Source organism: Onychostoma macrolepis, chromosome 08 (assembly GCF_012432095.1).
Source record: "Onychostoma macrolepis isolate SWU-2019 chromosome 08, ASM1243209v1, whole genome shotgun sequence".
Lineage (NCBI taxonomy): Eukaryota > Metazoa > Chordata > Actinopteri > Cypriniformes > Cyprinidae > Onychostoma > Onychostoma macrolepis.
Window position 1 is genome coordinate 5,938,839 of NC_081162.1, and position 109,956 is coordinate 6,048,794.

The following is a 109,956-nucleotide window of genomic DNA, read 5'->3' on the forward strand; positions in this document are numbered from 1 at the left end:
CTCTGAGGCATAATTTTTGGAAGATGTATTAAGGCTTTTTCATAATCTTCTTTGCGCTTCAGTTTCCTTGAAGAACATGCATTCTTCTGGAGCCCCCCTGCACAAGACGGACTCCTCTGAAGATCCTCTACAGAAAAAACGTACTCAGATGCACTCATTTGAAGATCCTCTACATTATACTTATTTGTCTGGAGCATGTTTTCAAAAGAAATATCCTTCCAAAGGAGCGTCTCTGTATGCTGGGGTAAGTATTGGTTCCTGGGTGCACCTCCTAGAAGCGTCAAGCTGGCTCTTACATTAGTTTGCTTTTTGGTAAGCTCATACTTCTTGACGAACAGACGCTGACAGTCTGGCAAACTGAGATTTTTGTCTTCCTTAACTTGGGCCCTGATGTTGATATTGGACCAAATATACGATAAACCTTTGATTTCGCAAGGACCGTAAGAAGCAGCGGGACAGAAGAGTTTGTCTGGACAGGTCCACTGCTTTCTACAACCGAGTCTCGTTTTGTTTATGTCGGGCGATTTGATTGGTGGACGAGGAGCGTGTATTCCTCGCATCTTCTAAAGGTAGCGTGAGCCAATAATAGCGACAGTGCTTTTGTGATATCGCTTTGAACTGTAGACCAATCAACTGTGACTTTAAAAGTAAACAAGACGATAGTTCCGCTCCTTGATTCTGATTGGATGAGCCGTTGTAAATGACTCTAGAAACATACACCTGTGAGTGACCTTGTGAAGTTAAGCCCAATTTATACTTCTGCCATAGCCTCTACGCCGTAAACTGTGCGTCGGTTTTAATTTACACTTCTGCGTCGTCGTCCTTCCGCGTCGACGTGCAGTACACATGCGGACCGCTAGTCTGATGTAACCCGCAGTATCATGGACAAAGCCGAAGAAGAAGCGGCTCGTCGGAGACACTTGTTCTTTGCTTTGTTTTTTTTTTTAAATAAGAAGGTGTAACATTAAACTATATTACAGTGCTCATAAACGCACACAAAACTCAAGTGCACACGGAGGGAGGGGTTCTAGCAGACCAATCACAGCGCTTGCGGTCTGCGTAGAATTGACGCGCTGTAGATTTTTGGAGAGGTGCACGTCAGGTACGGCGTAGGTTACGGCGCAGGCCTGTGCGTCTCTGCGTAGGCTACGGCGTAGGTCTGACGCAGAAGTATAAATTGGGCTTTACTGTGCCACTGCGGTTCCATGTCATTTAGCAAAATTATTTATTTAGGCTAATGAAGTATGAGTGACCCCTGCTGGCGTTATGCCTGCTTTATTAAGCTTTAGACCACGCCAGGTTAGTGTGCACGCACTTATGTGGAAATCTAGTTTAGGAAGCGCAGAGGGAATATTATTTCAAGGTTTTCTTTAGGTAGGGCTAAGATATCTATAACAGCTGAGTGCCTATTATTATTAGCTTGGGGCTTATTTTGTTTAAACGCACGTTATTAGTTTTGCGATATAACATTAAATGCATTATTGTGTCATAAGAAAAACTGATGCATAGTGTTAAATTGGTATTTACAAAGGTAAATTGCAACAAATAAAGTCACGTTTTTGAAAGAGCATTCTGGGGTCAATAAAGGATATATTTTCTTAAATTGGACCATATGACAGAATAGTATACAGCCAGGCTAAGTGAAACTCAGAACTGTCAAATGTGGGAAAAGGTTGAAATATATAGAATATTCCAATTTTTAAAATTAATTTGAAATGTAATACATTGTTTATAATAAAATAGTAGTAGTAGTAGTAGTAGTAATGTATTATTATATAATAATGCATAATAATAATTTAATTAGAATGTTAATATGTTATAATATTAATAAAACACTTAATTTTAATAATAATAATAATAATAATAGAGTATTAATAATAGATTTGATTTGCCTGCACTGTGGAATTGAATACTGAGGCTATTTTAAATACGTAACACTCAGCCTACACTGTAAAAAGTGATCCACTATATTTACTCAATAAAATTGTCAACAGATTACAAGCAATATTATTAAATAAATTAAACACATAAAAAATTAATTAGAATTAATCAAATGAGATGATTACAAATTAACCATTCAAAATGAGTAAAATAGCACAAAAATATTGGTTTCATTGGACAAAAAAACACTATGCTAATGATACTATGTTATGCATGTCAGGCCAGTAGTTTATGATCAAGAAAAACTTTGCAAATGTAATATGCATGCACATGATGTCACCTTTTTCACAAATTCATGTTTTTGTTGTTTACATGGAGATGATACAGGCATCTTGTTCAAAAGCTTGTGTTTCCAGGCCCCAAAAACAGTTATTGAAGACACCTGATGTTAACACAGAATCACTGAAAGAGAAAATCATGTTTTACCATTGGGTCACCATCACGGTGGTCAGTGTTTGCTTTAGTTGGGCTCTTGACCTTTGACTCTTTAACATTAAATATTGTTTGGCTGCTGTAACTGAGTTAGACAACAGTTAAGACAAGCCCAGAGAAAAGGTGATCGGGTGGTGTTGGTTATGTTTTGACATCATCATCTGACCTGAATCTCTGAGTTGGATTTGCAGTATTGATTTCTGCCATCTTGTGATTGTACAGTGTAATATCTGGAATTTTTAGCATAAACATTTTTAAAAGCTCTCCTGATCAAATAATAAAAAAAGCTTTCATTTAGGCACACAGACATCAAGTATCAGCGTGAGAACCTCAACAATGGTGACCATCAAATGTTGCAGTGTATTCTGGGTGCCACCAATCAAAACTCATCAATAGCTCCCATCATGCATTGCATATTTTTAGTAGTTTGTTTTGTGACATTCAGAGTTGATCTGTTTATCTGAATATGCTGTTTATCACCGTTGTTGAGATTCATACTCTGATTCTTGATGTCAGAGTGTGCCTAAAAGAAAAAGTTTTATTTTTTTTGTATCAGAACCATTTTTAAGAAACTCTTTGGATTAAACTGGAAATTTCAGATGTTATACTGTAGGATTACAGGACTGCTGTAATCGAAGTAAATCTAATTTAGAGATTAAGCTCTAAAAGAGTTCAGAGATTCAGGTCAAATGATGATGACAATACATAATCAACACCGCCAGACCACCTTTTCATTTGGCTTGTCTAACTTTTGTTTAATTCTGTAACAGCAGCCAAACAAAATCTAATGTTAAAGAATCAAGGGTCAAGAGCCCAACTAAAGCAATCATTGACCACCGTAATGGTAACCTAAAAATTCAGATTTTCTCCTTCAGTGATTCTGTTTGTTAACATCAGGTGTCTTCAATAACTGTTTTTGGGGCCTGGAAACACAAGCTTTTGAACAAGATGCCTGTATCATCTCCATGTGAACAACAAAAACATGAATTTGTGAAAAAGGTGACATCATGTGCATGCGTATTACATTCTTGCGCAGTGTTTCTTGATCGCCAACTACTGGCCTGACATGCATAACATAGTATCATTAGCATAGTGTTTTTTGTCCAATGAAACCAATATTTTTGTTTAAATTGTACTTAATTTTTTTGTGCTATTTTACTCATTTTGAATGGTTAATTTGTAATCATCTCATATGATTAATTCTAATTCATTTTTATGTGTTGAATTTAATTAATAATATTGCTTGTAATCTGTTGACACAATTTTATTGAGTAAATATAGTGTATCACTCAATTTTATTGAGTAAATATAGTGGATCACTTTTTACAGTGATACACATCAAGAGCTGCAGTGGAGCGACTGAGGAAACAGGAGAAAGAGTTGGCCGTCTGTGTTTGGGACCATTTTGCTGCATCCGACAATGACATAAGCTTTTACTTAAAAGTTACTGTATTATACATTATACAGTAGCCTACTTGTTTTTATGTTTGTGCAATGAGTTTGAGATATCTATATTAACATTTGAGCCTGCAGTAAACTCTCAAGTGTCAGCTTTAAAAAGAAGAACCCTTGTGGTTTGTTTGATTATTGTCAGAGAGTCACAATCACCGCCCACGGCAATCACCAGATCACAGTCACCTGACTTCTAATCACCCGCACCTGTCAACCCTCATCAGCACTTCCATAAATACCCACTCTCGCTGACTTTCACTGTCTGGTCTATGGTTCACATTACCTGTTGAGTTGCTTAGTTTCTCCCTAGTGCCATTGACTTATCTCCAAGACGAACTTCTAAGTATCCTGGTTCCAGAGCTCCGACGATCCTGTACACAGAGAATGCTATTATCTCCCCGTCAAGGCCTTTGGACATTATCTCATATTCAGATACTCACCCACGTCATTCTCTGCACATTCCAGTCATCAGAACTTTCAATAAACTTCACTGTCATTCACTCACCTGTGATCTCCGTCTTTGTTTGTGACAATTATGATCTAATTTATCATGTACAACCATTTATTGACCTTCTGGAAACTCATTGAATCTTCAAGCTCGTTGCAGACTGATGGATGTTGAATAGGTCAGATACCTGTGAAGTAGCTGAGTAACATTTATGTATCTTATATGTACTAAGCTACTGAGCTATGCTTTGACTCTACCTCCCAACTTTTCTTTTTTTTTTTTGATCAAAATGTGCTTTTTACCTTGGACTGTGTAATATAATTTCAACTTGATCTTTATCAGCAATCAAGATGTTTTTAACATTTCAAAACACGTTCTCATGTTAGCAGACAGATTACACTTTCACATGTGACCAACAATTCCTCAACAAATATAAATATCAGAATGAAATATTATCAAAATATTCATCTGACAGAGTTGACAGATCTAACAGTGGTGACAAAACCCTGAATTTGTACTAATTTTCTAATATACTGAATCAATCAGTTACTGTATTAAAACAAAAACAACAAACAGTGAGAATGTAATTGTCTAGAAAAGATTCACAATTAAGTAGTTTGATGTATCTTTGGAACACAAATGATCTATTTTCTCTCATCTCAGAACAGTATGTCTGCTGTGCATCTGCTATGGTAACACTTACACAGTAACTTTTAAAAACAGTAATATGAACAAATAAAAAAAAATTAGCTGTTACCTCTATCCATTTACTTTTGCCCATTACTTTCTGTCCATTTTATTTTGTCCATTGCCTTTTTAATTAAATGAAAAAGACAATATATTTCTAAGTGACTAATTTATTTAGACACCAAAGTACTTCAGCTCTTTCAATTCTGATCTTAGTCTCTATGTCTCTAATATGCATGCAATTTTGTTTGACCTGATGATTTAGCTTTAGGGCCTTTTCATGCACACGTTATTCTTTGAAAATGTTGAATTGTTGTTTTTAGACAACAATACATTGAATTTTGAGGTCATTACAAACCATGCTCTCAAATGAGATGACAATTAAATGACAAAAAGTCAGATTAAAAAGTTTTTATTTTGCACAAAAATGTGTGGTCTAAGCCACTTTTGGAGCATGCTTCACCCCTTCATGAGCTGATTCTTCTTTTGATCTCTTGTAAAGGTAAATGAGGACAGAATTAGGCCTTCTGTCACCCAGAGGAAGAGGTGGAACAAAGCACTTCAGTTTCTTTAAGGGGGAATGCCGTATGGTCCGCTTCGGAGCCCCAATCTCTGGCACATGTGCATTTTTGTTTGTAGTATCACTTTTCTTTTGCTCCTCCTTAACCTTCTGGTGCAACTCATCTTGCTCCTTCTGCAAACTTGTGCTCACATCTTCTGGGAGTTTAAAAGCAGTGTTTTGACCTCTCTTCACTTTCTTTGACTGCTCTGAGGGAAAAGCATTGCTATTTTCACAGAGGCTCTGATCTTTTTCACCATCTTCCTTGCTCTTTAGCTCCTGTACAGAAGCAGCATTCGTCTGGAGATCATCTACAGAAGAATCTTTCATCTGAAGATCATCTGCAGAAGAACTGTTCGTCTGGAGTTTCACTACAGAAGAAGCATTTTGCTGTAGGAACTTTTGTCTGTTCTGGAGCAGGTATTGGCTCCGGGGCACAGCTCTTCGAGTCAAGCTGGCCCTTGTCTTTGTCTCCTCAGACTTATTTTGAAGTGATGTCAAGCTTGCTCTTATGTTTGTTTCCTCAGGTACACTTTCTATAACATTTTCCAAACTGATTTCGTCTTCTTCCTTGTTCTCTTGCTCTTCTTTAAGAGGGCAATACTTTTCGAGAAAATACTTTAACAGTCGCCTTTGCTTTGCCGAACGGACCTTTGCGTCTTCTATTTGTGCCATTATTTGGAGCCCCCTGTTGGCGCAAGGAGTACTGAACTTTGGATACGGAGCCAAGCTCCTGACGACAGAGTTGGGGATATAGCCATCAGGAGCAACGGGCCAGATTAGTTTCTCCAGACGGGTCCACTGCTTTCTAACGTCGGACCTCTTACATTTACATTTACATTTAGTCATTTAGCAGACGCTTTTATCCAAAGCGACTTACAATTGGGGAATACATCGAGCGATTAATCTTGAAGAGGCAATCAGACATACGAAGTGCTTGCAACACCAAGTCTCAGACATTGTTCAAATAAATACAAACTACCAAAGGAAGGAATAAGTAAAGATAATTTTTTTTTTTTTTTTTTTTAAGTTTAGGATGAAGTCAAGTGCTGTCGAAAGAGATGAGTTTTCAGTTGTTGCTTGAAGATTGACAGGGATCCAGCATTCCGGATAGAGGTGGGAAGATCGTTCCACCAGCCAGGAATGGTGAATGAGAATGATCTAGAGAGTGATTTTGCGCCTCTCTGTGATGGTATCACGAGGCGTCGCTCACTAGCAGATCTCAGATTTCTGGAGGGGATGTAGTTTGTTAATAGAGAGTGCAAGTAAACGGGTGCTGAGCCAGTGGTTGTTCTATATGCAAGCATCAGTGTCTTGAACTTGATGCGAGCCGTGATTGGTAGCCAGTGCAGGGAGATAAAGAGAGGTGTAACATGGGCTCTTTTGGGCTCGTTGAAGACCAGTCGTGCCGCTGCATTCTGAATCATTTGTAGAGGTTTGACTGTATTAGACGGAAGTCCAGCCAGAAGAGCATTGCAATAGTCCAGCCTAGAAATGACAAGGGCCTGGACAAGAAGTTGTGCAGCATGCTCTGTCAGAAAGGGCCTGATCTTTCTGATGTTATATAGTGCAAACCTGCAAGATCGAGCAGTTTTTGTAATGTGGTCTTTGAAGGTCAGCTGATCATCAAAGATTACACCAAGATTTCTGACCGAAGTTGATGGGGTTATTGTTGATGAACCTAACTGGATCGTGAAGTCATGCTGTAGAGTCGGAGTGGCAGGGAGGACAAGAAGCTCAGTCTTTGCCAGGTTGAGCTGCAGGTGATGTTCTTTCATCCATGCCGAGATGTCCGCCAGGCAACCTGAGATCCTTGCAGTTACCGTTGGATCATCTGGTTGAAAAGAGAGGTAGAGCTGTGTGTCATCAGCGTAGCAATGGTATGAGAATCCATGTGCCTGTATGATGGGACCCAGTGATGTAGTGTATGTGGAGAAGAGGAGGGTCCAAGAACTGATCCCTGAGGAACCCCAGTGACCAGTGTATGTGCTTTGGATACCTCACCTCCCAGGCCACCCTGAAAGACCTACCAGTGAGATAGGATTCAAACCAGCGAAGTGGAATGCCAGAGATGCCCAGTGATGAGAGGGTGGACAGGAGTATCTGATGATTGACAGTGTCAAAAGCGGCAGATAGGTCCAGCAGAATGAGGACTGATGATTTGGAATGGGCTTTTGCAATTCGCAGGGCTTCAGTGACCGAGAGAAGCGCAGTCTCAGTTGAATGGCCCTCCTGAAACCTGACTGTTTAGCATCCAGTTTGTCGTTCTGTGAAAGAAACAGTGAGACTTGGTTGAAGACAACTCGTTCAAGTGTTTTCGCTATGAACGGAAGGAGAGAGACAGGTCTGTAGTTTTCTATAAGAGAAGTGTTTAATGTAGGTTTTTTGAGCAGTGGGGTTACCCGAGCCTGCTTGAACGCAATGGGAAGTTACCTGTGAGTAGGGATGTGTTGATGATGTGTGTGAGTGCAGGTAAGAGTGTGGGTGAGATTGCTTGGAGAAGGTGTGAGGGGATTGGGTCAAGAGGACATGTTGTAGGATGGTTGGAGAGGAGAAGCTTGGATACTTCAGCTTCAGTGAGTGGACAGAAAGAAAAGATGGGAGTTTTAGCAGTGGATGTGGTAGGGTGAGGGTCCTGTGTGCGTGGAGGTGAAAACTGACCACTGATTGATCTAGTTTTGTCTGTAAAGAAAGTGGCAAAGTCATCAGCTGTAATAGAGGTGGAGGGAGGAGGTGGAGGGGACAGAGGAGGAATTAAATGTTCTGAAGAGATTACGCATGTCTGGAGCGCTGTCGATCTTGTTGCGGAAATGTGAGGATTTGGCAGTGTGGACTTTAGCAGAGAAGGATGTGAGCATAGACTGGTACCTACTGAGGTCCGACAGATCGTTTGATTTGCGCCATTTTCTCTCTGCCGCTCTGAGTGTAGTCCGATGTTCACGAAGAACCTCGGATAACCAGGGGTTGGAAGGAGCAGCCCGTGCGGGCCTAGAGGAGAGAGGACAAATGTCGTCTAGACAAGAGGTTAAGGTAGAGCATAAAGTCTCAGTAGCTGCGTTTACATCCAGAGATGAGAAATGGGTGGGTGAAGGAAGAGAGGAGGATACCACAGAGGAAAGATGGGAAGGAGAAAGGGAGCGCAGGTTTCGTCTAAAAGTAACTGGTAGGGGTTGGTGGCACAGGAGAAGCAAAGTGTAATGTAAATGTAATGAAGAAATGGTCCAAGTATGTAGCGGTTGTACCAGAATGTTATCTGCAGTACAATTGCGTGTGTAAATTAAGTCAAGTTGGTTGCCTGATTTGTGCGTGCTAGTAGTGGTAAGGCGTTTGAGATCAAACGAAGCTAGGAGTGCATGGAAGTCTGTAGCATAAGGCTTGTCTAGGTGAATGTTGAAATCACCAAAGACTAGGAGTGGAGTGCCATCCTCCACGAAGAGGACAGCAGCCCGTCCAGCTCCTCTAGGAAGGTGGCTAGAATTTGGCTAGGGGACGGTAAATGACCACGATCTGGAGTTTTATCGGAGCTGATACAGTAATGGCATGAGATTCAAATGAGTTGTAATTGCATAGGGAAGAGCGGGTTGAGTATTTCCAATTGTTAGAAATGAGCAGACCAGTGCCTCCACCCCGGCCAACTTGCCGGGGTGTGAGAGAAAGAGAGATTAGTAGAGAGCAGCTGGGGTTGCTGAGTCTTCTGGACGAATCCAGGTCTCAGTCAAGCCCAAGATGCTGAGCGTGGATTTTAAAGAAAAGCAGAAATGAAGTCAGCTTTGTTGACAGCTGACTGACAATTCCAGAGACCCACAGAGAAGGAAAGAGGTGTAGTGAAGGAGGTAGAGATAAGGCGCAGGTTAGCAGGATTACGTTGCCGTCTGCGTGGGACGTTAGAGCGTGGTTGAGAGAGAACCGGAATAGTTTGGAAACACATGATAGAGGTGGCAGGAAAGAGGATGGAAACGGAGAGTGTGTAAGGGAAGGGGGAAAAAAGAAAAGATACTTAAGTGTGTCGCTCGGTGTCGTTGCTCGGTTAAATTCGCGCAGGAAAAGTCGATGGTCTTTACCCTCGTCTGTCTTCACACGAGGAGGCTGAACGCTTCCGCTGATGCTTCCGCGTCAGCGCTCGGACCTCTGATAAATACAGCCTTAACACACTACCGTGAAAACAGCTGTGGCCGGCTTCTGATTGGCCCAGCCAATAGCCTTGTGCAAATAACTCAAGACGAAACTAACACTTCGCTTGCAAGGAGCACTGAAAATGATCCAGGTTCCTTCTTAGCCGAGGTGCAAATTATTATAATTAACAGAAAGTGCAATCAAACAACGAAACCTCAACGAAAATGCAGAATAGAAATAGAAGGGAAACGAAAGTATTCCTTCCCAACAGCAGGTAAATAATTTAAACAACAGATCTATGACTAAGTATCGCAACACTTACGAGCTGCCGTCCGTCTCTTCTGGTGAATATTCGGCTTCTACCTCTTGTTTGTGTCCGGCAGTTTGGTAGATGTATGAGGAGCGTGTTTTCCAGTCTCCGATGTCATCTTGAAATGCGAGTTAAATCCGTCTGCAAGGAATGGCTAGCAAATAATCTCCAGCCACAGTACATCCTTGTAAATGCGCGAGCGAATAATAGCGCGGTAAACCAGTGAAGAATCCACAACAGTCTCATATTTACGCTGTTATGACGCCATCGCACTGAGAAGTCAAACATTCCAAGCATTTCGATCTTTAAAAGTAAACAACACGGCAGGACATTATTGAGCACACATTAGTAGGCTATTAAAATGTTTTAATACAGAATTTGTGCCTGAATATGTTTTAAAATGTAACACAATCGTCAGATGCAAATAAAACCATCACCAATAGGCCTGTTTGTATATTATAGTTCCAACTTCACAAAGAGACAAAAACATCATCCACACACCATAAAAGTTATACTATTTCACGCAGCTTTAGAGCTCACTGACACAATTCAATCAACTATTTATATTTGGGCTATATATATATATTAACCAAGAAAGACTTTTGAATAAATAAAGATAAATAAAAATAAAATAAATAAAAAAGAGCTGATAAAAAATGTAAAAACTGTAACTTGAATGCAATGTAAGTCGCTTTGGATAAAAGCGTCTGCTAAATGCATAAATGTAAATGTAAATGTAAATGTAAATATTTGTATGTGATAAGTGACTGTCATAATTACAATTTTTTTTTTTTGGCCAGAATTGGTCGACTTTTACAGTTATATATTTATATCCTACACTGCCCCCTGCAGTTGAATATATAATAGGGTAGAGTGGGGTAAAACGCTTCCCTACTATTTTCCCCAAAATAACCACAAGATAAAATCAAGATACATTTTTATTGTAACTATGGACTACGTTGGCAAGAGTGATGTAGAAGTTTTCACCATGAAGCTTACACTAGTGATGTACGGTGAGAAAACGGATTTCACAGTGAATTATCTAATTTTCAACAGTAATATATATATATATATATATACAGTGAGGAAAATAAGTATTTGAACACCCTGCTATTTTGCAAGTTCTCCCACTTAGAAATCATGGAGGGGTCTGAAATTGTCATCGAGGTGCATGTCCACTGTGAGAGACATAATCTAAAAATAAAATCCAGAAATCACAATGTATGATTTTTTAACTATTTATTTGTATGATACAGCTGCAAATAAGTATTTGAACACCTGAGAAAATCAATGTTAATATTTGGTACAGTAGCCTTTGTTTGCAATTACAGAGGTCAAACGCTTCCTGTAGTTTTTCACCAGGTTTGCACACACTGCAGGAGGGATTTTGGCCTCCTCCACACAGATCTTCTCTAGATCAGTCAGGTTTCTGGCCTATCGCTGAGAAACACGGAGTTTGAGCTCCTCCAAAGATTCTCTATTGGGTTTAGGTCTGGAGACTGGCTAGGCCACGCCAGAACCTTGATATGCTTCTTACAGAGCCACTCCTTGGTTATCCTGGCTGTGTGCTTCGGTCATTGTCATGTTGGAAGACCCAGCCTCGACCCATCTTCAATGCTCTAACTGAGGGAAGGAGGTTGTTCCCAAAATCTCGCAATACATGGCCCCGGTCATCCTCTCCTTGATACAGTGCAGTCGCCTGTCCCATGTGCAGAAAAACACCCCAAAGCATGACGCTACCACCCCATGCTTCACAGTAGGGATGGTGTTCTTGGGATGGTACTCATCATTCTTCCTCCAAACACGTTTAGTGGAATTATGACCAAAAGTTCTATTTTGGTCTCATCTGACCACATGACTTTCTCCCATGACTCCTCTGGATCATCCAAATGGTCATTGGCAAACTTAAGTCGGGCCTGGACATGTGCTGGTTTAAGCAGGGGAACCTTCCGTGCCATGCATGATTTCAAACCATGACGCCTTAGTGTATTACCAACAGTAACCTTGGAAACGGTGGTCCCAGCTCTTTTCAGGTCATTGACCAGCTCCTCCCGTGTCGTTCTGGGCTGATTTCTCATCTTTCTTAGGATCATTGAGACCCCACGAGGTGAGATCTTGCATGGAGCCCCAGTCCGAGGGAGATTGACAGTCATGTTTAGCTTCTTCCATTTTCTAATGATTGCTCCAACAGTGGACCTTTTTCACCAAGCTGCTTGGCAATTTCCCGTGGCCCTTTCCAGCCTTGTGGAGATGTACAATTTTGTCTCTAGTGTCTTTGGACAGCTCTTTGGTCTTGGCCATGTTAGTAGTTGGATTCTTACTGATTGTATGGGGTGGACAGGTGTCTTTATGCAGCCAACGACCTCAAACAGGTGCATCTAATTTAGGATAATAAATGGAGTGGAGGTGGACATTTTAAAGGCAGACTAACAGGTCTTTGAGGGTCAGAATTCTAGCTGATAGACAGGTGTTCAAATACTTATTTGCAGCTGTATCATACAAATAAATAGTTAAAAAATCATACATTGTGATTTCTGCATTTTTTTTTTTAGATTATGTCTCTCACAGTGGACATGCACCTACGATGACAATTTCAGACCCCTCCATGATTTCTAAGTGGGAGAACTTGCAAAATAGCAGGGTGTTCAAATACTTATTTTCCTCACTGTATATATATATGGCAGCGGCTATTTGCACTAAGTGTAAATAGCTATAGATTCTATTTACACTATGTTAAAATAGCAAGATTTTCTGCTATTTATACTACTTATTGCAAATAGTGGCAATTATCTGCACCTCAGTATTGTAGTAGGCTACATTATAAAACAGTACGCAATAATAACGTATTGAGTCTAAATTATAGTTTTAATTCAAATTAGGCTATTAAATGGATGGCACCTTATTTGGACAATAAAGCCCTCCCTACACCTAGCCTAACCCTACCCGATACTTTATTTTTAACTTTTTCATTATTTCCTTCATTTTTATTGAAAACAAATGCCTTTCCGATGCGATGAGATTTGAAAAGAGAGAAAAAAAGTTCGGCAAAAGGCGGATTCGAACTCGGGTCGATCGTGTCAAAAAGCACACACCTTATCGTCTACGTACGGCACTGAAACTGATGATCAATAAGTGTCTTTTTGCAGTGTTGACTACCTCAATCACACGTTGGTGGGCCGTGGGTGGAGTTACTGTAAATAGCCTTTGCCAACAAGTCGGGCTATTTGCACTTAGTGTAAATACACTCCGAAAAAGACAAAGCGTTTTAAAGCTTGTTGTTCTGTAAAACATCACAGTTATAAATTATATGAGAACAGTAGGGCCTATAGATAGGGAGTAAGTGTTATTTAAGAAAAATATAATTATATTTTCAGAATGACAATTTTTTCTCTCAAACATAGTCAGTGGGGTAAAACGCCCCCTGGGGGTAATGGGATATTACTGTAGTTATTCTGTTCTGAACATCAAATCCTTTGCTTTTCCATCAAATGTTGGTTGAATAAAAATATTTGGATTTTATATTTAAAAATTACCTCAAGTTATCATCAGGTAGTTTAGCTAGCCAGTTAGCATCAGCTAACAAAATGTTTCAAATAGGCTATCATAATTTTGTAACTCACAATTATTGATTATATTCTTTAAAATTTTAAGCTAAAACTGCCTGTACTCTGATTTTGCTGTAAATGTTTAAAGAAAATTTCTTTGTCAGACTGGGGGGCATTTTGGTACAAATTAAATTTTTGTTAAAAATCTAATAACATTTTTCATACTTTGTCACTAAAACTATGATAACTTTTTCGGACATATTTAACTTTTGTTTCACCGAAAGAAAATTACATAATCCTTAAGGGGGTCGTTTCCCCCACTCTACCTTACTCGATGAAGATGAATGATCACACGGTCTCTGACTAATTTGGCACCATAAATTGCGCTAAAATGAAGACAGCAGAAAAAGCAGGAAAGGAAAAGCTCGTCATCTTTGGCATGAAGGACGTGGAGGCTGTTCACAAAAAGGAATGAGAACAGAGTAGAAGAATATACACAAGGTTAGAAAAAGAAAGAAAGAAAAGAAATTCCTGTACAAGATAAACAGATATTTTTCAGCTTTATTTTGTGACACATCATAAATGACATTTCCACCACTGTCATTTACTGCAATGCATGCTGATGACAGCAGATGGTTTAAAATGTTAATCGTAATTGTTGTCCATTTTCAGAGAATATTCTGCATAGAAAATCCTTAAAGCAAAGCCTTAACAGTCAAGCTCAACTGAGTAACGAACATGAAACTTGCTATTTTTCTTAGGAACACAATATTCTTAAAGTATTTTCAGACATGTTCAAGTTATGATGATATACGCGAATCAGGGAGTAACATCTGTCTAAAAATATCATTCACCTTTTTGATATGAAACTGCTGAACAATGTACATCCTATCAAAGAAACAATGTACATCCTATATAATCATTGCAATGCATATGGTAAATATTTAGGCTAGTGCTGTCAAACGATTAATCGCGATTAATCGCATCCAAATTAAAAGCTTTTCTTTACATAGCCTATGTGTGTGTGTACTGTGTATATGTATTATGTATACATAAATACACACATACAGTATATATTTAGAAAATATTTACATGTATATATTTATATTCACATAATTTAATTTATATATAAATATATTTAATATATAAACATTACATATTTTTTCTTAAATATATACATGCATGTGTCTATTTATATTTACGTAATAAATATACACAGTACACACACATACATTATGGAGAAAAAAAAAAAAAACACTTTTATTTTGGATGCAATTAATCGCGATTAATCATTTGACAGCGCTAGTTTAGGCTATTTAAAGACCCAAAAATGGGTAATCAGTTTAAAGTTTTAACATGTTTATTGAGTTGATGATGGCTTACACAGTAACTGATGTATGAGTATTTAGCTATGATAGAACCAATTCATGTGTGAATGCAGATGTAGAAAAGTGTGGAAGTTTTGCACTTCTTGGCATTTACGCACCTATACAAAACCTCTCCAGCTGCCTATTTGGCACTGAGATCCACCACTAGATGCTGGTAGGCCATGGTCTTTCCTTTAAAACTGGCCGCTAACAGAATATCCTTATTGTCAATAGAGACCAGGCTGAAGCCTCGAGGCGCGAGCATGTTGAGTTCCTGGAAGGGCTGGAATCTTTGGGTGAGCTCGTCCCACAGGTAGATCCGAGAGAAGGAGTAATCGCTGCCCAGCAGAAGGTACTGCCTCACTCCGACGCTGAACGGATACACGGCCATTGAGCCCCGTGACGGCAGGGTTTGAATCTCTACGAAGCGCTGGTTGTCCCAGCGCAGGATCTTCGAGTCTCCTATGAAGCGCGTGAGGCAGAGATACAGCACTTTTCGAATCCAGAAGTGCTTCACCATCTGCACGTCGCCTGAATCAGTGATCTGAGAGTGGTAGGCAAATTGGCGTTGGCTGCGGTTCCACAGATACACCACAGGGGGCTGCGAGGCGCTCGAGAGTATGAGGCGAGGTTTGCCGTCCACCTCTAGGAAGTCGATGTGAGTGTCTCTGTGCCAGGGATGGAGGGACTGGTGTGAGTAAAAGCCGTTACTGTTCCAGCGGTACAGACTGGTGGATCCGGCTTTAGAGCTGTCAACTACTGCAAAATACCAGTCTCCTTCAATCTGGAAAGTCTCGATGAAGTTGGGTTTACGGACACGGGTGGTGTCGATGTCCTGGATTTTGACGAAACGCAATGGACCTTCCTCCCATCTGACAACAACAACAACAACAACAGGATGTCATGATGTCCTGATGATGATGATAATAAGCACATGCAAACAGATACTATATGAAATTTTGGTAATTGAAGTATTTTACCAAATAAAAGGTGCATTCAGTAGTTTGGAGCTAATTTAAAATGTTTTACTGAGTCAACTGAATGAGATGGAGACTGTAGGCCTACTTATTATAGTTTTTTATAAAAAGTGTTTTAATTGGGCTATGTGGTGCGGGTCACGCTCCATAAAAGTCTATTTCCACAATGGAATAAACATTTTAAAAAGGTAATTTCAACTGTTTTTCTTTACATTTCCAATTTATATATCTCATAATTCTTACTTTTTTCCTCACAACTGCAAGTTTACGCCATAAAAAGGTACTGTAAATGGGACACAATTTTTCTTTAATCACACAATCAGAACTGTAAAATGTAAACTCTTTACTGCATGAAAAAAATCTGAATTTTGAGTTTATATCTTGCCATTCTGATTTTCTTCTCATAAGTGCAAGAAAAAAGCCAGAATTGTGAGACAAAAAGTTGATTTTGTTTGGTATAAACTCAGAATTGACAGATATAAACAGTTCAAACTGTTGTAAACTTTTCTTATCAGAATTGTGAATTTATATCTTGTAAATCTACATTGTTTTTATCGTGCAATTCTGAGAAAAAAGTTTTGAGAAAATTTGCGAGAAGGTCAGGATAGCTAGAAAAAGAATTTTTTGTGAAATATTAACTCAGAATTGTAAAACATGAACTGATTTTTTTTTTCTTAGAACGGCAAGTTTATATCTCACAACTCTGACTGGGTGGATAGATTTGATGACAGAGGAAAGTAGTGATGCACAAGTTGCTTGTTTTTTTGTTTGGACAGGTAAAGGAATTCATTACTGTGTATATCACTCTCTAAAACTCACTCAGTGTAATTTACATAAAACTCACTCTTGTGGTATCACTACTTAAAGTATGTAAAGAACGGCTATGTTAACACTAAAAAACTACTTACTGCACCTTTAGTAAAAGTAAATAAAAATTGATTTAGGGTTAATTCTGATAATACACAAAGTATATCCGCAAAATTCCTGAGCCTCCACAACAGAGTCTTAAAAAGTAGTGCACATAGACTTACTTGTAGATGTGGGATCCTCCAAAGAGCTGAGCCACAACCATGTAGAGAGTGTTGTTGATAACCACGGGTTTACAATACACAGCAGAACGAGCTGGAATACACATACATTAGTATTTGTAACTGAATGGAACTACATTTTAAACATGTAACACAAATGAATCTTGATGCATTTTGAGTAATGATTTAATACTCCGGTTTCAGAGCCATCCCTTGTGAAATTAAGTGACTGAAAAAATTACATTCAGTTGTCACTGTTGCAAAACACAGGATTCATGAAAAAGGTTAGAAAACCACTGCTTCAGAGAACACCTCCATAGTTGATTTTCTATGGAAATTTCTATTTTTATTAGTGCTGGGCAACGATTAATCACGATTAATCGCATCCAAAATAAAAGTTTTTGTTTATATAATATATCTGTGTGTACTGTGTATATTTATTATGTGTATATAAAGACACACACATACAGTATATATTTTGAAAAGATTTACATGTATTTACATGTATATATTTATTAATATAATTTATATGATATATAAATATATTTAATATATAATCATAACACATTTTTCTTAAATATATACATACATGGGTGTGTATTCATATATACATAATAAATACACACAATACACACACATATATTATGTACACAAAAACTTTTATTTTGGATGCGATTAATCGCGATTAATCGTTGCCCAGCACTAATTTTTATTGGTTCTATTAAATCAAGTAGCTACTAAAAAACCTCCACTTACAGCTTTGTAGTTTTTGACTTACATGTGATGTTGTAATGTGTCTTGAAAAGCATGTTCACGTGATCCCAAATGAACACGGTGCAGATTCCAGTGTTGGGCTGAGCGAAAACTACATACTGGTCGTCGTTAAACTCATATGACTCCACAGACAGCGACTGGAATGAGTATGTCTCATATACCGCAAAATCTGGATTAGAAGAACATTTCATATCAGAGCCAGTGTATAATGTGAATATTTTAAAGGGGTCATGAATTGGAGAATCAAAAGGTTCTTGATATTTACAAAAACAAACATGCAAGTTTCAGAACTCAAAACTAACTCTCCAGTTTAAATGATAAATTATGCATTTCTACCCTTCTAAAACACCAGATCGTGGCATCACGATTTTCCTTGAAGTGTCATTAACATGCGTCATCGCCGTATGTAATCAAGGAGGCATGTTCTGAACAACTCATCTCTATCCATCAATCACATGCCGAGTAAAACCGTCAAACTCAGAGGTTGTTCTGTCAGTGGATGTAAAGAAACTGCACATCCAAACACTTTGCATAGCCTTCCTAAAGATCCAAGCATTAGAAATGTATTTTTAATCTTGCAGTGTGTTTGTAATAAACACCAAACCAGCGTGTGACACTATAATACTCCAGCATATTGTTGTTTGAGTGTTACTAATAAAATGATTGAATAGCCAGAAATGATTGAATATTTTTTATTATAGTTTATGTTGCTGTTGTGTTGTTTCCATTTAATCTCAGTGGTTGCCATCTCTAATATTAAAAACACAACATGCTGTAAAGGAAGGTTGGATACGGTGAAATGAAGTTAGCCAATCACAGCAGTGGCCGCTTACTTCTGTTTTTGCTAGAGGTAACACCACTTCAAATCAAGTGTTGTTTGCAGAAAGTTAGGATATTTTTTTTTTTTTTTACAAGTATTAGACCTTTTTAGTGCCATTAAAAAACATTGTGAACTTTATAAATTAATTTTGAGAAACATAATATAAAACTCTGAAACTGCCTTTCATGACACCTTTATAGGATCATGTGGTGTAACAAATAGATATTCCATGTAGACTTTCAATTACTATAAATTTTGTATGATGCATGTGCAGTAATTATGGAAAAATGAGAAACGTTTTGTTCAAAAAGTTTTAGATGGATTATAGCATGTCACAACACAGGACAATGCAGAAATCCAGATACACTACATGGCCAAAAGAATGTGGACATTTAATTTGAAAACCCAGGCCTTCCCTGTTGAAAAAAAAAACAGCTGGTTAGGCATGTTTTGAAGCACGGCAGCTGGTTTGAGCTGGTTTAAGCTGGTCCTTAGTTGGTCATGAGCTGGTCCTGAACTGGTAATAAGCTGGTTATGAGCTGGTCCTGAGCAGGAGCTAGTTGGACCAGCACATGATCAGTTTAAACCAACTCATAACCAGCTTATAACCAGCTCCTGACCAACTAAGGACCAGCTTAAACCAGCTCAAACCAGCTGCCATGCTTCAGGTAGTTCAAAACATACCTAACCAGCATATGCTGTTTTTTTTTTCAGCAGTGTTCTTCTTGATGTTAGAACATGGATGCAGAAAGAGTCTGACTCCTCAAGAGGTGTTCAGTGGGGACTGCTGCAACAAAGTTGAAAGCACAGAATTTTCTAGAATGTCACTGGATAGAGTGCTGCAGGAATGAGTCCTGAAACTCAGAAACAACTCCACATTTAGCATTTCTGGTTCCATCATCCTGAAGTCAATGGGCTTTTGAATGGGTTTTAGATGAACTGCCTGAAATAAGGCCTGTGTGGTTAAAATCTGCTTAAGATATGTTCATATTTATTTTCTACGACAAGTGGCTAAATGGGACTAGAGATTGTTGGGTACATTAAACGTTATAATGCCAAACAGTAAAACTCATGTATTCACCAGTTCACTTTAACAGCCTCACTGTGTTTATAATCATGTTCTTGCAAACTATTCTACCTCAAATTTTAAAACAAAGCTTGAAAGAGCTGTCCAAAGATTAATGATTGTGATTAATGATGGGCTTCGAAATTAATAAACATTTGTGTTCATAAAGATTACTTTGAGAATCATACATTTTTGTTGGTCATAGAGCTTATCTTCAATGGCTTTTTATCAAGGGAACCAAAGTGATGCTAACTTCTGGGTTGGCCTACAACTGGAGTCTGGGTTTAGAAGGGGATGCTCACATAACTTTGGTAATATAGTTGACATGTTTTACAGATTTATAAATATCAATATTCGATTTCAACTGGATTTCAGCCACCTGTCTCAAATAACATGTGCTAAGGTCTGAACTGGGTCACCTGCGCTAATGCAGTTGAAGTCACGTGGTGTAAGGTCATGGATGCGTCGACCCTGGAACTCAAAAGGACTGGCGCAGTATATGGCGGGAACTGAGGTGTTGGTCTTCTCCATCCAGTCAACCAGCCATTTGATCTTACAGTCACAACGGAACGAGTTCCCTCGCAGGTCTCTGCATTGGAGAGAGAAATAAAAAGGTACAAAAGAAGTTAAAAAAAACATCCCCTGTTGACTCTGATCTATATTATCAACTTTGCATAAATTTCAGAGTCAATGCAAAATAAAAGGTAATCATTTTATTTTGGAAACATTTTGACTGTACAATGCTTACTATTTTTCACATACAGAATAAATGAGTCTGTATACATGAAAAGAAAAGGCTTGTTTTAGTAAGAGTCCCTCACAGAGGAATATTTGGGAATCTGGTACATACAGGTCAGTGAGGATGTCCAGGTGTTTGAAGAGATCTCTGGGAAGAACCTGCAGGTTGTTGTTGGACAGCGACCTGACACAGAGTAAATTCAAACCAGAGAGACATAACATGACCTATTTATTCCTCCATTCTTTATTCTAATCTATAAGGTACAATAACTAACACATTACAGTGTGATTTACTCTTGAGTATTGAAGACTGGACCATATAAAAAGGTTTTCTGTTCCAAATGAGTCTGAACCCTTTTGGAACTAGAGAATTAACACTTTTAAATGCATACACGTCAAATGGATTTATTCGATTATTTGCATTTTTATTTTTGAATCAATGCACTGATAATTGATCACTTCATAGACAGACGCAATACATACAGATGTGTCAGAGACTTCAGTCCTCTGAATGTGTGCTTTGACAGGGCTTGGATGTCATTGTTCTCAATAAATCTGTAAAGAAGAAAAAAGAGAATATGGGAATTAAATGAACCATTTAAGTCATGTAAACTGATTCAACCAACAACTCATTTGTCAGACAGCTACAAAATTAAATATTTGTAAATATGATATTTACAGGTGAAGTCATTAAAATGATTTGTGTGCCATTTGACAGAGAAGATAAAAGATTAGGACAGGGATATTAATCAAATGGCATATTTTCTCCTCCTATATTTACTGTAATAAACAGTAAGGATGCAAAGGCATGCTGCCTGTTCCCTGATGGATTCATGAGTCACAGCGTTCAGGAACACGAAGCCTGCCTCCATCTGCAAACCTTGCCGCATTTGCTTTGTTATAGCTTTTAGCTTAATGACTCTGAGGTTGTGGGCGTTTTCATTAATGCTAAAAGCTTTCTGCAATAGCAAGTCCCCCCTCTCTCTCTCTTTTATCTTTCTGCAGTCATTGAGCTGCCAATGCTTTCGTCTGAAAGACAACGCTACCTGAATCTTAAGAAGGACTCAGAAGAAACTGCACAACCTGCATGAAGATGAGAGACACAGACATGCATGCACAAGTCTTGCTCAAAGATGTCTTTTTAATACCTGGAGAAAGATATTAATATTCCAGTTCATCTCAGTGGCTTTCAAAAAGTATTTGATTTAAATTGTCCTTTTTTAAGAGGTGTCACATCTGCTATTATATAATGAAATGCAGTGTTGGGGAAAGTTACTTTTAAAAGAAATTCATTACAATATTGAGACTTCATAAAACATAACTAATTGTGTTACTTAGTTACTCTTTGTGGAAAGTAATGTGTTACGTTACTTTTGCATTTTTTGTTATTAATAAACAAATAAGCAAGCCTATAGGTGACAAAAAGTAATCCAAAAGTTATATTTCTGGCAACCGTAAAGACCCTTTCACACCAAAAGTGAAATGAATAAGCCTCAACACGGGGACAGGAGAGATGTCAATGAATAAATGGGAAAACAAAGTAACCGGCATTACTTATTTGAAAAAAATAAGTTGGATATTTTGCTGTAAATTAAAAATGTATGTGTTATTTTACTAGTTACTTGAAAAAAGTAATCCGATTACATAACTTGTGTTACTTAGTAATGTGTTACCTCCAACACTGATCAAATGCTTGTAGTATACAATATATGTAGGTTGAAAAAATGATTTAGAATGCACAAGTACTTTTGAGCAGTAATAAATGTATTTTTTTGGCATCTACCCAATGACCTTTCAATATTCTGTAAAGGATTTTTTTTTTTTTTTTTAAGATGTCTCATTTATAGAAATGACCTCAAACATTTTGATGAATCAATATGAATTTGGCACATGCTCCAACAGTTGGCTCATCTGTTGATTCAGCACTGTAAAATGCAAAACCCAAAAGGGTAATCAAATTCTACAACTGACAGTGAAAGGAAAGTAGAAAGAATGAGAGGAAGACTGGAAGAAAAAAAAAGAAAAAAGAAATTCCCGAGAAGGCAAGTCTTATGATTTATGATTTTGCTGTTGTTGGGAAAGCTAATGACAGATAATCATGGTCAATGGCTGTGCAAATTATCTCTAACCTGTTTTAAACTTTTAATTTCAAACTTGATTTTATAAGAAAAAAATTGTATAAACTTGTCTGGATTACAATGAGCGAGCACTTTCAAAACCCTGAGGAGATGCTCTAGAAGCTCTCTCTTAATTTATATTTCTTTGTACAGAAAATTAAAAGAAACCATATTTTTAGCTCCTTTTTTTCTTTCATTTACAGGTGCTGGTCATATAATTACAATATCATCAAAAAGTTGATTTATTTCACTAATTCCATTCAAAAAGTGAAACTTGTATATTATATTCATTCATTACACACAGACTGATATATTTCAAATGTTTATTTCTTTTAATTTTGATGATTAGAGCTTACAGCTCATGAAAGTCAAAAATCAGTATCTCAAAATATTAGAATATTACTTAAGACCAATACAAAGAAAGGATTTTTAGAAATCTTGGCCAACTGAAAAGTATGAAAATGAAAAGTATGAGCATGTACAGCACTCAATACTTAGTTGGGGCTCCTTTTGCCTGAATTACTGCAGCAATGCAGCGTGGCATGGAGTCGATCAGTCTGTGGCACTGCTCAGGTGTTATGAGAGCACCTTTTCCTACCCAAATTCTTCCTTCCAGTCAACTTTGCATTTAATATGCTTTGATACAGCACTCTGTAAACAGCCACACCTTTCAGTAATGACCCTCTGTGACTTACCCTCTTTGTGGAGGGTGTCAATGTTCGTCTTCTGGATCATTGCCAAGTCAGCAGTCTTCCCCATTAATGTGGTTTCAAAGAACAAGAGATACCCAGAATTTATACTGTAGGGATGGTCATTTATTTAAACTCAAATGTAAATATTCTAATATTTTGAGATACTGATTTTTGACTTTCATGAGCTGTAAGCTCTAATCATCAAAATTAAAAGAAATAAACATTTGAAATATATCAGTCTGTGTTTAATGAATGAATATAATTTACAAGTTTCACTTTTTGAATGGAATTAGTGAAATAAATCAACTTTTTGATGATATTCTAATTATATGACCAGCACCTGTATGTGAGCAAAAGCCAGTGTCTGAAAATACACTCTTAAAAATAAAGGTGCTTAAAAGGTTCTTCAGCGATCCCATAGAAGAAGCATTTTTGGTTCCACAAAGAACCATTCAGTCAAAGGTTATTTAAAGAACCATCTCTTCCTTACCTTTTTATAATCTGAAGAACCTTCTTTCGCCACAAAGAACCTTTTGTGAAACAGAAAGGTTCTTCAGATATTAAAGGTTCTTTATGGAACCATTTAGACAAAAAGGTTATTCTACGGCATCGTGAAGCACCTTTATTTTTAAGAGTGTATCAAAATAAATCACACTTAAAATGCAACAGAAGACATTCTGAAACATCTAATCTGTCCATCTGTTGGGCAAGTGATCAATCCACCCACCCATCAACCCACTCCTCCTCTATCCTTCAGGCCAACCATCGATTAGGCCATCCATCCATCAAGCAACATGGAAACATACTCACAGGTACTGCAGATGTCCAAGACCGGCAAAAGCATCATCAGAAATCAGTGAGAATGTGTTTGAGTTCAACAGCCTGTGCAGAACAAAAAGAAAGAGACAAAGATAAGAGCTTGCACTTTCATTGAGCTGAACATTTATCATACATTTTAGACAGTTTTAGACTGTCTTTGTGCTATTTACTGCTGTAAAGAAGTACATTTATTTTGATGTGTTGACTAACACACTAAAGCACATGTAAAGTACTTCATTTTAAATGTATAAGTAGCATGTTATTCAATATCATATTTAAAGATAATATATTTTAAATGTACTAAATTGCAACTTCATCCTTTCAAATATGTAATTACAAACATATTTACATACATGACATAGAAGTTTCAATAGAAATGGCATTAAAGTATATTTTAGAAAAAAATAAAATCTTGTCAGCACTTTAACCATATTTCAAGTAATTGTGAAATTACACATAAAGATATACTTAAGTCATATACTTAAGTGGATAAGAAAAGCACACTTAAAGTTCTTATAATATGTAATATTTCTGTAATAAGTACTCTTTTTATAAGCATGCTAAAGTTTTTTTTATAATGTTAAAAAAATATATAAAATATAATGTTTGAAACTGTGTATTTTAATTATTTATCTCAGTGCAATGTCTTACCCTGCATACTTCAAATGTAAGTGCTTTACTGTAAACATGATTTTCAGATGCTTTCATAAACTGATAATAAATAGCATGTCACAAGTATTACCAATTAGAGAGTCATACAAAATTTCAAATTGTATGTAATATAAATATTTATGTGCAAAAATATAAATTCTGTTGTTTAAGAACTGTCTCTAATAGATCAGAAACACCGAAAGGCTGCATTGCCTGAAGGATCACCATGTAAATCCATTATCACTGCCTTTGGAGTTTATGAATCCACAATAAATTCCTGTGGCTGAAAGCACATCTTGCCTATTGGTCTCAAATATCAGACACACCGCAAAGCACACCGTCTTCATGACATCTGACTGCTATATGCAAATTACTTCAGCAAGGAACAGAACAAGAAGTACAGATATTACTGCTGACAGTGGATTAGTGTCTGTACACAAACAACACCATACTTTCACACAGAAACATAGTTTAAATGTTGCATATACCATTTTTTATATTTATTATACAACTATATTTTACAAAGCATTGCATATCTGATATTGCAGGACAGTTTTTAATTTGTTTACTGATTCAGTGACTGAAGAACTGGCATGCTGTCATTGGAAAACAAACTTGTCTCTTGTGTCTTTCTCACACACACAGAGGGAGGACAGAAACGCTGTTGTTGTGTGAGTGTGGGCAGTCTGTAAATGGAAGGTCTGTCACTGATACACATCACACTACACACTGCTCAGACATGCAGCTGACAAACACTACAATCCTCACACTTTTTTTCACACACAGGCCATAATAAGAAAATGCAGAGGAGGATCATTGTGCATTTGGTACTTACAGGAACTGCAGTAGGTGCATGTGGGAAAAAGCTCCTTCAGGAATCTCTGAGAAAGCAGCGTTCACCATAGTCCTGATAGAATAGTAGAAACCACCATTATTATTATCATTATCATCATCAACATCAGAGCCCAGTCTTATGAAAATGCATATAACTAGTACTCCAAATAAAAACAAAAACTCGTGGTACTGATATGCAAAAAAAAAATGACTTTGGCGTGCATATGATAAGCACGTGTTTGGCGTGCATATGATACGAAATTTGTTGGCTTGCATATGATACGCAGTTTTCGCGTACATATTATAGGCATCTACCCCACAGCCCTAATCCTACCCATCGCGTAGCATATACACGCCAACGTCAATTTTTGCGTTTCAATACCACGAGTTTTTGTTTTTATTTGGCGTACAATTCATACGCACTTTCATCAGATCGGGTTGGAGCCATCATCATCACAAATATAGTTGCTGTTACAGTCATCTTAAAGTAAAAACTCATGAGTTCAGAGAAATGTCTTTACAACATCTAAAAATCTCATTTTAAGTCTAGATTTTTTTTTTTTTACATTTTCTGAACACATTATGAACGAAGCTTTCCTGTGCAAAACCACACAATGTTAAGATGTTTAGGGTGGTTGCTATTTTCTCTATGTGATTTTTATCATGTTGAGTTTCAATGGTGTTCTGTATGTATTTATTTAGTGTGTATGATTATTATGATGAATAATTTCCATATTTCCACCACTTTTTCCCAATGTTTATATCATAGTTAAAAGTAATTTCAGTCTAATTCTGAGCGGTTATGTTTAGCCTTTTTCTTAAACAGTTGCTCTGCACACCTGGAAGGATCTCACAAATTAATTATTAGAAAGTAGGACACAGATCTTCCTTCCTTCTTATATTCTCAGTCTGAAAATAAGGGCACCATCAGCGTGCAAAATCTCTATATTACTCAGCTAACATGAAATCTAAATCAAAGGCCTTTTATAATACTTTCTTCAGAATATATACATGAATATGAATAAACCTGAATGAACCTGGTTACATAAGTCTTTATAAATGAATGACTCCTCTGCAAATAGTATCTAATGAAATACAGTGTAATTGTGTGACAACTTTAGTGAACTTAATATTGTGTATAAAATGCAGAGAGAGGAAAAACCTTGAAAAATCTTGAGTCAGCTGATGAAACAAATGGTATCTGCGGTTATGTTCTCCCAGAGGATAATAACCGTGTATGTGGTGAGATTTCTGTGGTTGAGTCTCTACAGCAGACGTAAGCTGACTGAAAAAGAGCAGCATATAGACTTCACCTCATCTTCTATCAGCTCAGCAAGCTGACTTTCTGTTTATCTGTCTATAGTAGTCAGTTTAAAGGAATAGTTCACCAACATACGAAACTCTCAGAAAGCAGTCCATTCGACTCTATATTACATAACATGCACTGTATATGCATGATAGTGTTCTCAAGCCATAAAACAGATCTGTGTGACAGACTGAAATGAAGCCACGTTCACTAATAATTCCCTTCCACTGCAGCTTCGACAACAAATGTGGTACCAAAGGTGAAAAACAGATGTCAGTGACTAACAAATATCAGGTTGGAATATATAAGGCGACATATAGAGTCAAAAGACTACTTTATAATGTTTTGTTGTCCTTTATAGCTTTACAGGCCAAAAACGGTCACTATATGGAAATTAGGGCCATATTTTTTTCTTCAGACTTCTTTATGATTGTGTTATAATCACATAAACCCTTATGTCACATGGAATGACGTCACTTGACAGGTGACATAATGGCCAAATCTTCGTATAAATCATTAACTCTAGATAATGTTATGCTGCTGAGAAAATGGTTAATAAGCAAGTCAATGATAGTCATTTTTTATGAGCAACTTTCCCCTTTTTGAATTTGAATAAATAGGTACACGTGATCTTTCCAGTACTCACAAGGATATGATTCCTGGTGGGAAACTCTTGGGAATGGCTTTGGTGTCCACGCAGAAGGCACTGTCTTTCGTACAGGAGCAGGTGGTGGGACATCGAGGGGTTTTGGGAGCCCTGCGGCCCACCGCCGTCCCAAACATACAGAGAAGCAGCACACAAACAGACAGCCGCCAATCCGGCCATCGTGGGGTCCATCTGGGCCTTGCTTCAACCATCTTCCACCTTCTCTTCTCCAGCTTGAGTTGTCTCAGTCAAGAAACACAGACGGCTGGATGATCCTGGTTTCTGTCCGTCCCTATCAAGAAAACTGCAAGAGAAGAAGATCCAGGGTGTGAATGAGAGACGTGGGAAGGCGTTAGGCTCAGAAGAGACGGACACAGAGAGAGTGGGCAGTGACTGGTGTTTCCTGGGTGCGTGTATGAGTGTGTATTTGATTTTCTCAGTGTTCTCTGCAGTCTCTCTCTCTCTCTCTCTCTGTGGTGCAGCTGTCAGAGCACAGACTGCAGGAGCGTATCAGCCAGCGCTGCTCTGCACACGCTCAGTCTCAGACCAGAGTGCAGCAACGCTGACACTGAATTATTAACAAACGCATGGACTAACACTTAAACTGCAGCAGGGAACACAGCAGAGAAAGTAGTGGGATGGGGAGGTTGAACCAAGATGAAGAGGCAGGGGTGATGGACCGGTCAGTGGAGGTTATACTAAATAATGTACTACGAAACTCTTGTTTATGCTCAAGCATCACATCTCATAGAAGTCAGTGCACCAGCTTGAAAAAACACCTTTTAGAACAGTATTCCGGTTCATGAAGGAACTATAATTCATTATATCCAATGTAAAACAAAAATAAATAAATGAGACCACATGGCAATCGTGAATAGCATAGTGTGATTATCAATTTAAAAGGTGTGACTGAATTAAATAACTGTATAGTCTGATGTGCTGCATGTTTCAAAGTGAAGCATGCCGCTGCGTTCACGTGAACAGCTCGTTTACAGTAAATGAAGCAAACTTCAATTCTGCATGTCTTCCAAGTTTAATGTTCATTTGGGAGGCAGTGTGCATTAGGTTTACGTTATTGACATATTCAGATAATTTACAACATTGTTGTGGGCAGAAGTTTGCAGCATTTCACCATGATGCCAAAAAAATATTATTTTGAGGTTCTAAAACATCATTGTTAATGTAATGTGAACTGAGAAACTATCATAACTAAAAAAAAAGTTTGTTTCAAGTAACATTAAAACATAAAAAATAAATAGTTTATTTACTTGCATGTCATGTAATTATTAACCAACATCAGAGAAATGTGAACATGCAAATGTGTCAATAAGTTATTGAAATATACCTGTAAACCTAAAAGGAGATATAATGAGATGTAAATATTTTGCATCTAAGGGGTACAGCTGACAAAAAAGTTCTGGGCCCACCAATACACATTTGGGATTTTCCCTTATCGGACACTTTTATCAGGTCTTGGACTCTCTACTACTGAGCTTATTGTTTGAATCAGGTGTATTTGATATACAAAATGTACAGTGGGCGGTCAGCCTAGAGTTTTATGATATTATATGATAATATAAGCTCTGTAGCGCCTTATTTAAAAACATCAATTCAACATAGAACAAATAAAAATAAATCCAAAATGTAAAAGTATATAATCAACTCCACTTTTTTATTGGTCACACGTTTTCACGAAACTTGATCTTTGGAATGCAGTGAAATGCAAAACATCATTGCATGAGCTTGAGTTGCTGTCTCCAGATGTGCATCCATATGAATGAAGCTGAATGGATTGAAAAGTGTAAGAGTTTGGACTCACTGTTCCAGACACATAGGTCGTTAAAGGGATAGTTCACACATCATCTAATCACCCTAATGTTATTCCAAACCCATAAGACCGTAGTTCATTTTTGAAACACAAATAAAGATTTTTAAGATTAACATTATGAAAACATGAATAAAGTCCATTCCCCCAAAACAGTTTATAAAGACACTGTAAAAATTCAAAAAAAGTGTTTAATACAGCAGTTTTATCAATGATCGCTTAATGAACAGATTTATTTTTAAGTCTTATTTAAGCCCAATCGGGTTAATTAAGTAACTGTTGACAGATTTTCACTTTAGGGTGAGCTATTCCTTTAAGAAAAAGAGGCATCACTATCACATTAGTCCTATGAATTTGTACTCTTTTGATATGTAACTCATTCTGTATAGTTTGTTCTATATGAATGAGACTTCAATTTATGTGGAGAAGCAGCATCAGACACCACATTTTAAATATTATTATTAATTATAAACAGAAAATGAAATTGAAATTTACTATTATTATTTATAGTACACACACACACACACACACACACACACACACACACACACACACACACACAATATCTTAATATAAATATTGTTCATTTAATATAATAATACAGTATATTCAAAATGTATTATCTACTGCAAATATTTAATAGTTATGGCTTTTACAGTAGGAAGAGAAGAGAAGAGAAGAGAAGAGAAGAGAAGAAGAGAAGAGAAGAGAAGAGAAGAGAAGAGAAGAGAAGAGAAGAGCTATTATATCAGGACATGCAGTACTGCAGTACTGACCTCATTTCAAATGCAACATTGAACAGTTAAAACTTGCAGTTCACATCTGCAATCCAGTCACATCTGTAGAAAATATCAAATTTCTGCATGCATTCTAATGTATCTTTGAAGAGTAGCCTATGAACAATAATAATAGGGAAGCTTGCCTTAGTAAACAAGACTAAGTACACATATTCATTTTGTCAAATATCATTGTTCATTTAAGTATATAAGTGTCTTTAATACATTTAAATCAGACTATTATAAAGTGACACTTTTCAAGATATTAAATCAAACACCCTTGAGTGATCTAAAGTTTTCTGAGTGATTATTATGATAGGTGAACACAAGAGGGCACTAGAGCATTACCTTCAACAGTTGAGGGTTCCTCTGAATAAAGAACTGGCTTCTTTTTCTTCCCCTCCACTTCCTGCTCTCGTGGTCACTGTGCTCTTGGCAGGGTGGCACTGCAGCGGCAGGCACGGCTGTCACCAGCTGACACCACACAGCCAGTCCACGTCACAGGTACACAGACCGCAGGCGTTCTCTGAGTCATGTTCTCACTTCCGAGAAGCCCAGGGTGAGGTGTGGAGATACCAGGTCACTTTTGCGGAGCTTGGGCAGAGAGTTGGAGTCAAACACGTGTTTTATGGTCCTGTCTTTCTCACACTGCACCGTCAGCAGTTTTCCCACCAGCATAGCATTACCAGCTGTGCTTCTGGAGCAGGGCCTTCGCTTCACTATATCTGCTCTTCCGTCATTCTGGAGCCAAAGATTTTATGGTCTTCTTTTCAAATTTTTGCTCTGGCTCAAACAGTACAAGATAAAAATGCCAGATTCTTTGTTTTATCTATCTATCTATCTATCTATCTATCTATCTATCTATCTATCTATCTATCTATCTATCTATCTATCTATCTATCTATCTATCTATCTGTCTGTCTGTCTGTCTGTCTGTCTATCTATATCTGTCTGTCTGTCTGTCTGTCTGTCTGTCTGTCTGTCTATCTATCTATCTATCTATCTATCTATATCTGTCTGTCTGTCTGTCTGAGTGTCTATCTATCTATCTATCTATCTATCTATCTATCTATCTATCTATCTATCTATCTATCTATCTATCTATCTATCTATATCTGTCTGTCTGTCTGTCTGTCTGTCTGTCTGTCATCTATCTGTCTGTCTGTCTGTCTGAGTGCCTATCTATCTATCTATCTATCTATCTATCTATCTATCTATCTATCTATCTATCTATCTGTCTGTCTGTCTGTCTGTCTGTCTGTCTGTCTGTCTATCTATCTATCTATCTATCTATCTATCTATCTATCTATCTATATCTGTCTGTCTGTCTGTCTGAGTGTCTATCTATCTATCTATCTATCTATCTATCTATCTATCTATCTATCTATCTATCTATCTATCTATCTATCTATCTATCTATCTATCTATCTATCTATCTATCAATCTATCTATCTATCTATCTATCTATCTATCTATCTATCTATCTATCTATCTATCTATCTATCTATCTATCTATCTATATCTGTCTGTCTGTCTGTCTGTCTGTCTGTCTGTCTGTCTATCTATCTGTCTGTCTGTCTGAGTGCCTATCTATCTATCTATCTATCTATCTATCTATCTATCTATCTATCTATCTATCTATCTATCTATCTGTCTGTCTGTCTGTCTGTCTGTCTGTCTGTCTGTCTGTCTGTCTGTCTGTCTGTCTGTCTGTCTGTCTGTCTATCTATCTGTCTGTCTGTCTGTCTGTCTGTCTGTCTGTCTGAGTGTCTGTCTGTCTGTCTGTCTGTCTGTCTGTCTGTCTGTCTATCTATCTATCTATCTATCTATCTATCTATCTATCTATCTATATCTGTGTGTCTGAGTGTCTGTCTGTCTGTCTGTCTGTCTGTCTGTCTGTCTATCTATCTATCTATCTATCTATCTATCTATCTATCTATCTATCTATCTATATCTGTCTGTCTGTCTGTCTATCTATCTATATCTGTCTGTCTGTCTGTCTGTCTGTCTGTCTATCTATCTATCTATCTATCTATCTATCTATCTATCTATCTATCTATCTATCTATCTATCTATCTATCTATCTATATCTGTCTGTCTGTCTGTCTGTTTGTCTGTCTGTCTGTCTGTCTGTCTGTCTATCTATCTGTCTGTCTGTCTGTCTGTCTGAGTGCCTATCTATCTATCTGTCTGTCTGTCTGTCTGTCTGTCTGTCTGTCTGTCTGTCTGTCTGTCTGTCTGTCTGTCTGTCTGTCTGTCTGTCTGTCTCTGTCTGTCTGTCTATCTGTCTGTCTGTCTGAGTGCCTATCTATCTATCTATCTATCTATCTATCTATCTATCTATCTATCTATCTATCTATCTATCTATCTATCTATCTATCTATCTATCTATCTATCTATCTATCTATATCTGTCTGTCTGTTTGTCTGTTTGTCTGTCTGTCTGTCTGTCTGTCTATCTATCTGTCTGTCTGTCTGTCTGTCTGAGTGCCTATCTATCTATCTATCTATCTGTCTGTCTGTCTGTCTGTCTGTCTGTCTGTCTGTCTGTCTGTCTGTCTGTCTGTCTGTCTGTCTGTCTGTCTGTCTGTCTGTCTGTCTGTCTGTCTATCTATCTATCTGTCTGTCTGTCTGTCTGTCTGAGTGCCTATCTATCTATCTATCTATCTATCTATCTATCTATCTATCTATCTATCTATCTATCTATCTATCTATCTATCTATCTATCTATCTATCTATCTATCTATCTATCTGCCTCGGCTAATTCATTTAGGCCTGCTTTGTTTATGCTTTCATCAGTCATCATGAGTCATGACTTCCGTTCTATGGAGCAGTAACCTGTCTTGGCTTTATGCTGTTGGGAAAGCTATCGTCCACGGTGAATCACTGCCATGTTGATTCATACCAGAAAAACAGCAGATAAACACGCATTGAGTTTATATCCCAAACCCACTTCCTGAATTGGTTCTTTTGCCAGGCTCGTTGAAAGAGTCTCTGTGTGTTTCTCTCGCACATCTGTCGGAGTTTCTCTGTCTTTAAATTTTGGCCGATGTGTAAGACTTGAGCAGGAAAGTCCATGCAGTAGTTTTTGGCTTCTCTTGGATATGCACTCGGATGCGGCTATGAATCATTTGCTTCTATGCTCTGGACTGAACAAACAGACTTAAAAGAAAGTGCAGACATATTGTAAGTTGAAGTTACCTTAACATGCATCAGAGAAAACTAGTCAAGCTGAACCTCAAGTGCCATGAGGAAGAGACCTTTTACACTACAAGTTTGTTTTAAAAGCTCTCGGGCAAATTAACCTTTCAAAAGATATTTCTGTAAATAAGTTTCAGTACACTGTCTGTTGAACATCCCTTAACAATGAACTAATTGTCAGACTATCCTACTTATTTTTGACGTAAAAGTGGGCGCAGCTATTTGTAGCTTGTGGGGTTTCCGGGTTTCCGTTGTCATTTTCTTCTATTTATTTGGCTGTATAGTACAGCCCTTCATGCTGCTGGATATTCCAAACTGGTATTATCATATTTTACTTTATTATCATAATCATAAACACACTGGTTTGTAGTTGGGACTATTTACAAATAGTTTTACCATTTACTGCACTTTGTTATATTATTCTAGTTATTTACCAATAGTTGTATAAATATATTTCCGTGTTGCAAAATAAGGTAAATAGTTTTGTGTTGTATTTTCAATATCCATCCATCCACTTTCCGTACCACTTATCCTCTGCAGGGTCATGGTGGGGTTGGAGCCTATCCTATCCCAGCGTCTCAGGTCACAATGGCCTGTGTATTTGCGATGTGTGAAACTATAATAAAATGATTTTGTCGATGTAGCCTACCTTCAGATACTCATATAGCACAAATCATCTTCATCGTCTTTATCTCCACAGGTGGAAACGATAGGCCTACTTCAGTTTTATTTGGCACCAAAAGAAAATTTGTATGATGGAAATCTGAATGGAAATCAAAACTTTTGTGGTGATTGAAACGTGAATCTCTATCAACAGGGTTTCTGGATGTCTTAAAAAAAAAAACTTCCACAAATTACAGTTTTTCTCAATTGCTTTGGCTGTTCTCAAATGAGAGTTGTTGTTGTTGTTTTTTCTCAAAACAATAAGTTCAGATGTCTGAACAATTAATTTCTTGTTCATATCAGATTTGAATTTCTTGTTGATTTCAGCAAATTGTGTGTGTATTGGCACGTGTGCAAATGAGTAAGATTAAATAAGTGTAATTGTCTAAAATTTGCACAATAACTAAATGCACACGACTTGTTGATCAAAACTGATGAGTTGATTCTCAGTGAAATTGTCAAACTCTTCACAACTTCTAAACGTTCTTTCATTTTGTGATCCATCACATTCAAAATTATCCATTCAATTAAAATCTACCAGACAAGCGTGTAAATTCCATAAATATCAGACATGGAATGCACACTTTTGGGAAAAAATGTGGACATTTTCAAAAACCTTTGGAAACTGTACAGAAATTCACTGGAAAATGCAGCCCATTTGCAACCCTACTTGCCATTGTAATGAAATGGGGATCACAATCTTGCAAATCAAAATAGTTTTTGGAAGCATATAGAGTTTGCCCAGCACAATCCCTACCATTTGTTAACGAGGACGAATGTCACAACCCTAAACAGCTGCAGCAGTGTTGTATAAATACATTTATATTTGTACAGTACATTTGTGTTACATTTAAACTGTGAACATTCACAGTTGCTTGTTGTGGAAGAGCAATAGAAATATATGTAAGAATGTGTGTTGGTGTAAGGAGAAGACAACATAGTGTGTAAAAATGAATAAGCAAAGGTGAAATTTCAGTTTATATGTAACACATTTCTACAAAATAAATGTACTGTATAAATTAAAATGTTAGTTTCTTTTTTTGTGTACGACAGTGTTGACTTTTCCAAATAAATTTTTACCTACTGTTGGAATATGTATCTGAAATGCTCAGTGATACACAGACAAAACTGACATTCTTCTTGTATAGTATAAAAACAGTCTGTCAACCAAAAAATAGAAAAAAATGCATATAACAAATATTAAATGAAATTGCATATAACAAAATTAAATGTACATATAGCACAAAAAGAAATTATATGAAATTTGCATATAACAAATTTTTCCGTGATGAAAAAAGATCACCGCTCACACAATAACAAAAACGCTTTTTATTTTGGTGGCATTGGCCAAGCCACTGACACAATAACTGGGTTTTGAAGCATGAATTAAATGTTTTGGGTGAGTTACTACATTTTACAGACATGCAATAGGGTTCTGATGTTTCAGCAAACTGTTTTGACAATTGCACTTACAGTTTAGAGATTAAGACTGTTTCGAAAAATGTGCCAAATTGCAATTTGAGAAAAACTGTAAGACCTTAAAAAGGTCTAAAATAAGAGCAGAAGGTTTTAAATTGATAATGGTATTAAAATGTTACATGCATTGATATCTTCCTCGGTATTTTTGTCTTGTTTTCCAACACAAATAGCCTATCTAAATATCTTTAAACCGAGATACATTTACTTGAGGTGGAAAATGAAGATTTTGCTTTCTAAGAAATGTTGCAGAATTAAGTGAGCTTGATTTAAACATGAAAAATATGTCAATAGGGTGTGAAAATTTATGTTCTCTTGTTTTTGATTTAAGTTGTGTCCACTGGCAGATATTTCTTTTTTTTTTTTTTTTTTTAACAAACATTTAGATCAATTTCACAAAAAAAACAAGACTTGTGTCATTTTGCTTCACACATAAATATATCTTGATTTAAGAATATTTAGACAATTACATTGAAAAACAAGACATAAACTGATCAGAAGCTGCAGTAAAAGCTATTTCTATATTCTAGTGGTTTCAAAGAGCTATTCCAGCCTTACATTGTGGGTTTTTTTTTTTCTGCTGTAAAATAAATTAAAAAGTAATGGAGATCAGTAAGAAGATGTATTTTTAAACACTGAAGTGTTACTAATACAAGACAATTACATTTGAGAGCATATTGACATAATATGTTCCATTCAATTTATTCCTTACTTTAGTTTATTCCATCCATTTATGTGGATTTTATTTAGTTCTAAAAAGGCCTTTAAGAAGACTTAAATTTACCTCCATATAACCTGCAAAAAAAAAAAAAAACTTAAATCAGCTATGTTCTTTCCAAACCACATTTTCTTTATTTTTGAGCAGAATGAGAAGAAAGGAAGAGAGAACATATCTGAACTGATTTATGCTTTTCATTGACAGTCGGTTCAGCCCTACAGTCTTACCGAGGAAGGATTGTGTCCTATTTTGAAGCTAAACAATAGGAGTGCTGTCATGCAATTTAATCTAAGCCCAATTCAATTACGGAGGATACAAAGACATAAGCTTCAAGGTTCAGTGATATGATTAGAGAGATTGAGGCAGACATCAGTGGACTGAGTCATTTCTCCCTTCATTCCACAAAACATGAGGCCCAGATTCAAGTAACCGATCAAAGCTGCCGTCGTTTGGTCTGATCTTCAATCTTAAGGGGACTACAATTATTAATAATTAAGTGTGTCAATATTTTGTACAATGCAAAGTACTCTATAGCAGTAAAAGGATTAAAAATTCGGTCATTATTTATTTTAATCTTTTTTTTTATTTTTTTATTTTAAAGAATTCATTGTCTTGACTGCCATCATTCACAGAATAATTTTAGGAATCATGAGAGAATGTATTGATTCATTCTGTGGGACCTTTCAAAAAACAAAAAGCTCATTGCCACGTCATCATAGTCATGACCTACATTATTAATCTATTTAAGATTCAGAAATTCTAAATGTAGAACGAGCCTCAAGCCAGACGTTTCTAACTGTAAAGTGATATAGTGTGTTTTTCTCTCCCAGGTATCGTTTTGTCTGTTCAGACAGGAAAAATAAGTTTAGCCAAAGGGCTAATGCTGTATAACAAGCTGACAAGTCAAGATCATATAGCCCCACCTAATGTATGCAAGTATATCACGACCGGTCTGCAGAGGAAATCCGATCCTGTGTGAGCGGGGCAGAGCACAGCCTCAGGGGAACAGGTGTATTATGGGAGAAGACACGTCTAGAGCAATCTATCACTCCTTTTCCCCTAAGTATTGTAATTAAAATGTAGGGAAAAAGGTGTGTTTAATGAGACTTAAAATTAAAGGGACCATTGCAAAAGACATTTTCTAGACAAGTTGCTCCTTGCTAAAAAATAACTCTCCCTCAGGTCATCCAAGATGTAGATGAGGTTTTTTTTTTTTCTTCTTCTTTTCACAGGAACAGATTCTGTGAAATTTAGCAATACATCACTTGCTCACCAATGGATCCTCTGCAGTGAATGGGTGCCGTCAGAATGAGAGTCCAAACAGCTGGTAAAAAACATCACAATAATCCACACCACTCCAACAGTTAAACAAAAAGCTGCATGTTTGTTAGAAACAAATCCATCATTTCAAGACATGTTAAACCATTGCTTTTGGCTAAAAAATACACGTCCTCAATGGATAATATTGGTCTCTCTATATAGTGAAAAAGTCATCTCGTCTGAATCAGGAGAGAAATATGCCCAGATCAAGCACTGTGAAATGTGAAAACAGTTCTTAACAAATATTTGGAGGATTTTGATGTGAGGAAGTGATATTATGGATTTTGGACTCGCATTTTAGCCAGAAGTGACTTTTACTATTTGATATAGTTTAAATTGTCACAGTGTTTTCTTACAATCTTTTGTTGATTTCTTTGTCAGATTTCTGTTGGTTCTTTTTCCACTCTTTTTGTTTTTCACTCACCATTATTCTGAAGAAACAGGAAATAACAAACAACACAGGATGTCAGATTGATTGACAGGTTGAGCGCTCTGTTTGGCCTTTCTGTCATTTCTGCACAAGTGATTCAGCTCCACATGGACTCCAGTCAGCAGTGCAGCCACACACACACAACTTTGTCAAGGGGTCACTGACCCAAAACAGGGCCCACCTATGGGTAAAGGTCAAAAAGCCCTGCATCTGCCAGAGTGCCGCAACAAGACTTTCTCATTTAGAAATATAGTGGACAATTGACCATTGAAAGCTGTGACAACTTACCCTATATGGTGTACTAAAGTGTAATCTCCTGTTTTCAATTCATCATGTGTTAAATGAACCATCCCATTATGTAATAATCTTTTTTCATGCTTTAAATAAGTACACTGTAAAAAAAAAAAAAAAGTTGAGCCAACTTAAAATTTTAAGGCAACTAGCTCCATCAGATTTTTGAGTTTCAATAACTGTATTTAATGGAAGCCCATTTCCACCACTGAATAATAAAAAAGAATGTAATTGTTACTTTTTCTCAGAAATGCATGACATAAACATGCACTTCTGACTTTTTTCTCACAACTGAGAGTTTTACAGTCAGAACTGTGAGATATAAACTTACAATTGTGAGACATAAAATCAGAATAGTGAGATAAAAAGTCACAATTACCTTTTTTTTTTAATTCAATGGCGTAAATGGGCTTAGTATTTAATATAAATTTAATACATTTTAATTTAATGGCAAATACTATGCAACTATGCGTCCAAAACATACATACACTCAGTTTCCACTTAAGTATATTCTTTTAAAATATTTTGTTTCTCTAACAAGTATGCTAAAGTGTAAACTTCTTTTTCACAAAGAAACAACTAAAGTAAATCTACCACCACAGACCATAAACACTGTGCAAGTATGAACGCTTTCTGTACATTCAGAACTCATGCAGAAACAGTAAATATGTGTGGGTTTGTCCTCATCTGAAGTATTCAGTGAATAAACAAAAAATCTCTCTTTCGTGAGGCCTTCAATCTGGGGCTCTTTGAAGATTAGAGATCCCTAAATACTCTCTTTATCTTCCTTTTCAGAGAGTAAAGATATCAGAGACTGCGATAAAGACTCTGCACTCCACCCAGTAAAGACGCTCTGTTTCAGTCAGAGATATCAGATTCTCCGTGCACAGGTGCTTGGATGGCCTCAATAGAAATATTATTACAGTTTAAAAAAACTGATTTCTATTTTAATATATTTTATAATATAATTTATTCCTGTGATCAAAGCTGAATTTTCAGCATCATTACTCCAGTCTTCAGTGTCACATGATCCTTCAGAAATCATTCCAATATGCTGATTTGCTGCTCAAGAAACATTTCTTATTATTATCAGTGTTGTAATAGTGTAATGTAACATTATAGTGTAATGTTTTTATGGAAAGTTACAACAGACAGCTCATTTATTTGAAATCTGATCATGTTTACACAAATTGTAGTATTGACTACAGTTTGTTACCCATGTTATTTCTTTAAAAAAAAACAATGTAGAAAAGTTTATTATAACTACAAATCAATATTTGGTTCCAAACTAGTTAGCCCCTTCTCGTAACCCTCTTAACCATTTCATTAACTTTTTATTTTTAAATTCAAAAATTTAATATTTATTTAATTCTTTCTCATGGAATGTTATTTAATCCTTAAAAAAAAGAAAAGAAAAGAAAAGAAACGCACAAATCAATATCCAAACATGTCCCAAATTTTGTTAAGGGTTACAAAAACATCACATCTCATATACATTTAATAGAAAATCTACTTTCACTGACCCTTGAAAAAGAACTAAAAAAAGGAAAATGCCATTCTCTCAGTGTTTCAAATGGCTTTATAATCACTGAATAGTGTATTTGCAAACAGTCTTACCATGAAGAAACCAACAAATACACAACTAATATTCCAACTGCTGCACTAAAACACAAACTATTAGGATACTCTGATTTTCTTGGCTGCTCAGAGTAGTTTGGCCCAACACTGTGCACTTGCCCTTTCTGTGACACTTAATGCTTGGAATTACACAGCTTACATTGGATTCCCTTCAACTTTCTGTGCTGAAGGCTGAAATTCTGCTGACGTTGTTGAGTTAACACGTACAGGCTCAAGCACAGCTGTCCTGCTTCTGCTGATGGCTCCACTTCCCACCATCTGCCCAATCTGATAATACAATTCACTTTACATCCTCCCCGTCCACCCCCGCTATGAACTCACTCTTTTCACACACACAAGAACATAGATGCTTTAAGACAGAGGGGTCACCGTCCTGCAGAGTTTAGGTCCAGCCCTAATTAAACACAGCTGAACCAAAGTAATCAAGGTCTCCAGGCTGTAATTTGCTGCTCTTTTCCATACAGTGAAAGTGAATGGCAATCACAGGCTGCCAGGCTACAAAAATGACAAAAAGCACCAATAATGTGGTGTTCCTCACTGGGTAGGGGATTTGGTTCAAAAACATTTTGAATAATTTGAATTATTATTATTTTACTAGAATGGCGTGAAGAGATCATGCACAGCTGTTCTTTATTGCTGTGTGTAGCCTGTGGAAGCAAGGTTAGCTGCAGCAAGAGGCTACAATATTTTTGTTCAATGTTTTCCTAATAACACTTTTATGATTGGTTTATAAAGGCTACTACGAACACCTTTTCCCCATTTTTATCACAGAATAATTCAGGAAATATATTTTATAGTTTCTATACTAAATGATATGTCAATCAGTAGTGCATTTTTCATATAGTTTATTTATTACCTGGAGATAACTTGAAAAACACACATTAACCATATATTTTCCATAGTCATTGTCAGATTAAATGCAACAATAGTGTTTTAAGATAGCTCCACACGCTTTTAAATCATGTCGACGGCATATTTCGTCGAGTGTCATCGCAGAATTGTTTTTTGAGGTAACGCCTATATTACTCATAGTTTACCAAACTGCAATTAAATCACTCACAAATGGATAATAAGTTTTCATCAGGCGATTAATAGGCTAATGCCTGTCAACATTGGCTAAAAAGTGTTAATTTCACAGCGTTTAGAGTTAACTTAGATTTTCAAAATCAGTGATTATAAATATTTAACGGCATTTTGTGCTGAGGGTTGATAGGAAAGAATGCGTACGTATAACAAGGGGAAACCTACTTATTAATGCTTCAAAAGAGCAAGGTTTAATACCTTATGACAATGAATAATTATCCAAGTCTAACTGTGCGTTCACACCAGACGCGACTTACGCGAATAAATCGCGCTATTCGCGCGTAGTTGGACGCTTGAACATTTTGAGTTTACTCGCTTCATTCGCGCGTGAAATTCAAGTCACAACAGACGCGAATTCGCGTCAAGGAGGGGTTTCTGCCAGGCGGCTTCAGTCTCATTACACTACACTGGTACAATCACAAATAACTATTTTTTTATACTATTGTGAGTGTATTTGCAATAGGATATAATAAGAATGAATGTACAAATGTTTGCCAAGTAACCTCCCAGCCAACACATCCATGTGGGGCCCATAGGGGTTGCAACTGGGCCGATATCTGGGGCCCATCTGGGCTACCCAACTGGGACCCAGCTAATTTTGTCCTCAGTTTCCATGGTGGCCCAACATGGGTTAGCCCAGATGGGCTGATGATGGGCTCCACATAGGGCCCATACGGGTTAACCAGGTAGCTCGCATTTGGTGCCTATATGAGTCTGCCTACATGGGTTAGTGATGGGACCCAGCTAGGTCTTATGTAGGTCTCTTATGGGCCACAACAAGTATACACATGGGCTAACATTTGTCTGTTTGGGTTACCTTATTTTACAGTACACCCCTAAATACAAACATTACATTAAATCCACTAAAATGCTAAAGGTATTCAATAAACAGAAACCAGTAGTTCATGATTTTAAGCAAAGTTTATTTGGAATAATTTAAACATTACTATTATAACTTGTACATTTACAACTTTATAAAACAAGTATAAAAAAAAGAGTTAACTTTAAGCTCCTGAAAAACTTTATTTCTTGTAAAAAAAAAATCATCATAACTTGTATTCTGCATGCTTTAAACAAGGTTTCGTTGGAATAATTTGAACATGACCATTATAACTTGTGTATTTACAACTTTATAAAACATAAGCATCTTAAAAAAAGTTAAAGTGAAGCTCCTGCCAAACATTATTTGGAATAACTTGTATCGTTTGTATACACATATCTGAAAACTCTAAAATACATTATTTCACAAACAAACAAACAAACCAACCGTGCACCTCCTCACTCCTCTGTCCTCGCTCTCCCAATGGCCCTTTGAAAAGACAACAATTAATGAACCACTGTGCCACTTTTTCAGTTAAAACAGACGATTCTTGTCTTTTTAAAGATTGTATTTCCATTTAATAATCACAAATATCTTAAGACTTACCTATCTTGCTCTCTACTACGAGACTTCGCAGAACGGTTTCCTCCCGTCACCGATGAGCCACTTTGACGCTGACTTTTCTGGTAATTTGGTTAAGATAATTTTTTTCAAGCTTCCTGTAAAGCACATCAAAAGCATTAAAGTTAGATTAAATTCCATATTTAAGCCCTTGCAATAAATAAGCAGTCATCTCCATTTTTACATTTTTTCAGGACGTACGATAATGGTATCGGATATAATATTCTATCATAAATGGATTTGTGTAAACAAGGGCACAGGGCAACATTTAAAGGCATAGTTCACACAAAAAAATGTATTTGTCTCATTTAAATCACAAATGTCAAAATCTGAAATTTTCTTTAAAAAATAATAATTTTTATCAGGCAAATATAGGTCATCATTCAATTCATTGCCATTACAGTGAAATAACTGAACATAAACATAAGAGCCTGAAAATTTCAGACGGTTTTTGCATCTGATGTCTTCGTTTGTTCTTATTTTATTATCACTTCACTTGTATTAGTGTACTTGTCTTTAATAAAGTTTGAATGTTATTTATTATAAACTCTTTTTGTGATCGCTTCACCACAAATGAACAGTTACTTATCACTAAAATAAGCAGTACACCTGGTTCATATTCTCATAATTTTGGGGTATTGCTTGTCCAAATATGGACAATTATTTGCATTCAATCAAACTGATTTGATTCCACTGATTTATGAAGAACAAACTCAACTCTACCAAATAACCTCTGTTTGCACATGAAAGTTAATAATCCAACAGCAAGTAAACATACCTTATACAACCTCAAGCAGTTTGAGCCCCCAAAACTCTCACTTTCCATAACATTTTAACAAAATTTAACTCTCTTGATAAGGGGTGGTCCAAAAGGAAGGCCCTCATTCTTCTCGTGGCTTCATCCACAGTACTGCCTCCAATTTCTGCCACCACAGTAACCTAATGGAAAACAAGATTATTATTATTGGGGAGACAACACAAAAAATTAACCCCGAATAATTGCAATTACATTTTCCCCCAGATCTACTGTGTGTATCAAGTCCATACAAGTCTATTACTCTCAATTCCTATGGAACACTTCCATAATTCCTATGCAGTTACCTCTGTAACAGATGTGTTATACTTGTACTACAATTGTGTTGCCTGTGCTACAAAAATATTCTCTATAGCAAAACAGCTACAGTACTGTGAAAATGTGTTAGGCCACCATTACATTTGTTGTTTTGGAAATGGTATAATGATTATCTCAGAGTTTTTTTTATTAGAATACAACAAGAAAATACAGTTAATTTATAGGCAGTATTAAAAAAAAATGAAAGAAACAAAATGGTGGCCTAAGACTTCTGCACAGTACTGTAACTGTGAACCTGCTAAATGGTTATGTTAGAGTTAGAACATACCACTTGTTTCTGGAAGGTGGGGTCTGCCAATTTCTGCTCCACTGCATCAACATCCAAGACCGTCCTTTACTTTCTGTAAGAAAAATGCTTATTACTTTAAAAAAATTTAAATTCTAATTTAGGCAAAAACATTTGTATAGTCATAACAATTTGTATGATTTATAACAACACCCGAATGCAAACTGTTGCAGATTTATATTTAGATTTATCTAAGGCAGAAACTCCTGTTTGCATGATAAATATTAAATATTGTTGTACTATTATTGTATTTTATTTATTGTTAAAAGTACAACAGCCTTGTTTACTGTTCAAATGGAGATCTGTCCCAGGCTAACGTACCTTATTTACACTAATGTTAGCTTCTCTGCTATAAGCCATTTCACATCGTCGTCGTAATCTTCCTGTATCGTGAGCACACAGCCCGCTGCCAAACTTTGCAGTTTGAGCTTTTTTAGTGTTTTTTTGTTTGTTTGTTTGTTTTGGAGGGCGTAGGGAACATCTATACAGCATTATCGTTTAACGTTAGACATTGGCGCCAGAAATAAGAGGAAAATATGGCGCGATCTGAGTATGAAGTCTAAATTCTAACGTGACAAAAGCCAAACTATGTTTCGGTTAACATCATGGTTTGTAAACAAGGTAATTACATTTTCAGTTTTAAAATTGTAATTCTTACCTTGGTTACACTGACGGCAAACGTCTTCTCTCGAAAATTACAGCAAAGCTGTCAGAGAGCAGTAATGGCGTCGGCGCGATGCAGCACGTGCTGCGTGGGGGATGGGAATTGCTGAATGAAATCTCGCGGGATCCACACTGCATGCAGATCGAGGCAGGGCTGCATCTCGCGGTAGATTGATGTCGTGGGGAATGGGATCTCGATGGAACTCGGGAGATCTCGAGTTGTCAGCACAATTAAAGTGGCAGCATTTTTTTTTTTTTTGGCTAAATGTCAGTGGAAAATTGGGTAGAATGAGTGTTGGAATCATAGACTGTAATAAAAAAAAAGGAGGGGATTTTTTTATTCTTATTTTTTGATTAAAGTAATCCAAGTGTCAAAACAACAACAAAAATAATTTTAAAGACACATATGTGCATATATATACATGTAATCACCCCATGGGATTAATTATTTTTGCACTTGTATATTTGATAAAACAAATATGGTCCCATGTGCAGCCCATTTTGAGCCCATGCACACATTTCCCATTAATTACCCAACTGGGAACCACATGGGGAGCCCACCTGGGTTCACCCAAGTGGGCCCCAGATAAGATGCCCACCTGTTCACCCATCTGGGTCCTAGCTGGGCCACCCAAGTGGGCCCCAGATAAGATACCCACCTAGGTTCACCCATGTGGGTCCTAGCTGGGCCACCCAAGTGGGCCCCAGATAAGATGCCCACCTGGGTTCACCCATGTGGGTCCTAGCTGGGCCACCCAAGTGGGCCCCAGATAAGATGCCCACCTGGGTTCACCCATGTGGGTCCTAGCTGGGCCACCCAAGTGGGCCCCAGATAAGATGCCCATTTTGAGCCCATGCCCACTCTGTACCCCTGTAGCCCATGTGAAACCCATGTGGGCCCCACATTAACGTGTTTGCTGGGCTATTCTAGTCTTAACATAGAAATAATATTTTTATGTAACAAATAGGCTATAAATTATGATTTACTATGTTGTGCACAAAGTAACACACCAAGCAAGATCCTTTTTATTCCTGTTTCTGTAAAAGTACGAAGATGTATCGTACAGCTTCGGGTATTCACATACAGCAACGATGATTTTGTCCTCCATTGTTGTTTCAGATCTCTGCCTCCCTCGCTACGTCGTAATCACGTCACTACTAGAGCAAGCTCCTGATTGGTTAACGCGGCGCGAATTTTCGCCAAAGTTCAGATTTTTCAACTCGCACGAATCGCACGAATCACGCGTTAAGCGCGTCAAACGCCCAAAACGCTCAATTCGCGCCGCCTCATTCGCGCGAACCGCAAGATGTCTATTCGCGTCTTTGCATTCACTTAACATGTAAATCACTCGCGCTTAACGCTTCATTCGCGTCTGGTGTGAACGCACCTTAACTATCGAGATGAAGATTAACGTTAAACGTGTTTGCACGTATCTGCGTGTCATCTGTGTCACGTCACCTGTAGCGTTTTTTCCCCTGTTGGCAAAGGAATGGACCCGCCCTACTCTGCCTCTGATTGGCTTACCTTAATGTCCTTTCCCTCAACCAACCAATCTCACTCCTGAAGCCTAACTTTTAGACGCTGCAGGCAACTATCCATATTTCTATGGGATTAGATTTCGGTCACATTTCTGCGCGCACAAGATCACATTTTGAGCGTGCAAAAAGGCATTTCGCACACGCGTGAACTAAGTTTTGAGGAGAAATGTGCGTCTCGCAGATAAGAAAATATTTTGAGCGAACAAAAATTTATTTTGCATTTAAAAAATGCAAAATAAACAAAAAAAAATAAACAAAAAAAAATTCACAGCAGAGATGTTCTGTAAAACAACTATCGTACTAAAAAAATAAAGACTGCATTTTTTATTTAGGATGGATAGTGTGCACATTTGGATGCAGGCTTGTTCCCCTCACTGCAAAAAGAAAAAGAAAAAGAAAGACATGTGGGTAACAATGCAAACATAATATATGCAGACATAACTGTAAGTGAAAATCTTGGGTGTGTGACCCACACAACTTCTACTATATAATTACTTGCATAATTAGATTTTAAAAAAATTGCAGTGAGGCAGAATAAACCTGCATCCCATCCCAATGTGCATACTATCCATCCTAAATAAAAAATGCAGTCTTTATTTTTTTAGTACGATAGTTGTTTTACAGAACATCTCTGCTGTGAATTTTTTTTTGTTTAAATAATTCCAAGGATATGAAGTAGATTGATTATTATTTTAACGTTATTACAGTGCATTTCTGCGTTTGTTTGATGGCTCTTTTTATTCTGATTCGAGTGATGTACCGTTTTTACACACTTATCTAATTAAAAGGGGAAAAGTCTGTCCATCTTCATTTCTGAAAACGTATAACATTTGAGACCCCAGCTCGGTCACATTCATATTCGACTAATGTTAATTAAGTTACATAACTTGCAGTTCAGAAAGAAGTTAGAAGTAACGTTAGAACTACCACTTGAGGTTTAGGAAACACTGGGACATACTATTATGTACAGTAATAGTACGATTTTATTTTTATTAAAAATAAGCTACTTACGTGTGGTCGTCGAGTGGTTGACATTTAAACTTAAATTGAAGTTTTCAAGCCATTAAACAAATATCTCTTCCACCATGTATTTTTCCTCTTCCGCCGTCGGTGATGCAGGGAGTCTTGTGATTGGTTGTCCAGCCAGCCAATCAGAATTTAGCAGCCTCATCTCTGATTGGCTGTAATTATGGCATATTGTAACGCTGGTTTGTGTTGAGCACGCGAACCGTCTGCACTTGAGAGCGCACAGGGCTGGTATTAGAGGAGCAAGAAAGTGAAACGTTGCGCATGCGAAAGGGAACGTCTGCGCACATCCAAATACTTATTTTAAATGCAAAATAAATTTTTGTTCGCTCAAAATATTTTCTTATCTGCGAGACGCACATTTCTCCTCAAAACTTAGTTCACGCGTGTGTGAAATGCCTTTTTGCACGCTCAAAATGTGATCTTGTGCGCGCAGAAATGTGACCGAAATCTAATCCCATATATTTCCAGAAGCTACGTAAAACGTGTAGGAACAAGCTAACGGCAAGCAACTTATGACCGAATGAAGAATGTGCATCAGTGTGTTTTTTCTTTTTTCCGTTTTATTTCATTTATGAAGGTGATGTAAACTGAATAATTATATATTCTATTATAATTATTAGGGCTGGGCAAGTTAACGCGTTTTTATCGTGTTAACGCATTAATTAATTAATGCCGACAATTAGTTTATCGCGCGTTAACGTACTTTTTCTTTTGAAAGTCCGTTGCTCACTGCGTTTGAATACACATAGACAGACTGTAATAATACAACCGAATACAACACAAACCATGGGTCACAGGAGGGGTGGGATGTTTATCAGTAGGCTACTGGCTGCTTGGGATGAGCGTCATCACGCGTCTCAACCAATGAAAGCATTTGTTGTGTGCCTAAGAGAGCTACAGCGCGAAACAGAAAATATCTGGTGCGGACAGAAAAATGGAAAAAGGTACCGAAATTTTTTATTTTAAACCTCTTCCACACGGTGGAGTTGATAGAACTAAAGCTATTTGTAACCACTGCAAAGCTGAATTGTCTTATCATCGGAGTACTTCGAGTCTGAAGTATCACTTAAATGCAATGCACACCGTTGATGCTAGCAAATCACCCACCCAAACAAACAGTGGAGGAAGGCTTCGGCAGACTACATTGGATGCAGCATGTGGGAGAACTATAGATAAACAAAAGAAAGACAAGCTAACAAATGCCAGTACGAACTTTTGTTCATACAGCAGTACTTTGAAAGAATAAAATTATGCAATACACTACTTTTGATTTCATTATTGAATTTTGCGCGTGCTGCGATTAATTGCGATTAATCGCAGAAAATCATGCGATTAATCACGATTAAAATATTTAATCGTTGCCCAGCACTAATAATTATATAATAATATTGTGTGTAGGCTATGTAACTTATATAGTTTTCATTTTATTCATTTCGACAACTTTACCGACACTTCATATAGTCTTTGGCTGCGTCCATTGCATCCGACACGTTTTTTCACGGACACGCCGCCAAATCGGAAACTCGGGGCTTAAAGAAAATTTCGAGTTTCCCACTCGTAATAACGACTTTGTGGTGGCGTTCATGTGTGTTCAACTCGTACATGTATCTGACATGACTGTAACAGCCTATTTCAAGACGGAGAAACACCTCGCGTTTAGCCCGTCAGCTGCTTCAATAATTCGAGTGCTGAAATAAAGATTTACAGTGGTTTATTTGCCCTGACTAAGTTCATGTATCTTAACAACAGTCCTTGTTGAGTTGTCGCTCAAACGTCTTTTAATCATATAAAGGTGTTTATCCTTGAATGGTGCACTGCAAAAAATGATTTGAGAATGTTTTTGTCTTGTTTCTAGTCCAAATATCTAAAAATTCTTAAATCAAAAAGCAAAATTAAGTGAGTTTTTCCTTAAAACAAGCAAAATAATCTTATTTCAAACCGAAAACAAGATTATTTTGACTTTTGACATTTTTTTTCTGGAAAAAAAAAATTATTTGATTTAAGAATTATTAGACTAGAATTATTAGATCATTTGGACTGGAGACAAGACAGAAAAATGTAAGAAAAGCATTTTTAGCAGTGTGTAACATTTTCTCCCTATAAAGCACTTTGACTTGCCATTGTGTGTGAAATGTGCTATGTGAATTATGTCAATTAACTTGCCCTTAGTTTTAACACACCTGTGTGTGTGTGTGTGTGTCTGTGTGCGTTGGGGGTGGGGGGGGGTTGTCACCTTTTTCACCCCTGACGAGTTTGCACCCCTGATTATATTCATTAAAATTATTCATTTTACCATTGGTTAATATGCCGAGGTGACAGTTGCTGCACGACCAGTTTGCAAGTTCTGCGCGACTGCCACTAGTTGTAAGTCATTTACAAGTCATTTACAAGTGATTAGTTAATGATGAACTAATCATTTACAAAACATTCATAAGCGATTAGTAAGTGATAAGCGTTTTGTTAATTTACAATTAGTTAATGATGAACTAATCATTTACAAAACATGACTATTGTTCACAAATGATTATTTACTAATATCCTAACGATTTACAAATCTGTCGTAAGTTATCTTAAAAAATAGCATCATGAAATAATCAAACAGATCCTTAGTAAATGTTTAATAGTCACTAGTTAAGTTACTCGTTAATATATTATTAATCACTTATAAATCATTGAAATGTCAACATTGTACTATTATCTCAATAAACATTTGTTAATCATGGAAAAAATTATGATTAAACCATTAGTAAATGATCAGTATATAATTCATGTATATTTCGTTAAAGTTGTAAGCTGGTCTGTTAAAAAGCACAAAAATGCAATTATGCTAAAACTTTTTTTTTTTTTTTAAAGAATAATAAATTATTTGCTGTCAAGTGAATAAAAAACTTAGATATAAATATTAACATATCACTTACTAATCATTTATGAACACATAATCATGATTTGTAAAAAATGTGTTAATCATTACCTAATCACTTATAAATGACTTACAACTGAAAGTTATTATAAAGTGTTACCTATCTTATAATTAGCATTGTCTTTAATTTGGAAGAGTACAGTAAATTGTTACTTATATTTAGGCCTGCACGATAAATCGCATGCGATATTTAATGCACATCTTGTGAGTAAAGCCGGTTCTGTAATCAGCGGTAAATCTCCATCACTTGTGTGCTTTCAGATGGAACAGCATTTACTACACAGACGCGCGATTATGAATGTGGTTTTGCGCAGCTTGTCAGTGAACAACTGCTCTGTGTTGTAAATGCTGCTCCATGTGAAAGCACGCACATGATGGAGATTTACCACTGATTACAGAACTGGCTTTACTGAAATGATGCCCATGAAATGTCGCATGCGATTTATCATGCAACACTACTTATAATAGTTAAAATCATTAATTGTTGTTGTTATGTATGACTAATTTCTGCTCTTTCTCTCTTTTCAGTGACATTTGCTGTACATGTGGAGTTTCAAAGCCTGTTCAGTTGTTGTTGTCTCTTCCAAGGCCCAAAATTTCAAATCTAAACTCCACCAGTGAGATGGACCGCTTTTTGAATGACTGCTGAGACTATAAATGATAAACCCCAGAACAATTCCAACAGCCTTCATGCAAGACACCACTGCAGAGCGCAAACTGTGATCTCATCATTGTTTAGACTGTTCCTCTCAACATTATTTTTACATACATTTCAGTTATTAAAACATTAATTATATTGGTGCACTATGTTATGCATACAACAGTGGTTGTCTTTGTTTTTATACTAGTCTCATTAAAACTAATATGTAGTTTAATTACATTTAATCATCAGAGAAGTTATTCATGCTAAGTTTTTGAAAGCAAAATGTTGTTTAGACATGTCATTTAAATGACACTTTGTTCAAACGATTAAATAAAGGCTTTACAGAAGATTTTTGTGTTATTGAAAATGAAATGAAACAACAAACCATTAAGATTTGTATTAAAATTAAATTTTAGTGAAGTTATCAAAATTATGTTAAGATAACTTAATTTAATTGCACCGAATTAACATGATCGAAGCATATATCTAAAATAAATTAATAATGTTAAGCTAACATAACTGAATTATGTTAGGATAACTTAAAAAGACTTTTTGACTACTTTTTGAAAACACATCTGATTAACACAAAAGTATTATAATGAAACCACATAAATGTGTAGGATACTGTGAATTCAAACTAAATGTGTGGAACCAATGTCCATAATTCAATTGAGTAAATCCAACAAATCTTTTTTTTCAGTGTAAGTTTCTGCGTGAGAGCGCCCTCTGGCTTCGAGTATGAATGAAGCATGCACTGCACGAGAGTGTTCAAGTACTCCAGAGTGTAATCTGGACGATTGGGGCGGGGCGACACGTGTCGCTCCGCCCACCCCCAATTCCATTGGTTTATAACACGACAAATCTTGGTGTAGACCCGAGCATGCGCATTCCTTTGTGTACGATTTTGTATTTAATTTGGCCATATTACAGAAATATTATGTGCTAACTCTAGAATCATGTTGTAAACACTACTGTTGTTGTTGTAGAAACAAAATATTCCTGTCTTATTTAAAATAGGATTCTATTCCTGTTCTGTATTTATTCCTTTTTTTAATGATAATGATTATAAAAACAGGATTGATAAGTATAATTCCAGAAAATCAGTATAAGCCCGTTTTACTCGTGTTGTGAGAATTATTTTTAAGGCACTCTACGTTTTTTAAATAAATAGCCTACTGTAATAATAATAGTTCAAACTGTGAATAGTTTTTAGTCAGATAACATGAAAAACCTCAACACGCTTTAAACTTTTCCCAATTAAACAGCAAGAGCGAAAGAGAACAAGCACCTTTGTTTATATTGCTGTGTAGAACTACATTAGCTGCATTTTTAATATTTAATATTCATTTTAATAAAATGTAAATTCGTCCCCCGCACTTTATTCGAGCTTGAGCAGGTGTATTCACATAGAGGTTTCTAGATTTAAATTAAAAGAGACATGACCTGACATTTTATTCGTATCCAAAATGAGGAGATGTGAATATCAGGAGAGCTAAACACTTGGAGTAGCCCCAGAGTGCACCCTGGACACGTGTCGCTCCGCCCACCTTCAATTTCATTGGTTTATAATATAGCAGCGCTTATGTAGACGTTTGCGCATGAGCATTCTTTTATATCTGTTTTTATGAATGATCTACGCTGTTTCGCTGTACTACAGTGCTAACAACAGCCATTTTAGTTGGAATCAATTAACAATGTTTTATTTTTTTTAAACCTATGAGGAATTAGATTAATTTCCTATCAAACGCTGGTGACGGCATCTCCGAGTACTTCCGGCAGAACAGAGCTGTGTAATATGAGCGGCTCACGAATTCAGTCTGGGGAACAATTTCTTAATTCGTGGCCGTGATATAGTCCTACCTATGCTATAAATAGCCTCACCTATGAGAAATATTAATTATGTTTCTGTGTGATGAACGTAAATAGTGGTCCTCAATCTCAACAGGTGGGTTGCACGTTAAATGAAGTCAGATATTATTGAATATATAAAGACAATAATACCAAATAGTCCATCAGCGTGAACTGGGGTCTTATGTGTGGATAATGGGAATAAAATCCTTGCTGAAACTATATATATATATATATATATATATATATATATATATATATATATATATATAATTATTATTATTATTATATATTAGTTTTTTTTTTTTTTTTTTGCATATAGGCCTATTTTAAATGTGTTTGTTTACTAAAACAGCTGTTATTAAATCTGACCTATACAGCAAATATTATTATTAATGTGCTTTAGTGCGTATTTAAGCAATAAATGTTTATTTTCTCTGCAACATTTTTATTTATACTTTTATATATAGGGTATATGCACAAATTAAATTACTGGTTGTATGGCTCAATCCTTTAAAAAGAACCAGGAATCACTGTACTATATTAGGCCTACTGATTTTAAATTTTTAGTAGTTATTATAGTCTTTAATAAATAATACAAAAAAAATTGATCACAGAGAAAGTCTCTTTTACTCATTAAAAGTGCTCACGTATCTATTGCACAGATTTACAGCTCTGAGTGATTTAATATTCGATAGTTATGCAGGTCTATATGGATACAATGATCGAGTGTTAATAACTGAATCTAAATTCATCCCGTACACAGATTAGAAAACAAACAAACACACACACACACACACACACACACAATGAGGGTGTGGATACATAAATAATTGGATTTTTAATATCTGATGTCACGGACACTTATTTACTATAAGATAGGAACCTTTAAAAACTGTAAGAGAATCAATATAGGCTCAAATATTTTATTAAGATATAAACAAGGAAACATTGAGCTTGCCATAAAAAAAACGTTTTATTAGCACTTTATAACCTTCAAGATTGTGACGCATTGAGCAACGTAGGCTATAACTCATCTCTTTAAACAACAAAAAAACGTTTGTGCTTTAAAACGTAAAATGAGCCGCTTATGTTCGTGTTTGTCCATCTCTAAAATAGCCTACAGTAAATGATCATAATTTGCGTATAAAATCCCAATTTAGTGCTGATCCTGCCTGCCGGTCCTCAAGGAAATATGAATGAAGCGCTATTCAGCCTGAAGAACCCGGGGGTGCTGTCATCAAGAGATTATTTGTAATGACTTCATCTGACTAAAATTACCATGGTTACTAAACAGATAATAATTAAGATAGGCCAAAAGCATACCCTGTAAACTCAACAACAATAATAATAATAATAATAATAATAATAATATAATTCCAGAGTAATTAAGAGGTGCAAAAAATGTCTTTAACATTTAAACTTAAAATGGTCTTTTCTGTTCTGTGTTTCTTTTGCAAACCTGCGTGATAGGCTACATGAAGATGAAGAAGGAGCTAGGGTTTTTCCTGTAAATAATATTCTTCTATAAAGGACAAAAGATGTATTGCATTTTTCTTTTTCATCACTTTGAGGGCTTTTATAGGCTATAAGAAATAAACTCATAAAATGGACAAAACGTTGGTTTCACTTTCAGGCTACTTAGATTTGTGTATATAAAATTTCCCAGAAGTATGTTTGTTAACAAGTCATCTTTGTTAATTATTGTGTGTTCGGGGAGGACTTATAGACCATAATATCAGCGTGATCTTGCTTTATTACCTTATCACTTCTCGTGTGCTTTTGGCTCCATCATGCAATGTGAACACAGCAGTGACTGAATGCTACCCCAGATAGTCTTGCAGTGTGAAAACAACAGCGATCCGATGACTTTGAAAATCGTGCAGTGTGAACTCGGCATTAGTCGACTATTAGGGGGCAGCCCTAGTATTTATGTCATCTGTGGAAGGCGTAGGAGCATAAACTGTTAGTCCAATCATATCTCTCGGTCCGAGGGCTACAATAGGCTGTCCTACCTGCCTGTCAATGTATGTATTTGCATACCTCCGCGCACCCTGTTCAAGTAGACTTGATATGTCATCAGCGCGTTCGTAAGGCTATTGCAGACCCAGCAAGAATGGAAGGCCTTATTATTTTAAAATATGCATTTTGTACTGTAATGCTTTCTCACTGGTGAATGAGACATGAGGTAATCTGACAGCATTGCATTCAATCCTCCACGAATGCTGTCTCTCATTGTATTACTGGTTAGCGTCTGGTCTGTCTGTGCGCATTAGTGTGTTTCGGAGGAGGCGTGGCTTTGGAGAGTGATTTGCAGGAAAGGTGGGATCTTATGTTTTCAAAGCTAGCTTGCTATTGCTAGCCTCTCCGAAATCGCCTACCCTACTTTTAAAGCTATTTTTGGAGTATTTGCATTTATTAAAATATATTAATAATAATAAAATAAAAAAATTAAGATAGTAAAAATTCTATGGTAAAAACCTGTTAATTGGTTAATGGCAAGGTCCTTTACTACATAGAGTGAAAAACAAACAGGACATTTTATGTAATTTTACAGTAAATTAAGTGAAAAAAACATGACTTGATATTCCCAGAATTCCATCTTTTTCATTTATACAGTGGATTCTTTTTATTAATTTTTTTGTTATCATTTATGCATTTATGTACATTAGGGTCTTATGTTACATCTTATGTTATTAAATTAATGTTTATTTTATTATTTTAGCTAGTGGAAAAGCTACTTTTGATTATATATTATATTATACAGGTTAGAAAAAAAGATTTTAGCACTTTAACAGGTTGGTATATTGATATTTTATCAGTTTTTTTTTTTTTACTGTTGAACTATTATAATCCATAAAACCTAAAATGTTACCATGTTTTATGATACTTTATGATGCAACATTGCGTCTAACAAATCCTTCTTCAAAGAAACTTTGAAATATAAGAAGTTGAGTATCACAGAAGTTTAATTTTTAGACAAAATATTCCTTGGAGTCACTCACATTCAACTCAGAATAAGAATTCCACACAAGCTGTTGCATATAAAATAAAAGCTGATACATTTATTGATGCATTTGAGCCATGAATTTGGTGTTGTCTAAGCTGCAATGCAACAATCCCAATCATAATTGCATGCCTTTGGAGAAAACAGACATACAACCAGTGTTTCACAAGTCCATATCCACTGACCCGTGCTGCGTCTCTCAGAACAAAACAATGGTCCGCAAAATAAAATTTACTGCAACCGTCCCATAAACATGACAAACAGCATTAAATTTAAACTGCTGTATACTCTGCAACCTTCAACTACATTTTCAACCGTATAAATCAAAGCTGGTACTTTTGTCTTGGCTGCAGGAGCGTGAGCTAGTAGTGGGCATCAGGGTTCACAAGTACGTGTAGTGGAAGCGATGCATCAGCCGCTGGCAGGAAGCCAGTCGCCACTGTAACAGTGTCTGCCATCCTCGCTAAGAAGGGTCATTCACACCGCTATAAATAAAGCGCTAACGGATACGCTTGGCTTTTACACTGTAAGCTGTGCATTATAATATTTAATCACCCCTACTAACCTGCGGTAAATGAGAGAGTCAGTTTCACTGTAAACATAATTTACGTTGTAAACTCATCAGCAAGAGTGATATTTACAAGGTTCTTTATGCGGTAAGAAAGGTTTCGTGACAGCATTTTATTGTATGTCATTTTTGTAGAGTAACACAAGCGATCTGTTGATCTTACCCATATTTGACCATTGTTTTAATGTACGGTCATCTCATTACATGAAGCTAAACATTTATAGCTTCTCTCTGACGTACATTTTAGGAGATTTATATATTTGTGTTCATCGAGAATTTCATTTTTTCCTACGATCTTTCCAAAAATGCATTGACTTGTTACAGACTTGCTTAAGACGTGAAGAGAGCCTTTTCAATACATATATTATATAATAGCTTAAATCTGATGCTGTACTGAGTACCATCAGAAAGATAGCAGCAGTTTTGAGCCACTGCTGCCAAGCTGCATCAACGAGAGAGGACAACATCATTAAGTAACAAAACTGGCCATCTATCAGTTCTTAATAATATAATTTCATCTACAATTCTCATGGACGTTTGTTGCCGTCCCTTTCAAAAAAGCTATACTTCAAAAAGGTCTACATAAACGCATCCTGGTACAAAAAGCAACAAAATTCAAATAGTGTAATAAAAATAAGGGTAGAGTGTAAATATATATTCATATTTATACATTTCTAGATGTATTTACAAGAAAGGCTGTCAGTCAGATCATCTGCGTGCCCGTTGTAAAAAAATACATTCGAGCAGAGCATTTAGTGGAATACATTTTCTTATGAATTTGGTCAAAAGAAAAGTCCTTGTTATTATAAACACTCCCAACATCCATCATTCTGTTTTTTGATGACGGTAACATCTTCATGGTTTTCTGTATTATAGACGGCAGGAGGATATTTCATATTGACGAGGCTTGAGAAACACACGTGTACCACTTTCTGCTCAAGTGCCCTGTAGCTTTATAGCAACAACAGGTAATGGGGTCAGTGTAGGCCCAGTTTGTTCTCTTCCAGCTGTGAATCTAGCATCTCATTACGTGAAGTCCGTGCCGAGCTCTTCAGCTCTTGGCCGCTCTGTACTATGTGGCAAAGCATGGTCTCCTAGTGTTCATGAGCCGAGTCCAGCCAGGTAGCACACTGGAGAGGAACTGAAGGTGAGGGAGCTCAGCGCTTTTTAAACGCCACTCCGCGGTTGGGATGAGGGGGGAATTTGGGAAGGCAGGGCTCATCAGCGCCGGGGTCATGGGAGAACACAGAGTCTTCACCGGAAGAGCACGTCGAGCTGCGCGTGTCGGGGAAATTTGGAGAAAACTGGTCCAGAGACACAGACAGGTCCAGATACTCCTGAAAACGTAAAATACACATAATTTATTATGGCTGTTAATCCAAAAAAGAAATTATTGATATTATTATTGGTCACACTTTATTTTAAGATACAGTTCTCGCTATTAACAAACCATTAACTATTCATTAAACTCCTAATTTGCTGCTTATTAATAGTTAGTAAAGTAGTTAAGTTTAGGTATTGGGTGGAATTAGGGAGGTAGAATATAGTCATAGGTGCTTTATATGTACTAATAAACAGCCAATATATTAATAATAAGCATGCTAGCATGCCAAACAACAATAGTTAATAGTGAGAATAGGTCCCTGTGCTAAAGTGTTACCTTATTTTTAATATCATTTGCTAATACATTATTATTGACTATTACTATTATTATTATTAGATCATTAATTTGTATTATTATTATTATTATTATTAGATCATTAATTTGTATTATTATTATTATTAGATCATTAATTTGTATTATTATTAGCAGTAGTTGTTGTTTAATAACATTATTATTATTATTATTCACTACTCAATAACAAAACATTTTTGTTATTGTTATATATTTTATTTGAAGTTATTATTTGATCATTTAATTATTATTGACTATTAATATTATTAATTATTGAATTACTACAATACAACTACTAATACTAATTATTATTCTTATTATTACTACTACTACTACTGAAGAACAACAAATTATTTGTTATTATATTGCTATTAAGTTATTATTATTTGATCATGTATTAATATTCACTTATTATTATTCCTGAACAACCACAATAATAATAATAATAATAATAATGATAATAATAATAAAACAAAATAATAATAATAATAATCATCATTTATTTTTATCTTGATGATGATCAAATTATTATTATCATTATTACTGACCGATTATTGTAATTATTAATTACTGAATAATAATAATAATAATAATGTTTTATTATTGTTATTATTATTATTATTATAATTGGATATTTTTATTATCCTTGATAATGGTTATTCATGATTAAATTATTATCATCATTATCAATGACTAATTATTATAATTATTAATTACTGAATAATAATAATAATTAAAAAAAAGTATCATTATTATTTAATATTTCTATGCTGTTATGCAAGGTCACAATTAAATTTTATTAGGGGGAAAAAACAAACAGCTTTTTTGAAGCACAGTTACAATGCCATGTAAAGCATTGAAAGCTGATTTGTGGATTATTGAAGTGTTCTGATGCAGCTTCAGCGAGGGCTCACCTGATTGGACGTCATACAGAGGGTGCGGTCTAGATCCTCCACCAGCTGTTTGAACGTGGGTCTCTGAGATGGGACGGCATGCCAGCAATCTCTCATCATCATATACCTGCGAGAGGAACACGGGTTTAAAAACTGGAAACCTCTCCCATCATTACAGAAGATACAGCATTAAAACAGTCTTACAGTTCGTGGGTACACGTGGAGGGGCGGTCCATGCGGTGACCTTCCTTTAGCAGTTTGAAGAGTTCCTCGACAGGGACACCTGGGTACGGTGACCCACCAAGAGTAAAGATCTCCCACAGCAGCACCCCAAAAGACCACCTAACATGCAAAGAATGATTATTATTAACAGACAAATGCATTTTGTATGCGAGTGAGTTTGAGAGAATATATTGAGACGTACACGTCACTCTGATGGGTGTAAATGCGGTCGAACAAAGCTTCAGGTGCCATCCATTTCACCGGTAAACGACCCTGTGGAAAACACAAGCACTTCATTCACTTACTCATCACCTGTTTGAGATTAAAGAACTGAGATTTCTGCTTGTGACAAATGCTGCCTTCAAATCCTGCTGGGAAGAAATTGTAATTAGTTTTGCTTGCGAAGCATCTCACTTGTCTATTATACTTCTTCTTCCGTATAAACTTTGGCGCATAACTTGTCCCACACCGTTTAACACAGACCCACAAATTAGGCTTCAAATCATGGGACTTATTGAGGAGAGTTGTGCTATGACTTTTATAAGTGATTGGGCATACAATGTTAGCACAGCAGGCAAAAAAATTGGGCAAAATATCCCATAGACTTAACATTGCAAACAAATTTGACGGGTCACTGCGCCAAGTGAGAATTTCGTAGAAATATGTAGATCTCTGCATTTGAAGAGGCTGGCAAGCTGGGCGAGGACATACCCCACAGTGGGGTATAAGTTGTACCCTTGGGGCGCAACAGCCCTCCAAAATTGGCCCATAGACATACTATGGTGAAGGAACTGAGCATGCGTTTTTTTCTACAATTGTAACTTCTGCATCAAATTGTCACTGAGACTGGCTTTCCTGTAGCTCAAATAGTAGAGCATGGCGCTAGCAACGCCAAGATCATGGGTTCGATTCCCAGGGAAAGCAAGAGCTGATAAAATGTAAAAACTGTAACTTGAATGCAATGTAAGTCGCTAAATGCATAAATGTAAATGTAAATGACACGTGGGGGTGGGACTCTCAGGATCCAGGATATGGGGGATCCAGACTCTCAGGATCATCATGAAGCTATCAAGCCAAGCCCTAGCAACAATTTACAGCACCCTAGCAACCCAAACCTAAAGAGGCATATCTTCAAATCTGAATGTCATAAAGGCATGGGGGTTGCTTTATATTTATACTGGCAAGCAGCCTTAACATTTAACACAATTAACACTCCATAACAACTAAACTGAGTACCCTAGCAACCATTTAGCATGGCTTACATCTCTGCATCAGAACATCGTATACACATGGGGGTTGGCTGTTTTGACTCATGCTAGCAAACAGGACTCCCAACATGCAACACATGCTAGCACTGAATAGTTGCATGCTAATAGCAATTAGTTTAGTGTTCAAATGTGCTAAAAATCCTAGCTAATTGATAAAACATGTGGAAAAAAAAATATATATTCCCACAAAAATCACCACTCACATTTACTTCAGAAAATGTATCTAGTTATGATTCAAAGTCGATGTTCAAAGAAAATCCCACCGGTAATTGCGACAAGAATAATTTAATAAAGCATGATAATTTAGACAAGCAGCAGCTGCTTGGACAGGTTCATAGTACTTTAAACAGCAATCAAAGACCAAATTAACATGATTTTATTTTTAATAAAGTGACTTTTCTTATGTCTCAGTCCAAAATCTTACATTGGTGGTCTTCTTGTAGTAATCAATATGATGGATGTCTCTGGCCAGGCCGAAGTCTGCTATCTTCATAACGTTATCTTCAGTTACCAGGACATTACGGGCAGCCAAGTCTCTATGAATACACTACAACCGAGAAAACACGAATGCAAATTAATCAAGCAAATAATTAAATCAAAGTCATATGTTAATTTGACTGATATGAGAACAGAAGCATTTGAGATGCCCACCTTTTTGGATGCGAGGTATTCCATGCCACGTGCCACCTGGTAGGCGCAGGACACCAGGTCTTTGATTGACATGTTCTCCACAGGCACCTGGTCGGGGTTGTAGCAGTACTCCATCCCAGGCGGACGACGCACACGCAGATACTCCCTCAGATTGCCCTTCGCTGCAAACTCCACAATGACGTAGAGTGGACCTGACAATGGACATATGAAAACATTTCAGCCACATAATTCATGTAGAAATATAACACAACCGATCGAAATTAGTGGTCGAACGACATGAACTTTGCAATGGCTAATACTAATTAAGGTGTCTAGAGAGCAGCTTAGTGGAAAGCCATTATAATGCCAGTATTTCTACAATATAATGATAGCAAATGTGATTTAAATAAACATGTATTTTACAGCTTTTTCTCCACAACATTTATTTTACAAAGGTTGGGGTAGGTAAGATTTTTTTAATTAAAGTCTCTTATACTCATTAATGCTGCATTTATTTAAAATATTTCTATTTCTATTTAATATATTTTAAAATGTAATTTATTCCTGTGATGCAAAGCTGGATTTTCAGCATCATTACTCCAGTCTTCAGTGTCACATGATCCTTCAAAAATCATTCAATATGATAAATTGATGCTCAAAGAAACATTTCTTATTATCAATGTTGAAAACAGTTGTGTGGCTTCATGTTTATGTGGAAATGTGACAGATTTTTCAGGATTCTTGGAATAAAATGTTCAAAAGAAATCTGTTTTCATTTTTTTTAAATAAAAGCCTTTCCTGTCACTTTTGATCAATTTAATGCATCCTTGCTGAATAAAAAAAATTTTCTTCCAAAAATAGTCACATTTTTGAACAGGATTTTGAAAGTTTTGAACAGTGTTTTTATTGTTAACTAAAACTATTAGAAACATTTTTCATTATAAATCTGTAAATAAAATAAATAAAAAATAAATGAAATATAACTTTTAAAAAAAAGTTTAAAAAAAAAATGCTGCCTTGGTAAATTACTGAAATAAAATCAGTAAAAAAAAAAAAAATCAGTTACAAAAATTACTAAAACTGAAATAAAAATGAAATATAAATATAAATATTAAAAACTAACTAATACTAAAATTAAACTGAAAATATATATTAAAAAAAGCAATTTCAAAATATTAAATATTCATTTTAACAATTTAACATTACATAAATAAATACTAAACATTCTAAATAATACTAAAAAATACTAACAGTAGTGTACTTTATTCACAAAAAATTTAATCAAATTAGCATTTTATTTTATACGGGGGTAGCCTTGAAGAGGCTGCTATTTTTAATCTAGGATTTACAAATGATTCAATAAGGAAGCTGGGTTAAATTTATCTAGCATGTGCAATCACAATAGTTGGACTGATGACAACATCCTGTCCTTTTGAAGTCAAAAAGCAGCATGCCTAACAAATTGATTTTGAAATATGAAATGATTTACGCCCGTATTGCATTATCTCTAAACGTCTCCATCCACCCACCCGTCTCCCTGCCTCCTTCTTAATTCATCCTTTACTCACCATCTTGAGTGCAGGCCCCCAGCAAGTTGATGATGTTCTTGTGTTTGCCAATAATCTTCATCATTTCCATCTCAGAGATGAGGTCTGACAGGTCCTTCTCTGTGGCGTCGGCTATAAAAGCAATATTGATGAACACACATATCTTAGTATGACAGGTCACGAAACCTTCAGCCTCTGAGCTGTGAGGGACAAACGGACCGTGCAGATGGGTGATTTTATTTATGCTTTCCTTTTTAATTTATTTCTGGTGTCGACTTGAAATCAACTTATCAGTCTGCAACATGTAATTTGCATAATTTGATGCATTTTTTCAGTGAAACTGAATTATTGGTAGAAAATAATGTAGAGGTACACTTCATTCGCTTGGAAAATAAAAAAAAATCAGGATGTGCTATTACTGGAGGATTTATTATTTTTATTCATGGTAATTCAGTTTGCTACAATTTATAATGGTGTTGAGAAAAATACTGTCTATGTACAACGAATAACTGATCAGTAAGTGCGTCAGATGTTAATTAAGTGAATGAATCAAATGGATAATGAGAGTTTGGGAGTTTGTTTTGCCAGTTCATCTACAGAATCAATTTATAAGAGTCATTTATTTGTGAATCAGCCGACACAAATATAACAGAAATTATTAATTATGTAGTTGTGCTATACATTCAGCGATGCAGAGCACTGTTTTTATTGTTAACTAAAACGGTTAGAAATATTTTTCATTATGAAGCTGTAAATAAAGCTGAAATTAAACGTAAATATTAGAATTAAAACCTAAACTTAAAAAAATAGAATAAAAAAAACTTAACAGAAAAAAAGTGAAATATTGCCTTGGTGTGTGTGTGTGTGTCTATGCATGCATGAGTAGTAAGATTATATCTATTACAATTAATTACAATAAATCTATCTATTACGAAATTAAATCTAAATACCTACAAAAGAGTATTAAAAATTACAAAAGCATATAAAATTACTAAAACTGAAATGAAACATGAAAATATAAAATAAAAGCTAATTCAGAATATTAATAGGCCTAAGTATGGTATTTATAATATATATATATATAAATAACAACAGCAACAAAAATATAATTATATTAATATACTGATTTAATTAATACAATCATATTAATATTACTATAATTAATTATAATACAATTATATAATAATAATAATATTATATATTATAATATATAAATAATACTAAACAATACTAGAAATAATACTAAAATTCTATTAGTTCAGGAAACATCAGCACACAGAGTGTCAGAGTGTTCGCTAATGTTTGCGAGCATTCACTCGCTGAGGAGAGGATGGGAAACAGACAGAATCTGAATCAGAATAAACAGCTGCTCTGGTATGGTATGTGACACAAAAGCTCGATTAACATGCTTCAGGGTCAAGCTGAAATACAGAGGAAAGCTCAGCAGACCATCAGATTCCTCATGAGACACTGAAATCCAGGCAGAGTTTGCTGGCGTACTTCCATTTTTACACCACACACACACAACCATCGGCTAACAACGGTGGCAGAAAACACTTACATTTGAGCATCTTGACAGCCACTTTAGTGACACGACTGGGTTTGTCTTTATCCATCCCGATAGCCTCGGCCATCATCACCTGCCCGAAGCAGCCCTCGCCAAGCGGCTTCCCAAGAACCAGCCTGAGACACAAACACACACAATATTAATCACTAGCCAACATTTCTCCAGGACATTTTAGCATTTTTATGCATCAGATGGTCAACAAATGACGAGTACAGTGTGTGTTTGTGTGTATTACCTGTCTCTGGCCACCTCCCAGCGAGGGTCCTGGGGAAGTTCATATTCGGAGACCCCTGAGAGCATAGGGGAGCCGCTGGAGGACAGACGCGAGGGCCGGACCAACATCCCACCCGAGTGCATGGATGAGCTAGAGTCCACAGACACCTGTACGGAAACACTTACAACTTACTCTCCATACGAGACAGCAACAGAAATGCACATATGAAGACTCACGTGTGTATGTGAGTTACTAGCTCAAGAGGCACCTACAGATGCTGATGCAGATATAGGAGATGATACTCACTAACATTATCCAACAAATAGCAGTTCTCAAAGAAAACAGAACTAGACAATCAAAACCCAAAATTCAACAATCAGCTCAAGAGAAATTAAAAGTGTGCCATTTGTGACCTACATAAAACTATATATATATTTTGTTTTTTACAATGGGCTCAAGCTGGTCTCATAGATTCACCTCTGTTCGGTTTGAAAGTGACTTTATACACTGGTAGACTATTGGCAACAATTTTAAATTCGAGATTACTTTAATTCTGAGATTTTAAAATTTATATTAATTTCTGCATTATATTCCAAAGCTTTTTTTAAAGTGTTGTCATATTTACCGATACTTGGAGAACTTTTGCAAATGAAACAGCCATCTCAATAGGATCCACATGAATGGGAATTTCTCATGATTTCCTCATGCAGGTTTCGCAGCACATTCAAGTTTGTCACATGGATTCAGAGTTGCTAGGTTTGAAAGTGACTTCATACATCACTGCGGGCAAAGCCCAATAAATTCAGTAGGAATCTACATGATCTGGAATTTCATGTGACAATTTTCCCATTGTGGTTTCATAACGGGTTCAATTTGGTCACACAGTTTGCTGCTACCTGGTTTGAAAGTGACTTTATACGTCACTAGACTATTGACAATAACCCGAGTTTAAATTACACATTATATTCAAAGTCTTTTAAAGTCATATGAAAGCTTTATTTCATTAGGAATCCATGATCTGAATATTACAAATAATTTCCCCATGCAGATTTCACAACAGGTTCAAGTTGGTCATTCAGATTCACCTCAGCCTGGTTTGAAAGGGACTTCATACATCTTCCCAGGTAAAATCAAGTCTGGTCATGCAGATTCAGTGCTGCTTGGTTTGAAAACGCTTCATACATCAGTACACAATAAAAAACAGACTTTCGCCTTTTTTGCTCATGAAATTTCGCAAATGTGACCGTACCTTAAGGAACAGAGCAACACTTTAGTTTAGGGACCAGTTCTCACTATTAACGTGTTACTTATTAGGATGCATATTACTAGCATATTGAATGTTTATTAGTACTTGTAAAGCACCTTATCAATGCCTTATTCTGTATGACCATATTTTAGATCCCTTAATCTCTACCTCATACCTAAACTCAACAACTACCTTACTATCTATTAATAAGCAGCGAATTAGGAGTTAATGACTCAGGCAAAAGTCATTTTCCTAATATTTATTCCATAGTGAGAACTGGTCTTTAAACTAAAGTGCGACCAAGATTTTATTTACTGAAAACTCTGACAGAATTTTCATTGTTTAACATTATAATTAAATATCTTCAAACAGTATCTGCACTTTTGTTTTGGAGAAACACTTCAGTATCCAGCACATGTTCAACAGTAACATTAACATGAGAAGAAGCTGTTGAAATGAGATGTTTATGTTTAGTGGTAAAGAGATCAAACCCCCTATCTACTTTCTGTTACCTGTCTGCGCAGCGGGATGCTCTTGGCCAGCTTGTGGACGGCCAGCTGGCTGTTGAAGTCACTTTTCTTGGCAGAGCTGTGCATTTTGGCCAGCACGGCGGTCACCACCATCACACAGATGAGGAAGAAGCCCACGCAGTAGATCAGCACCTCCAGGTAGGTCTGGTTTGGCAGTGGAGTCGGAGGAATGGCTAGATTATGAAAGAAGGGAGCAATGCAAGCTTGCTGAATGCTGAAGATGATGTGTTTATTTACCTTTGTGTGCTAAAAACAAGAAATTCAGTCTATGCAGGTGCAAACAGAGCTCGAGATTCTGTACCAGCAGAGCTTGAATCTTTGGCAATCCAGCCTTAATGTTACTTAGAAATCCTAATTCAGACAAGCTTTTGTGCTTTCTAAGCTTTTAGAAACCATGCGTTTCAACAGTTTAAAATGGATTTTTGCATAAAATATGCTGAGATTTATAAAACGTTGCTGGGGCACTTAAAATAGTGACACGATGTATCCAGAGAGGAGACACCAGGGTTTTTATTTATTTATTTCAAATTCATTTAATAAGTCTTGATGCAGTGGATTAAAGGGGTGGTTTACTGCGATTTCACTTTTTTTAAATAGTGTGTAATGTTGCTGTTGGTGCATGAACAGTATCTGCAGAGTTGCTGCGCTGAAAGTTCAACGTAAGCGGAGATATCGTCTTTTAAAAATCAGGAAGTTTAATGCCTACAAAAACGACTCATATGGGACTACAACGAGATGCTTCCCGGGTTGCATACGTAACAAACCCATAAATTTGCATCAACCCCTCCCTCCGGAACATGCAAAAAAGGGGGCAAGGCCATGTTCTGTGGCTTTGTCGAAGAGGAAGAGTTATAGTGGAGAGTTGTAGCCATGCCGTCGAAACGGTGTTATTTTCACCCAGCTGTCAGGTCTTCTGTGTTCGGGCTTCCTACGGACGCTGTAGTTCGTCAACAATGGTTAAGATTTATGTTTGATTATGTTCCTGACAATTACTATCCTAATTTAGCTCTCTGTGCTGCACATTTTACGGAAGACAGCTTCCAGAATCTACACGAGTTCAATGCCGGATTCACACAGAAACTATTACTAAAACATTGAGCGGTTCCAACTTTAAAACCAGAGGCAGCAGTTGTAGAGCCACAACCTTTAAGTAAGATTTAATAATTTTAAATGTATTTGCATGTATAATTTCAGACGTAATGTTTTAGTTTTATCAAGGACGTAAACAAATGCCAACGCTGGCTTTAGTAGCCAGTTAGTTAAATGCTATTTCGTGTGTCTATGACAAACATTTTGGACCCGAATGTGTAATTATGTACTAATTTTGTAAATGTATTTTCCATGTATACTTTATGACGTAGTTTTTCGATTTGATCAAGAACGCAAACACAAGCCAACGCTGTTTGGTTATAGTAGCCAGTTAGTTCGATGCTATTTTGTGTGTATAAGACAAACGTGTACAAACTTCAAAAAAATATATGTAATCACAACAGCAAACTTCCATTCAGAAACGTTTTGTAAGAGCCGTGCTTGCGTAAGTTCTGCTTGACTCTCTTCATTACCGCTTTCTGGGTCTGATTCTGGTTCAAACTGATACGGCAATATTGACACCATTATTTACATTTGACCGCAGCACATGCAGCGGTCGCCCGTGAAGGTAATGGGCGTGAAGTTTCCGGACAATGTGCAGTACGCAGTTTAGCCAATCACAACACACCGGCCCAACTAACCAATCTGAGCCCATCGCCTGTTTCTGAGGGAGTGGTTTCATAGAATCAGGAAGTCAACCGGTCGTCCAAATGACAGAGGAGAAAGCGGCTTACAATAAAGGTGAAATATATGAAAAATAAGGCGTTTTCTAACAAACGAAACACGAAGACATGTTATATTGCACCCCATAAACACAATCAAGCAAAGAAAAAAAGCAGTAAACCACCCCTTTAAAGTATTTGAATCCCCTCATTTCCAAATAAATCTGTATATATCAGTAAAACACCTACATTTGCCCTAAAGTAATAATTAATTATGGAAGTCCATTTCCAGTAAGTTTGCAATTATAAAAGTAACTTTTTGTGACTTAAATCACACAATTCACAAATTATTTCTTGCAATTCTGAGTTAATATCTTGCGATTTTGATTTTCAAGCAGCAAGTTGAAATCTCCTTTCTCTCTCCTTTTTTGTAAAACTTTTAATTTTTTTTTTAATTTAATTTAATCTCTTACCTATATAGGTCACACTTTATTTTATGGAACAATTCTCATTATTAACTAGCATGCATATTACTGCATATTGGCTGTTAATTAGTACTTCTAAAGCACATGTCTTATTCTACATGACCATATTTTAGATCCCTTAATACTACAACATACCTAAACTTTACAACTACCTTACTAACTATTATTAGGCAGCAAATTAGAAGTTTGAGACAAAAGTTGTAGTTAGTTAGTTAATAGTGAGAATTGAACCTTAATATAAAGTGTGACATAAATTTTCATTTACTATGTTTGTATTACATGTTTGTTAAATATAGCAAACATAGGTGGGATGGAGCTTAGAAAAAGGTCAGTTGGAAAGGATACTTTGAACTGTGACCCTAATGGTGAGCCTGTTTAGCAGGTATGAAGATGTACGAGTATCTGCTGGTTCAGAAGATTGAAGCATATCATATTAGCAGGAGACCTCTTTTATTCTAGGCCATCGTTTTTTAACATAAACCTGAACACACGTGCAATTCTTTGTAAAAGCACAGACACACAGATGCACACACATACATGCACAAAACAAACCAAAAACTCTTAAAATAATTCTGGAGATGTCGTCGTTCTGGAGTGGCGCATTGCAATGAATACAAACTCCTATTGTAGCATGATAATTACTTCTTTCATGGATCGGGTTTCATGGCACATTCTTCTGCTTATGTGACTAGCAGGAGAAGGAAACCACTGCTCATGAGACTTGGCAGCTCTTGCTTCGAGATTAGGCCAAAAAATGGCCTTATGTAAACTCATATGAGACATTAAATTTGCAACACAAATACAAATGTAAATTGAGAGGAATGGCTTATCTGGGTGGGTAGACAAAATCTGAGCGGGTATGCATTTCAGTATAAATGGAGAGCTAGGTTATGAGGGTAAAATTACATGAGAAGTCTAGCTGATACAGATATTTCCTACGCTATTTGGTCGGTGTTTGTCTGCCCCAAGGCTCTGGTTCATAATACTGGGTTTCTTTCACACAATTCATGCACACAAAAGATGTTATTGTGTCATGTATACATTTCACACAGTACACAACAATACACATGCAAATGCATCTCATTGACAGATCACTTCTCTTTGCCTTCTCTTTTAATAACTAAATGAACAATCAGATATGAATATTGTAGTGTGAACATGAAGCTCAAACGCTAAAGTTATTGTATTTACAAAATGTGTTCTGTAATAAGACTTAAGCCCACAATTTGCTGACTGCAACATGCAAATGCAAGAAAACCAACATGCAACAGTGAGAATGAAATTTCATTCTCAAGTGTTGAATGTATTTAAGACTTAGACCAACGAGCATCTTGATAAATTGAATCTACTTAAATATATTTAAACAGATTCAACCTCTGAGCGAGGCATTTATCAAACCTGAGCCAAAGAGGAAATGATGGCAGCATAGCCTTTATGCTTAAAATCATGCTCTTTGGGATGCTTGTCCAGTGTTCAGGCAAACAGAAATGTTAATTGGAAACAGGTTAATCTTGAAAAACTAGGAAAAGTGTTTTATAATATAAAAGTTTATAATGGAAACAAAGCTTTGCCAAACCACTAGCCACAATGTGTCATCTGTTCTCGGTTGTTATTTGTTATGCTTTACATAACTTATTTTGCCATTAAATTACAGTTTCTGACGTACTTTGCAAGAATAATTAGAGATGTTTGCCAAATGTCGCTAATTAGGTTAGCAGTGCACAGAATTTTTGTTCATGTTGTGCTGGTCAATATATTATATACTCTTAGTTATCTTGGTAGCACTTTATTTTACAGTCCTGTTCTACACAAATACTATATTGCCAAAAGTATTGGGTCACCCCCTTCTAATGAACAGGTTTGATTATTTTAGTAATTTCCATGATTACAAATCTTAATGTTTAAGCATATAATGATATTCTAGGGAAATGTGTGCTTCTAATTTTAAAGCAACAGTTTGGACAGTACCCTTTTCTATTCTAACATGACAATGCCTCTGTGTATAAGGCAAGGTTGAAAAAGAAATGATTGATTTAGTCAGTGTGGAAGAACTTGACTGATCTGCAGAAAGCCAAGTCCTAATCCAAGCTGAACACCTCTGGTGTGATTTTAAATGCAGATCTTGAGCCAAAAACTCTTTACTAAACACCAATGACTTGTACATACACTATATGGACAAACGTATTGGGACACCCCCTTCTTTAGAACAGAAAAAGGCACTTCCAAAACTGTGGCAACAAAGATGGAAACATAATTCATGTATTTAAAAATTGTATTTCCATCTCTGTTGCAACAGTTTTGGAAGTGTCTAAAATGACTGCACCCATATGTACAAGTCATTGGTGTTTGGTAAAGAGTTTTTGGCTCAAGATCTGCATTTAAAGTCACACCAGAGATGTTCAGCTTGGATTAGGACTTGGCTTTCTGCAGATCAGTCTAGTTCTTCCACACTGACTGAATCAATCATTTCTTTTTGAACCTTGCCTTATACACAGAGGCATTGTCATGCTAGAATAGAAAAGGGTACTGTCAAACTGTTGCTTTAAAATTAGAATCACACAATTCCCTAGAATACCATTATACGCTTAAACATTAAGATTTGTACTCATGGAAATTACTAAAGTAGTCAAACCTGTTCATTAGAATGGGGGTGACCCAATACTTTTGGCAATATAGTACAATATAACTATATAACTACAACTAGGTACTAAACCTAAACTTAACTCATATGAAATCCAAGTAGTGAACTTTATTATTTCTGTAAGTACTTTTTAAGTACATGTACTGTAAAAATAAAAAGCAATCACTCTTAACCAATGCCAGTTGGCCATGATTATTTTATTCCGCAAGTAAACAAATAGCATGGGGTTACCAAAATAAAGCAAGTATTACACGGTTGGTCATGTGAGCTCAACATTGGCACTATGAGGCGATCCATTAGAAAGAAACTGCTTTAATAAGTCCACTGTTACAGTCATCAACTCACGTTAGCTTTAACGATTTTTCAAAAGTACTGTTCCTGTCTTTGAGTAAATATTTACTTTGTGCATCTCTAAAAAGTTCAGTTTTACTCTGAGATTGTGGGAGGTTTGGCTTCGCTCCGATTCCATTTTTCTAAAGAAAGACTAGAAACATGTCATTATGACATGCTTCGACTGACATTTCGAGTGTCAGTCAACACCCAGATGAATAAAAAACACAAAACAGACACAAAGGGGTTGAAGAATGGTGCGGTTCACAAAGAATACGTTTGCATTGTTATTTGCTACAAAACCACTGCATTACTTGCAATGAAAGTAAACACAAGAGCAAGTGTTTACTGGCACTGACAATGGGGCTCTGAGGCCAATTTAATAGCTTAAAAAAAAATTAAATGACATTCACATGCTAGGATTCTCTTACAAGCTCAGTATGGTCTGCTGTATTGCATTTTTGTCAAATTAATTGAACATGAGTCACATTTATGAAAAGTGAGTCTATGTGCTAAAACAGAGTAGGGTTATTTTGTGGTCTAATGGACTCCAGTAAAGTCAATTTTAACAGAGCATGAGGGTCAAAAACAATACTTTGTGCTTTCCATTAAGTCAAACCTTTGAACAAAGTCTTATTTGATTTTATGAAGAAACAACGCAGTCATGTGACCGAATTCAACCCACAGTGTGAACTGCCGCTGTTAGACAGAGAGAAGAAACCAGCAACCAAAAGAAGCACCACAAGATACCTTTATAGACAGTCAACCATGCAGAGTGATGGGAGTGGCCGATAGAGTTTCCAGCCAAGCAGGTGTACTCTCCAGCATCCTCTAAAGACACATTCCTGATCTGCAGTATCTCCATCTCCTTATCCGTGGTGTTGATGCCTGCCGTCTATAGAGAAAAGAACCACAGGATAAAGCCGAAGAGCTCCGGGAAAACCCACCAGAGGAGAGAGAGAGGTTTTGGATAAAGAGCGGTGAAGATCTGACAACAAAAGAGAAAGGCGTTGAAACACCCTTCAGCACCCTTAAAGAAATCAGGACTGCTCCCTGATTGGATCCTTCGATGACCCTGCTGACAGATTTATGGTTAGATGAGAACGGAGCACTTGGCTTCACCTGCTAGAGACCCAACACCTGAAGATGAGGGTGACGTCCACCCCCAGAGTCCACATGCACAAGACGGGCCACATGGAACATTACCCAGCAGAGACTGTACCGAATCGCTCTCTCACACACACATATTCAGAAAAGGAAGCAAGAAGGGATTAGGAAAGGCCCATTAAAGAATGTGTGACAAAGAAACAGAAAGAGAAGAGCCAGGATGCCAAAGGCACTGGAACTTCAGTTACTGGAGCGATTAGGAATGTAACGATGAATCGCGAGCCGCTTGAAAATCGATTAAAATGTGTGACGATTCATTCAGTCTGCTGTTTCACTCAGATATGTTTTATTTAGTATAGTTTAGTTTCACAAAACTAAAGTCAGACCATTCTGTTTTTGCTTCAAATTTCGAAAGTATACAGTTTAATTTAGATTAAAAACATGCTCTTGCTGCATGTATGCTGCATCTTTGTTTGGATGATGATTAAAATGCAGTGGTTGCCTCTCATTTTAAATGGAAAGAGCACAGACAAAACCTTAGTTTGTTTATATGAAGAGATGTCTTTTATTTGTGTAACTTGCTTATTTGATTTGGGGTTTGTTTTAAAATTTCAATTTAGTTTTTGTTATTTCAATTTCACAAAGAAATGTGCAGCAATAACCTAATAAAAGGACACCTTCTCATTTACTGTATAATGTCTTCAATCTCATTGCGTTAAATTTTTTTTTGAGAAAATCGAATCGTGAAATCAAAACCGTGAAGCGAATTGAATCGTGAGTTGAGTGAATTGTTACATCTCTAGGAGCGATACTATAGTACCTATTGAATTTGCCATCCAAGTGGTGGGAACACATCAAGAAAACACTGGTATGTGCTATTTTGAAAATTGTGGCCATCTTCTGAAGTGAGTACTATTGGCCAGATAATTTAAAAACAAAGGCTAAGAAAAATAACATGAATTTTTCCGATTGATGTGGGCTGTTTAAAAGGTTTTTCCTCACTGTATGCTCATGTTAATTGTGGACACGTCACCCTACTAAGCAGGAATTCTTTTTTTGTAAATCAAATATACCATGAATCGTTAAATTGTAACCTCTTCACATTTCTAATTTTTACTTGAAAACTTGATAAATATATCTAGACTATATGCTTTTAGTAGAATTATGAGCTTTATATTAATATTTAGAGTTTAAAATAAAGGAGAGTGTTGAATATCTTTTTTTTAATTTTAACTGGTATTGCATTAATACAATGTTTGCAATTGTGACAACTCTATGAGGAAGAAAGAGACACTGTAGAATTTAATTATGAAAGCAAAACAATAGCGAAGTGGAACCAGGTAGAGAATAAGCCCTTGAGCGAGCTGAAGGAATTTAGACGGGCACATTCCCAAGGTGCCAGTGAAACGCTTTTGAAGTGCAAGAGAGCGCAAGTAATCTTCAGAGGGCATGAAACACAACCTTATTAGGAGGGCAAAGAGTAGCACAAAGATGGAGAGAAGGAAACATCCAGTGTAAACAAAAGCCAAAACACTTCCAGTTGCTCTGCTGGGATTTTCCATGGCGTCATTTACGGCACCACAGAAAATAAAAAAGAGAGACGAAGTGGGAAGATGTGTCGCGGTCACCTAAAAGCCTGATAACCGCTGTCTCTACCTCCATCTAACTGTGTATGTCTGCCTCTTTCTACACTGAAGAATCTCTGTAGCAGGGGTCGTGTGTTACCTTGCATGTGTTTAACGACGGTGAGCCATGCTGATTGGTTGGCTTGGCCTATATAATTGGCCACTTTACATATATACTCCCCACTTTCTTCTTCTGTCACGTTGTACAGCGTCAAGACCTGTGTGTCCGAGCTGTTGACCCCAGAGTGCTGCGGAGGTCAAACATATGTCAGAGGTCAAGCACAAAGTCAAACATTGAGGTCACTGTGATCCCAGCGGTCACTGAAGGACAACACCTGTTCTTATGAAATACATTATGACAGTCTGCCAAGAACATGGCTCATATTTTCCCCAAAAGCTGTTAGTCCTGCTCCATTTGCTCAGGTGAAGAAATATGGTGATAATTACTTTTAAAAAAGATGTGGACAAACATTTTGGACACAGATGTTTAACAGCAACAGAAAAGGTAAACACAGATTTCTGATATTTGTATTTAAAAGAATGTTCCAGGTTACAACATGAGCAATATCAGCAGTATCTGTGACAACATCAATTACCACACACACACACACAAAAAAAAGCTTATACACACTTGGAAATTGGTTTATGTTTTCTTCATAGACTTCTATTGGAAAACTAACAAAACTAAAACTATTAAAAAATATTTTCAATAATTTAAATATAGCTGAAATAAAAAAGGATGGAAAAAACAAACTTATTTCAGTTCATTGCCAAGTTAGCATTACCTAAATTTTGTTTAAGTGACAAATATTTTTAAGTACTAAAAATACTAAAATGGAAATAAAATTAAAGCTAAATAGAAATATATAAAAACACAGCAACATTTCTAAATCTAACCAAAGTTCAAATAAAAACTAAAAATATAAAAACAAAACTGAATTCAAAATATTAATAACTACTATAACAGCATATAAATAACACTACAATAACACTGATGTAGGGTGAGGTGAAATTAGTTGAATCATTGCAGATGATGAAATATGGTAAACTCTGAGGTGTCACTATGTTATTAATAACTCTTTCCTGCCAGCATATATATATATCTATATATATATCTATATATATATATATATATATACATATATATATACACACACACATATATATATATATATATATATATGCCACTTCCTGGATCATCATTTCATTTGGTAGCATTAGGTAGTTTTGATTAATATGCTTTTTAATGTTTGATGATTGCATTATTTTATGTATCTGCTTACGTATGCTATCACATATTTCTGCTTCTTCTTTGTTTGTGTTTCGATCCAGAGATTCTGTACTCTTTAAGAAGATGTGTAATAGCACCTCCTACTGTATAACAGTGAAACTATGGAAAGCTGGAAAATTCGGTCAATGGCACAGAAGAGTCATCTCATAAATGCTGGAAAATTCCATTAATGGCAGGGAGAGAATTAATTTACATAGACAATATGGAAGCACTTTAATCAAACATTTAGATTGATACCTTTAAGATCCGAACAAACGGCAGTCCGTCAGGGCCGACTCTACTGCCATTAACCTCAATGTGCTTCAGCCACTGGATGTGTGGCTGAGGATCGCTGAAGACTTTACACTCAAACTCCACATCACTCCCCACCACTACTGTACGGTTAGCAGGCAACCCAGCCTGGAGAATCGGCCTGTGCGGTGAACGCTCTGAATAAAACACACAAACACACTGTACACAGTTAGTGTTGTTGAAATGACCTCATTAACATAAAAACTGATTTTGAATCCTTTTCTCCTCTTAAATAAAACAAAATTGGAATCTACATTACAGCAAATGGGAGATTCAACAGATATTCCATAAACACTAATGTCATATAGGTTGCAGGAAGCAGCCTCTTTAGCATTCAGGCTAAACGTTTATTATAATTGCTGTAATTTGATGGAAATGAGTGGAAATGTTATTTTAAGCCACAGCCCATCTCTCAGGCCTTCTGACTAAAAGACAATCTGCCACTGGCTCTCACTGTGAGGCCAAAGGTGTCCAAAATCGTACTACACTGCTTTAAAAAAAATAGTTGCTTCAACTTTAAGTGTTCATGCTGCCTTAAAATTTTAAGTTTAGTCAACTCAAATATCCAAGTTCTCACTTAGTACAACTTAACATTTTAAGTGGACTAAAAGTTTAAGCCAATACAAACCCTTTTTTTTTTTTTTTAAATTGAAACAATTTGTTCTTGACTATATTATGTAAAAATGTACATTTTTCAATCAAATTGTCCTACTTTCTCTAAATTTAAATAACAATAAAAAAATGAAATTAGAAATGAAGTTATGCTTCAATAGTACATTTTTTTCCTCCTACATATCCCCCTCTTGTGATATAGCAAGGCAGGCCAAATCAAAAGACATCCATGGGCCAACTACTGCCCACAGGTTCCTGGTTTGGGCATCATTGTTGTAGTTGGTACCAAGCAAATCTGACTTTCAAAAACTAGAATTTTTAACTAAAAAAACTACATTTCCCAATCTCTGTGGCTGCACAAGAATAATACATTAAGCATCAACTACACCCCTTACATGCATTCTTTTGTTCATCATTTTGTGGTACTAGGGGAAAAAACACTTTCATGAGGGAAAAAAGATAAATAAAAATGAACTTGCCCAATGTGTCCATTTCATCAAAATCAAAATCATGCACATGTCATTACATCATAATTTCACCCTCTAAACTAATAAGTAGGACCTTCCCAGGAGGACTTGATGGCACAAATGTGTGAGTGTCTTCTGTGTGCCAAATTCAAACAGTGTCTTCTCATCAATGTGTATGTATGGTGCAAATGATGTCACAGTGGGCTCCATCTAGATGGGTGTAGCACTGATTTATTTGCTACTTAATGAAGGCATCAATCAAGTCCACGTCAGCCAATCAGTGTTTAAATTACTTTATTCTAAATACTCTGATCTCATCTTGAGCCACTAACCGTGTCTCTAACTCATCCACGGCATCAAGTAAACACTTTGTATTTGCAATGGATCATTTAACACGCACCATCAACGGAGTCCACATGCCTGTCCTTGACAAGCACACAGACACTCGCACGCAAAGTGTAAAGCCACCCGTTACTTCGGTTCATTTCAGGGAAGTAATGGTAACCATTAGTGGTGCTGCGCCAGAGCATTAGCTGCATGGTGAACAACACCCATTTGCATCTGATTGACTCGAGTAAACATTTCAGTGGTTCTGCAACCCTCCCTTGGGGATCATTTGCCATCTCTTGAGCTTTGCTAAAAAAAACGTGAATCGATTTAATCAGAGGTTTAGCAATAAATCATTGCAGCTGAGCTAGTGGGGAAGGGGAGACCAACACAAATTTGCTCACATACAAAGAACAGCAACAAAAAAAGTTGGACTTAACTAAAACTACATTTCAAAATGTTGAGGTAAGATGAGAAAAGAACCATGACTGACCGACTACGTCCAGCTGGTAGGTGTGATTGATGCTGCCGTATTTGTTTTCCACCAGACAGGTGTAGTTGCCTTTGTCTGACGGTACCACCGACTCCATTATGATGGTCCACATGTGCTCTCGAACCTGTGCAATAAAATAAATAGGTGTAGACATATTGTGGGAAGTATTTAGAAAAAAAAAATGCATGTTTGTGTGCACGCAAGTAAAACACTTCAATTATAGGCTTCTATAGACCAAATCAACATGTAAAAGCAGAAAACTGCTAGATGCATTAGAGGGCTGCCTGTCTTTTAAGATCATGAAAGGCTGAGGAAGTTTAACAGAGTGAGTTGGCAGCAAATCCCAGTCAGGTCAGTTTAACATCAGTCAGGCACAAGATCAGAGCCAGTGTGTTTCATGGTGGAGAGTGGGAAATGGGCCACTCCATGTCCACTAATACAGACCTCTTCTCAAGCCAAACGCTCGATGAACTGCCAGAAAAACCCAAACTTCAGTCTATTAAAAAAACATATGTCTGCTAAGCAACATGGACCTCTACAAACCAGCAGAGTTTTCAATAAATGTATATTTTTATTAAAATATTTACAATATTATATGTATATAATATACATATATTATTTTATGTATATTATATTAACTATGGCAGATATTCACAACATTTTTGTTATTTGTGAATATGGATTTATTATTCTTATTAGTCTCTTTGTCATAGTTAAGTGTAATGTTATGGTACTTTATACTGCCTTTTTTGTCCTTGACCACTATCTTATTAATATGAGTGTAAGATGGGTTTGGAATGACACGAGGGTGAGTAAATCACGACAGGATTTCCATTTTCAGGTGAACTAAACCTATAAAGATCCAGCAGACAGAGCAAGTGTTCTCTGCAGTAACAGCTCTTCTTGATTAAATGAGATTTAGGCTGGGCAAAATTAATAAGAGGTTATGGCTTCTCGGCCTACAGAACCCCAGATGTGAGCTGCTACACTCGCAGTCTGCCCGACTTCCTTTTCACAATCACTTAATGTAAATGAACAATTGTGCCAGACTCTTGTTAAACAAAAGAAACCACGAGAGACTGGGAACAGTGTTGGGGGAGGTTACTACGGAAAGCTGCAGGGCCCCTTAACGGAAGCCCCTCACACTCCTGGAGCTCAAAGACACGTTTAGATGAACGTATGAATGCAATACTACCGCTATAATATGGTTCAGTTAAAAAAAAAATAAATACAAAATAAATACCGCTTAAATAAATACAAGCATAGTGCTTGGTTATACTCAAATGTTTGTATAAACCATGTTGATGCACATGTTACTGTGTGTGCGTGCACATGTGTATGCATTGCAGTGGCCTCAAACACACTCCAGATGGTAAAGTGTGTATGCGGTGTGGAGAGGAAGAGGACTAATGTCTCCCAGCTGGACAACACCTTGATGAGAAACACAGACGCTACAGGTCCACAATGACACAAGCAGAAAACAGCGCAAAATATCACTTTAAATGTTCATGTAAAAGGGAATAGAATGAAAAAAGAAAAATGTAATTAAAGAAAGGTTACAACCCAAAAATAAAGATTCTGACATGTTTTACTCATTAACTCGTGTTAAATTTCTAATCCCATATTCTGTTATTTTTAAGAGAAATTATGAATTTTTCACAAAACTCTCAAAAGAAAAAAAAATGAACATAAAAGCATCATGGAGTACTCTATACAACTCTTGTATACACCTTGTTAACACCAAGAATGATAACTATAACAATAACATTGTTTTTAAAAAAATTGAATCAATGCAGAATCCACATCACAACTGTAACGATAATGGCACTAAGGAATGATAAATTTGGTTTCACTTTCAAAACAGTTTTCCAGCTGAAAAACTGAAAAACAACAACAAAAAAAAAAAACACTGATAACCAATCAGAGTGCATCCTGTTTTATAAAGTTTGAGTGTTTAAAGTGCAGCACAAGCTTAAATAATCAGACAGTTATTGTGCATTGGTGTGGATGCTAAAATTGTTATCATTATAGTTATGATGCTAAGAAAATGATGAAAGTATTCATTTTCATTTGGTTTCGGTAAAATACCTATTTAAGTTCTATGCACAACTTTTATAACTTTGATATATTTTGTTTTTGGTCTTTTTTTAAAGCTTGGCAGAAGTAATTACTATAAATTGTTGGTAACACTTTTTAGGTCCAATTCTCACTATTAACTAGCTGCTTATTAGCATGCATATTACTAGTATATTGACTGTTTATTAGTTTATTAGTAATCTCTACCCCATACCTAAAGTTTATTTAGGGAAACCTCTTAATTAATAATCAATACGTGTTGCCTATTCTAAAGTGTTACCAACTGTTTTTATACGGACAACAGATGCATAAAGAAAATTCTCTTTTTGTGTTCCATAACACAGTACCTGGAAAAATCAATTCCAAAATTGGTTAATTTTAAATTAAAACATTACTATGCATAACTAGAACAATTGTGGTCCGAATTACAAATTTAACAAGTGTGAAACAAGTTAACTGAAACTCAAACAAAGCACTACTAATAATGATGCTTTGCTAAGGAATTAAACGTTTTGTTACTTTGGATCTGTTGATATTCAACATGGTAAAATGAGTAAAAGGACAGAGTTGGTTTATCCTGGAGTTTACTCTCATCTGTCTGAGCACAAGCAGTTGTGTAAAATGAGGACAGCCAAGCAAGAGTAGGCTGCCTCCACCAGAAACCCACGGCTCCAGTGTCTGCCTTCCAGGCATGGCTATTCAGCCTCTGTCATGCTACAGTGAGGTGTCTGGAAGACAGATCTGTTGAGGACGAGCTGCCCTTTTAACCCCCAAACCAGAGTAGCTGGCTAGCAAACCTGGAGTTAGGTAACCAAGATGTTGTATGTTTCATGATTTTAATGGATTGTGGTGTAGTTCCCTCACCTTGTAGCCTCCTATACGCTGGTCTTTCTTAAACTCTTTGCCGTTCTTGAGCCACTTGAGTGTTGGTGCAGGGTTACCGTTGGCCTGGCAACGGAACTTGACGGTTTTGCTAGCGGGAACCGCGTGGAGCTTCTTCTCCATCTTATCAGGATGAGCCCAGACGGGCGCCATTGCTGAGGAGCAGACAAAAAGCACATAAAATAAGATTGAGAAAGTTAGATTGGTCATTCAAAACCAATGTGTCAAAAATACACCGTGAACAATACCAAGGCTATGACTAGTTTAGAACGGTAATCCAAAGTGGCAGATCAAAGTGTGTGAGATTTGGGTGTTGGTTCCTGGTTTCACTCCTGACTGGCTAGATAGTGCCCTTGGGACTCAAAGTAATCCATCAAAAGTAATAAAGACTTTCAGTCTAATGAACAAAGGCACATTCCACAAGACGGCTGTGGTTTATAAGACAAAAATGTGCACTATTTCCTGTTATAGTTCCTACTTTAAAGTAAAATCCTAACAATATCGTAAGAAACAGATACTGTTATTGACATTTGCAGATGTTTGAGTCAGAGTTTTGAGCACAGAGAGTTTGAATAAGAGAGGAGGGTGACTCACGAAGCAGTTTCTGGTCACTCGATAGCCTGGTCTCCTCGGAGGAAGACTCATCTTCTTCATCATCTTCTGAGGAAGCCAATCCATCTGATTGAGAACAAAAATTAAGGTTAAATTTTTGTTGTTCTGAACAATATGAAAATCAACTAAAATCATCATTTCTCACCTGTAACGTTGACACTGAAGTAATCTGTATGGTTGCTGTTGGGTCCCTGAGCAAAGCAAGCATACAGACCAGAGTCGGCCGGCTCTACTGCTTCAATCTCCATCTGATGGTTGCGCAGGCGAGTGTGCTCTCCATCAACCAGGGGAACATGGTTCTTAGTCCAGGTCACTTCCTGTGTCTCCTCTATACTTTTACAGCTCAGCTCCAGTTTGTCCCCCGGATACAAAGTGTACGGCATCGGCTCGACCAGGGCTATCACTAAGAACAAGACGTAAGAAATTAGTACGTTTTTATAAAATAATTAGGGATGTTTAATAGAGATCGGGGGCATAATTAGTGCACTATTTTAAAAAAATTGTTTCAATAATTGCACTAAATGAACTATCCTAGTCAAATCAATCAAGATTCTTCTATAAACTCAATTCTTCATTAAATTAATTACTATATACTATCTGATATAGCATTTCCATTCAATCTCCATGCACACTTGACATACAGTAAACATTTGTGTTGATGGTCAATGATTGGTCATGATTTTGCTTGACGTGACGTTTTGCTGAATTTGAAATTCAGTAACAACAAAAACAAGTCAAATAGGAATTTAGAACAAATAAACGCATTAAACCTTTACATCTTGGGACAGGCCCTTTAAAAATCATTTAAAGTAAACTGTGGGCAGTGCAAAAAGCCGGCCTTGTGGAGTTTTACATTTACAGTTGAACAGGGAGTTTTCAACAAGAACCACCATAGAATCAGAAAACACCAAAGTCATTTAAGGTTTCCATTTGAGGTCTTAATTGTTCTGTTCTTATGAACATCTCAGAATTTATCTTAACATCTTTCTTGAAAAGAAAGGTGTAATCAAGCCCCAGGATATTAGTGTTTGGCATCCTATAGATGAGCGACAACACCTTCAAGCATCTATCAAAGATCCCACCTCAGTCACTGCTAAATCAAATCCGAGTTCGAATTAGTCAAGGGCCAATTGTCAGGCCAATCCTGAGATAGAGCTGAAATTTGATTATGGGATGCAAGGTTGGGGGCATTGCCTCAGACACCACCACCTGAGCCCACCCATCGCTCCTGACGACCAGTAGAGATGGGGCGGGGGGGCAAGATTCGGGGGTGGGAAGTCTAAATATAATTACGTTGATTCATTGTCCATCAACATTATGTCACCCGTCTGCAATTGCCCGTACTCTTTTAAAGGGGGGCTGCTTCTTAGAGTAGTGCACCGGAGAATTATCCCTGTTGGGGGTCCTCTATAAAGGATAGACTGACGAGCACATACTGACACCATATGCTAATTCTGACTCTTTGCTAACAGTAAGCCAAGGTGAGATTTTCGCATTTACAAAACAAATGGTGCCTGCTTCATATTGAAATGGTAATTGGATTAATGTCCTTTCAATAATAATGCATTTGACTTGCTGAAAGGATATGAATGCTTGGTTTCCTGTAAAAGATGCATTAGGATTTGATGATTGTTCAAATAAAAGGTCAAACTTCTATGAAATCCTGCCACCCGCTGAAGACGACATTTACACTATTGTTCTGAAATGTGAGTAAATCTAAAGAAACAATGCTTGGCCTACATCCTACCGAGTCATTGTGGTAAAAGACCCCAAAACAAAAAGGTGAATGCAAAGGAAATTACAAAAGAAAAGTCTGGCAAAGGTTGTGAAAAAGCATTCACTTAAGAACGATTTTAAGGAAAGAAAGTGCTTAGGCGATACTGGTATGCTCATAGCTGACACATCTCTAATAGTAAACAAAGTGCAAACGTAAGCCAGGTTTCCTCTGACTAGTTCTGCTGTAGTAACTCCGCCCATCACTACCATTAACTCTGCTAATAAAGACGAGCGAGTAAGAGGCCTGTAGCAGCAGGTTTTTGGGCTGGTATCCATGGTGACCTCAGTAGGGTCTAGTTAAGGTATTTCCTGCTTCGCATGTGTCTAACAGGCTCTTAATCCTGACAGGAACAGGGGCCAGGGAGGGATCAACTTTCCCCACCAAAACACTGCAGAAAAGAATGAAGGAAGGAGAAAAGAAGATGAGCTAGCATAGTCTTATTTAGCCACAAAATAAGTAAATACTTCAAGGTTGGATTGTTTTCAAGTTTGGCAGGTCAATTTTTATATACCTTCCAATCTATACTGCAAAAAAAATGCTATTGAGCATTTGCAAACTTACTGCTCAGGAAAAAAAGACTCAAAGGTGCTGTATGTAAATTTTGACTGTACTGAAGCAGAAAAATATCTTAATATGTTTGCAGATATTTAGGAAACATGTTAAGTTCACATAATTGTTTCTCTGAAAAACAATGCTACAGCCAGTTATTCTGCTTTGAAATGTGTATTTCGTGTCAGAATGCGTTTTTGTTTTGGTCTGTGTGACTCCGCCCACTGCAAATTTTGACACTCTGGGATGCCAGTTGTTGGAAAACAGTGTACTGCAGCCGTGGAAGCCAGCAAATGTACTGGCTCAGAGATTGCAGCCTCTGCATCCATCTAAAAAGCTCTATGACCAGAGGCATATTAAAACGCGGATAATTCAACTCATCAACTTACAGTGCAAGTCTCATTGCCTTCCATAGTCATAGTCATTTGCGTTCATTCCCATTGCATGTCTTCAATCTGGCAACCATGTAAGCGCTGAGTCTTAGGCGGATGGGGTGGGAGAAACAATGCTCTCCTATATTTTGAATCTGAACTGGACCTTTAATTGGTCTTTTGTAACAACATGCCCCAATAGCAGGCACTATATAGGGTGAGCTATCACAGTGAAACCTGCCATTTATGAAACAGCGAAAAAATTGTTTCTAATTATAGTATCTAAAAGAATAATTAATGAATTAAGTTTATTTAACCTGTGGAAACTTATCCCCAACCTGACATTTATAAGACATACTGAATCAGTCATTCAGTTAAAATCTACCTTCATAATAATTATATAATTGGCTCTTGCTTTTGAATGCCAGTGTGGTTTCTTTGTGTTCACCTGTTTCCCAAGAGCAACATAAAAAACAGAATTATTGGTGGGTGGACAGAATTTACAAAAAATGTGTCTAATTTAAGAGGGTTTTAAACCACATTAACAAAAAAAAAACACTGCTGGAGAAAACACATTTGTATACTGGCATGAAAATAGTCTTATGACAACTAACCTGGGTCCATTCAAAGACACTCACTTCCACCCTAACAGCACAGCCTCACTTGAGCCAGAAATGTTTCACATTATAATTGATGAGAAATTCATATTGCAGACACACTGACTGATCGTAAGGTCATGACAATGAGGTTGTAATTTCCTTTTGGCATTTTCGATTGAGCACAGCAGATGCAGAAAACATTTTGCACCAGTCACTAGAGAAGCTGTTTACTGTGAGGTATCAAGTGAGAATAGCTTGCAATAATCAAACAGGGAGAAAATTATACAGCTGCTTTATGATTTATAGTCATTAATCGACATGCTTCCTTCCAGGATATTAAATAGTGGCATGTAACCAAGCCATCAGTCACTTCAAAGAAAATTACACCCTGCAATACAAGCTGAAGACATGCATCGGTGTGCAAGTTATAGAGTCCAGATGTTGTCTGGCACAACTACTGCACTGGGGGGGATTAACTGTAATAAAAAAAAATTTAAAAAAAAGGAGAAAAATATTATGATGGGGAAACATATTTTGTGTACAGGTTGTTTAAAGAAAAATTAAATACTAATAACACTAATTATGATACTACTACTACTAATAATAATAATAAATAAAAAATAAAAAATTATATATAGTAGCTGTGTATAACAGCATGGCTGTTCACCTTATAACAATGCTGTTTTTATTACAATTCATACAGCAAATTTAATTCCAATTCAACTAGCTTCAAGAAAAGGTGCACTCTGTCGTGCCGAGACACTCCTCATGGAATCTCAAGGCTGTTGATCTTCCAGATTCTGTGACCAGATTAGTTTGGATTAAACTCCATATTTTTGGGAAAGCAACCCAGCTGGAATAACCATTGCATTTTTTTTCTTTCCTGCTTCAAGCCATTTGGAAAAAAATGATTGACATCCCTGAAAATCAAGTTAATTACAGTAAATCATGAAAGGGAAGGTTTTTTTTTGGCGATGGACAAAATGAGAGGTGAGTGAGTGAGACTTAGGAAGGGCAGAGGGGCCATTCACAGAGAGACTGGAAACAAGAGCGGAAGCAATACAAGAAGAGAATGACCACAGGGATTTCCTTTCACGAGAGAGAACGATGGTCAAGTACAGAGAAGAGGAAAATATACAAGTAGAAAGAGAGAGCCAGAGCAAATTCAAAAAGAAATAGTCCAACAAATGACCAGTCCTTTACTCCTTTATCCCAATGAACTGCGGCTGAGATATCGGAGGTTTAGTCTCAATAACAGACTGGAATGTGCACAAAGAATTAAATGCAAGGAAACTGGAATGTGACTGTTAAGTTTATTTTGTGACCAAATTTGATTATTCTTACTAGCAGTCACTGATTAGTGAAGGTGCTGGCTCAGTGTGACACCAAAAGAAACACACACCTCCTCTAACATTAACCTAACTTGTCTTATGCTAGCCTGCATCAATTAAAGCCCACATCAGGACTTGGATGCTAATAGCATTTGTTCACAATGGCCATGGTTGTACAAACATAATCACTGCTTGCCTACACGTAAATGTGGCCATGTACACACGCACAAGGTCTGCAGGAGGGGTGGAATGAGATCAGCATGCTCTGCTGAATCACAGCCATTGTTTCCCCAAAGTATTTATTCATCTCCTTCTAGAGAGTCAGATTGTTTTACAGAGAGCAAAAATGATGTGGCAAGAATAAGAAAAGAGTCACACATTAAAATGCATCAGTGGACATTAACCATGAACAACAGGAATCAGACAGATGGAAACACGCATCAGGGCTCGCAAAATTTCAAAATCCCTGGTAGCCCTTCGGGCAGGTACTCTTCAGATTTTGGTAGCCCGAAAATTAATTTAACTAGCCCGAATTAAAAAATTACTATTTTATTTTATTTATTTTTTTATTTTTTAAATATAGAAAATAAGATAGGAGTTTAAATGTCAATCAAAAATATTTTCAATACACAAATATCAACAAATATGAAGGAAGGAATTTTATTTCACTATTTACAGGATATCTGCAGAATTTGTAAAAATATATTTAAGGCAATTTATGACCCATTTTAAGAGCTGCACAAGTGAAATGAACACAGAATGAGCAGGGTTGGACAATGTCTATGGTAACATACAGTTTTGAGCCATAAAATTACATGATTTACAGTTCAGATACAGGTTTTCACAAAAACAAAAATCTTATACAACAGTGTTTCAGGCTATACACTGTTTTTATGAAAAGGGATCAATCAAGCATATAAATTATGTTAATTAAAAACGTATAAATATTACTGTCTTAATTGTTTAGATTTTTAGAAGGCACATCAACTTTTTTCTCACTTACAACTCTGTGTTTGCTGCGTAAAAACATGAGTTGATATTTGCATTGATCTGACCATAAACAGCAAGAAAGGCTTATTGGAAATGCAATTCATTCTCTGGTTTAGGAGCGCTGAAATATTGCAGTTTCCCCGGAAACGCTGTACACAAAGCAGCTCCGCGCTCATAAACGCTGCTTTATCAGGAATTATAGGTAAAATTAAATTAAAATGCCAATGACACATTTCTGAGGACAGTCGGTTCCCTTCAGATACATTCACATAAAGGCATCGCGCCGCGTTTTGACTTGAAACGTGCAGCACTCATTATTTATTCAATGACATCATTGCCTTTTGAAGTTTAATCCTGCCATATTGCGACTCATGTCTTTCCGTCCCCAACTGTAAGACCTCTTGAAATTATAATTAGGACATTTCTTACACCATTTAACGTATTTAAAACTTTTTATGGCCTTAATTTTGATACAACTCACTTTCAGAGTTTTTAAGGACCCGCGGGAGATGTGTATTTAAGGAGCCCGTCGGGCAGGCAGTGATATATTTTGGTAGCCCGACTGGAAAACACAATAGCCCCGGGACGTCGGGCTAGCGATTTTGCGAGCCCTGCGCATATTAACAATACTTTTCTATATCCTTAAAGCAATGTATTACGTATAATGGGGACACTATTGAGTGACAACTCATTGAATGATTTTCAATATACTGATTTAAAACTGGTTCATTGAAACAGGTTTAAAGGATGAAACTGGTTTGAAATCTGTCATAGCATCCATGACTAGTTGGAGCGTGTTATATTGCCACAGACTACTCACCTACCAAAACAAAGACAATCAGCTTGAGACTTGTAGTGTGCGCTTGGCTCTTTGGAGGTTAACAGAATAGCGTTGATATTGTTAAACTTAAAAATACTTTAAAACTATTAAAATATTTTTGAAAGAAATTGAAATATAGTTAAATAAAATTAAATATAAATATTAGATAAACTTACATTTAAAAAATGAAAATTAGAAATGTTGCTCCAGCGAATAACTGAAATAAAAAGTTAAAGTACTAAAATAACTAAAACTGAAACAAAAATGCACTAAAGCTAAGTAGAAACAGAAATAAAAAAAACTAAAAAATAAATAAATAACAAAAAAACAACAAAACGATTAAAACATTTAGTAAAACTAAACTGGAAAAGAGCTAAAACAAATACTATATTAGTAAACAAAACTAAAATAACACTAACAAAACCACATTTGATCAGCATTAACCATATATGAAGTTATAAAAGTGTAACGTTTTAATTTGTATTAAAGGAAAAAGTAACAGTTTTGAATGACTTGCAAATAAGTCCACATTTATATTAGATTTAGATTTTTATTTCCACTTTCAATTAAATACATTTTGGGCCTTTGAAAGTCTTCCGATCCCAAACCATTTAAGAGCGTTTAGATAAATCTGAAACACTACTTAAGGAAATCCTGTTGTTTGTGCAGGTTGTATTCCCACCTAGGGAAAAAACAAATGTAACCAAATGCTGGAGTGTCAGTCACTCATCAACAGCTGAAACTATCATTTACACCACAGGAGACCTGAGGAGAGAGAGGGAAAAGTGCTCTGTGTCCTGACAGCAGGAAGAAGGGAGAGGAGGAGTAGAGGAAACGCGTAGAGGGTATCAGCATGCATGGTCATTTGGCCGTCAAGCATTAAGTGGGTAAAAGGCAATCCATCACATTTTGGTTGGGTTGGGTTGGGTTTTCGTCCTTACATTATAGTCACAACAAAATATTTTAGGGAAGTACTCAAACAAACAGCCAGAAACTGAAATATATTATCAAAATAGTCAGAAATCAACAAAATAATTTATATCCCGGACGAGCTCCTAATTTGTTAAACCCGCAGTGAGTCTACAACAATAAATCTGCATTCTTGGTAATATTTACCAACTTTCTCATGCAATTCAAGTTTTCATGAAGAGTACTACCCATAGGTCTATGCTCTCTACCCATAGGTCTCGCAACATGCTTCGTTTTCCCAGAAACACGATCTCCACTGTGGAATAGCACCACAGGGCGGAGTACTTTCTGTGTCTTCTTTTAAAAGCAGTAATTTATAGCGTCTCCGGTAGTCAACTCTTGACAACAAATACCTTTTCATTACAAAAGGAGGATGGTGAGACAACGGGGAGGGAGAGATAGTGGGGGAAGAGAAAAGTGAGGTATTTTTGCATAGCCGGAGGGTACAGATGGCAGCTATTTCACACCTCCAGCTCTGGGGTAAATTCAAACCTACTGTGTTTATTTAAAGCCTCCACAGACAGCCAGAGCAGAAGTGACCGCTCGCTTTATAATAGTGGTAACTGTAATGTAAGGCATTTAAAAGTCTCTTGGGAACACTGTGTTTCCGAAATCCAAAAGACGATGATGAAGCTACGGAAGCACATTTGGGCCTGTGAGAGCCACAGGCACTCGCTCAGCTGGAATGTTGCCAAAGGACACATTTTTCAGGGTTTTATTTCAGCTGGTGTTTTTTTTTTTTTCAACCTGTTTCCCTTTTTCACTCTCTGTCTATGACTTAAGTGCATGAAAGTCCTTAGGGTTTTAAATGACTATTTTGGATACGAGGTGGAAATGGAGAACGAATGGTATCCAAGTGTAAACTTCCACAGCTCAGTGTAGAATGTGTTTCCCCTTTGGCACACAGCATATTAGAGATATGAATATGGTTTGAGAATGTGCATATAGTCAAACAACAGCTATACAGTTGTATTGTAAAATTTCAACAATCAAACTCATTTTAATGGGGACAGCATTTTACTTGCTCTTAAGAATAATAAGAACACTGTATACAATTTTGTTTTAAACACCTCCGTTTAACTTAAAAATGAACTTAGTGTTCACTGTAAAATGTGATTTAACCAATTCAAAGAAGAAGAATAGTCTTTGATGTATTATGCAGACAGATTCCTGCATATAAGCTTATGGTCACTGTGAAACCCTACTGATGTACATTTATAAGAAGAAATCCTAATGATACTGTTGCAACATACAGTCTGTTTAATTTAGGCTCAGACAGAGGGTGGAAAACAATCACACCTGTTTTAGGTGAAAGAAACCTTAAGCAACATTAAGTGGATTAAAGAGGGAAAAAATAGAAAAAAAAACTGCCATGAAAGTGTAGGATTTGACCAATTTAAAAACTATTTCAGGTTGCTTAATTGCAAAGTGTTTGCAAAGTGTCTGAGACATGGTTTATTATTAACACATCTTCAACTGAGACACAATACAACAAGAGACTACTACAAAAAAGACTTACTCTCATCTTGGGTGGCCGGTCTGCCCTGGGACTGAAGAGCCTGAGTTAGAAGTACTGCGATCAGCAGCAACATGGTCTTTATCATCATCATCATTATCAAGGATTCTCTACATCTGAACTCTGCATCCAGCCCAGCTCTCCATAAAAACAGCTAGGACATCAGCACTGGGTGTAAGATGGAGAGAGAAAAGCAGAAAGCAAAACAATTAAGAATATTCAGAACTAATGATTAAAGGCAACATGTATCTTTCATAATATGACATTTCAGTGAAACAGTATATTCAGTTGGAAATAACATTGGACGGGACTTGAATGCAACCATCTGGATTTGACTGGATTGTTAAACAAAGGCAATGATGTTATTGGTTAATATTTTTCTCCACCCACACGACCATTACTATGCAAGCATTCTGCTCAGAATCATAAATCATACTAACTAATTTGCTAAATATCTCTTTAGAGTAACTTGCACTGAAAAATTGTACAAATTCACACTACGGACATTTACTGACAATATAAATCTTACAGTTTTTATTTTTATTGTAGACAAAAGTTGAGAATAGAAAAGCATCCCCGACAGAAAAATCCTGTAAAACTCCTCTAATGCATGAGCTCCATAGATAAAAAAAAATGTATTTATTTATTTTTATAAACAGCCTGATAAAACTATCCATCCATTTTAGGTGTAGCCATGAGGCCGACGAAAACATAACTTTGCTGTATAAGGTCAATAGTGGAACAGCACATCCTTTAAGAACTCAAGGACTTTCACCTCAGACTTTTCCACTATAACAGGAGAGAACATTCTGAGTCTTAGAGTTTGCATCAACTAAATCACTTTGAACAACAAGTTAACGTGCCACTTTTTTTGATAATTAGTACATCAATGTAGTAAGACAAAGCTAATGAAGCAAGCAGATTGCATAAACCGTGACATACATAATTTTATAGTGGAAAGTAGTTTTTCATAGTGCTGTTCTGTGCAGGGTCACTCCATCTGTTTGCTCTTACAAATACACGCAGTAAAATACACAGAAACACAACTACACTCCTCCAACCCTTCACAGATATCTGTCAACCCTGTGCTGGTTTAGACCCCAGCATGACCCCGACACGCCATTTGTCCTACTAGCTATCGGAACTCATCATTTACACATTTCATCACACACTCCACTACGAGCAGATCGGTCAGAAAAGAGCAGCATTTCACAATTCGCCAGATGTTTTTCTTTCAGAATGTTCAGCTGCAGTTATTTGAGTGTCTTTGCTTGTAATTGGGATTTTGTCCTCCCAAAATGTAAATAAATTTAAATGAATCTTAATATGGTTAAAGCTAATATGTAGCTAGACTTAATAAATTAACTAAATAAAAACTCAATTGACTGTGTGCACCTATTTAACATTAACACAGAGGAAAAAAGCTGAGGAAATATCCTGGAGAATTGGGGATTGTCGTGAATGGTTTTCAATTCTCTAGACAGATAAGAAATGTCATGCACATTCAAACTGGACACATGCCCCGTCACATTTCTTAAAGACAAGTAGATTTTAAATTCAACTTATCTGTAAAAATAACAACTGCACAATTATTTAGGGTTTTATATACATGTTTTTGTTATTCCAATTTAAAAGAACTGTTTTTTCATTACTCTAGTCTTCAATGTCACATGATCCTTCAGAAATAGTTCTAATATGCTGATTTGCTGCTCAAGAAACATTTCTGATTATTATCAATGAAGTTCATATTTTGGTGCAAATCTTGATACATTTTTCCAGGATTCATTGATAAATAGAATAAGTCTAAAAGAACAATTTATTTAAAATATAATTTTAGTAACAATGTAAAGTAAAGCACTTTTGGTCAATTTAATGCATCTATGCTTGCTGAAAGTATTAATTTCTTTTTTTTTAAAAAAAGGTTTTTTTTTATATAACTTTGATATATATCATGTATATATAAGGTTTAGAAACCAGATCACCTTGCACACTAAATCAAAACTACAGTAACATATCTTACACCTATATAATTTCTAGTTCTACTGCCCCTGTAAAAAAGGTGGTGCATAATGCCCATGAGATGAATATTTTACAGAACAATGCAATGAGATGTCTATCGCATTCACAGCTGCTCTAATAAGGACGAGAAATTTGGACAAACACCAAGAATTGAGACTTGATACATATAAAATCGTTCCCATTGAGTTCGTGTTGGTTTCATTTTCCAAGCCATGTTTGCAGCTGGTACAAACCAGAAGAACAGACAAATAGAGAGATGAGCGAACGGTCAGACAGGGGTAACGGACTCTGAGCTTGTGCCAACTCCAATCCCCTGCCAGACACTGCAAAAGACACCTACAACATGCCAATAATCTTCCCCAAGTCAAAAACATACACTAAAAAAATCAGACTAGATGGAAATCAGCAAGTCACTCTTGGTTCATCCCTGCAGCGTACGATCATTCAAATCTGCGTTCGCGCTGCCGCTGACCTAAAGAGAGAATCTGTCATGTATATGAATGAAACAGCTTCTTTTCAACCACACAGTATCATTATATCGGTTACAAGCGTTCAAATAATCACAGAAGTACTCGGATAAAAGTTTATATTTTGGATATAAACTAGATGTGTACGGTAGCGATTAAAAGAGTAAATCACCTTTTGACACTTCAAATAAAGATTTATCAATTACATTGTTATGCTAGGTGGGTGGCGAAAAGGGGCTGTTAATGTATTTGTCTTTTTCCATTTAAGAGATTACTTCAATAATGCTGATTCATCTAGTAATGAAACAAGTCTTTGAATCATTCATTCATAAATTACATATGATTTTGATTAGTTGTCTAATGTTTTTTTTCTTCAGAATCGTGAGAAAATCACAATCTCCATTTAATAAAAAAAATAAATAAATACATTTATCCAGAATCATGCAACTAGAGCGTTTTCGTTTTAAAATGGCATTTTAAAATGAAAACGATGCTCGTCTACACTGGCATTTTAACTGCGTTTCAGAAATGATCTCCGTCTACACTACACAACCCGAAAACACATATTACATGATCATTCATGCAGGTCCAACCATAGATATGTATAATAACTATATGCCCTATTATTTAGATGGCGGACGCATCCGTGTGCTTGGAGCGGTCGATTGGGGAATCTACCTATAGATATCTATGGGTACAACAATAAGCATAATATTGTTGTTTACACGGTTGTTAAGGATACGCACAGAGAATGTGGGCAGCCACGCCATCATTTTCAAAAGTCACTGTTTTGCTCAGTTTACACTGAAATGCAACCCTGGAGTTTTCTAACTAAAACGGGGTCTGCAGCATTTTCAAAAGTCTCAGTTTTCGAGGGTTCGAAAACACCGGAGTAGTGTAAACGACAGGCGTAACCGTAGCTAAAATGATGTGTTTAACAACGAAAACGCACTAGTGTAAACGGGGTCTTAAACGAGTCCAGTTTTTATGTAGCCTGTTGATTTTTGTTCACGGTACTCAACTTCAACTAAATGTTTTGCAAAAAGAGACACAGAATAGACATGTTTGATATCTAAATGTTTGACTTTTTTAATCACATTGGGATTGAAACTGGGAATTGAAAAGAATCGGAATCGATAAGCAGAATCGGAATTGGAATTTCCAGTTTGGAATTGGAATTTGAAAATTCAAACGATACCCAACCCTAAAGATGAATATGCTTTGTGTGCCAGTAATGTACTGAAGTGTAGCAATAACAAGACATATGACAAAATCATAACACGCACCTTATAATAAACCAGGCAACAGTGTAAATAAGACATTTAGGCACCATCTTGCACACAAAACTCATAGTTTATATTACAATAAAGGGAAATTTCATATGTGTCTAATTCATTTAATTTCTCTAAAGTTTATACAAAATTTATGATGTATTAAGAAAGGCAAACAGTCTGGGAAACTCCCCACAGGGCAGGTGAGCTAAGAGGAACTAGACACAGTTGCAAAAAGTATCATTAAAACTTCAGAAAACAGTTTGAGTTTCAGTTTGCGGATTACTTAAAGGCATGGTAATTCTTTTTGGAGCTATGGAACAGCTAGTGCACATGCTCTTATATATAAAGTTGTGTTGTTCATGCAGGAAACATGTTTGAATCTGTGACATTTCTTTCTCGGTCTTCATCACATCATTTCTTATCCCCTCTAATATAAAAAGTGTAAATTTTGGCAAATCTGTGCTCATTTAATCTCTTTAACATCTTGTTTTTTAGTCTAGCCTTATAATGGTTCAACAGGTCAAGTTACAGTAACTTGGCTGGAAAGACTAATGTACCCTAAACTAGTTTGAGCTCTTAACACATTTAATTGATCTGGAAAGGGAAAAAACACAAGGCAGAAGGATTAGTTTATGATCAAATTACTTGGCTAAGATTACACTGATGCAAATGTTTAAACATTTTTTTAAAGAAAAAAAGCTCCTTTGTTTACGTGAACTATTTCTAAGTAAAACAAACAGCAGAACATTCAGCTGATTATATTTAAATTCTTTCCACGGTGTTCACTTTGAGAGGGAAAAAGGAAAGGAGGCACAGACAAACGACAGAGAGAGTGCACGGAATAAAAAGAAATAGACCAAGTCAAGTGGAAAGAGAAGTTAGTACCCTAATTAATGAACCCCAGCGTGTTTTTCTCTCCCTCTGATCATTGGAGGGGAACATGGGGAGAGCGTACAGCAGGCCCAGCTCATTACCGCTGCCTACTACTGGAGCGGAACATTCCAGAGAACAGCATTGGTTTGTGTTGGAGACGGGACGCCTGACCTCACTCATTCCAGCGCCGGTGGGAGCCAGAGCAATAGCCGGCCCACTAAACCGAGAGACTGCTACTCCATGGGGAGGCTATTAGGGCCAGGCTGATGAACTTTACCAACAAAACTCTTTCCTGCTTCTTTATCTGTTTTCTGCCAAATCTCTAATTCTACTCTAAACTCACAGTCTCTTACTGGGTGCTCTTGAAAAAACAAGATCCCGGACGAACCCCCAACCAAAACTGAATCTAGTGTCATCTCATACCCTAACCTTTCATACTCCAAAAATCTGATTTTAGACACCTAAGGCCATTTTGTTTTGATACAGATGTGTTAATGTAAACAATTTCTCCATTTTGAGAGACTCCACCTAAAGTTTCATGCTGAAGCTCTCAGACAGTTGTGTAATAGTAACTTTCTTTTTAAAAGTGCTGGGCGATAGTTTACTGTGCCAACCCAGCCCTGCCAGCCCAGTAAATTAGAGGGCAGAGAATTCCTCTTCTCTCCAAACTCTCAACACAAACTTCCACCGGAAGAACACCCACGGCACAGCACATCTTTTCTCCTTCATCCATTTGCTCCCTTTCATTTTCAAACAACAGAGCATTTCACTATAAAGCAGCCACTACAAGATCACCACAACAAACCAAAACGGGTGTTTGTGACCATATGCAACACACAAACTCTGACACAAATCACTGCGCTGTGACTCAAACACATCCATTACCCTACTGAAGTATTCCAAGATAAACAAGCTTACTGACTTTGATCAATGCAACTCAAACTGTCAATGCCATGTTCCTCTATCGACATACCACTGATGCTTTGCAATATACTCCAACTTCACAGCAAACCAGACGAACTGATGACCTGTCTGGAGCGGAGTAAAATCACTGGTCAGATCCTAAGGGACGAGCAGCAATAATGATTTCCCCTCTAATTTAAGTAATTGATGTAATTATGGACTTAAACAACTACATTTTCACAAGGTCAGTTACAGTTCTTTAGTATTTCAGGGCGGACTAGAACTAGCAAAAAAACTTTCAAAGGAAAGCACTAAAACTGCTTTATGAATAAAGGAACCAGATATGATTCGAAAACACCATTATCTACCATGAGCTGTGAAAATTAGTTTTAAGATTGGAATGAAATTACAGAAATACATCTTAACAAAAGGGCAACTCTCCTCAAGCTACAATATGGGTCTTCATTAGGAAACATATTTTCAGCAAATGTTCTTGAACAAACTGCCTAAAGATGTTCACATCTAATTGACTTGCTCACATTTCTGCACCGTCTTGCAACAAGTTTGGGTCAAGTCTGCGCATGCAGTCGCCAGCCAGCATGTCGCCATTCAACAAACCGCTCTGCTCCTCCATCACGTTCTTCACACCGAAGAAAAGGTGGAAACTATCTGTGAATGTTTCTTTGAAACGACAATGGTCTCTTAAGAACTGAGAGAGATTTTAAAAGGCTGAACTGAAAGAAAGGATGTCTGTAACTGTAGCATATGTAACTGGGTAAATATAAAGAGTATTGCAATGATCAGAAAGTTCTAGACTGCACTACACAGTCCAAGAATGAAGAGGGGGGTTACTTTGCAGTACTCTGAAATTATCTAGTGAGTGATGAGGAAGAAAAGAGGGAGTGACACTGTGAGGTGGGTGCAAAATGACTTTGCCATGTACAAAGTGACAGAACATAAGATCTGAAGCACAACAACATTCAAGAATGTTGAATGATAAATATATGGATACATATATGTGTGTGTGTGTGTGTGTGTGTATACATATGCATCATTCAACATTCTTGAATATTGTTGTGCTTGAGCAGATCTTATATATATATATATATATATATATATATATATATATATATATATATATATATATATATATATATATATATATATATACACACACAACACAATAAATATATATATTAATCTCTGTGAAAGGTACATTCCTTTAGCTGCCCAAATAAGGACATAAATGTGTCTTTCAGCTAGAGAGTCTTTTAATGTCATTGAAAATACTGAAATGCTTCCAGGATTTAATGTGTCTGACGTCTTTTTACGATGTTTTTTAATAAATTACTCTTCTGCCACAGTGCCATCCAAACTCATGCTTCAGTATAGGTATGTTGTTTGTCCTTTACTGTGGGAAGATAAACAACTGCAAGAACAAACCTGCCTTTCACATCAAGATAACTTCAGGCATTTATTTTGGCAAAGGGGATCTGCAAAACCTCAAGATGGAGGGCCAATATTACATGTACACAATAACAATACTAAACAAATTGCAGTGGCAATGTGTACTCAAAATGATAGGAAACTGTCAGGTCCCATTTCTGACTAGTAATAAAATAATAATTTATTAGCTTAAAGCTGTTACACAAGCTGAACAACCCAAAACACCTTATCCGCAGAAGCCACTAAGTGAAACAGGAAAGGTTTTATTTACCTGTATCTACAGGAGAGCTATAATGTCTTAAGCTATTCTTGCTAAAGTTGCTGATAAATTGTTTTTTTGTTGTACTGTACTGGATGGCTTCAAATATGAGATGTTATTCGAGAGCGCGCATGGCAGTACAGGCACGCGCATCAACTTGTTCTCATAACAGATAAGATATGGAGCCATCTGATGATGAAAGCTATGAGATCCCACAGTATCCTCATACGATAACCATGGAGAAAAACATAAATAAAATCTAGTCAGCCTCAGCTAGAGACAAATTTAACATTTAAACAAACTGCCCAGTCAAAATGCCTTTCTATACATTTCAAATTAATGTCAAGAAATGTACGCTATTTATTAATGTATTAAAAGAGACAAATTTAACAAATCAAAATGATTCAAGGCAAGGTGCAAAAAAGTGTGCAAAAGAAGAGAAAGGAAAATGAAATAACCTAAATAGTAGGCTATAACTTACGCGTTTCTGGAAACTAAATTCAACTGTCATCTAACTCTTCCCAAAAAGCGTGTTTTTATAAAAACACTAGCCTATTATTCAAATTCCATAAAGCAGCAAAGCATTTGTATTTTATTACAGACGAACATGCTAGAGTCCATTTACAGGCGTTACTCACCTTTTCCTTTCTGGAACAAATCCTCTCTGAATAGAGTCAATCCCAGATCAGATTCAGAAGTTCATGAAATACAGGCTCCCAAATAGTCACTGGACGCAACTCCACATTTCTTCCTCTGTTGTAGCCTTCTGGGTTTTCGATAAATCACTCGGTCGTTACTCAGTTTTTCATTGGAGTCGTCCGAGAATCGTTTGAAATGAGTGAATATACTCAGCAGAGACTCGTGCTCGTCCTCAAGATCGCGTCAAGATGATTTCGTTAAGTAGCATAACGTTTAAGACTCACTTGCAGACCCAAGGAAGCGATTTCCGACCGAGTTCGTCTGTTTTTTCTTCTGAAAATCCCACCCGTGCGGTTTTTGTTTGTACTCGTGCGAAAAGAAGGTAACAGAGGGAAAAAACTTTTACCCCAATCTCTACTTCGGTCGGCAGTCCTCTCAAAGTCAAAACTAACCAAAACGTTCAAATGCGACTCGCAGTCCTCTGTGTAAATTGTTCTAGCCTCCGGAAACTAACTTTACTTCACTAGTCTGAAGATAGTCCGTGTCGTCGGCCTCCCTCTGCACTTCAGAGGATACAGCGAGATTCCGCACTCATGGATGGAGGAGTGTGAGCAGAAAGACCTGACTCCCCCTCCATCACTAACACCTCAGGACTACCAAACAGCTCACCCAATGCATCCTGGGATTGTAGTTTCTGTCACACCAAGCCCCTCTTAAAAATCCTATAAAATCCCTCGCTTAAAAGAAAAACAATGACATTCTACATTTTAAATATAGCTACAACATTATTATATAACATTATTATATTATATTAGCCTATATTATTTTATATCATTATATTAATTATATTATATTAATTATATTAATTATATTATATTATATTATATTATATTATATTATATTATATTATATATTATATTATATTATATTATATTATATTATATTATATAATATAACCCTGGACCACAAAACCAGTAAATTATTTGAAATTGAGATTTATCCATCTTCTGAAAGCTGAATAAATAAGCTCTCCATTGATGTATGGAGATGATGTATGATGTTTCTTATGATAGGAAAATGTTTGGCCGAGATATAACTATTTGAAAATCTGGAATCTGAGGGTGCAAAAACAATTAAATAAATAAATTGTAAAAAATCTAAATACTGAGAAAATCGCCTTTAAAGATGTCCAAATTAACTCCGTAGCAATGCATATTACTAATCAAATATAAAGTTTTAATGTATTTACGGTAGGAAATTTACAAAATATCTTCATGGAATATGATCTTTACTTAATATCTTACTTAAAATGTATCATTTTGACCCATACATGTATTGTTGGCTATTGCTACAAATATACCTGTGCAACGTATGACTGGTTTTGTGGTCCACGGTCATATATATATATATATATATATATGTATGTGTGTGTGTGTGTGTGTGTGTGTGTTGCTATCCAGGGTCACATATTACATTGAAAAACTGAGACCAAAAAGATACAGACTGGTTAAGCCAGGTAAATAAAAAAAATAAAAAAAGTAAAATATGTCGACAATCGACATTATGCATGAACTACTCATTCTAAATGCTTAAAAGACATAGATACATGGAATGACTGATAAGTCCCCTTTCTTTATCCTCTGTAGATGAAGCTGTTCCGTCCATTCTTTGTGTTTGTGACAACAATGTCCACACACCCCTGACACGGTTTGTGTTTGCATAGTAAAGATGACCACAACAAAGTTAAGAGTTTGCAAATGTTTTATCTCAACAGCAGGAAAAGGTTCGGTCAAACTCCAGATAACATCTCCTGTTTTATTCAAACTCCAATTAGTTTGGAGGTACTATAGCACAGAAAACATCCGTGGATCCTTGAAGCGTCTGCTTAAGTAGCAGCACGGCCATTGTTGGGGGCCATTATCCTGGCTCTGTAATGAAGGGGGGCCCACTAAGGTCCCCTATGTTAGAGCCTACTCAGTGAGCTCAGGAGAGAGAATAAAATGTTTGTCCTGTGAATTTTTGCAGTGGACCTGAGCAGCAGAGACACATTCGTCAAGCTGTATAATTAAAATGAAAATAAATGTCTTAAAAAGTAAAAACAGCAACATTACAATAAAAAGTCAAGTGTATTTCATTCTGAAAAACAACCAAACAGTTTCCTCTGAATTTCCAATTTGAACATTGTTTATTTGTTTGGCAGTGTTCTGTTGACAGTTGTAAGGTTTCCTCACAGGGCTTGAGGTGACAATTTTCTCTCTACTAAAACCTTTATTGACCCAATTTGCTCTCCAAACAACAGCAAAGTCCAAGAGGGAGACAGCAGACGCCTCCGCAATGGGTGACACACCACTCATGTTCCAAAAGGGCCTCAGGACTAATGTTTCCTTGTCTGTTTTATTTTCTTTTGACACGTTTTATTGAAACATCAGTTACTTTAACATTATTTTCCCAGTGACAGAGAAATGACTATATACCCCTACTGCCCATTAGACCATCAAATGGTTTAATCATCCCTAACTCCACTTATGAGACCAGATGCTGGTAAGACTCAAAAGATACATTCTCTGAAATGAGGAAGTGTTCCTCTCAGCTTATTTTCCACAATGGCAAAGCCTAGGAATAAATCTAACTAATTGTCTGTTAGTCCCTCTCTTGTTCTTTTGGCAAGCAAGCAGGCAGCTGAATCTGAAAGGGTCCCATTGACCTACTAAAGGGGGCTTATCACCAAATGCAGCAATGAATGGAGGTGGCAATGAGGTGTGAACCGACCTCAGTGAGACTAATGAGGGATAGACTGCAGGAAAGAAGTGGGGGAGGGTGCAGACAGATGCAGTCTGAGAAATGAAGAGTGAACATGTGGTCAAAAGCACAATTTTTTGGGTAACTCGTCCTGCACCGTTGGTGCTACCCGAACGATATCTTTAATCATGCACCTTGGTGAGGAAAACTATGTTAGCACTTTGATTTTCATCAGAGGTACTTAGAGTACTTTCATATTTGGTACAATTGCTTGATCGGAATCAGAGTTTGATTGCTTCCCCTCCTACTCTCCCTGCTGGATTCTGTTAACATTTATACTTTTTTGGGTCAGAACCACAGTCTTTCAAATGGCAATTGTTTACACCTGTTGGTCAACAACCCACAAAAAGGTAGCAAAATGGATAGTGTTGCTATCCTTACTTTTGTACTTTAGCTTTTGAAGATTTGGTTTTCTTTCCACAAACATATTGCAAAAGTCCTGAGTCACTGTTTACTCCTGCCAGTAACATCCAATTTTTGTGACTGGATCACAAGTGCTTAGTGCTAATTACAGGTGCCACACCAAAAAACATTTGGTGATCAGATACTACATAGGTAGTCCGAAGCGCATGAGATCCAGATTGCAAGTGTAGTGCTCATATCTCCTCAACATGTCCTGGACCACAGTCTGCCCACTTGCACCCACTCATATAATATGTAATTGTTCAGAAACATTTTGTGAGAAAGCACACCAAAACAAGTAATTGAAACTTTGCTGAGTTGAATCAAAAGCACACAGATTATAATCAAAATCACACCTGCCTTAAGGTGTGTGTACACCAAAAGCGAATTTAATTATTCACGTTAGTAGATTACATACAAAGTCAATGCAAAGATGCAAATTCACACCTGGTGAAGTGAATGATGCAAATTGGGTGACACGATTGCCATGAATGTGCGATATAAGCCTCAATCGCTTCTTCTGCGCGAGTTAAAAAATTTCAACTTGAGCAGAAAACTTACATGATGCAAAGAGCTTATGGACATGTCCAGTTTGACACATCCGGTTGTATCAGAAAATGAAGCAGAGCATTGCACAATGATTTTATTCACGTGAGTGACACGAAAAACATAACGTGAGTAATCTAGAGCGATAGCGTGATGCGAATATTCACTTTGCTTTTGGTGTGCACACACCATTATTCTTCTCATTTGTGTGGGGAGCGCACTCATAAGCCATGCAACATAGATTGGTTCACTAAAAACACATCTTAATACCTGGTATAAACATAGCCTTGTCAGGAACATCATTTGACCAAATAATCTCTCTGAAGGAGGACCCTGACTTCTGTCATGAAACTCTAGATGGTGCAGGCTGATAGGTTCTAATTCAGTATGATATAATCACATCATTATTCACATGGAGCAGCCGATTGGTGGCTGATCAACATTCAAATACTTGGCCGGTGCTTGCTGTAGCAGTTTGCAGTGCACTTCAGAAATCCTCCACCTTCCCCAGCTCCACCTGTATAGATCTGCTACTGGGCGATTCCATGTATGTCATATATGCAGGGGTAATTTCATGTGTGTTATATGTGCAGCAGTACACACTCACAGCAGCATCTATGTGGATGCATTGGCAGTAGCAAGTGAGTCATGACAGAAATATACTTCATAATCATATTATACAGACTTATAACTTGTGGGTAGATAAGACTTGGCTTGGTAAGCAGCCGTACACAGTTACAGAGGCAAATATTGCAAAGGCAAGTTTTTTCTCCAGAAATATGTAAAAGTTTAAAGTTTCCTAACTGGGCAAAAACAAGTAGTTCAGAATGGTTGTAACTGCACAACCTTTGTCATACAGCACACAAAGACAGAATATGTATCTGGAAGTAATATTACACTCATCTAGTTTGCATATCTGTAATATATTTCCAGTATCCCCATATGTTCCTTTGATGCTCAAAGTGAACTCATTGCAGCTTCATCTTGGATATGGCATGTGTGTTCAACATTTGCCTGCTAAATGATGCTGCCATTTCTTCAATAGAATCTGCAAATCATCTTGACTGTCAATAAGAGATGCTGTGTTTGAATGCAAATCCTCTCTCTGAAGTAAACATGCTTTAATAAAGAACAGTGTGATCCCTTTGTATTATTCACTGCTCTTTGTAGTGTAAATTCTTGTTCTGTACAAAGGTAACCATCGTTCAACGGATTTATTGTTCATATTTTTGAGAACCTTTGAATGGATTGTAGCTTCACAGCTGTTTGACCAAAATCAATTGGGATTATTGATCACAAGCACCAGACAATCCATTTAAAAGGCAAAGCTTGTCTGTTCTCACCTCACCTCTTTTCCCTATGATAATTACTGGCACTTTTTAATCAAAGAGATTTACAAAGTCAGGAAGAGTGTTAGCATGTTATCTTAATTAAACTAGATCTGTTAGACTGGCCAATTGGAGACAATAAATTGTCCATAGGTGTGAGTTTTAGGTCTACGATGGACTGGCCATCTGTCCAGGGTTTTTCCCAACCTACGCCAGAGACATTGGGATAGGCTCCAGCATCCCTGCGAACCTACATACGACAAGCGGTTTGAAAACTGGATGTATGGATGTTTGACTTAGTTCACACTGCAGGTCTTAATGCTCAATTTTTTTGCGCTGTTGTTCACATTGTCATTTAAATGCGACTGCCATCAGTCTCATGTGTAAACCATATACAGCCCTGAAGTGACCCGCATGCGCAGAAGAAGACGTGACGTCAGACGCAGCACACTGTGTTTGCGGAAATAAAAATGGATGCTGCTCGTGTTAGCATGTGTTTAGCAATTTTTAAGTTAATGTGCAATCGGAGCCTAAATAACGAAGTGATAAGAAGGAGAGCACGATTTCCTCCAGTGCAGAATTGTGACATCTGTCGCATTTCAATGACGTAAAAATCGCATGAAATGCGACATGGCCGTCCAGACTGAAGTCGCATTGCAAAACATCTGATATGTATCCGATTTAGGACCACATATGAAAGTGGCCTGGGCCTGATTTGAAAAAATCGTATTTGTGCTGTTCAGACTGTCATAAGAAAATCAGATATGGGTCACATTTGGGCAAAAAAGTCGGATTTGGGCCACTTTAGCCTGCAGTGTGAACTAAACCTTAGACATGAGAGCCGGAATTGGAACGAAATGCACAAATCTTGCTACCATATTTCTAAGGTGTTCTGGGTGTCTTGAGACTTCTAAAGTAAAAGTTGAGCCCTTGTTGCATTGAGTGACAACCAGGGACCCCACACCGCTTAACGCATAATGGGGCCAGATTTACTAACAGTTTGCACCAGCACAAACCGTCTTTTGGCTTTAAAATAGTACTGTCAGGATTTACTAAAGTGAAGAATTAGTGCTGAAAAGGCTTTTTTTTTTTGCGCCTGACCTTCTTGAATATGTATTTTTAAGAGTTTCCCTTTCAAACGCAAAATTTATAGGACGAGAATATTAAAATGAATCACGATTTACTAACGTTTGCGCTCGTCAAAATTACTGGTAATACTGGTCCCGGGCCCCTCAGTTTACAGTGCAAGATAAACGCAGACAACAGTTTTCAGTTTAGCTACCAAAACATGTATTTTTTTGTTTCATATCCAAATTTTAGGCATGGTTGTAAGCACTTTATGGAACAAGTAAGGTCTACCTTGGTTGAAATCATGATGAATTTTTGGGCCCTCCAGGGCCCAGGCTCAGGACAAGATGTCAAGTTGCCTTCGCTTTTCACGGCCCTGACAGCAGTGGTTGGGTAGCCTCCAAAATACATATACCATATGAATTATGAAAAATGTTTCTCTGCCAGGATGGTCCTAAGAGGTTGTTACGGTGTGTTAAGAGGTTGTTAGTGCATTGCAGTTGATGTTCTAATATGTTCTGGGTTGTTACTTACTGGTCAAAAGAGTTCACCCCCCATGTCCCTATAATACTTTATGGCCTGGGTCTCTCCTCTAATGTAAACCTATGGTCATTTTATCTTCTACCAGGTGAAATTTAAATGCGAAGTTTAATACTTTGCTAACCACACATAATGTACGAATAGTGAAAGTGATGCTTTCCTTAGCCAACACCATTAGCACATCGTAATCTAAATACAGTGACCATGCAGCAGCACGTACGGCTTCCAGCTGTAGTGGATCATGACAATAACCAAGGCCAAGAACCACAAGGCATTTCAAATGGCCCACAGACATTCCTCAGATCCTCAGAACATCCTCACCATCCGACATGTGTTTAATTCTGTGGATGCACATGGAACACATTTGCAGTTCAGTTCTTAAGCTACGCATTCACACAAGGTCTGTCTGATTAACTGTATGAAATATTCAGTGCATATCTGAGTGCAGTATGTGGGTGAATCATACAAGCCTGTTCATCATCTGTGCAGTAAAAATGAGGCTGTTAAATGTGCAATGTGTTCAAGATTGCTGATAATGTCATCCCAATGCACTGGTCTTTGAACTCAATGATTCAGAGTTTGTGTATAACACTGTATAACACCCTGGGTTTGATTTAGAGGCACAGAGGCAACTGCTGAGGCTAAAACTTTTAACCTCAGTGCAAATGCAGCAATAGTTCTTTGGTCAGAATCACCTCAAATTAATTGCTCTCTCCTGAGACATTGGGGTTTAGGGGAGGGTTGACATTTTAATGGCTACACAATGATGTAACATTGCATATTATGTGGGGGCTGAAAGTATGGGGCTTCTGTCAGATACAATAAACTGGCACTGTATATCTGGAAATTTCTGGAAGACTTGTGTACACAGAGCCTTAGCCTAGCAGGAGGAGGAACCATAGAGACAACAGAAATGTTCCAAAACCTAATGGGCCACCCTACTGTCTATTGTCTAGATAAGCAGCTGTGTTTAAAGCAGTGTCCAATCATGCTCTTAGAGGGCAACTTTCCTGCAAGGTTTATCTAATCATGCTCTTAGAGGGCAACTTTCCTGCAAGGTTTATCTAATCATGCTCTTAGAGGGCAACTTTCCTGCAAGGTTTATCTATAACAAACCTGCTTATAATGCTGCGTTCCATTTACCTGGATGTGGGATTACCTTGAAAGCTGGTAATGACGTCACACTCAAGTGGACCGTGCTCCAGTAGATAAGTCAGACAACCAAGATGGACACGTCCATTGTTAGCAATACCACTCAATTAAAAACACATAAAAAGCGGTATTTTGCACAGTTAACGCCATAGTATCATGTCCACAAATAAAGGTTGGATACTACTGTGTGCATGCACCACTAATAAATAATATAAGGGTAGAGTGGGGGAAAACGCCCTACTGTTTTTCCCAAAATAACCACAAGAAGATCAACTTTTATTGTAACTATGGACTACGTTGACGAGAGTGAAGTGGAAGTTTTCACCATGAAGCTTACACTGGTGATGTACCGAAGAGAAAACAGATTTCACAGTAAATGATCTATTTTCCAGCAGTAAGAAAAAAACGTTTTTGAAAGTTTGTTGTTTTGTAGAACATCACAGTTATATATGATATGAGAACAGTAGGGCCTGTAGATAGGGAATACGTGTTATTTAATAAAAATATAATTATATTTTCAGAATGACATAATTATTTTCTCAAACATAGTCTGTGGGGTAAAACGCCCCCTTGGGGCAATGGGCAATTACTCTGGTTATTCTATTCTGAACATCAAATCTTTTGTTTTTCCATCAAATATATTCTAACTAGTTAATTGAATCAAAATATTTAAAATTACTTTACTTTATATTTAAAAATTACCTCAAGTTAGCATCAGGTAGCTAGTTAGCTAGCGAGTTAGCATCATAGGCTATTATAATTTTGCAATCCGTTATTATTGATTAATAATTTACCTATGGGGCAAAAAATCTAACAACATGAAAACTTTATGTCAGTGTCACTAAAACTATGATAACTTTTCTGAACACATTTAACCTTTGTTTTACAGAAAAAAAATTACACAGTCCTTAAGGGGAGCATTTTCCCCCACTCTACCCTATTACTACTGTTTTGAGCAGCCATATTGGATTGTGAAGTTGGAGTTGTTGTGATTCCTAAAAATGGAATGCGGCATAAGTTTCTAGTGATCTTAAAGGCATTAGCTGGTTCAGGTGTGTTTAATAAGGGGTAGGCTACAGACAAAGACCTACTCCTGGAAGAATGATGTCCTGCAGAGTGTAGCTCCAACCTGCTCCAACACACCTGTCAGAAGGTTCTAGTAGAAGCCCTGAAGGTCCTGAAAAACCAAAAGACCAGTACATCTAAATTTTTAGTACACAAAAAAAGTAGGCAAATAGTACTTGTTTGACTTACTACTTCCAGCAAGATGAGCATTCAATGGACACTTTACTATCCCATTAAAGCCAGAAGAGAGGAGCTGTGTATGCCATTGAAGTGACACAAATGATGTTGGTAGGTCATGTACCAGTGACAGCATGGTGGATGCTGTATATCCAAATTCAATTCATATTAACCATATTCAACCGCAAGGGTAAGGTCCAAACCAAATGTAGTAGGCCTACCTATTACAGACAGGCTGTGATTTTGGACGGAGCTCTTGATTAGACATTTCAGGTGTATTTATTGTTAGAGCTAAATTCTTCAGGTCAGTGGCTTTCCATGAGCAGGACTAGACACCCCATTCATGACTGAAATTGAACATAAGTGAATGATTGGAACATTGTACATTTTCTACCACAATAGTTTGACATTAGCATGTTGCTAAGCTAAAGGGACAATACTCAATACAATAATAAAAATAAACATTTAATAAATTAATAAATATATCGCCCTATAATTCACAAATAACATGTCCCACTGAGGTAACACTTTAGAATAGGGAACACTTATTAACTATTAACTACAACTTTTCCCTCAATAAACTCCTAATTTGCTGCTTATTAATAGTAAGTAAGGTACTTGTTAAATTTAGGGATTGGGTAGGGTTAGGGATGTAAAATAAGGTCATGTAGAATAAGGCATTAATATGTGCTTAATTACTAATAAATGGATAATATTCTATTAATATGCATACTAATTAGCAACTAGTTAAGAGACCCTAAAATGAAGTGTTACCTTACGTTTTACTTACCTGCAATCTAAGATTATTTTATTATTATTATTATTTTATATATTTATATTGCCTAAAAAGTTAAAACATACTCACACAGAATGCGCTACTGCTTTTATATGCAAGGTGCAGCCGAATAGAAAAGAATGCAGGGCAGCTGAACTTCTTTTAACTTGACAATGAGTCTTAAAGATGTGATGCTGAGAAAGTAGCGAGACTCTGTGCACCAGTCAAAAAAGTATTGCAATGGACTGAAACGCACAAACCGGCACTCAAAATGCTGCCTAACTAGGGAGAGCACAGGTTTTGGAACAGAGCTAGGGGTGGAGATCTGGAAAAAGGGCCATCCAGTGTGTGTGTGTGGCATGTAAGTGAACAGACATCTGGGAAGTGAGCTGTAACTCCCAAGAAGGAACTTTGAAGAGCGTGCACACACAAGTCACAAGCCCCCATAAAGTGGCCATAAAATAGAAGCCTTTGTGTTATTGGAGGTTTATATAAACTCTGCTCAGATGTTTAATGATTGACCATTCCCTGGGACCTCTGCATATCCTGGTAGTATTAGAAACGCAACGCAATAGCAACAGCTCTCACCCACTCACATAATCTCGGTCATACGACAGTCACACATTTTTGCATAGGACAAATAAGACAGATGTCTTTGTCTTTTCAGTGACAAACACCTGCCACTAAACACCCATATAACTATTTCCCTTTAAAACACAGGCTGTTGACTTCTGTTTTGCTTCACAAAGACTCTGTCCTCCATGCCTGTGTGCCCACTCCCTCCTTTATCAGCATAAGGAAATTCTGCAGGCACCAGTAAAGACAGAACCCTCTCATCCGTGGAGATGAAAAAAGAGAAAACCACACAGTGTCATGAGCCGGAGCTAAGAGGGAGAAGATCCCTCTCTGAACAATGGGACCGCGGGATTATCTTTGCATACCGATTTTCATACTCAGCTTTTAGTCTCTAACTGCTCCCACGGTCTCGCTCACCTTTTCCTGAACGATTTTCGTTTCCAGGGCGATTTTTGCGGAGAAAATACTGGATACCGCTATTATCCCTCATATTCTGTTTGGACACCAAGACTCTTTTAACATCTCGAAAAACATACTTGAAGGGATAGTTATATTATATAAATGAAGACTCTGTCATTTACTAACCTTCATGTTAGTCTAATCCCAGCTTTCCTCTGTGGAATGCAAACAGTGAATTTTTGGGGGGATGGGGGCTTTAAAGCTCCATAATGGAGAAAAATAAATAAATAAGTGCACTTAACTGTATTGAATGTACACTTGTAGTGTACTTGTCTTGAAATATTAAAAGTATATTTAAAAATATATATATATTATTGTAATATTACAAGGTCACTTAAGTGTAAGAGGGACACTTCCATGACTGTACTTTAAAGTACATTTTAAATCATTGCTTTAACAATATTTTGTCATGTTTTAAAGAAGTACACTTATTTTGATGTGTTTGACTAACATACTAAAACACACATAAAATACTAAAATAATTTAATGTAAATATTAAAACTGTAGTGTTATTCAACATAAAATGTATTCAATTTTAAATGTTCCTAATTACAACTTTATAATTGTGTAAGTGTATATAAAATTCAATACATTAAATTATACTTCAGTTTACCATAAATTTGTCAGTACATTCGGCAGTACCATATTTCAAAGACAATAGATGTAATTCTGAAATTACATTTGAAGATAAAACATGCTAAAATGTCATTTTTTTCGCTAGGAGATGTTAAGCTTTTCAGTGAATATTGATTTAAATATTCAAATTGCAATATGCTCTTCATACAATACAAAGATATTATATGAGTTCAGAAGACTTATCAGGCACATATCAGGCACAAGTCATATGGACTTCGGATTTTACTGTTGGAAAATCACATATTTTAAAAGATAACATCTTCATGATACAAAAGAGAGATAGAGAACAGAATATGGGGGTTACATAATAAGTGCTAAATGTGTTTTGTAGGCATAGGTGGTGTTGTTGGGATTTGGATGAGGTAACTTATGCCAAAGCAACGTTGGAACCACCTCCACTTGTGATAAAGCTCATGCACCTGTCAACACCGCATTGTGCATTCCGTCAGCCTTTCTGTGTCTTTCCGGTATGTCTTTGTTTGGGACAGATTGAGCAGCTCAATGAGCGTGCATGTGTGTGTGTTGGGGGTTACTTTTAGCTAATGCTTGAGGACAGATTTGTCACCAGGAGTGAGTTTCATTGGACAAAAACTCCCTTTGGGAACATTTGGTATTATCCTCATTTCAAAACTGTTTTCATAGCCTGTATTTTTAATTCTAAGGGGAAATTTACACAACACCATGTTGAACTAAAAACTTTTTATGTGTTTTGGCTATTCATTTACACAAAAATAGTGTTTTGGAGGCCTGAAAATGCAAACATTTGAAAACGGGTTTTTGAAAGCAACACCATTATCATCTCTGTGAAAACGACATGCGTATTAAATGAAAAGCCCTGTTCACACTACAAGCGACATGCAATGACAAAGCGACACGATCCAATTCATTTCAATGGAGAGTTGGAGAGCGACAGCAACCGTTGGCGACCAGCGACATGACAAAGTTTAGAATCCTTCAACTTTATGCAAATGAAGAGCACCTTTCGGAAGCGACAGCCAAAAGTAAAGAAGTCAATTTATATTTATATTACA

General features: G+C 36.7%; 3 protein-coding genes and 1 long non-coding RNA gene across 6 annotated transcripts; all 4 read right to left on the minus strand.

The window, feature by feature from the left end:
- Window positions 1-5,396: 5,396 nt before the first annotated feature.
- On the minus strand, window positions 5,397-10,280 carry LOC131546059 (uncharacterized). The gene is made up of 2 exons (XM_058785368.1): window positions 9,996-10,280; window positions 5,397-6,339 (listed from the first exon to the last, which is right to left on the minus strand). The coding sequence occupies exons 1-2, from the start codon at window positions 10,058-10,060 to the stop codon at window positions 5,397-5,399; spliced, it is 1,008 nt and encodes a 335-aa protein (XP_058641351.1). The 5' UTR covers window positions 10,061-10,280.
- A 3,756-nt stretch (window positions 10,281-14,036) lies between these two features.
- lgi3 (leucine-rich repeat LGI family, member 3) lies at window positions 14,037-27,839 on the minus strand. Of its 2 annotated transcripts, none has more exons than XM_058783708.1 (9): window positions 27,323-27,839; window positions 25,372-25,443; window positions 23,877-23,948; window positions 20,741-20,812; window positions 20,370-20,441; window positions 19,939-20,108; window positions 17,638-17,802; window positions 16,863-16,953; window positions 14,037-15,726 (listed from the first exon to the last, which is right to left on the minus strand). In XM_058783708.1, the coding sequence occupies exons 1-9, from the start codon at window positions 27,532-27,534 to the stop codon at window positions 14,997-14,999; spliced, it is 1,656 nt and encodes a 551-aa protein (XP_058639691.1). In that variant the 5' UTR covers window positions 27,535-27,839; the 3' UTR covers window positions 14,037-14,996. The 2 variants fall into 2 exon arrangements, with proteins under 2 accessions (XP_058639691.1, XP_058639692.1); XM_058783709.1 differs by lacking the exon at window positions 27,323-27,839 and adding an exon at window positions 25,794-25,863.
- Window positions 27,840-41,648: 13,809 nt separating this feature from the next.
- LOC131546086 (uncharacterized) lies at window positions 41,649-44,499 on the minus strand. Its single transcript, XR_009272600.1, has 5 exons — window positions 44,260-44,499; window positions 43,584-43,656; window positions 42,962-43,122; window positions 42,169-42,281; window positions 41,649-42,051 (listed from the first exon to the last, which is right to left on the minus strand). It is a non-coding gene; the product is annotated as an uncharacterized LOC131546086 (long non-coding RNA).
- A 10,789-nt stretch (window positions 44,500-55,288) lies between these two features.
- Window positions 55,289-98,075, minus strand: fgfr1a (fibroblast growth factor receptor 1a). Of its 2 annotated transcripts, none has more exons than XM_058784025.1 (18): window positions 97,402-98,075; window positions 89,526-89,690; window positions 80,746-81,003; window positions 80,583-80,666; window positions 79,971-80,143; window positions 77,031-77,154; window positions 75,078-75,268; window positions 71,568-71,712; window positions 65,593-65,783; window positions 63,856-64,001; window positions 63,615-63,736; window positions 62,075-62,185; window positions 60,528-60,718; window positions 60,301-60,423; window positions 58,811-58,881; window positions 58,591-58,728; window positions 58,408-58,513; window positions 55,289-57,155 (listed from the first exon to the last, which is right to left on the minus strand). In XM_058784025.1, the coding sequence occupies exons 2-18, from the start codon at window positions 89,617-89,619 to the stop codon at window positions 56,976-56,978; spliced, it is 2,448 nt and encodes an 815-aa protein (XP_058640008.1). In that variant the 5' UTR covers window positions 89,620-89,690; window positions 97,402-98,075; the 3' UTR covers window positions 55,289-56,975. The 2 variants fall into 2 exon arrangements, with proteins under 2 accessions (XP_058640008.1, XP_058640006.1); XM_058784023.1 differs by lacking the exon at window positions 71,568-71,712 and adding an exon at window positions 73,650-73,797.
- Between the last annotated feature and the right edge of the window lie 11,881 nt (window positions 98,076-109,956).

Coding starts and splice junctions, on each gene's coding strand:
- LOC131546059 (XM_058785368.1), bottom strand. CDS start 10,060: ATGACATCGGAGACTGGAAAACACGCTCCTCATACATCTACCAAACTG. Junction 6,340..9,995: donor CTGCCGGACACAAACAAGAG/GTAGAAGCCGAA, acceptor TAAATGTAAGAG/GTCCGACGTTAGAAAGCAGT.
- lgi3 (XM_058783708.1), bottom strand. CDS start 27,534: ATGGTTGAAGCAAGGCCCAGATGGACCCCACGATGGCCGGATTGGCGG. Junction 17,803..19,938: donor CTTCAACTGCATTAGCGCAG/GTGACCCAGTTC, acceptor CTTCTAATCCAG/ATTTTGCGGTATATGAGACA. Junction 16,954..17,637: donor GACACATTACAACATCACAT/GTAAGTCAAAAA, acceptor TGTGTATTCCAG/CTCGTTCTGCTGTGTATTGT.
- fgfr1a (XM_058784023.1), bottom strand. CDS start 89,619: ATGATGATGATGATAAAGACCATGTTGCTGCTGATCGCAGTACTTCTA. Junction 77,155..79,970: donor AGCGTATAGGAGGCTACAAG/GTGAGGGAACTA, acceptor TTTATTGCACAG/GTTCGAGAGCACATGTGGAC. Junction 65,784..73,649: donor CGTCGTTAAACACATGCAAG/GTAACACACGAC, acceptor TTCATAATCTAG/CCATTCCTCCGACTCCACTG.